Source organism: Maniola jurtina, chromosome 6 (genome assembly GCF_905333055.1).
Source record: "Maniola jurtina chromosome 6, ilManJurt1.1, whole genome shotgun sequence".
Classification (NCBI taxonomy): domain Eukaryota; kingdom Metazoa; phylum Arthropoda; class Insecta; order Lepidoptera; family Nymphalidae; genus Maniola; species Maniola jurtina.
In genome coordinates, this window is record NC_060034.1 from 10,041,234 (window position 1) to 10,185,412 (window position 144,179).

The window sequence follows — 144,179 nt, forward strand, 5'->3', positions numbered from 1 at the left end:
GACAGGCATTTCTATTTTTTGTAGAAAATGTAAGTCCGCCATCTTGGATTTGAAAATAAATGTCATTATCAAAATCAGCACCCTGGAAAACCCTGAAAACGATATCCATATTATTTTTTTGTAAATTAGGATAATAATTTAGAAGGGTGCGTGGGTGCGCGGACCACTAAAGTGGTCCGCGAGCATGCAGAGTTTGTTTCACCGAGTAGACCTTCGGACCCTGATCATCTTTTGCCAAGAAACCACTCTTCCATCTTTTATAGCCTCCGAGATAGACACCGACGAAATTTGTACGGCGGCCATCTTGTTTTTCCAAAATTTTCCACTTTTTCTATCAATCGTTTGGTACTTTCTTCAAAGATTGTGAGTTTCAGCGAAATCGGTTGGAAAACAAAAGTGTTGCAAAAATCACGTCAGTCGCCATCTTGTTTTTCTGAAATGTCATAATTTTCCCCTACTCGCCTCCCCCATCCAAACACATCTCCCATACATCAATGTATCGTTTTCTGTCTCTTTCTAAGAGAATGAGGCATTCAATATTCGCCATATAAAATGTATGGAAAAAAAAAGTTCCGCCATTTTGGATTTTTTTTCTATTCATCGAGTAGACCTTCGGATTCTGATCATCTCTTGCCAAGAAACCTCACTTCCATCTTTTATACCTTCCGAGCTGGACACCAGCGAAATTTGTATGGCGGCCATCTTTTCTTCGCCATTTTGAATTTTTTTTCAGCTTTTTGGCAATTGGATGACGTCATGAATGACATTTGCTCGAGCACCCCCCACCTATCTTCAATACCTCAAGCGGGCCCTCCACCCGTCTCCGAAACCCTCAATCATCAGCTCTCTCCATAATTTTGGCTTACTAAGTTTTTGTTTTCTATACGACACCATCAGTGAAAAAAAAATTTTTCATACAAAATTTTACAGGAGTTTCTTAGTTGAAAATCTCGAAAATCTCCCCAAAAGTGGCAACACCGGTTGCATATCTCCATACTGCCAGCCGAGATACACAATCGATTCATACATACTGACTTTCCAAAATGTTGCCAACTGCCTCAAAAACGTGATCAAAATTTCGAAAAGTTAAAAAAAATACAAAATGGCCGCCAACTTGTTTCACAGAAAGATTTTACACGGTTTCATATTTTTCCTATTAACTACAGGATATACCGCTCCCGATGACGTTTCAATCTTTCCTCTCGCTCGCACCCACGCGAAAGGGGATACCGTGAAAAAGACCGTGTCGAAAATCACTTTTACTTTGATAAATTCCAGTGTTGCCAGTCTCCGGTGACAAAAATACCCAAATGTCATTTGTACGAGCAAAACACGTAATCACTCATACTCGGATTTTGCTAAAAGTGCGTATTTCGATTTTTTACAATTTCCCGAAAATCTTGAAATTTCCCTCAAAATGGGGTAATTTTTTTTACTCCAATCTACACCTCGAGCCTGTACGTACAATCGCTTCATAGAAGCCGAATCGCTCCGATCTTGCCAACTTTGAGATATTTAACTTTTAAAATTGCGTTTTTTCGTACCTCGAACAAAACGGCCGCCACGACAGCCGCCATCTTGAATTTTTAAAAACCACTTTCATTCCGTCAAAATTCAGGATAATCGTAGACGAAACCAGAAAAAAATTATTAGTTTCAATTTCCCGTTTCGGATCTGTGGCGCCGCGGTTAGGGGTCGAAAAATGAAAATTTTGAAAACGCTCCAGCTCGGCCGCCATCTTGTTTTTTCAATTTTTTCGACATTGCCCATTAATCGTTTACTATTTTCTTCAAAGATTGCAAAATTCAACGAAGTCGGTTGGAATACAAAAGAGCTGCAAAAATCACGTCGGCCGCCATCTTGTTTTTCCGAAATGTCATAATTTTTCCCCAGAGGGTTCTCGAATCCGAACACATCTCTCCTACATCATTATATCATTTTCCTTCTCTTTCTAGGAGAACAATTATGTCAATGAGTGAGTCAGTCAGTGAGTGGTAATCGAGCTATATATAGTATAATAACTAGTTTTTGCTCGGTGCGCGAGCTGCTAAAGCAGCTCGCGTGACGTGGTTATGTTAATTTTTTTATATATAACCGATTTTTTTATTAAGGTACACAAATTACCCCGAAAAACCCATAAAACGACACCTATATCAATTTTTTTCTTAAAAAGTGCACGCCCGCCATCTTGGATTTCAAAATAAATGTCGTTATCAAAATTAGCGCTCTGGAAAACTCTGAAAACGACATCCATATCATTTTTTGTAAAAATGGGGTAGTTGAGGTTAATAAAGTACTAAATTTTGTATGAATTTTTTTTTTTCACTGATGGTTTCGTATAGAAAACAAAAAAAAATCGAGGAAAAATTTGGAAATAGCTCTAATAGTGGGGGGTGCTCGACCAAATGTCATTCATGACACCATCCAATTGCCAAAAAGCTGAAAAAAAATTCAAAATGGCGAAGAAAAGATGGCCGCCATACAAATTTCGCCGGCGTCCAGCTCGGAGGGTATAAAAGATGGAGGTGTGGTTTCGTGGCAAAAGAGGATCAGGATCCAAAGGTCTACTCGATGAATAGAAAAAAAATTCAAAATGGCGGAATTTATTTTCCCATACATTTTGTATGGCGAATATTGAATGTCTCATTCTCCTAGAAAGAGACGGAAAACGATACGATAATGTAGGAGAGATGTGTTCGGGTGGGGGAGGCGAGTAGGGAAAAATTATGACATTTCAGAAAAACAAGATGGCGACCGACGTGATTTTTGCAACTCTTTTGTTTTCCAACCGATTTCGTTGAAACTCGCAACCTATGAAGAAAGTAGTAAACGATTAATAAAAAAAGTGGAAAATTTTGGATAAACAAGATGGCCGCCGTACAAATTTCGTCGGTGTCTATCTCGGAGGCTATAAAAGATGGAAGAGTGGTTTCTTCGCAAAAGATGATCAGGGTCCGGAGGTCTACTCAATGGAACAAACTCTGCATGCTCGCGGACCACTTTAGTGGTCCGCGCACCCACGCACCCTACTTCATTAACCTCAACTACCCCGTTTTTATAAAAAATGATATGGATGTCGTTTTCAGAGTTTCCCAGGGTGCTGATCTTGATAACGACATTTATTTTGAAATCCAAGATGGCGGTCATGCATTTTTTAAGAAAAAAATCGATATGGGTGTCGTTTTATGGTGTTTTTGGGGTGAATTTTGAATCTTAATAAATAAATTCGTTTTAATACTTATCAACCTAACCACGTCACGCGAGCTGCTTTAGCAGCTCGCGCACCGAGCAAAACACTAGTTATTTATACTATATATAGCTCGATTACCACTCACTGACTGACTGACTCATTGACATAATTGTTCTCCTAGAAAGAGAAGGAAAATGATATAGTGATGTAGGGGAGTTGTGTTTGGTTTCGGGAACCCTCTGGGGAAAAATTATGACATTTCAGAAAAACAAGATGGCGGCCGAGGTGATTTTTGCAGCTCCGTTGTTTTCCAACCGATTTCGTTGAATTTTGCAATCTTTGAAGAAAATAGTAAACGATTAATGGCAACGATTAATAAGCAGCTCACGTGACGTGGTAAGGTTAACTTTATTATATAAAACCAAATTGATTTATTAAGATACATAATTCACCCCGAAAACCCCCATAAAATGACAGGCATTTCTATCTTTTGTAGAAAATGTAAGTCCGCCATCTTGGATTTGAAAATAAATGTCATTATCAAAATCAGCACCCTGGAAAACCCTGAAAACGATATCCATATTATTTTTTTGTAAATTAGGATAATAATTTAGTAGGGTGCGTGGGTGCGCGGACCACTAAAGTGGTCCGCGAGCATGCAGAGTTTGTTTCACCGAGTAGACCTTCGGACCCTGATCATCTTTTGCCAAGAAACCACTCTTCCATCTTTTATAGCCTCCGAGATAGACACCTACGAAATTTGTACGGCGGCCATCTTGTTTTTCCAAAATTTTCCACTTTTTCTATTAATCGTTTACTACATTCTTCAAAGATTGCGAGTTTCAACGAAATCGGTTGGAAAACAAAAGAGTTGCAAAAATCATATAGGCCGCCATCTTGTTTTTCTGAAATGTCATAATTTTTCCCTACTCATATTGCGCACCAAAACATATCTCCCCTACATTATCGTATCGTTATCCGTCTCTTTCTAGGAGAATGAGGCATTCAATATTCGCCATACAAAATGTATGGAAAAATAAATTCCGCCATTTTGATTTTTTTTTCTATTCATCGAGTAAACCTTTGGATCCTGATCCTCTTTTGCCAAGAAACCGCACCTCCATCTTTTATACCCTCCGAGCTGGACGCCGGCGAAATTTGTATGGCGGCCATCTTTTCTTCGCCATTTTGAATTTTTTTTCAGCTTTTTGGCAATTGGATGATGTCATGAATGACATTTGGTCGAGCACCCCCCACCTATCTTCAATACCTTGAGCGGACCCTTCACCCGTCTCCGACATCCTCGATCATCAGCTATTTCCAAATTTTTCCTCGATTTTTTTTTTGTTTTCTATACGAAACCATCAGTGGAAAAAAAAATTTCATACAAAATTTTACAGGAGGAGTTTTTGGGGAGAATCTCGAAAATCTCCCCAAATGTGGCAACACTGTTTACATATTTCGATACTGCTGGTTGAGTCACACAATCGATTCATACATACTGACTTTCCAAAATGTTGCCAACTGCCTCAAAAACGTGGTCAAAATTTCGAAAACTAAAAAAAAATACAAAATGGCCGCCAACTCGTTTCACAGAAAGATTTTACACGGTTTCATAATTTTCCTATTAACTACAGGATATACCGCGCCCGATGACGTTTCAATCTTTCCTCTCGCTCGCACCCACGCGAAAGGGGATACCGTGAAAAAGACCGTGTCGAAAATCACTTTTACTTTGATAAATTCCAGTGTTGCCAGTCTCCGGCAACAAAAATACCCAAATGTCATTTGTACGAGCAAAACACGTAATCGCTCATACTCGGATTTTTCAAAAAGCCCGTATTTCGATTTTTTACAATTTCCCGAAAATCTTGAAATTTCCCTGAAAAATGGGGTAATTTTTTTCCTCCAATCTATACCTCGAGCCTATACGTACAATCGCTTCATAGAAGCCGAATCGCTCCGATGTTGCCAACTTTGAGATATTTAACTTTTAAAATTGCGTTTTTTCATACCTCTAACATAACGGCCGCCATGACAGCCGCCATCTTGAATTTTTAAAAATCACTCCCATTCTGTCAAAATACAGGATAATTGTGGGCGAAACACGAAAAAATAATTATCCTCGACTACCCCGTCTCGGATCTGTGGCGCCGCGGTTCGGGGTCGAAAAATCAAAATTTTCAAAACGCTGCGGCTCGGCCGCCATCTTGTTTTTCCAATTTTTTCTACATTTTCTATTAACCGTTTACTACTTTCTTCAAAGTTTGCAAAATTCAACGAAATCGGTTGGAAAACAACGGAGGTGCAAAAATCACATCGGCCGCCATCTTGTTTTTCTGAAATGTCATAATTTTTCCCCAGAGGGTTCCCGAATCCGAACACAACTCCCCTACATCATTATATCATTTTCCGTCTCTTTCTAGGAGAACAATTATGTCAATGAGTCAGTGAGTCAGTGAGTGGTAATCGAGCTATATATAGTATAATAACTAGTTTTTGCTCGGTGCGCGAGCTGCTAAAGCAGCTCGCGTGACGTGGTTATGTTAATTTTTTTATATATAACCGATTTTTTTATTAAGGTACACAAATTACCCCGAAAAACCCATAAAACGACACCTATATCAATTTTTTTCTTAAAAAGTGCACGCCCGCCATCTTGGATTTCAAAATAAATGTCGTTATCAAAATTAGCGCTCTGGAAAACTCTGAAAACGACATCCATATCATTTTTTGTAAAAATGGGGTAGTTGAGGTTAATAAAGTAGGGTGCGTGGGTGCGCGGACCACTAAAGTGGTCCGCGAGCATGCAGAGTTTGTTCCATTGAGTAGACCTCCGGACCCTGATCATCTTTTGCGAAGAAACCACTCTTCCATCTTTTATAGCCTCCGAGATAGACACCGACGAAATTTGTACGGCGGCCATCTTGTTTTTTCAAAATTTTCCACTTTTTCTATTAATCGTTTACTACATTCTTCAAAGATTGCGAGTTTCAACGAAATCGGTTGGAAAACAAAAGAGTTGCGAAAATCACGTCGATCGCCATCTTATTTTTCTGAAATGTCATAATTTTTCCCTACTCGCCTCCCCCACCCGAACACATGTCCCCTACATTATCGTATCGTTTTCCGTCTCTTTCTAGGAGAATGAGACATTCAATATTCGCCATACAAAATGTATGGGAAAAAAAATTCCGCCATTTTGAATTTTTTTTCTATTCATCGATTAGACCTTTGGATCTTGATCCTCTTTTGCCAAGAAACCGCACCTCCATCTTTTATACCCTCCGAGCTGGACGCCGGCGAAATTTGTATGGCGGCCATCTTTTCTTCGCCATTTTGAATTTTTTTTCAGCTTTTTGGCAATTGGATGATGTCATGAATGACATTTGGTCGAGCACCCCCCACCTATCTTCAATACCTTGAGCGGACCCTTCACCCGTCTCCGACATCCTCGATCATCAGCTATTTCCAAATTTTTCCTCGATTTTTTTTTTATTTTCTATACGAAACCATCAGTGGAAAAAAAAATTTCATACAAAATTTTACAGGAGGAGTTTTTGGGGAAAATTTCGAAAAACTCCCCAAATGTGGCAACACCGTTTACATATTTCGATACTGCTGGTTGAGTCACACAATCGATTGATACACGTCGACTTTCCAAAATGTTGCCAACTGCTTCAAAAACGTGGTCAAAATTTCGAAAAATTAAAAAAAATACAAAATGGCCGCCAACTCGTTTCACAGAAAGATTTTACACTGTTTCATAATTTTCCTATTAACTACAGGATATACCGCTCCCGATGACGTTTCAATCTCTCATCTCGCTCGCACCCACGCGAAAGGGGATACCGTGAAAAAGACCGTGTCGAAAATCACTTTTTCTTTGATAAATTCCAGTGTTGCCAGTCTCCGGCGACAAAAATACCCAAATGTCATTTGTACGAGCAAAACACGTAATCGCTCATACTCGGATTTTTCAAAAAGCCCGTATTTCGATTTTTTACAATTTCCCGAAAATCTTGAAATTTCCCCAAAAAATGGGGTAATTTTTTTCCTCCAATCTATACCTCGAGCCTATACGTACAATCGCTTGATAGAAGCCGAATCGCTCCGATGTTGCCAACTTTGAGATATTTAACTTTTAAAATTGCGTTTTTTCATACCTCTAACATAACGGCCGCCATGACAGCCGCCATCTTGAATTTTTAAAAATCACTCCCATTCTGTCAAAATACAGGATAATCGTGGGCGAAACACGAAAAAATAATTATCCTCGACTACCCCGTCTCGGATCTGTGGCGCCGCGGTTCGGGGTCGAAAAATCAAAATTTTCAAAATGCTGCGGCTCGGCCGCCATCTTGTTTTTCCAATTTTTTCTACATTTTCTATTAACCGTTTACTACTTTCTTCAAAGTTTGCAAAATTCAACGAAATCGGTTGGAAAACAACGGAGGTGCAAAAATCACATCGGCCGCCATCTTGTTTTTCTGAAATGTCATAATTTTTCCCCAGAGGGTTCCCGAATCCGAACACAACTCCCCTACATCATTATATCATTTTCCGTCTCCTTCTAGGAGAACAATTATGTCAATGAGTCAGTCAGTCAGTGAGTGGTAATCGAGCTATATATAGTATAACTAGTGTTTTGCTCGGTGCGCGAGCTGCTAAAGCAGCTCGCGTGACGTGGTAATGTTTAGCTTTATTGTATTAAACCGAATCGAGTTATTAAGATGCAAAATTCACCGCGAAAACACCATAAAACGACACCCATATCGATTTTTTTCTTAAAAAAGGCATGTCCGCCATCTTGGATTTCAAAATAAATGTCTTTATCAAAATCAGCACCCTGGAAAACTCTGAAAACGACATCCATATCATTTTTTGTAAAAACGGGGTAGTTGAGGGTAATAAAGTAGGGTGCGTGGGTGCGCGGACCACTAAAGTGGTCCGCGAGCATGCAGAGTTTGTTCCACCGAGTAGACCTTCGGACCCTGATCATCTTTTGCCAAGAAACCACTCTTCCATCTTTTATAGCCTCCGAGATAGACACCGACGAAATTTGTACGGCGTCCATTTTGTTTTTCCAAAATTTTCCACTTTTTCTATTAATCGTTTACTACATTCTTCAAAGATTGCGAGTTTCAACGAAATCGGTTGGAAAACAAAAGAGTTGCAAAAATCATATAGGCCGCCATCTTGTTTTTCTGAAATGTCATAATTTTTCCCTACTCATATCGCGCTTCAAAACATATCTCCCCTACATTATCGTATCGTTTTCCGTCTCTTTCTAGGAGAATGAGACATTCAATATTCGCCATACAAAATGTATGGGAAAATAAATTCCGCCATTTTGAATTTTTTTTCTATTCATCGAGTAGACCTTTGGATCCTGATCCTCTTTTTCCAAGAAACCACACCTCCATCTTTTATACCCTCCGAGCTGGACGCCGGCGAAATTTGTATGGCGGCCATCTTTTCTTCGCCATTTTGAATTTTTTTTCAGCTTTTTGGCAATTGGATGATGTCATGAATGACATTTGGTCGAGCACCCCCCACCTATCTTCAATACCTTGAGCGGACCCTTCACCCGTCTCCGAAACCCTCAATCATCAGCTCTCTCCATAATTTTGGCTTACTAAGTTTTTGTTTTCTATACGACACCATCAGTGAAAAAAAATTTTTTCATACAAAATTTTACAGGAGTTTTCTAGTTGAAAATCTCGAAAATCTCCCCAAAAGTGGCAACACCGGTTGCATATCTTCATACTGCCAGCCGAGATACACAATCGATTCATACATACTGACTTTCCAAAATGTTGCCAACTGCCTCAAAAACGTGATCAAAATTTCGAAAAATAAAAAAAAATACAAAATGGCCGCCAACTCGTTTCACAGAAAGATTTTACACGGTTTCATAATTTTCCTATTAACTACAGGATATACCGCTCCCGATGACGTTTCAATCTTTCCTCTCGCTCGCACCCACGCGAAAGGGGATACCGTGAAAAAGACCGTGTCGAAAATCACTTTTACTTTGATAAATTCCAGTGTTGCCAGTCTCCGGTGACAAAAATACCCAAATGTCATTTGTACGAGCAAAACACGTAAACGCTCATACTCGGATTTTGCGAAAAGTCCGTATTTCGATTTTTTACAGTTTCCCGAAAATCTTGAAATTTCCCGAAAAATGGGGTAATTTTTTTCCTCCAATCTATACCTCGAGCCTATACGTACAATCGCTACATAGAAGCCGAATCGCTCCGATGTTGCCAACTTTCAGATATTTAACTTTTAAAAATGCGTTTTTTCGTACCTCTAACAAAACGGCCGCCACGACAGCCGCCATCTTGAATTTTTAAAAATCACTCCCGTTCTGTCAAAATACAGGATAATCGTGGGCGAAATCAAAAAAAATAATTATCCTCGATTACCCCGTCTCGGATCTGCGGCGCCGCGGTTCGGGGTCGAAAAATGAAAATTTTGAAAATGCTCCAGCTCGGCCGCCATTTTGTTTTTCCAATTTTTTCCACTTTTTTTATTTATCGTTTACTACTTTCTTCAAAGATTGCAAAATTCAACGAAATCGGTTGGAAAACAAAAGAGTTGCAAAAATCACGTCGGCCGCCATCTTGTTTTTCTGAAATGTCATAATTTTTCCCCAGAGGGTTCCCGAAACCGAACACAACTCCCCCACATCACTATATCATTTTCCGTCTCTTTCTAGGAGAACAATTATGTCAATGAGTGAGTCAGTGAGTCAGTGAGTGGTAATCGAGCTATATATAGTATAACTAGTTTTTGCTCGGTGCGCGAGCTGCTAAAGCAGCTCACGTGACGTGGTAAAGTTAACTTTATTATATAAAACCAAATTGATTTAATAAGATACATAATTCACCCCGAAAAACCCCATAAAATGACAGGCATTTCTATTTTTTGTAGAAAATGTAAGTCCGCCATCTTGGATTTGAAAATAAATGTCATTTTCAAAATCAGCACCCTGGAAAACCCTGAAAACGATATCCATAATATTTTTTGTAAATTAGGATAATAATTTAGTAGGGTGCGTGGGTGCACGGACCACTAAAGTGGTCCGCGAGCATGCAGCGTTTGTTTCACCGAGTAGACCTTCGGACCCTGATCATCTTTTGCCAAGAAACTACTCTTCCATCTTTTATAGCCTCCGAGATAGACACCGACGAAATTTGTACGGCGGCCATCTTGTTTTTTTCAAAATTTTCCACGTTTTCTATTAATCGTTTACTACATTCTTCAAAGATTGTGAGTTTCAACGAAATCGGTTGGAAAACAAAAGAGTTGCAAAAATCACGTCGGTCGCCATCTTGTTTTTCTGAAATGTCATAATTTTTCCCTACTCGCCTCCCCCACCCGAACACATCTCCCCTACATTATCGTATCGTTTTCCGTCTCTTTCTAGGAGAATGAGACATTCAATATTCGCCATACAAAATGTATGGGAAAAAAAAATCCGCCATTTTGAATTTTTTTTCTATTCATCGAGTAGACCTTCGGATCCTGATCACCTTTTGCCAAGAAACCGCACCTCCATCTTTTATACCCTCCGAGCTGGACACCGGCGATATTTGTATGGCGGCCATCTTTTCTTCGCCATTTTGAATTTTTTTTCAGCTTTTTGGCAATTGGATGACGTCATGAATGACATTTGGTCGAGCACCCCCTACCTATCTTCAATACCTTGAGCGGACCCTTCACCCGTCTCCGACATCCTCGATCATCAGCTATTTCCAAATTTTTCCTCTATTTTTTTTTTGTTTTCTATACGAAACCATCAGTGAAAAAAAATAATTTCATACAAAATTTTACAGGAGGAGTTTTTGGGGAAAATCTCGAAAATCTCCCCAAATGTGGCAACACCGGTTGCATATCTCCATACTGCCAGCCGAGATACACAATCGATTCATACATATTGACTTTCCAAAATGTTGCCAACTGCCTCAAAAACATGATCAAAATTTCGAAAAATTAAAAAAAATACAAAATGGCCGCCAACTTGTTTCACAGAAAGATTTTACACGGTTTCATAATTTTCCTATTAACTACAGGATATACCGCTCCCGATGACGTTTCAATCTTTCCTCTCGCTCGCACCCACGCGAAAGGGGATTCCGTGAAAAAGACCACGTCGGAAATCACTTTTTCTTTGATAAATTCCAGTGTTGCCAGTCTCCGGCGACAAAAATACCCAAATGTCATTTGTACAATCAAAACACGTAATCGTTCATACTCGGATTTTGCGAAAAGTCCGTATTTCGATTTTTTACAATTTCCCGAAAATCTTGAAATTTCCCTAAAAATGGGGTAATTTTTTTCCTCCAATCTATACCTCGAGCCTATACGTACAATCTCTTCATGGAAACCAAAACGGTCCGATGTTGCCAACTTTGAGATATTTAACTTTTAAAATTGCGTTTTTTCGTACCTCTAACATAATGGCCGCCACGACAGCCGCCATCTTGAATTTTTAAAAATCACTCCCATTTTGTCAAAATAGAGGATAATCGTCGGCGAAACCAAAAAAAAATATTATCCTCGATTACCCCGTCTCGGATCTGTGGCGCCGCGGTTCGGGGTCGAAAAATCAAAATTTTCAAAACGCTGCGGCTCGGCCGCCATCTTGTTTTTCCAATTTTTTCTACATTTTCTATTAACCGTTTACTACTTTCTTTAAAGATTGCAAAACTCAACGAAATCGGTTGGAAAACAACGGAGCTGCAAAAATCACCTCGGCCGCCATCTTGTTTTTCCGAAATGTCATAATTTTTCCCCAGAGGATTCCCGAATCCGACCACATCTCCCCTACATCACTATATCATTTTCCGTCTCTTTCTAGGAGAACAATTATGTCAATGAGTCAGTCAGTCAGTGGTAATCGAGCTATATATAGTATAACTAGTGTTTTGCTCGGTGCGCGAGCTGCTAAAGCAGCTCGCGTGACGTGGTTAGGTTGATAAGTATTAAAACGAATTTATTTATTAAGATTCAAAATTCACCCCAAAAACACCATAAAACGACACCCATATCGATTTTTTTCTTAAAAAATGCATGACCGCCATCTTGGATTTCAAAATAAATGTCGTTATCAAAATCAGCGCCCTGGAAAACTCCGAAAACGACATCCATATCATTTTTTTTAAAAATGGGGTAGTTGAGGTTAATAAAGTAGGGTGCGTGGGTGCGCGGACCACTAAAGTGGTCCGCGAGCATGCAGAGTTTGTTCCACCGAGTAGACCTTCGGACCCTGATCATCTTTTGCCAAGAAACCATTCTTCCATCTTTTATAGCCTCCGAGATAGACACCGACGAAATTTGTACGGCGGCCATCTTGTTTTTCCAAAATTTTCCACTTTTTCTATTAATCGTTTACTATTTTCTTCAAAGATTGCGAGTTTCAACGAAATCGGTTGGAAAACAAAAGAGTTACAAAAATCATATAGGCCGCCATCTTGTTTTTTTGAAATGTCATAATTTTTCCCGATTTCCATCCCACACCCGAACATATCTCCCATACATCAATGTATCGTTTTCCGTCTCTTTCTAGGAGAATGAGACATTGAATATTCGCCATACATTTTCTATGGGAAAATAAATTCCGCCATTTTGAATTTTTTTTCTATTCATCGAGTAGACCTTCGGACCCTGATCATCTCTTGCCAAGAAACCACACTTCCATCTTTTATACCCTCCGAGCTGGACACCGGCGAAATTTGTATGGCGGCCATCTTTTCTTCACCATTTTGAATTTTTTTTCAGCTTTTTGGCAATTGGATGATGTCACGAATGACATTTGCTCGAGCACCCCCCACCTATCTTCAATACCTTAAGCGGGCCCTCCACCCGTCTCCGAAACCCTCAATCATCAGCTCTCTCCATAATTTTGGCTTACTAAGTTTTTGTTCTCTATACGACACCATCAGTGAAAAAAAAATTTTTCATACAAAATTTTACAGGAGTTTCTTAGTTGAAATTCTCGAAAATCTTCCCAAAAGTGGCAACACCGGTTGCATATCTCCATACTGCCAGCCGAGATACACAATCGATTCATACATATTGACTTTCCAAAATGTTGCCAACTGCCTCAAAAACGTGATCAAAATTTCGAAAAATTCAAAAAATTACAAAATGGCCGCCAACTCGTTTTGCAGAAATAAATTACATCGTTGTACAACTTTCCCATTAACTACAGGATATACCGCTCCCGATGACGTTTCAATCTTTCATCTCGCTCGCACCCACGCGAAATGATCGTCCCTGAAAAAAGACAATGTCGAAAATCACTTTTGCTTCGATAAATTCCAGTGTTGCCAGTCCTCGGCGACGAAAATACCTAAATGTCATTTGCACGAGCAAAACACGTAATCGCTCATACTCGAATTTTGCAAAAAGTCCGTATTTCGATTTTTTTCAATTTCCCGAAAATCTTGAAATTTCCCCAAAAAATGGGGTAATTTTTTTCCTCATATCTATACCTCGAGCCTATACGTACAATCGCTTGATAGAAGCCGAATCGCTCCGATGTTGCCAACTTTGAGATATTTAACTTTTAAAATTGCGTTTTTTCGTACCTCTAATATAATGGCCGCCACGACAGCCGCCATCTTGAATTTTTAAAAACCACTCCCATTCCGTCAAAATTCAGGATAATCGTAGACAAAACCAGAAAAAAATTATTAGTTTCAATTTCCCGTTTTGGATCTGTGGCGCCGCGGTTCGGGGTCGAAAAATCGAAATTTTCAAAACGCTACGGCTCGGCCGCCATCTTGTTTTTCCAATTTTTTCCACATTTCCCATTAATCGTTTACTATTTTCTTCAAAGATTGCAAAATTCAACGAAATCGGTTGGAAAACAACGGAGCTGCAAAAATCACCTCGGCCGCCATCTTGTTTTTCCGAAATGTCATAATTTTTCCCCAGAGGGTTCCCGAAACCAAACACAACTCCCCCACATCATTATATCATTTTCCGTCTCCTTCTAGGAGAACAATTATGTCAATGAGTGAGTGAGTCAGTCAGTGGTAATCGAGCTATATATAGTATAACTAGTTTTTGCTCGGTGCGCGAGCTGCTAAAGCAGCTCACGTGACGTGGTAAGGTAAACTTTATTATATAAAACCAAATTGATTTATTAGGATACATAATTAACCCCGAAAAACCCCATAAAATGACACGCATTTCTATTTTTTGTAGAAAATGTAAGTCCGCCATCTTGGATTTGAAAATAAATGTCATCATCAAAATCAGCACCCTGAAAAACCCTGAAAACGACATCCATATTATTTTTTGTAAATTAGGATAATAATTTAGTAGGGTGCGTGGGTGCGCGGACCACTAAAGTGGTCCGCGAGCATGCAGAGTTTGTTTCACCGAGTAGACCTTCGGACCCTGATCATCTTTTGCCAAGAAACCACTCTTCCATCTTTTATAGCCTCCGAGATAGACACCGACGAAATTTGTACGGCGGCCATCTTGTTTTTTCAAAATTTTCCACTTTTTCTATTAATTGTTTACTACATTCTTCAAAGATTGCGAGTTTCAGCGAAATCGGTTGGAAAACAATAGAGTTGCAAAAATCACGTCGGTCGCCATTTTGTTTTTCTGAAATGTCATAATTTTTCCCTACTCATATCGCGCACCAAAACATATCTCCCCTACATTATTGTATCATTATCCGTCTCTTTTTAGGAGAATGAGGCATTCAATATTCGCCATACAAAATGTATGGAAAATTAAATTTCGCCATTTTGAATTTTTTTTCTATTCATCGAGTAAGCCTTTGGATCCTGATCCTCTTTTGCCAAGAAACCGCACCTCCATCTTTTATAGCCTCCGAGCTGGACGCCGGCGAAATTTGTATGGCGGCCATCTTTTTTTCGCCATTTTGAATTTTTTTTCAGGTTTTTGGCAATTGGATGACGTCATGAATGACATTTGCTCGAGCACCCCCCAACTATCTTCAATACCTTAAGCGGGCCCTCCACCCGTCTTCGAAACCCTCAATCATCAGCTCTCTCCATAATTTTGGCTTACTAACTTTTTGTTTTCTATACGGCACCATCAGTGAAAAAAAAATTTTTCATACAAAATTTTACAGAAGTTTCTTAGTTGAAAATCTCGAAAATCTCCCCAAATGTGGCAACACCGTTTATATATTTCGATATTGCCGGCCTAGTCACACAATCGATTCATACATATTGACTTTCCAAAATGTTGCCAACTGCCTCAAAAACGTGGTCAAAATTTCGAAAAATTAAAAAAAATACAAAATGGCCGCCAACTCGTTTCACAGAAAGATTTTACACGGTTTCATAATTTTCCTATTAACTACAGGATATACTGCGCCCGATGACGTTTCAATCTTTCCTCTCGCTCGCACCCACGCGAAAGGGGATACCGTGAAAAAGACCGTGTCGAAAATCACTTTTACTTTGATAAATTCCAGTGTTGCCAGTCTCCGGTGACAAAAATACCCAATTGTCATTTGTACGAGCAAAACACGTAATCGCTCATACTCGGATTTTGCTAAAAGTGCGTATTTCGATTTTTTACAATTTCCCGAAAATCTTGAAATTTCCCTAAAAATGGGGAAATTTTTTCCCACCGATCTATACTTCGAGTCTATACGTACAACCGCTTCATAGAAGCCGAATCGCTCCGATGTTGCCAACTTTGAGATATTTAACTTTTAAAATTGCGTTTTTTCGTACCTCGAACAAAACGGCCGCCATGACAGCCGCCATCTTGAATTTTTAAAAATCACTCCCGTTCTGTCAAAATACAGGATAATTGTGGGCGAAACACGAAGAAATAGTTATCCTCGACTACCCCGTCTCGGATCTGTGGCGCCGCGGTTCGGGGTCGAAAAATCAAAATTTTCAAAACGCTGCGGCTCGGCCGCCATCTTGTTTTTCCAATTTTTTCTACATTTTCTATTAACCGTTTACTACTTTCTTCAAAGTTTGCAAAATTCAACGAAATCGGTTGGAAAACAACGGAGGTGCAAAAATCACGTCGGCCGCCATCTTGTTTTTCCGAAATGTCATAATTTTTCCCCAGAGGGTTCCCGAAACCGAACACAACTCCCCTACATCATTATATCATTTTCCGTCTCTTTCTAGGAGAACAATTATGTCAATGAGTGAGTGAGTCAGTCAGTGGTAATCGAGCTATATATAGTATAACTAGTGTTTTGCTCGGTGCGCGAGCTGCTAAAGCAGCTCGCGTGACGTGGTTGGGTTAACTTTATTATACTAAACCAAATTTATTTATTAAGATACACAATTCACCCCAAAAAACCCACAAAACGACACCCATATAAATTTTTTCTTAAAAAGTGCATGTCCGCCATCTTGGATTTTAAAATAAATGTCGTTATCAAAATTAGCACCCTGGAAAACTTGAAAACGACATCCATATTATTTTTTGTAAAAACGGGGTAGTTAGGGTTAATAAAGTAGGGTGCGTGGGTGCGCGGACCACTAAAGTGGTCCGCGAGCATGCAGAGATTATTTCACCGATAGACATTCAGATCCTGATCATCTTTTGCCAATAAACCACTCTTCCATCTTTTATAGCCTCCGAGATAGATACCGACGAAATTTGTACGGCGGCCATCTTGTTTTTCCAAAAAATTCCACTTTTTCTATCAATCGTTTACTACTTTCTTCAAAGATTGTGAGTTTCAACGAAATCGGTTGGAAAACAAAAGAGTTGCAAAAATCACGTCGGTCGCCATCTTGTTTTTCTGAAATGTCATAATTTTTCCCTACTTGCTTCCACCAGCCAAACACATCTGTCCTACATTATCGTATCGTTTTCCGTCTCTTTCTAGGAGAATGAGACATTCAATATTCGCCATACATTTTCTATGGGGAAAAAAAATCCGCCATTTTGAATTTTTTTTCTTTTCATCGAGTAGACCTTCGGACCCTGATCATCTCTTGCCAAGAAACCTCACTTCCATCTTTTATACCCTCCGAGCTGGACACCGGCGAAATTTGTATGGCGGCCATCTTTTCTTCGCCATTTTGAATTTTTTTCCAGCTTTTTGGCAATTGGATGACGTCATGAATGACATTTGCTCGAGCACCCCCCGCCTATCTTCAATACCTTAAGTGGGCCCTTCACCCGTCTCCGAAACCCTCAATCATCAGCTCTCTCCATAATTTTGGCTTACTAAGTTTTTGTTTTCTATCTGACGCCATCAGTAAAAAAAAAAAATTTCATACAAAATTTTACAGGAGTTTCTTAGTTGAAAATCTCGAAAATCTCTCCAAAAGTGGCAGCACCGGTTGCATATCTCCATACTGCCAGCCGAGATACACAATCGATTTATACATACTGACTTTCCAAAATGTTGCCAACTGCCTCAAAAACGTGGTCAAAATATCGAAAAATAAAAAAAAATACAAAATGGCCGCCAACTCGTTTCACAGAAAGATTTTACACGGTTTGATAATTTTCCTATTAACTACAGGATATACCGCGCCCGATGACGTTTCAATCTTTCCTCTCGCTCGCACCCACACGAAAGGGGATACCGTGAAAAAGACCGTGTCGAAAATCACTTTTACTTTGATAAATTCCAGTGTTGCCAGTCTCCGGTGACAAAAATACCCAAATAACATTTGTACGAGCAAAACACGTAATCACTCATACTCGGATTTTGCTAAAAGTGCGTATTTCGATTTTTTACAATTTCCCGAAAATCTTGAAATTTCCCTAAAAATGCGGTAATTTTTTTCCTCCAATCTATACCTCGAGCCTATACGTATAATCACTTGATAGAAGCCGAATCGCTCCGATGTTGCCAACTTTGAGATATTTAACTTTTAAAATTGCGTTTTTTCGTACCTCGAACAAAACGGCCGCCATGACAGTCGCCATCTTGAATTTTTAAAAACCACTCCCGTTCTGTCAAAATACAGGATAATCATGGGCGAAACAAAAAAAAATAATTATCCTCGATCACCCCGTATCGGATCTGTGGCGCCGCGGTTCGGGGTCGAAAAATCAAAAATTTTAAAACGCTACGGCTCGGCCGCCATCTTGTTTTTCCAATTTTTTTCACATATTCTCTTAATTGTTTACTACATTCTTTGATAATTGCGAGTTTGAACGGAGTCCCTTAAAAAACAAAGGAGCTGCAAAAATCACATCAGCCGCCATCTTGTTTTTCCGAAATGTCATAATTTTTCCCCAGAGGGTTTTGGAAACCAAACACAACTCTCCTACATCATTATATCATTTTCCGTCTCCTTCTAGGAGAACAATTATGTCAATGAGTCAGTGAGTGGTAATCGAGCTATATATAGTATAATAATAACTAGTATTTCGCTCGGTGCGCGAGCTGCTAAAGCAGCTCGCGTGACGTGGTTAGGTTAACTTTATTACATTAAACCAAATTTATTTATTAAGACACACAATTCACCCCGAAAACCCCATGATACGACACCCATACCATTTTTTTCTTAAAAAGTGCATGTCCACCATCTTGGATTTCAAAATAAATGTCGTTATCAAAATCAGCACCCTAGAGAACCCTGAAAACGACATCCAAATAGTTTTTTGTAAAAATGGGGTAGTTGAGGTTAATAAAGTAGGGTGCGTGGGTGCGCGGACCACTAAAGTGGTCCGCGAGCATGCAGAGTTTGTTCCACCGAGTAGACCTTCGGTCCCTGATCATCTTTTGCCAAGAAACCACTCTTCCATCTTTTATAGCCTCCGAGATAGACACCGACGAAATTTGTACGGCGGCCATCTTGTTTTTCCAAAATTTTCCACTTTTTCTATTAATCGTTTATTTTTTTCTTCAAAGATTGCGAGTTTCAACGAAATCGGTTGGAAAACAAAAGAGTTGCAAAAATCACGTCGGTCGCCATCTTGTTTTTCTGAAATATCATAATTTTTCCCTACTCGCCTTCCCCACCCGAACACATCTCCCATACATTATTGTATCGTTTTCCGTCTCTTTCTAGGAGAATGAGACATTCAATATTCGCCATACAAAATGTATGGGAAAATAAATTCCGCCATTTTGAATTTTTTTTCTATTCATCGAGTAGAGCTTTGGATCCTGGTCCTCTTTTGCCAAGAAACCGCACCTCCATCTTTTATACCCTCCGAGCTGGACGCCGGCGAAATTTGTATGGCGGCCATCTTTTCTTCGCCATTTTGAATTTTTTTTCAGCTTTTTGGCAATTGGATGATGTCATGAATGACATTTGGTCGAGCACCCCCCACCTATCTTCAATACCTTGAGCGGACCCTTCACCCGTCTCCGACATCCTCGATCATCAGCTATTTCCAAATTTTTCCTCGATTTTTTTTTTGTTTTCTATACGAAACCATCAGTGAAAAAAAAAATTTTCATACAAAATTTTACAGGAGGAGTTTTTGGGGAAAATCTCGAAAATCTCCCCAAATGTGGCAGCACTGTTTACATAATTCGATACTGCTGGTTGAGTCACACAATCGATTGATACATCTCGACTTTCCAAAATGTTGCCAACTGCCTCAAAAACGTGGTCAAAATTTCGAAAAATAAAAAAAAATACAAAATGGCCGTCAACTCGTTTCACAGGAAGATTTTACACGGTTTCATAATTTTCCTATTAACTACAGGATATACCGCGCCCGATGACGTTTCAATCTTTCCTCTCACTCGCACCAACACGAAAGGGGATACCGTGAAAAAGACCGTGTCGAAAATCACTTTTTTTTTGATAAATTCCAGTGTTGCCAGTCTCCAGCGACAAAAATACCCAAATGTCATTTGTACGAGCAAAACACATAATCGCTCATACTCTGATTTTGCACAAAGTCCGTATTTCGATTTTTTACAATTTCCCGAAAATCTTGAAATTTCCCTAAAAATGGGGTAATTTTTTCCCACCGATCTATACCTCGAGTCTATACGTACAATCGCTTCATAGAAGCCGAATCGCTCCGATGTTGCCAACTTTGAGATATTTGACTTTTAAAATTGCGTTTTTTCGTACCTCTAACTTAACGGCCGCCATGACAGCCGCCATCTTGAATTTTTAAAAATCACTCCCGTTCTGTCAAAATTCAGGATCATTGTAAGCAAAACAAGAAAAAAATTATTATTTTCGATTTCGCGTTTCGGATCTGTGGCGCCGCGGTTCGGGGTCGAAAAATCAAAATTTTGAAAACGCTACGGTTCGGCCGCCATCTTGTTTTTTCAATTTTTTCGACATTTCCCATTAATCGTTTACTATTTTCTTCAAAGATTGCAAAATTCAACGAAATCGGTTGGAAAACAACGGAGCTGCAAAAATCACGTCGGCCGCCATCTTGTTTTTCTGAAATGTCATAATTTTTCCCCAGTCGAATCCCGCATCCGAACACATTTCCCCTACATCATTATATCATTTTCCGTCTCTTTCTAGGAGAACAATTATGTCAATGAGTCAGTGAGTCAGTGGTAATCGAGCTATATATAGTATAATAATGAGGTTGTAAATTGTATTGTATGAACCGCTTATTAGGTACGTTCATGTAGACACAAGAATTTAGAAATGTACGTTGTATACTCTGATAGAAAACACTTGTTAATAAAAGGACAGAAATAATGAAATTATGCACAATTTCATAAGGCTATCAATCATCGTAAAATGTCAATGCACATGAGAGAATAGGCATCGCCTGAAGTTCAGCTATCGATCATTTGTAACTTAATTGTAAACTTCCAAAAGTAGTGGCATGAACGATAGTTTTGGTATGAATACGCACAGAAAATATCATCACGTATCACGTATACTTGCTGGAATCGCAAGAGGCTTCTTCACCTCACCGCCTACCTCTGTTGACGTACTTATTGCACCTTCTGCGGTTCTAATGGGTCGTTCTTTGGTACGCGGTCGCCGATCAACCTCATTCATACTTATAAATAATTTTTAGTGGTTTTTCACTGCTAGAAATAAGTTAAAAATCCTGATATCCTGATAATAATATTATAAATGTGAAAGTGTGGATGTTTGGAAATTTGTTACTCAATCACGCAAAAATTACTGGACGGATTTGGCTGAAATTTGGAATGGAGATAGATCATACCCTGGATTAATAATAATAGGCTACTTTTTATCTCAGAAATTCAGAGTTCCCGCGGGATTTTGAAAAACGTAAATCCACGTGACATCAGCTAGTATGTTATTAAAAAATTAAATATTAAATATCAGCGAGTTGTTTATGTGACAAGAGAAGAGAATAACAATGTTATTAGTTTATTATTTGTTCAGATGCAAAGGAAGGAGAACCTGCAGGTCTGCAAAGTTTGTACATCTTATTACGCTCCGGTGGAGTTATATAGGAGTTAAACTTGTTAAACTTGGTTAATCTTTTACAGTAAAAAGATCGCTAAGCGATTTTAAAACCTAAGATCTTTCTCATATTTTAAAATAAACTGCTTTGTATGTAGATTGTAGAAGTTTACTTTATAATATTAAGTAAGTAAGTTTAATTATTAGGTATCGTTACTAAGTACATTTTAAAATCGTATTATTATTTACGAATGATTAATTATTATCATTCGTACTTAATAATATAATAATTTACACTTTACTTAATAATTTATTTTTGTGTCACATACATGGGTAGATATATCTACCCATCAATTATCTGACTCGAATTATTGCATGATTTATCTACAGTTTAACAATAAAAAAAATCTAATTTGAAAATGTTACTATGAAATTCTCGCGTGAAATGGTGCCAAGAATACTGGCTGCATTCCCGCTTTGTACAGCCATGCTGATCCTTTCTAACAAAAAACTTAAAATCAAAATACCTTTATCTCCGATAAAATATTAACGCAAGAAAAGCAAAAGGTGCTTATTATGTAGCGAGTAGGGAACACAAAGTGGTTGTGTTGATGGATTTTATGCAATTTTCAGTATCTATCACATCCAGCGCGCTCGAACCCGTAGGGATTAAGTTCGATCTTTTCGCAATACTTACAGGGTAAACAGCTTGAGCCTTCAGCGCCTCTGCCCGCCCCACCCGGACTCCGAATAGCAACTAAACCCCAATGCACACGGACGTAAGGTTAGTCAGACAAAATAGTAAAAGTTCTATTGGTAGATGACTGCCACTTATTTTTCTAAAACGTACTAAGACGCAACAAATTTTTCTTCTAATTTTTGGAAGCTAGTTTCTAGTTGCGCGGAGGTAGGTACTTCTATCTAGTTTCTCAGTATTTTTTGAAAATATTTTATTGCCTGTTATTTCGTCACTTGTTAATATTGGGCAAGTTTAGATTGGCCCAATACACATTTTATTCGTAAAAAATAGTTCCATAACTTACGACCGCGTGGATGGCAGTGAACATAGGAATCATTGACAAAGATAGTTACTTGGAAAGGTTCGAAACATTATTATTGGAGTAAGTAATAAGTACCCATTAGTTCAAACTAAAGGTAAAATACACATTCTTACATATCAATATTTTTTTTGGATTTCACGACCAAAAGGTTGTCATTAGTTCTAGTAAACTTATATAGTTATTTTTTAAGATAATATGTTTAATTTTATTTGCACAGAGAACAAAGTAATAAAAATCTTAGAAATCACACGCGAAACAAGAACAGCTTCATGTTGTGACGATATTTCGAGAACGTGGGTGGAATACATTTTTGGTCATAGAAACCATTTTCAATTTCACGGCTCAATCTTTGTGTGCCGCAGTGAATATATAAAAGGGCATTTGTCGATGTCGAATGAGTAAGTATAATGGTTTCATGCTGGAGCACGTTTGGTTCTTGATTACAAATCAACATTTTATAAAAAGTACGTACGACGTACGAGTACGTACTTAGGTAATTATATATTTGGAAGGGGACAAGGTTACTGGTAAAACGTCACACTCTTGAATTGTTCAGAAAATTAGCACTTTTATAAAGATAATAATAAAATAGAAATTATTAAGAACTGGTAGAACTTTTAAGCTCTGGTTAGAATTTTTTTAGAGCTTATTTTGAAGGTGATATTTATAAACTTGAATGTTCAAAATATATTTCAGACACCAGTTCCAGGTATCAAGAGGTAGTTTAACAGCATTATCGTGACATTTTGCTAGTTATTCTGTATAGGTATGTAATAATAAGACAGTTTGAGTATCATTCAATATTATACATTATAATAACAGGCTCTTGGTAGAGTAAGTAAGTTTATTCTAACCTCCCTATGCCTTACCGCTTCTTACTTGGTCAACGTTTTGTGTCACTATTACGAGTATGTTTTCATTAATTCTAGAATAAGCATCGATCACTGTCGTCTACGAAATCTATTACCATTCATGACTTCCTCAACCGTTATGCAGCAACTTGTAATAAGACTTTCATTAATAAAAATACGGCACAAGTGTCATGAAAAATGGTAAGTAGTTTGGAGCGTTCGCAGTTCGAGCGGGGGCGAGTTTTGACAAATTATTTAAGAACGTGTGTTAGGAAAGCCGGCGTGCCTATTATACGCATGATTGATCGCCTTGATAGCGACGACAAACGTTTCCTTTTAATCTTTTTGCATATCCTAGTAGGTAGTCACTGAGTTTCCAGCAACTGTGTGAGTTGTAATATATCAACTTTATGGCTTCTTATTTTGATGGGATTGATCGGCTATTAGTATGGTCGGCCTCAAAATTCGAGTAGCAATTCCAACTCCAAAACCAGTCCCACTTATTTATACCTTTATCTGTAAACACGCCACACATTTTGTGCGTTGAAACAGCGCTCACATAGAGAGCGCATAAATAACCGTGCCTGGCACGCGAATATGATTATTGAGGTGTTAAACGACTTACGGCATTTGACTGTACCTGCTTAAACATCAATCTATTTATTTAGTAGGGGTTCGAGTCTTTCTGCACACGCAATACTTCATCCTGGATGCCCGCTACTGCCTCTACGTGGATTTAGAATTTTTAAAGATGCCCTGCAAAACAATTTGATTTTCCAGAATAAAAAGTATCTTTGTCCATCTCTAGGATACAACTATTCTTTTCCTTTCGTAACAATCAGTTTTAAGGTTGAACCGTGAAAGGTATAGACATATTTTTGCATTTAAAATATTATACTATTAGCTACGCCCGTCGTGCCTTTTTCAAATTATTTGTAATTTGTTTGATCGACTCTCACGCCACATAATAATGAACCGGTACCTCAAAAACCTTCACGCAAGTGTCAACAAAAACAACAGGTAGACAGATGGATGTACGGATGGACAGATGAACAGATAGACACATTTTTGGGTATAATATTTGTTTGAATAAGAAGATAGTACGGATGTTGTGATATATTTGTATAATATTGCCCTTTAAAAATATTGCCTTTATTGCGAATAGGACATGACCTTACTGCCTTTCATACGTGCCCAACTGCCCATGCTAGGTAAATGCTTATTTGGTTTTATATGGAGGGGTATCCATCATCCTTATATCGGATCCAGTACGACATGCTCATAAAAGTTGTATGGGTATTAGGTGAAATTAACAGCAGTTGATACTTTTGACGTGAAAAATGTGCTTATCGTTTACCATCAACGATTTATGATGTTAATTAATATCAAGGATGATAAATTCGATTGAATTGTATATTTGATACGAATGGTTATCTATAAATTATTGTCAATAAATAATTAGATATTTTGGTTAGCTAGATAGGTTAGTTAGATATTAGTTTCTAGAATATGTCTGCAAAATTTCATGGACTTTGGTTGCTAAATATTCAAATGAAATTGGAACTACGATTGTATGGAGTAAGTGACGGAGAGAGCCCTGTTAATATAGTTTTTACTTTCACAGGAATCAGGGCCTCTCATAACTTTATTAATAATTTACGTTTTGATAAAATTGATAAAGATGATCAGTAAAGTGATAGTTTTACTGCAACATTTTTAATAAAAAAGACGTGAAATAGAAATAAAGATTTATTTATTAATATTTATTTAGTAGGTATTTCTTCACTAAAGCTGATTGAACGATTGTTTACCATAGGGCAGCAATCCAGGTTAGTTCGGCCGCTAGTCTCGGGGAAACTTGCTTCCTCGGGGGAAATCAACACAACAATTACATCTCAAACACGATCCAATAACAATGGCAGAATCTTTAAAGGGTTATTCAGTTACATTAATGAAATCATTGTAATAACAAAATTATTGAAATTAAGCGATATATAACCTGCTGCAGACGTCCGCCTTCTATTTGGGAAGTCGGGGGTTCTATCCCAGGCACGCTCACTTCTCTTCACATCTCTTGCTTTTCAGAGTTATGTGCGTTGTAGATAATAATTAAATAGTTACCTATCAATTGTTTTTACAATGAAGGAAAACATCATCAGGAAACCTGCACTCCTGAGGGTTCTCCATATTCTCAAAGGTGTGTGAAGTCTGCCAAACCGCACTGGGCCAGTGTGGCAAACTATGTTCTAAAGTCTAAACCCTTCTCATTATGAGAAGAAACTCGTGTTCAGTAATGAGCCGGCGATAGGTTGATGATAATGATGATAATCTAAATATTTAAAAGGAAATATTGACTGGCTGACTAACTGACTAATCTATCGACGCATAGCTCAAACTACTGGACGGATCGGGTTGAAATTTGGTATACAGATAACTATTATGACGTATACATCTGCTTAGAACGAAATTTTGAAAATTCAACACCTAAGGGGGTAAAATAGGGGGTTGAAATTTGTGAAGTCAACGCGGGCGAAGTCGCTGGCATAAGCTTGTTTTATTATAATGAATAGATAGGTACAGCTTAATTTCATAAGTCAGATTTTAATCTTTTATGAATATTCCGACAAGTCATCCCCAAGGATGGAATCCTTTCAAGCGTGTGAGGCGCAGTGCGGATGGTGAGTTTCAAAACAATACGATATTATCGCGGCATTTACGCAGTCCTAATAAGATTTACCTCAATATTGATGCGCATCGTAGCATCTATTATTTAGAGGTATTATCTTACAGACAGTAGCGTTGTATTTTGGGGAACTTAACATAAAGCGGCGGGAAACTTTTGTTATCGTGTGGTACTTAATCGTATGATATTTGTAAGGATTAGTCTATTAGGTACTTATCCATGCTAATATTATAAATGCAAAGTATGTCTGCCTGTCTATCTGCTAGCTTTTCATGGCTCATCCGTTCGTCCGCTTTTTACGAAAGGCACATTTAGAGATAGCTTGCGTCCCGGGGAAGGACAAAGGCTACTTTTGTTTTCGGAAAATCAAAGTTCCGCTGGATTTTTAAAAATTAGCTACATATCCACGCGGTTGAAGTCACCGGCATCTAGTTAAGTATAAGTTACAGTTAAGTAGGTATAGTTTTATTATAACTGTAATAGTGCTTGCCTTGCTTGTAGTACTTGGGTGGGTCTGAGACTACGAATTTTCAATTTTCAAACCCCTCTCTGACCGTTGAGCTAGAACCTAAGTAGGTATAATGCAGAGTTGAACAAATAAAAATATGAACGTTTGAAAAATATATCATAGTAACACTAGCTTTTACTCTCGACTTCGTCGGCCTCAAATAATTTATAGCAGGGATAATGAAGCTAGGTAATAAAAAGAAAATTTCAGTAACGGATTAGGTATTAGTAACGATGATTACTAATAAGTATACATAAACTAATAAATTTCAGCTTTTTTAATAGAATAATTTTTATTTATTTAAATATACTTTGTTCTGTTCTTTGATGTAGGTCGTTTAAGGCTATGTTTTACAGGTAACGTATCGCGAGGGAGTCGCCGCCGCGGCGTCCCTTCTCTAACAAGTCGTGCCCGAGGCACTGGCCCGTCGGAATGTTAAATACTTCCGCTGCAAACTTACAAACATCCGCTTTCTGTTGCCTTTTATAATATTATGTTCTTGAGCCATAAGTTTAAGCATCCTAAGTAAAATAAAGATTTTTAAAAATAAAACATGCTTTATTTAGTATTTATTTTAAAGGAGGAGGTCAAACCCAGAGCCGTAAAAGCTGGTTGAAATAAAAGGTCAGGTGGACCAATAGCGGGGAGGCTTATTAATAAGGTTCTGTAGGTATCCTTTGGGCACAAAACTTCTACAACCTTAAACATAAATTCTATACAATACTCTTATTAGATACATGTTACTTTTACAAAATAAAAAATTGCATTTGTGTTTTTAAATCCAGCTATTGTGAATCGACTTTTGGTGGCGATTGCGTGTAAACCGAAATTGAAGTGTCTCGCTTGAAATGCACGCGGCAAAAGGCGTCAAAGGCTTTATTCATATCCATCGACACGTAACGCCACCATCGGCTCTGGCGGCTGCCGTAAAACTCAAAAGGATTGCGAACACACGACACGGCTTACCTACATATTATTTTCTGTTATATTACTAGTGCAACTTTACATGAGTGTTAGTTTTTCATAAGGGGCGTAGAGATTTCCTTGCTAGTCAAATGTTTTCGTCTTAAAAATTTCAGGATGACAAAAATACTATCGTAAGTAGGTAGGATGTTTCCTTTACACTATCCATGCCGCCGCTGCCACGTTATAACCAAAAATAATATTTACTGAGAATTTTACTAAATACCTGACCCACCCCGGCTTCGCACGTGTGGATTTTTTGAAAATCGGCGGTGTGAAATTTTTAAAAATCCTTTGTATTTATTTTTCATTTTTAACCGACTTCCAAAAAAGGAGGAGGTTCTCAATTCGTCGGGATCTTTTTTTTTTTTTTTTTTTTTTTTATTTTTTATGTATGTTCCCCGATTACTCAAAGACCCCTGGACCGATTTGGAAAATTTTTTTTTTGTTTGAAAGGGTATACTGTGCAGGTGGTCCCATATTTTGGTGAAGATCTGATGAATATCTTCGGAAATGGAGAACAGAACTCCTCAATGGATGAGAGCAAATTGCTCGCGATCACTGTAATAGCTTAGTAAACAGTAGGGTTTTAACTGGGCATAGCATATTATAGTACAGTGGGGCCACTAAAAATTGTGAAATAAAAAAATTTCAAAAGAAAAATAAAACCGACAAACTTTCACTCCATATTTATTAATGTAACCATTTTGAAGCTGATATTTCCAAAAATCCTGAAACACGGATTTCTACATTTTTAACGAAAAGCCCAAATACCTGATCTATAGAAAAAATGGCGGACTTTCATATAAACTTTCATCCTACATCATAAACGTAAGATTTCCATCCACAGTGGCTCAGGGTTTGAGTTGATAGATCAGTCTCAGTCATGCAGGACAAGTATTGACTTTGTGCACAGATTACAATCGCTACATGATAACTTGTATAAACAAGAAATATGACATAACTTTAGTAGTAGGAAATCAACTTTTGTAATTAAAATCGAGATTTTCTCAATGCGCTGTTGAAATTTATTACGGAAAGTTGAGACATCGCGAATCTCAACCGTTCTGAATGAAAGCTTAAAGTTTCAGTGACGCAGTTACGTTTCCCTTCTAGACGATCAACGTAAATTATTCCCCTAGAAGAAATCTCCAAGGGCTGAGTGACGGATAAGGGACGAGTGGTTTTATTGCCCATAGCGGCTACGTATTTAACCGACATAAAAGACGCCCCAAATTGTAATTGAGCGATAATATTATTCAGTATCGACGTCTATTGATTCAATTATTACCGAAAAATCTGGTAGGTATGCTTTAATTGAAAGCTGTAATTGAATTAATTATGTTTGACATTTTGACGAAGGTACCAATTGGATATAGAAAAATTATGATTATTGGGTTCATTTTATCGGAGAAAGTGTAATAATATGACATCCTATATCATAATATGATTTAGGTATTTATAGCTTAGATAGATAGACAGACAGACAGATAGACAGACGCACGATTCCAACTTGAAGGCTGCATTTTGGTGTGCAGTGAATCCACCGGAACCGCGGCAGAGATACAAGAGAAAATCGCCGTAGGCAAGGCGGATCGCGTCACTAAAAACTTGCTTGCAATTATTATAGGCGGATAACGCGCTAATTTTGTGTTTCAGTGGATAAAAACAATCTATTTTGATGCGTTCAATGTGGCAGCTCTGCTATACTTTGGAGTGTGTGCTCAGGAACTTCACCATTCTACCACAGAACAGGGAGAAACCATGAACTTTGCCATTCTTATTTGATCGACATCCAATCCACTCGCACGAAACGTTTTTGCTTAACGTTTCGGATACGAACCGTTAATATGAGGAATGCCCTTCTGGCATCCATGTTTTCTGTATCTACGTATAACCTAAATACCTTCGGGGCAAGAATATACAGGCATGTTCTAGGCAAGTGCGTTCCAACCAAGACCTCATCGTTGGGTATGATTTTCGTCAAATGCAAGCTTGTCTTGCAATTAAAAAAAAATCTCAACAACACCTTCGTATAAATAGGAAAGCCATTTACCTACCTAAGTTTTAAGTTTGGGTTATCACAAATTTTTCATAACATAAAGCGGGCTAGGGCGGCGAATGCGTGCAAACTGAAATTGGAGTGTCATGCTTGGAATGCACGCAGCAAAAGGCGTCAAAGCCTTTATCCACATTCATCGACACGTGACGCCATTATTCGCGGTCTAGCCGCTGGAAAATTTTAGAGGGTAAAAAACGTGACTAGGCATAAATATTTATTCCATTACCTACATATATATACCTACTCCTGAAATGACTACCTACTTAATTTGTTACGATTAGAAAATAAGTAATGGTTGCTAAACGCATAATATAATATGTAAACAAGGACCACAAATCACCCACAAAGCCATTGGCTCGCTAGCCTACATCTTTTCTAGGAGACCACTGCTCTCTAATTTAATTTAAACAATTGAAAATAAAATCAGTTTTGCGTCCTCTAATTTTAAGGTGTTAACGATGAAGGAAAACACCATGAGGAAATCTGCACTTCTGAGTGCAATCCAATAATGTGAAAGGTGTCTGAATTCTGCCAATTTGCACTTAGATAGCGTAGCCAAACTCTCCTTGTTCTGACAGCAGGCTCATGTTCAGTAATAAGCCGAGGAAAGATGACCAGCTTTGGGACGCTTGCTGGTTACACTAACCACTTTTTTTTAAATTTAGATATTCAGCCCTTGACTGCAATCTCATCTGGTGGTAAATGATGATGCAATGGAAGTCGGCTAACGTGGACGGGGTATGGCAGTTTTTAATAAATGTATACCCTTTTGATTTCGACACGGCATCGTACCGGAACGTTAAATCGCTTGACGGCACAGTTTTGCCGGTAGGGTGGTAACTACCCACGGCCGAAGCCAACCAGACCAAAACATAACTATTGCTTGATAGGTTCCTAGAGTAAGCACTAAGCATACCTATATGATAGACTATAGGTATTCTCGAAGCTATTGATTCGAAAAAGTTACCATAAAACCATTTTGCCTTATAATAAATAGCCTTGTGTAGTAAACCCGTCGAAAATATTATGAAGTAAAAAATGAAAGATTTATCTTACATCTTTTTCAAACATAATAAAGTAACCATGCTGTTTAGTGACTTTAGCGTTGAAGAAACGTAGAACATGTAGCCCCAGCTGTTGTTTCCTGAAGCATGCTTTTCAATTTTCTTACGCTTTTAATGCTACAAAATAATTAAATGAAAATTCGTTATATTAACCATCTTGATGTTTGTGGCAAGTTATATTAGCTGCCACTTCGTCCGCCATTTCATCATCATCACTATCGATCGATAGACGACCACGCACCGCTGACATTGATCTCTTGTAGGTACTTTCACACGCCACGGTCTTGCGCCGCCTGAATCCAGCGGCTCCCTACAACTCGTTTGATGTCATCTGTTCACCTAGTGGTGGTTTTCCAACCCTGCGCTTTGCTACTTTGGGGCCCCAACGTCTATCGGTTTTTCGGACTATGTGCTCTACCTATTGCCACTTCAGCTTTACAACCCGTTGATCTATGTCGGTAACTCAGGTTCTCCTACGGATCTCCTTAAGTTTAATTTGATCATGTAGAGAAATTCCAAGCACCGTACTCTTCCATCGCACACTGAGTGGCTCTGAGGTTTCTTATGAGGTCCATAGAAAACGACTATGTCACTTGGTTACTTATTAAGCAACTTAGTATACATTTTTAATTCATCATAATTCTTTCTTAATCTTATTTAATAAAACTACAACTAAATCAGCTTTGCGAAACAAGCTATTTTTTCGTAATTTTATATAAAATATTTTTTAGTTTTCTAGGTGACGACTTATCACCAAGGATAAAATTTTAATTTCAAGGGGATTTGAAAACAAAAAACATTTAAACATTGTAAGGTCATGGATAAACAGTATTTTCTTTGTTCTTCTTTTCAATTATTCCTAGGCAAAGAAATGGATTACGGCCAGTTCTTTCTTATCAGTTCTAAAGCCAGATTGTATGTATATATGAGGTCAAATACGGTTTTGAAGTAACAAATACTGGCACGTCTTAGTCGAGTCTCGGAGGAGCGGGCGGATGTTTACCCTCAATTTTAAAAGATCCGGCTAATCCCACCGCTCCCAGTACAAGCTACCTTCTCATATGTTACTATTCCCCTTTGATTCGTTATGTTTAGCTTTATCATTTAACCCAATAATGCTTCGGGATTGTAGATTGCGTGTATTCTTTTAATACGCGTTCTTTAAATTCTTTACAAATTCATTCAAGTCTGTAAGATGCTAAAACTTTCAAATATCCAGCTCATAGGTAGGTCCACCTACTAACTTAACTAGGACCAGCCGACGTGAAGCTGTGAGGCCTCAAGCTAAATAGGTCACCCGTCCAGTTCAACTTTGATCAACGTTGCTTAATCAGCGCCATTGATTCATGTAGGCTAATATTTATTCTAAGAAGCTGACCTTCGTCGTTAACATTCGTCGACTTAGTTCTCTTGTAGGGACTTCTACATGGCACACGGTCTTACTGTCTGAATCAAGTGGCTCCCTGCGACTTGTATGATGTCTTCTGTCGACCTAAGGGGTCTGCTCTTACAGGTGCAAGATCGCAGAGAAGACCTGATAAAAAAATAAAGCATTTTCATAATATAAATCTCTGAAATCGATTTTGTTTACCAAGTTATTTAAGATCCATTAATTCCAAGTTTCTGTACTTAGCTGTTTCTGATTTTTAGATGATTTTAATGTACAGCCAACAACGCCAAGTTAACAGGGTTCCCGTAATGACCCGAGAATGCATGCATAATTTACCCGCCTTCGCTAATATTATGCTTGTTTGCTAATATTCCTAGGTTTCCTACAACCAAAAACAATATTTTATAATATTTAAAATAAATCTTTTGAAAAATACTATCCGTAAAGCTAAGGTTGAGTATAAAATTCATCCATGGGTTACCAGATTACAGATACCATTGATCTTGCTTATATCATCTCTACTATTACATAATTGTTATAATTTGCTGCCAATTGATGTGCGTGTGTGTCAATGGGCAATGATAAAGAGAATGATCAAGTGTAGTAAAGTGGCCTGTAATTAGATAAACAGACGCTTGAGGTAAGTAAACATCACTGTTGAGATAGTCATACGTGTGAGATAGTCATACATATTCATCGTATATTTTTTTTTTTATGGCCGTTACTTTAAATTTTGCTTTTAGAAAACAAACGGTTTGTGAGAGAGAGATAAATCACTCTAAATGTCCAAAAGAATGGTAGAACAAAAAAATTAAAAATGAAATAAATTAAATACTGAGAAATACGTCTTAAAACAAAATTTCTTTGAGCCTATCCATAAACAAACAATAAATTAGCTTAAGTTTTTAAAATTGCGTTAGGGTCGGTCATAAATTTAATAAAGTCGTCAATTTTAACTTAGAAATCTTTGTAAGTGTAATAAACAATGCGATATTATTGCAACCAGATTGCGCGAAAGTAAAAAAATACCATGGGAACATGAGAAGCAAGTGTGGAGCCAAAATCGGACCATTCAGGAACACCGAGGTGTGTCAAAAGGCGGAACTTTGAAACACCATTTCTTCTGTCCACCAATAAAAATTCAGGGGTGCGCAGGAGACGATCAAAAGACGAATCAGGTGCTCTCGTGTGTTTTTCTGTTACAGGAAGAGGGAGAAAGTCGAAAGGTAGAGAAGGGAGACGATATTAGCAAAAGGACAGTGGACGAGGGGGATTCATTCGGTCCTCAGCCTCGAGACTCATCACTCTATTCGAGATTGTCTCGACATCCATTTCGATATTCTAAATTAAAGTTTTTTTTGAGAAAAGAAAAATTGTAAAGTTTAAATAATAATTTTAGTATTGTTAAAATTAGTAACTAGTAAAATTTGATAGTGTAAAATCTTAATTAATCAGTGTGTATCCGGGCCAGCAGAAGCTGATATATGGTGATGTACTAATTTACATTTAATTTTAACTAGATTATTTTGAAATCAGCTCCACAACCCTAGTTAATTAAATTAATTGATTGATTTAATTAGAAATGAATCCAGATAATGTATTACACACTTTGTATTTTATATGACGTAAATCGGAGATCCACAACCGGGCATCAACAGAGGTGGTCCTGCATATTTTGTTTGGTGTTATAATGATTTACATAATCCTCAAATTATGAATACGAGGCTATAGAAAAGGTGTCTATACTCTAGACCGCACAATGAGTCAACTTCACGTTTGAACATAAGATTAAACTACTTAAACCAAAGTGTTTAAATGAGACGAAATAACTAACTGTGGAGCTGGGATCTGGATATATCTAGATTGATTGTATATAACTGTGCATAATTGTGTGTCCTTAAAATTTACTTTATTATAGAAATAAGAATTATAGACAATATCTTCATTAATTATGTGGGCATGTGTGTATTTTAGATAAAATGGTGTACATAACATTATTTAAAGCCGAAAGGGTTTTTTCGTTTGAATATTTGCTTTTCCCTTTCAATAATTAGTATGGCTTAGGAAGCAAATGTTCGGCCGGGAATTAATTAATATAATAAAGTTACTTAATTTCCAGTCTAAATAATAAATTCAGTTTCTCTTCTTTCTTTTTCTAAATACTCAACTGTATGAGTAAATAAACACTTATTTACCAGAAATAAATGCACTTGGGTATAACTGTCATCTTTTATTTGCTATATTTAGATACATTTCCTAGACATTTAATAATGGAGATTCAATTTGTTTGGAGGCTAGACTACCATATTATAATATTAACAAAGCCATTGATACAAAGAAACCATGTATCGAACTAACTTGAACTCCAATATTAAGATTTTCTCATATGACCTACATACCAATCACAATTCCTTTACTATTAAGTAAAATTTAGCCTAGTTTTTTTTCAGCAATTCATCTAATTATAATACTAGCTCTTATTCAGCATTAAATAGGGATTATAATTGAATTAGCAGTCTAATGCAGTCCGATGGAATGACTTTTGTCGTTACGATTATTGATTTGGTAGAAAAATCACTCAATAGCTAAAATAAGGTGGTGTGCTATAAACTACTAGCTACCACGGTATAAACATCGTCTTCATCAACATGAACAGCTTTCACCGGCTCACTACTGAGCGCGGACTTCATAGAGAACTCTCGATCAAGTTTTCCTTCATCATATGGTATTTTATACCATTATGTGAAATTCTCACGATGGTTTTTCCGTATATTTTTACTATCACAAAACGATCAGTACCTAATTTACCAAGAATGCTCTCCACTACTAAAGATAATAGAGTCGGCTGAGTTCGAATCTCAGGCTAAAGACAAAGGGACCTTTTACTTTCGAGAAACAGCTAAATTTCATCTACCTACTAAAAATACCCTGAACGAGACAATGGAGTACACGCTGCCTCCGGAGGACAGATGGCGAGGCAGGTAGGTACCTTTTTTTTATTGTGTACCGATCTTTCCCAAACAGCATTTTAGGTAACATTATCTGTTAAAACCGACGCCAGCTGAATTTGTGAATCACCGAGTTTTGATAAGATAAAATTACTAGTTTTGCTGTACTTTGTAATTTCTTTGCTTGATATTTTATGGTACATGGTTGATTGGTGACGTACCAATAGCGAGATTCCGGCACAAAGCAAACACGTCATGTCTTTATACAGCTGGACTCTCCGAACTAATAAATTGGCCAATTTATTGACAATCAATCAAACAAATATATAAATATACAAAAATACCATGGTTTTGGGGCGAGCCCAGAGCTCATTGAAAAGAACCTAGGTTTCCGTACCTAGGCAATTGAAAACGCTTCGCAGCGAAAATAGGAGGGTCCAATTGCTGTGCCCCGCATAACATGGATCAAGGCTGAGGTTTCAGCGTAGGTATTTCCCCCGTGCTTAAGGAATGCCGGTTGGTCTCAAACCGATGGCCTAAATAAGGCAAATACACGTATCAACTGATTTTCCACACTAACAGGACGTTCTAAATTAGCAGATCTCTCCACTCATTATATCTATTTTGAGGAATTGAAATATTACATTAAATTTTTTTATAATTCAATCCGTGTAAACCTGTTAGCTGGTCGAGAAGTCTACGTGTTCACCCAACGTACTGTACCAATTAATTACTTGTAAATAACTCATGACTTAAATACCTAGGTGTTTCTATAATTCAGCTGAGTTTATTTCTTATTTTTATCTCCTCATAATGCCTAATCTTAACCACTAGTATAGACGATCACACCGTACCATCACAGAAATTTGATGCCGAGTGACCAGGGATCTATGTACGTATTCGAAATAACGATATGACTAGATTTACATTAACATAAAAATAACACAACGTAGAAATTGTGATTGGGTATTTGAGAGAGAAAAATTTATAAACTTACATTACTATTTATAAATTATAAGTTTTAAGGACACACTTTGCATGATTATTTTATATATATATGTTGTACATTTACATTTATTTATGTATAAGGGGAGCAGGAGAGCAGAAATAAGCTGTATGTCTTATAAATGTAAAATTTACAGGTTTTCAGAAGATACTACAGAGATCGAGCAATTATTCATTGCTTATTTCTTAGACTTAACAAATTTTGCTTAAAGTCTGGGAATTCATATAATCAAAGCACTTCGCGCATGTGGTTGCAAATTATAGCAGTATTGCACTATTATTCTAATTACAACTTTGCATATTACTAAATAATTACAACTTTGCATATTACTAAATTTTACACGGAAAGTAAAAAATTAAAAATATTTAAGATAGTACCAAAGTAGGTAAAAGGAATAGGGTAAAATTGAAAAAAAAAGGGATGTCTTCAGGTAGGAAAGGACGAAGAACAAAGCAAGTAGGTGCGGGGCAAAGCGATGTTAGTACCGTAGAATCGAACGAGCAAACAACGACCTTAGGGAATGCTACATTAGAGTTGATTTTGAAAAAAATCACCGAATTCGAAGCAAAATTACATCAGTTAAATTCAAATACCGGTTCAAATGAAATCGCGAGCGTTTTTTCACACGAGTCGAACGGGATTAATGAAAATGAAAAATCTGATAGGCAGGGGTCAAATCTTGAAACCGCGAGCACAAGTACATTATCTGAGACCCGGAATTTATATGTTGTACAGCCGTCAGTAACTAAACCAAATTTCGACGGAAAACCATTCACTAACCCCATCGTTTTTCTTAAACGATTAAAGAAATATATAAGGGCGGTAAATGGATTAGATCGTGAAATAGATATAGCGTTAGGTTGCATCTCGGGGCATGCTCGGAAGGTTATGGATTTGTACTCGAAAGGTTGGACTACGTTCGCCGACTTCGAGATTGATTTTAGACGAAATTATTGGACCGAACAAATTCAGGAATCTATAAGATATAAATTGATTAATGGGGTATATTCAAGCGATTCGGGAATGTCGATGTCCGAACATTTTGCTGAGCAAGCAGAATCAATGCAGTCATTAACTATTGCGTTTAGTGAGAGAGATTTGGTCAATTCTATTATGCGACATTATGCTATAGATATACAGCGATTATGGTTTACTAGAACAGAAGAAGTTAACATCATGAACGGAGCGAAATTTCTTCGAAACATAGAGCAAAATATTGTTGAAAAACCTAGGCAATTTACGAGAGGTACTGTTAGTAATAATTACAGAGGTAGACGATACAATGAGTCATCATCGAGACGACCTATTGTAGCAACAATGTCAACAAGAAGTTGGAGAGCTAGGGGAAATTCGACGAGGGGACGCGGCTATCGTGGTCGATTAGGTTCTAGGGTTAACTTTAACAGGCCTACGGTATCCGAATCTAAACAAATTAGGCCGGCTATCACGTTCGTGAAAGAGGGCGAGAATCTTACTGTGTCTAAGAATGTGGGGGAGGGTTCATCAAAAAACTAGAATGCCCAACACAAACGAGGTCAAGTCAGTTAGTCTTGTGTGGCACGGGCGTCAGAAAGACCTCAGATCACGAAAGGACAGGTGTAGTCTATAGAATCTTAATTAATAGTGGATGGAAGCCAGGACAGAGTTTGGGGACCGGAGATAAGGGACTTAAGCGGTTATTAAGAGGCGGCGTTGATTATAACGAGTATAGTAGTCAATTTGAAATTAGGAGTATAGGAATCTTATTGGAAAACCAGTTTGAAAATGTAACAGAGTGTAATGAGTTAGGCGTGACTTGTGAAACTTGTATGAGGAGAGGTTTGAATGTGTACACAATGTATCATGAATTAGATGAACAAACCGATGTGAGTGTTGATTATTCTTTACCTAGGTTACCTGAAGTATGTGTTAGACTGTATGGAAGAAGTATGAGTGCACTCATAGATACGGGAAGTCAGATTAGTGGAATAACTAGGGAATTGTACGACTCTATTCTAAGAGAACATGGGACATTGCCAGAGATCGCTATTCCAGCAATTCAAATACAAGGCGCGTTTGGATCGCGAAGTGAAAGCACAAATCGGTTAGTACTAATAGAGTTTCAGTTAGGTAGTACTTTAGTTGAAGCACCTGTACTAGTTATGCGACGTCTTCCTAGGTCATTGATACTAGGATACGATTGGTTAGAACGGGTAAAAGGAATAGTGAACTGTAATGGTGAACACACTTTGACTATTGAACATATGGGCGTTAGGTCTTGTGTTAGGCTGAATTCGGACTGCAAAATCGAAAGGTTAGGGGGAGAGACGAACGCAGCCACGATCAATTTAATATTAAATCAAAACTCTAGGCCAGTGGAACAAAGTGTATTAGACATGAATTTAGATAATGAGAAATTTAAGGGATTAAAATTAGATGACGCGAACTTAAGTAATGAACAAAAGGAATTATTACTACCTGTGTTAAACAAACACTGTAAGGTATTTACGGAAGGTTTAGGTTTGACAAACAAGTACGTACACGTTATTGAGCTGTTAGACGAAACACCTTTTGTAAAACACAGTTATCCGGTACCTTTGGCGTATAGAGAACAGGTAAAAACCGAATTAGAAGAGTTAGAAAAACTAGGCGTGATCAGACAGGAAGCGACTCCTTACTGTAGTCCTCTCACTTTCACTAAGAAGCGAGATGGGTCAATAAGACTCTTATTGGACGCACGAGAGTTGAATAAGAAAATGGTAGGTGACGCAGGCGCGCCTCCACTCACATCTGAGATTTTACAATCCTTTCATGGAGTAAATTATATCAGTTTAATTGATTTGAATAATGCCTATTTTCAAATACCTTTGCATAAAGATTCTAGGAAGTATACTGGGTTCTCGTTCATGGGGAAGACATATACTTATAATGTTTTACCTCAAGGTTTAAAGACTTCTGTAGCAGGGTTCTCGAGAGCAATGGATTATATTCTAGTAGGAGTACGAGAGTTTTGCGTAAACTATTTAGACGACATAGTCATATTCACTACCGGGGACATAAGGTTACACTTAGAACATTTAGATCGAGTGTTAGATAAATTAGAAACCGCAGGTTTAACTGGAAGGTTAGAGAAGTGTCGGTTCTTATGTGTAGAGGTAAAGTTGTTAGGACACATAGTAAATACTAACGGGGTACGTATGGATCCTGAACGGGTTAAAGCCATATTAGACTTCCCTATACCTCGGACTATAAAACAATTACGAGGATTTCTGGGATTAATAAATTATTTCAGAAGATTTATTTCAAAATATAGCGAAGAGGTTAAACCACTGTGTGACCTATTAAAACAAAATACGAAATGGTCATGGACAGAGGAAATTAACGATTGTTTTGAAAGGGTCAAGAAATTGTTTATAGACACGATACTTCTTGTACACCCAGATCCTAAGGGAACTTATTATTTACAAACCGATAGCAGTAATTTGGGGGTTTCGGGTTATGTCTATCAATTGAATGAAGCAGGTGAAGAACAAATATTAGGGTTCTGTAGTAAAGCATTGACAGAGACAGAACGCAAATGGACAGTTACTGAACAAGAACTATGGGCCATCATTTTCAGTTTGTCAAAGTTTGAAACATATTTGAGAGGAGCGAATTTAGTCATTAGGACTGATCATAAAAGCCTGATATTCTTGCAGACGTGCAAATTATTGAGCGCTAGGATGATACGTTGGGTACATTATATAGGGCGATTTAATTACACAGTCGAACATGTGAAAGGTAAACTAAACATTGTAGCAGACGTATTGTCTCGACATTTAAAGGGGACCACCGATGTATTAACTAACAAGGTCACGGGGCCTGAAATGAATCTATTTAAAACATCATTAGGACGATTAGTGCGGGAGCGATGGAGAGAGATAGGTAGTTATCAAAGTCGCGACAAGACTGCTAGTGAGATAATTAGACGCGTGCAAACAGCAAACACTTCTGAATCAAAGTACTACGTGCTTAAAGAAGGGATTCTTTATAGAACAGACATAAAAGGGGATATCTTAAGGTTATATGTTCCCGAGAACATACTAAGGGATTTGATAGTTAGCATACATGAAGAAGTAGGTCATTTCGGGCGATACAAGGTTTATGCTCTGATGAAACGTCAATATTATTTCCCAAATATGTCTCGTATAATAGGTCGTGTTGTAAGAGCTTGCGAGGCATGTCAAAAGTCAAAACATGCTTTGGAAACGCACACGGGGCCGATTAAAACTGTAATAGCGAAGGAAATAGGAGAGAGAGTTTTTTGCGATATTTTTGGACCTTTACCAGCAGGACGATTTGGTTTTAAATACATATTCGTAATGCAAGATGCTTATAGTAAGTTAATCAGACTATACCCACTACGCCAGGCTAGTGGGAAGGCTACTTTAACTTGTGTAAAAAAGTTTCATAAGCAGGTCACAATTAAGACATTATGTTCAGACAGAGGCGCGAATTTTACTTCAAAGGTTTTCGAGTTAGGTATTCGCCAACTAGGTATCGAATTAACGCACACATCTGTTAGAAATCCACGGCCAAATTCGACAGAGAGGGTTAATAAAGAGTTAGGTAGATTATTCAGGACGTATTGCGACAAATCGCATCGTTCATGGGTAGATCTATTATCGGATATAGAAGATTGTTACAATCAGGTAATACATACTACAACGGGATATTCGCCAAACGAGATTATATATGGAAAACGTACTCTGCTATCGACTGATTTCAACACTGACTCATCGGTGAGGGCAGACTTACAGGGTGAACCGTTAGAACAGATTCGACAGCAGGCACGGCAAAACATAGATAAGGCGGCCGAAAGTAGGCAATTACATTATAACAAAAATCATAAATTAATACAATTCGAAATCGGAGATTTAGTGAAACTTAAGACTTTTACGAAGTCAGATGCGGATAAAAAGTTGACAAAAAAATTCATGCGCTTATATGAAGGACCGTACATAATAGGGGCAGTTCCATATAATAATGTATATACATTAATAGACGTTCATACTGGTAAAGTTAAGGGTAACTACAATGCCATTCATTTGTTTAGGTACTATGTAGATAACTAGAAAGATAGGTAAAACTAGAGTATTGAAAGGAACAGAAGACAGGTAGTTTGGGGTACACTAAACAAAGAGATACCTGAGTTAAGTAGTTATGGTCATGCCCGAGGGTATAATAGATAGGCGTGGGAGGTTTAATACTAGCGTTCTAATACAGATAAGGGGAAAAATAGATTTTGAAACGACTAGCACAGCTGCAGGGACAAAAGGAGCTACGTGTATTAAAAATCTATTTTGGGGGAGTGTGAGATAGTCATACGTGTGAGATAGTCATACATATTCATCGTATATTTTTTTTTTTTATGGCCGTTACTTTAAGTTTTGCTTTTAGAAAACAAACGGTTTGTGAGAGAGAGATAAATCACTCTAAATGTCCAAAAGAATGGTAGAACAAAAAAATTAAAAATGAAATAAATTAAATACTGAGAAATACGTCTTAAAACAAAATTTCTTTGAGCCTATCCATAAACAAACAATAAATTAGCTTAAGTTTTTAAAATTGCGTTAGGGTCGGTCATAAATTTAATAAAGTCGTCAATTTTAACTTAGAAATCTTTGTAAGTGTAATAAACAATGCGATATTATTGCAACCAGATTGCGCGAAAGTAAAAAAATACCATGGGAACATGAGAAGCAAGTGTGGAGCCAAAATCGGACCATTCAGGAACACCGAGGTGTGTCAAAAGGCGGAACTTTGAAACACCATTTCTTCTGTCCACCAATAAAAATTCAGGGGTGCGCAGGAGACGATCAAAAGACGAATCAGGTGCTTTCGTGTGTTTTTCTGTTACAGGAAGAGGGAGAAAGTCGAAAGGTAGAGAAGGGAGACGATATTAGCAAAAGGACAGTGGACGAGGGGGATTCATTCGGTCCTCAGCCTCGAGACTCATCACTCTATTCGAGATTGTCTCGACATCCATTTCGATATTCTAAATTAAAGTTTTTTTTGAGAAAAGAAAAATTGTAAAGTTTAAATAATAATTTTAGTATTGTTAAAATTAGTAACTAGTAAAATTTGATAGTGTAAAATCTTAATTAATCAGTGTGTATCCGGGCCAGCAGAAGCTGATATATGGTGATGTACTAATTTACATTTAATTTTAACTAGATTATTTTGAAATCAGCTCCACAACCCTAGTTAATTAAATTAATTGATTGATTTAATTAGAAATGAATCCAGATAATGTATTACACACTTTGTATTTTATATGACGTAAATCGGAGATCCACAACCGGGCATCAACAGAGGTGGTCCTGCATATTTTGTTTGGTGTTATAATGATTTACATAATCCTCAAATTATGAATACGAGGCTATAGAAAAGGTGTCTATACTCTAGACCGCACAATGAGTCAACTTCACGTTTGAACATAAGATTAAACTACTTAAACCAAAGTGTTTAAATGAGACGAAATAACTAACTGTGGAGCTGGGATCTGGATATATCTAGATTGATTGTATATAACTGTGCATAATTGTGTGTCCTTAAAATTTACTTTATTATAGAAATAAGAATTATAGACAATATCTTCATTAATTATGTGGGCATGTGTGTATTTTAGATAAAATGGTGTACATAACATTATTTAAAGCCGAAAGGGTTTTTTCGTTTGAATATTTGCTTTTCCCTTTCAATAATTAGTATGGCTTAGGAAGCAAATGTTCGGCCGGGAATTAATTAATATAATAAAGTTACTTAATTTCCAGTCTAAATAATAAATTCAGTTTCTCTTCTTTCTTTTTCTAAATACTCAACTGTATGAGTAAATAAACACTTATTTACCAGAAATAAATGCACTTGGGTATAACTGTCATCTTTTATTTGCTATATTTAGATACATTTCCTAGACATTTAATAATGGAGATTCAATTTGTTTGGAGGCTAGACTACCATATTATAATATTAACAAAGCCATTGATACAAAGAAACCATGTATCGAACTAACTTGAACTCCAATATTAAGATTTTCTCATATGACCTACATACCAATCACAATTCCTTTACTATTAAGTAAAATTTAGCCTAGTTTTTTTTCAGCAATTCATCTAATTATAATACTAGCTCTTATTCAGCATTAAATAGGGATTATAATTGAATTAGCAGTCTAATGCAGTCCGATGGAATGACTTTTGTCGTTACGATTATTGATTTGGTAGAAAAATCACTCAATAGCTAAAATAAGGTGGTGTGCTATAAACTACTAGCTACCACGGTATAAACATCGTCTTCATCAACATGAACAGCTTTCACCGGCTCACTACTGAGCGCGGACTTCATAGAGAACTCTCGATCAAGTTTTCCTTCATCATATGGTATTTTATACCATTATGTGAAATTCTCACGATGGTTTTTCCGTATATTTTTACTATAACAAAACGATCAGTACCTAATTTACCAAGAATGCTCTCCACTACTAAAGATAATAGAGTCGGCTGAGTTCGAATCTCAGGCTAAAGACAAAGGGACCTTTTACTTTCGAGAAACAGCTAAATTTCATCTACCTACTAAAAATACCCTGAACGAGACAATGGAGTACACGCTGCCTCCGGAGGACAGATGGCGAGGCAGGTAGGTACCTTTTTTTTATTGTGTACCGATCTTTCCCAAACAGCATTTTAGGTAACATTATCTGTTAAAACCGACGCCAGCTGAATTTGTGAATCACCGAGTTTTGATAAGATAAAATTACTAGTTTTGCTGTACTTTGTAATTTCTTTGCTTGATATTTTATGGTACATGGTTGATTGGTGACGTACCAATAGCGAGATTCCGGCACAAAGCAAACACGTCATGTCTTTATACAGCTGGACTCTCCGAACTAATAAATTGGCCAATTTATTGACAATCAATCAAACAAATATATAAATATACAAAAATACCATGGTTTTGGGGCGAGCCCAGAGCTCATTGAAAAGAACCTAGGTTTCCGTACCTAGGCAATTGAAAACGCTTCGCAGCGAAAATAGGAGGGTCCAATTGCTGTGCCCCGCATAACATGGATCAAGGCTGAGGTTTCAGCGTAGGTATTTCCCCCGTGCTTAAGGAATGCCGGTTGGTCTCAAACCGATGGCCTAAATAAGGCAAATACACGTATCAACTGATTTTCCACACTAACAGGACGTTCTAAATTAGCAGATCTCTCCACTCATTATATCTATTTTGAGGAATTGAAATATTACATTAAATTTTTTTATAATTCAATCCGTGTAAACCTGTTAGCTGGTCGAGAAGTCTACGTGTTCACCCAACGTACTGTACCAATTAATTACTTGTAAATAACTCATGACTTAAATACCTAGGTGTTTCTATAATTCAGCTGAGTTTATTTCTTATTTTTATCTCCTCATAATGCCTAATCTTAACCACTAGTATAGACGATCACACCGTACCATCACACTGTGAATCAAATACACTCCTGCGCTCCGCCATCATGAGAAAATCAATAATCTTGTAATCGTGTAATCTTTAATAATAAAATTCCACAATAGTCTAAAAGTATGCTCCCAAAAAGCATAGTATACCCACAATCGAAGATTATGTAAATGATAAAAAGGCTTATATCTACATGGCATAATATTGTAAATGGAATATTTTAAAAGAGTAACTACCTACTGAGTTTCTTGCTGGTTCTTCTCGGTAGGATAGGCGTTCTGAAGAACTCTCTTGACGATTTGGAAACACTTGTAAAAGTTAATTTGAATAAAAAATATTTCTACTTCTATTTCTATATAGGTAATTCAAAGATTCCTTTTCGAGAAAGAACATGGGCTTGACCATAGACCTATAATTGACACACTCGAAAAAACTCGATAAACTTATCTTTGTTTTAAAATAATACAGAAACTGCTACAAGTATAATATGTAATCTTGCAAACTTGTGAACTGTCATAAAACAAGTAGTGAATAGAATAAAACACGCTCTCTCGATTTGGCACGATACCAGTTACGGTCAATGGTTAGCTAGATACGAAATATAATTTACGTTTGCACTGAAAATGACTTTATTGATGTCCTGTATTATTTAACACTGGCCTGTTTCATTTGGTCCCAGATGTTGACTATTGTAGAGATTTTTAGAGACCACAGTGTTATGACCATCGATGTATATGGATTAGCCTTTCCCATACAATTCCGTCCGCAAAACCCATAACCATCCATACTCGTATCCATAACCATCTACCGTCACACAGTTATGCAATGAGCCTTACTTCTTTTAAATGTTATTTATTTAAATTTTTATTAAACAAAGGTTATTATGATGTTAATGAATTTTTGGAAATTTTAAATAGTGAACGCAATAATTAATAATAATTTGACATGTTTGTTACATTAAATAAATTCAATAAATTTTGCACGCCATGCTTGGCAGGATATGAGATTCCACATAATATTTAAGACCAATGTACTATACCATATTCTAGCAAATAAACACTTCTTATTCTTATTAAAAATACGCTTGAATCTTACGTCATCGTCATTGACAAAGTCAATAGACTTTTGCAAATTCTATTGACTTTTTGAACACGTTTTATCTTCGAAGGGCCCATCCATATACATCGATGGTTATGACACTTGTGTCTAGTGGCTTTCATGAAATTCGTACCGTGTACCTGTAAATACCTGTGTAGGTGGTAGGTATAGGCTACGTCTAATTATAGTAGCTACTAAGGTAGTCAAATTACGATAAAAAATGGTTTGTTTACCTTAAGAAGCCAAGATTTTCTAGTTATGCAAACCCGGACGTGCTCATTTTAATCGTGATTTGTGTCAGTTCTGAGAGCGAGCATACCTCTGCGGGCCTGTCGAGTGCAGGTGATAAATCGTAAGGCGCCATGACTTTTTACTAACGAGACAAGTTGACGTGTGTCTGCTTCCAAACATATTCACGGTGCGATTGTTAACGCCGAGCTGACAACTCGTTTTTGTCGGTTTTACACGGGGCATTTTTGTTGAAACGGGATCGGTACGGAGAGACCGTCGGAATGTTTTCGTCCGATTTCGGGAATGGAGATTTTTCAGCGCGGTTCAGTAGGCGCCGTGTCGTACAAATGCACCGATGACAATAAATATCGGGCGCGGCGAGCCGTGAAATCGAATAGGCTCCGTCTGTGAGCGCTTTACAATCAGCAGCCGCCTGTCGCACGCCTATACCCTCCCCGGCGGCGCCCCGCTATAACTTACTGACTTTTCCATGCATAAAAACTTATTTCGACTCTATTACCTGAATGAGGCTGTTCATATTTATTAAATCCGGTTTTGAAACTATAAAATAAGTTGTTCTCTTTATTTTAGTAATAGATGTCTAGTGGTAGTTTTATTTTAAACTTATTTAACCTGAAATTCAAATTCAAATTCAAAGTATTTTTATTCAATTAGAATTTTACAAGTTCTTTTGAATCGTCAAAAAAATTTCCTACCTACCTTTCCTACCGAGAAGAACCAGCAAGAAACTCGGCGGTTGCTCTTTTCAAAGATTTGATATACCTACAAAATGTACTGAAATGTGTCTCGAAAGATGCATAATTATTTACGTCCAATTTTTTGTATCAATAAAATATACTATTATGCCATGTATAAAAGTAATTGGTGTCCCGCGCATTGCTGGAGCGCGCTGCAGGTCAAATCCACGCTCTTTTATCATTTACATAATCTTCGATTGTATAATATGCTTTTCTCAGGAGCATAGTTTTAATAGATTTTTTGAACGTATGTAAAGGCAAGTCCAAAATTGAGGAATTTTGTTATGAAGTGGTGATAGCCTAGTGGTCGAGACTCGAGACGTCCACGTCGGCCTCCTATTCGGGTAGTCCATCCCGCGGTACACACCTCTACACACACACACACACACACATACGCACACACACACACACACACACACACACACACACACACACACACACATACACACAAAACTACCTACCTGGAAAATTGAGTGATTAAAAATAAATATATGTACCTATACATATACACTTCGCTTGATAACCAATTGGCAATATCTAGACAAATAAATAATTGATACGCATTAATTATGTACCTGTACATTAAGAACGTTTCTAAACGATACATTTTAAACATTCGCATGCAAAAGGGAGTACTTAATTTGCGGCAACCTCTCCCCCCAGTCCCGTGACGCGTGTTCGATTAGAGCAAGTAATTCCGGAAAGGAAATTGAAATCTTAGCAATGCCCCGTGGACTAAATTTCTACCGGAATGAGGCGTAAAATGAAAAACAAACCCTACCCTACAGCAGTAGGCGCATTCAGAAAATATTTTATGTAAAAGATTGGCATAAGACTGAATTGCATTTATTTTTTACTAGCTGATGCCCGCGACTTCGTTCGCCTGGATGTAGGTTTCCAAAAATCCCGTGGGAAATCTTTGATTTTCCGGGATAAAAAGTAGCCTATGTGCTAATCCAGGGTATATAATCTATCTCCATTCTAAATGTCAGCCCAATCCGTCCAGTAGTTTTTGCGTAAAGGAGTAACAAACATACACACACACACACACACACACACACACACACACACACACACACACACACACACACACACACACACACACACACACACACACACACACACACACACACACACACACACACACATACAAACTTTCGCCTTTATAATATTAGTGTGACATCCTCCACAAAGTAAACCAAAACTAATAGGAGATACTCTATTTTTGTCACTCTACAACTGTAACTGAATCGATTTATAATTAATTTTCCAGTAAAAGCTAGGAATATATATAGAAGAATCAAGTATTTACAAGTTTTAAGTTTTATTTTACCATAATCGTACCGCAATAGAAAAACCATCGCAAAGTTTAACCAAACATCCATACTAATATTAAAAATGCGAAAACGTGTCTGTCTATCTGCAAGCTATTCACGTCTTATGCGCTTAACCAATTATGACTGGTACAAAGATAATTTGCATCCTGGGGACGGACGTAGGCTACTTTTACCCAAGAAAATCAAAGAGTTCCTACGGTATTTTTAAACAACCAAATACCAGATGGACCAAGTTGCATCATCTATTTGGTAGAGACTGCTTATATCCCCCAGTAAATCAAAGAGAAATAGTTATTTGTGTTAAATTTTCCTCTTTTGACTAACAGCCTTAGCACATAATATAGCACGAACACCGACCAATCAGAAAAGAGAAACAAAAACTCCCAAGGGCCCAAAACCAAATTTTGCTTCCGCGATCCCCTGAAGCCAATTTTCGTTTTTCGAATAGGTATGATGAAACATAAATAACATATTTCATTATAGTAACATACTGCTATTAGAAAGCATAATAAACAATAACAGTTTAACTGTAAAGAATCACAATTCTAATAATATTCCCATACAAATTCGCCACACGCGGCTGAATGGTTTGATATTTAACGTTGCATTCGCACAGCGCCACAATGATCGGGCGCGGAGTAATGAACATGAGCCGCGGGCCCAGGAGTTTAATTTTCCTCTTCCGCGCGGCTGTCCGCTCGCTCGGGCTCATTAATGGCGACAATACCTCGCGCCTCGTCATTTGCGCCTCCACCACTCTCGAACGATAAACAATAGCTTGCTATATGAGCGTTTGGACAAAATTATTGTTTGAAAAACCTTCTTTGTTGTGTGTTTAAAATTTTAAATACTGTAAAGGACAAAAAACCAAGAGGAAAAAGATATTTTTTTACACGAATAAACTTACTTAAATAAGTCATAAATTTTTAAATTTGTATTATTTGTCGTCATACACTCTGAATTTCAACTCTCTGCCCATTACAGTTCAAGAGATACAGCCCGTTGACAGACAGTCAGCGGAAACTTCGTAATAGGGACCCTATTTAGCACTTTTTTGGTACGGAACTTTAAAAACATGGTAATATTTAATGTTGCATTCGCAAATAGCGGCGTAATAATTGGGAGTGGACTAATGAATATAAGCCGCGGGCCCAGGAGTTTAATTTTCCTCTTCCGCCATGTTGTTCTCTCGCCCAGACTCATTACTGGCGACAATACTTACCATGCGTCTCGTCATTTACTCCGTGATTCATAAAACATACATGAGTGCTAATTATAATATGTTTAATTAGCGGATTTAATTAGTACTATCTGATTCACTCGACTTCGTCCGCGTGGATTCATCAAATCATTAAAAACGTATAGATTTACTTAGATACCCAGATAATTATTATACGTCTACTTAGATCAACTTTAATAATAGGTATGTATATCAACATTTCCCGATATACCCATTTTTATTAAACACCGTACAATAGAATATTAAAAGCTACAACAAAGCACACTACGCTGATAGTGAAAGATTTATCTATCGAAAAAGGTAATGCCCCCCATAATAGTCTAAGTTCCGATTTGAACTGCGACATTAGTCTCATGAATGAATCATCGTGATCGTGTCCCCGGACCCGGCGGTCATATTCGATTAGCACGAATAATTCCGAAAGGGAAATTGAAAAGCTAAAGCGGTACCCTAAGGACTTGCTCTTTCTGTTATTTGCCGGCAGATGCTACAGCTACGCGCGGAATACTCAACTAGATTCATTTTCAATATATCAAGCCTCTTACGACCCTTGTTTTGTATAAGTTCTTGAATGTTATTGTTTAGGAAAGACATGAAATTAATTGTGTAGTCACTGGCTAACTTGCCTGTGTTTCACACCCGGTGGCTAACTATGGAGTTATATCTTAACTAGGTTATGCTCGCGATTTTATCCGCGTGGACTATACAAATTTCAAACCCCCCTATTTTACATCTTTAGGGGTTGAATTTTCAAAAATCTTTTCTCAGCGGATGTCTTCGTCATAATAGCTACTGCATGGCAAATTACAGCCCAATCAGTTCAGTAATTCGAGCTTTGCGTTGATAGTCAGTCAGTCACAGTGGGACTGTGACTGGGAACTCCGTTATTGTCCGGGATAAAAAGTGTCGCTCAGCAGGTTTTAAAAATATTCACGCAAAATTCACATCTATCTGTTGTGTCAAGATGGAAGGACAAACCATTTGTAGTTACATAATCGAGGTGATTTTTTTATTGGACTTAAAGATCTGGATAGTGACAATTTTAATCCCTCAAAATCAAAGAGGTCTCCCGAAATTTAAAACCTTAATTCAAATGGACGTTGTCAGGGACATCTGTTAAAAATTGTGAATTTTTGTTGTTAACAAAATTGACCTTGTAGGTTCGCTGTGATTGTTCAGTCTCGTAGTGTATTTACAGTTAATGAAAGGTCGGCATCAGACAGCGGGCGCACAGTTTGCTTTGTCTTTGGATTCAGTTGTAAACAGCAAATAGCCGGACACGGTTCTGTTCGGTAATCCGGTGTTAATTAGCAGCCGGTCGGGCACGGTGCAGGTACGACACACAGATCTAACGTTAGACAAACACCTATTGAATTTTAATCTTTATTTACAAATACTATAAATGCTTAAACATAAACATTGCATGACAAAAATGTCATGCAAACCACTGCAACGAGGCAGGATGCCCAGAACGCTGGCTGCGTTACTTCGTTGAATGGCCAAACTAATATGCTGACCGAGTAACTGCCAGACCTCCATGAGTTGAATTTTGTTTCTGTTATTCGGCTAAACTACATAAAAAACATTTAGTAAAACATCAAGTTTTTTCAGTAACAGTATAAGAAAGTAGCTTTTTGGAGCTTCCGCACCACCGCACTATACAAAAGTACGAGTAATTAATACTAAGGTTGAGTTGTTATCAAAAAAGACGCCGGGGCTTAACTCTACCAGTGTGCGTTTTGTGTCTTACACACATGTGGTAGATAGAGTCTTGAGTTCTTATGACATGTCATAAGTGCAATTATAAATATATAAGTTGGCGTCGTACATATGGTATCGAATACCGCTAGCGAATGTTATATTATTCCTATTACAATACCTATGGGTCGAAATACCGCGTGCATTAGTTTGTAAGCATTCCTAATGAATTGGGCCAACAATGTTTGGCTATATCTGCATAGTAACGCATTATAAATAAATAAATAGATAAATAAAACTTAATTAGCTTAAAAAGATTAGGATTTAATTTTCCGGGACAAAAAGTATCCTAATGTCGGGATGAATTCCTGGGACGGATGTGTCAAAATACATATCACAAGCTATCTCTGCACCAATTTTCATGAAAATCGGTAAAGTGAATGTGCCGTGATAAGCTGGCGTTAATAATAACATCATAGATTTCGATGTGAATGTTGGCAAAAATTTTCAGCAGTGTGTCCGGCTCGTCCCCATTGTAATGTAACGAAGTAACGCGCGCCGCATACGACCCGCTTTTATCAAGTTGTTACGGGCGCGTGTGTTGTGAGAATTCATAATTATCTATCTTAAGCGCAAATTGTGTTGTTAGGGATACGTTTTGGTTGGAGATTCTCTAATAAATTAAATGTTAAAGAGATATTAATTAACACCCATAATTTACAGCGATTTATTTAATTTTTTGTTTGTAGCGAAATTTTTTTGCGTACAAAATGGTGCCTAAACACAAGTAAAGTCATTTTTAAATTAGATAAATAATTGTATCGATTTATATAGTATTGCTTGTGGTGACGCTCATTAGGGAAGCCCTAAAATTTTCATAGCGACAATTTATAGAAATACACAGTCTGTGACAACCCTCCAGCTATACCTAATGGTTCATGAGAGACAGCCGGCTGATAGACAGACAGACGGACAGACGTCCGAAAAGACGGACGGACAACTGAGGTTTAATAATAGGTTCTTTTTGGCACCCTTTGTGCCAACCTATTATGGAACCCTAAAAACTGCCTCTTGTTATTTTAGCCTGATTTTTTTACTGTAGGTAAACTAAGTTCTAGTAACAATCCGCTTTATTTAGTTCAGGTATAATGAGGTAAGTTTGAAATCCTCTGTCGCGATAATTGCATCGGGCTACCGTTTCAAGTCCAATAGTCTTCCGGCCGACAATTAGTTTCGGATTAGTGGCGGTGTGGTCCCGCTCGTATAATACAATTCTTGAAATTGCTTGTTGTTTCTATCTAATAAAACTCACCTAATAGGCTCAGGAAATTTGTACGGTTTGTACATCATTATCTTACAAATTCAACAATTCACAATCAAAAAGTGTACAGTAAAAAAGGTTTGAAAAAAGTTCTTTTTATGGATATAATTTTTTAGAGATTTTTTTTTAAATTTTGATCTTAACAGCTTTTTGATAGGATTCGCGTAAGTAATGTGGGTTAAGCACTTTCACTTTTTCTGCCTGTATAAAATGAAAAATTGGAAAGGAAAAAAATGAGTAAAAGCGAAAAAATTTGAAGAGGCATCAATATTGAAAGCAAAACTTAGAATAACATTTCCGAACACAATATAATCTGGGGGTAAAGTCATCTTCGACATGAAAGAAACACATCGAAATTCTTAAGGGGAAAATATTACTTTGCAATCGCGAAATTCTTCGCTGAAACAACTCGCGGGGAGGTAACGTTCATTTCGACAAAAGACGAGCAATATTCCGTGCACAAAGGAAGGCAGCCGATAGATTCAATGCAGTGACACAAGAAATGGCAGAACAAAGCGGTAACAAAGCTCATATTGAAAGTTACATAGGCAGACGGAGGGCGACCGCCCGCCGTATGATTCGTTTGTCGATCATAAATACATATTTGAGTACTTCGATTCATTAGTTAAGATATCGGTTTCGGTAGAATTGTTAATTATTTCGACTGTGTAAGATTTTTTAATGAATGATTTCAGTACAACTTAATTTTAAGTAGTTTTACTATTTTTGTTTTTCAGTTTGTGGAATGTGTGACTGGAAGGATTTGCAGACCTTTATCTTTCACCCCCGACCCAAAAAGAGGGGTTTTATAAGTTTGACGTGTGTATCTGTGTATCTGTCTGTGGCATCGTAGCTCCTAAACTAATGAACCGATTTTAATTTAGTTTTTATTTTTGAAAGATGGCTTGATCGAAAGTGTTCTTAGGTATAATCCAAGAAAATCGGTTCAGCCGTTTGAAAGTTATGAGCTCTTTTCTAGTTACCTTAACCTTCACTTGTCGGGGGTGTTATAAATTTTTTATTTACATTTGTTAAAGTTTTGATGGACTTCAAATGGCGCTTCGAGCGCGATATCCATCGGAGACACAGGTTTGAGTCTTGCCAGTGTCGCAATTTTTGATATGTATTTAAAATTTCCTTGAAGTGTACTAGATAGAGAACCAGCGAGGGCCAGACCTTCGTTATTTTGTAAAAGCTGAAAGTTCTCTGCGTCTTGCCTCCAACACAGGGAAGAACGATCAGTGACTACGAAGTTTGGATCCTGGTGGTTTTGGGAAATAACAGGTAAAAAAGGTGTAAAAATTTTACGTCAAGGTATAAAGTCATTTTTTTTTTCTTCGGAATAGTATTAGAAATCACGTCATGCATTGCCAGACACTTAGTATCGTGGCCATCCCTGCCATATATCCTTATACTTTTGAACTTTATGGGTGTCTGGCAGAAGGTTGCCATGAGCTAAAAATTTCTTATCATAAACTAAAGGCTTACACGAAACTAATGTATTTTCTTGTGAATTTTTCTCTTACAATATTGTGTGTTCCAAGTTTATACTGAACCAGTTCTACACATTATCTTGGTTTACTATAACTTGTTAGCTATTGTTCTCACGATATCTATTAAGTTTCAGATTTTACGATACGTTTAGGAGTTATGTAGAAGACCACCCAATTCACGTAAAACTACAACTTTTGTTGTCATTATTTCGTAAACGGTATTTTTTCCAAAAACTCTCCAAAAGGCCACTTAAATGATTTTAAAATACTTACCTATTCAAAAAGGTATCATTTACAGAGGAATTCTGAATTAAAAAAAACTATGCCTCTGTGTAAGAAAAAGGTTTCTATCACTGTGCTAAATTTTAACTTTACAGCTGTAATAGTTTAGTTGTAAAACTAAAACACATACTATATTACAACAATTAACACACCGAACGGACGGACAGATGGACTGGACGAAACTGTGAAGGTTACTTGTTTTAGTGCAGAACCCCAAATAGTAAAAAAAACGATCATATTTTTAACAGCTTTAATTAGTTGTGTCATACTTGAAAGTTTGAGGAATTTTGATGTGAGACGCATGCGCGCGTTGTACGCGCCACCCCTTAAGCCTTACGACCGCCTCCCCTAACAAACATTACCTGAAAATTGAACCTTCTGCTCTGAGACATAAAGATTTACGGTATTCATCATCTATCCAAAGTTCCAAACTCAACATGATCCTTCAGTTCTAAAGCCGTCATTATGTTAGCGTAGGAAGAATTAAATTTTCGTTACCTTATTCCCCGTGTTTCCATCCACTGTCATTTGTATGTTTCGCACACTAGGTTTTATGTAAATTAGACTTAATGCGGTGTGAATAAGATGTATTTTTCATTGTGTGTCAAGACTGGTAGGATAATAGTACGGTAAGGAGCACAGTGCTCAGTCGGCTACGAGCCACCACGTAGATCGGATCAGTTACACGGTCTACAAACGGAGCGCGATCGTAACTTATTTCGTAGAGTCGTCGTAGTTCGTAGTACAACGTCGGCGTAGCCTATAAGCAGTGCTGTTTATATCCCGGCGTTTTTTATTCTAGTCATATAAATATAGCAATAAAGGAGAACACAAAGCGAGGTATGAATAGGAATAAATCTTTTTTCACTTTTAATTTTACACAATGCTTTACCGGCATACTTATTTAAATATTCAAACTCGAATAAAGTACACGTTACTATTCCCTTGAAGAAGTTAAGGATAAAATGTTGCTTTAATTAAATAAAAGTATACTGAATAGGTATTGTCGGGCTTATGGCTGTTAATGAAAACAATGTTACGCATACCTACTTAAAGTTTAATAAAAATTGGGATCACGTTTTCTCCCTTGATTTTAATTAATATATTTCTCCGTTATATTAAAAGGGGATTGTGTTAATGTATCTTATAATAAGTAAACGAGAGTGAATGTAAATCGTAGTTAGCGAGGCGGGCGGCGCGGCGGGCGGGATCTCCGCGTATTTGCCGTTTCCTCGGCATTCCCCAAGTTAATTAAAGCCCATTTGTACACTGTCTTGCGAAATATAATTTATGAAATGAGAAAACATTTTCACGCCTGCGAAATATTTAAATCAACCCATTCCGTGGAGATTCCAAAATTCAATCGTTTATTTTCAACGATAAGATTTCTATGTTAATCAGGAAACTGTTTCAGCTTTCCAAAATTGTTTTACAAGCGGAGCGTGAACAATTATCAAAATAGCAAATAAATTACTGTAATAATTTCTGTTTCAAAGATTCTGTACAAACATTCAAAACATACTTCATTCTACAAAAAGTATTTGGAAAAAATGTTAACCTGAAAATCCACAAGGGAGTCAAAGCTCTTATATAAGGAGACTATTGATAAACAACAACCTCCACTCCACCTCCTTGTCGAATCCAAATAAGCCCGCCTCAAACCTTAGCCACGCCTACTATAAGCCTAAATATGTTCTTATGTATTATTCTATATACATATAATAATAATTAATAAAGTTCATTGTTATAATAAATATCAAGTGGGTACCAAGATCTTACACATTCATAGTACAAGCCATAAGTTTGACAAAATCAGTCGAATGTTTGTATTCCAGAAACGTATTTAAATAATAAAATGACTACTCAATATGATATTGTAAACTTTATTTATTCGTTTTTTACTGTAACGAGGATTGATGTTTATTAAATAAAAAGTAGATTTTCATTTCATCTTAAAATATACAAAAAAAACTTCTTTTGTAAGGAAGTTTAGATTCTTGAATATAGGTGAGAAAGTTTTGTAACTTATTATCGCTAACAATCAGAACAATATCGAACGAAATCAACAGTTAGTGAAACTTTCACAGCTAAGAAGCCAAAACTATGAGCACAATGTCGGGAGAATAGTGAGCTTTATAACAAGCCGGCCATCTGAAGTTGTTAAACGTGTCCGAGCAACGACCACCGCATAATTCCGTGGTTACTTTGAAACCCCGATAATTTCAAAATGTTCTCGAAATCATTGTGAGAACCTAAGTACATAATTTCGATTACCAAAAAACGTGACGATTTTGTTAAATTAAGTTTATATTGTCGCCACATAGTAGGAAACATGAAGAAATTTTTAACTTTAGAAATACTTTAAATTACGTATAATTTCTCTTAAAATAATTGCTCAGTTTCAACAAAAACAAGTGACGTTTAGCAGTAAAACCCTAATTTTGAATTTGCATGTTCCAATCCATATATTATTAAAAGAACAAATTAGTTGTTCTGAGAAAGGGGGAAGAATTAATAAAGAATAATTACATGGACATACCTACCTATTGCTAATATACGCTCACGAAATCCAGAATTTGTTTTTCATTGACATGCCAATTTATAAATTGTATACTTAATATACATAAATATCTGAAAATCTTTCAGCTTCATGGATTGCTCTGTATTACAAAACGACGGAAAAGCAAGATGATTATACCCTTATTGTATGGGATGTATGTCACATAAGAAATAACAACATTTACATTTACATCACTACAGAGTATGTACTGAAATTTTCATGGGCGTCTCAAAAGTTTAGAATAAAACTAAAGCAAGGTGATGGATACCAGCTCCCTAGGCCGAAGTAGACAAACGCCCGCTGCGAGAAATCACATCGTTTACACCGACCACAAGGGACGAAAGTGAGTGTTAACTTTAAGAATATTATATGTTTTGTTGATTTAAGGATTTAAACGGATGAAGATGTAAAATCGTTCATATTATTATACCTCGAGAAATCGAATCGATCATTACGAAAAGTCAATTAGAATTTTTCAGGAATCAATAAAAATCGTTTTATTTCAAAATTAATCGAATTTCAAAAGATTTTTTTCAGCTGAATCGATGTTTAAACTTTATAAGGAATATAGGTTACTTACCTGGTTTTTACTTAAGATATACTACCCTTAAGGAGGGTTAAAAGCATAAAAAGTAATGTTTGAGAAAAACTTGACTTATGCGGTATTCGAAATGACCGATTAAATTGTGCCAACTGCTCTTTGTAAAATGAAATCTGTTAGCAACAACCAATTTTAATTTGGTTATTATATTTTGAATAATCAGTAAACATTTCGGATTTATCAGGTTATTTGACTGCGGTACCACTAAATTAGGTTATTACTTGAGTTTCGAGCTCCAGAAAGCTGTACTGAAAGCTTAAGCTCCCCCTCCCCTCCTTGTGAAGTAATTCTAGCGCGGAGTTAACTCTTTAACGAGCTTACCTACTCGTAGATTTGCAGGTGAGAATCATTGGTGTTACAGTTGGAACTCCTTTAAAAATGGTATTTAAGCTAAATTTGATTATGATGAAAGTGTAAATTATAAAATTTAATACAAGCGGTGATAGCCTAGGCATTAGAATATTGGTCTTTAACTTTTCGGAGTTATGTCCGTTTTAAACAATTAATTCTTTTGTTTTAACGGTGAAAAATAACATCGTGAGAAAACCTCCATGCCTGAGAGATCTACATAATCTTCTCAAAGGAGTAGAAGTTTGCAAATCCGCATTTGCCAACTTCTTGGACTACGGCCTTAACTCCTAGAGTATACGAGTATATACTGTGACACTTCTGAGAGGAGACCGGTAGGTACGCGATGAGTTCAGATGATGATGATGAAGGTTATAATAATATTATGTTAGTTTCTATGGTTAACTTCATTAGCGGAAGAGATAATTATTATGGTCTAGGTGTGATGATTGTTTGTTTGTGGTTAGACTGCAGTCACTCAATTAACAAACTGGTACTTCAAATAAGCATTTCAAATAAACTGCACCAATTAATTGAAGGGGCTAATTTAAACCAAACAAATGAGAGCTATTATTTCTCTCAATTTAGTCTAACAAGCAAGTTAAAGTCAAAGGTTCGTTGAAACGCGGAACCCAATGGCCGTGAATTTTGTAATCTTCATTAATTTCAACCGAAAGTTAACTGGAAAGCTTCTAACTCTTGTTTCGGTGCCGTAACTTTATTACGGTAATGTGTCAATTTGAAATAGTAATTACGAAAGGAAACATAGTGTGAAAGAGTTGAGTTGAGTATGCGTTCTGTTGTTTTGTCGTTAGCGTCGAGAAATGACACGAATTATAGGGAGATACCGCAGATCCTGACTCCCAAGGGCCTCCTAGTTTAAAAACTTTTAAACTCTAAGGGCGTCAGGCGATGCATGACGTGAGATCTTATACTATTTAGACGAAAATATAAAAAAAGACTTTGACGTAAGATTTTTTACACCTTTATTATCTGTTATCTTCCAAAGTCACCACGATCCAATCTTCATAGTCGCTGATCGTTCCTTCCTGCGCTGGGGACAATACGCAGAAAATCTTTCAGCTTTTATAAAATAACGAAGATCTGGCACGCGCTTGCTCTTTATCTACAAGTATGAAAGTCTGAAAAAGATTTTTGAAGTAACAATTTTGAATTTATTTGAAACATAATTATATATTCCTGTATAATTATCTAAAACTAAATAGGTAACAGATTAGCAAAATAACAAAAAAAAAAAAAAACATTTCAACGAAGTGAAAAATATATTAGTTTAAGAAGTTTCAGAATTATTAACGGCACTTATAGTTCACACACACAGTAGACAGTCTTTCAACTTCGTAAATAAATAAAACATACAAAATATACAATATTGTAAGAAGAGAACAAAGAGATTTATTTGAACTATTAATCTATGCAAGTACGGATTGCATTGTTTATTCAACAGAATAAATTTACCATTACGGCCCCTTACAAAGCTCAAGAAACAAAGAAAAGTTGTTAAATAGGAGCATACTAACAACTTCGAGAAGTTGATTACGGAGAAACTTTTAGATAGTTGCACATTTTCTCTTGTATATGTCGTTTGTATAAAAAATACATAGCTAAGGTAAAAAAAACCAACAGACTGTTAAAGTGATAGGCTAGTTAAAAATCTCTGCACATGATCCAGTACTGAGCAAGTACTAAGTATCTAGATAAATAAATAATCAAAGGACGTAGGAAATATAAATGTTTTTAACAGATTCAACTCACGATACTTAGTTTAAATGCTTTAATAGAATAGGTATAGGAAGTTGAAAGTTCAGGCAATACAGAAATCTATTATTCTACTGAAAAAAATACCAAACGGACGATAGCTTAAAAAACGTTCTCTGCAGAGTTGTGTATAATAGATTAAAGCCAAAGCGTTATTAATTAAAGCTGATGCCCGCGACTTCGTCCGCGTGGATTTACGTTTTTTCAAAATCCCGCGGGAACTCTTTGATTTTCTCGGATAAAAAGTAGCTTATGTGTTAATCTAGGGTATAATCTATCTCCATTTCTAATTTCAGTCAAATCCGTCCAGTAGTTTTTGCGTGATTGAGTAACAAACACCTATACATTTTCACATTTATAATATTAGTAGGATTAAGATTAAGATTTTTGTTATTTAATCATACGGTAATGAGCGTTAGGCATTACCTTTAGTGTGGTCACAGCATAAGGGGAATTTGAATAGTAATGGCTTGGGGGTCCACGGTGGGTGGTGCGCAGAGTGCGCGAGGTAGGACAGCCGAGTTACTTGTACAGTTTCCGTTAGTCACATTTTCGCAACAAGGTATTCACATTTCGAGAACGGGAAAGTTGGCGTTATCGTGTTTAAAATAGAACGACAGGCACATCTAACTTTGTGACGTAAAATGGACATGTCGCTACTAAGGCTTCGCACCGAGACATGGTTACATGCGGTTTCACATTTTTATAAATAAAATAGAAAAGCCGGTTCCGCAATTTTTGACATGTATTTAAAAATTATTTAGATATTAAGATTTAGATATTATCATAAAGAAAAAAAAATATGAAAAATAGAAAAGGTTTTTATTAAAGATAAAGTGATTTTAAATCGTTAAACAAATCCACCAGTTATGGGTACAAACAGGCGCATGCCGCGATATAGTGCATGTTGTTTCATTGATTCTTTGGCTATAGATGATAATTTGATGATAGATTCTATCATCAAATTATCATATTATAAATAATATTGTGCCCTCGTGTTGTGTGAAACAACGACTCTTTTGACACCAGACAAATAGATGACGCCTACGACTTCGTTCGCGTGGAATAAGGTTTTTAAAAATTCCGGGGGAACTCTTGGTTTTCTGTGACAAAAAGTAGCCTATGTCCATACCCCGGATGCAAGCTATCTCTGTATCAAATTTCGTTAAAACTCGTTAGTCGCATGGGCTGTGAAAAGCTAACAGATAGGCAGACATACAGACAGACAGACAGACAAACAGACAGACAAACAGACAGACAGATACACTTTAACATTCATAATATTTGTATGATGATACCAATCTTACGTTCATCTAAATCATTAGATAGGGCACTTTTATGATGCCTGATGAATGAAATCAGTTGTTTCAAAGGTATTTATTTTGATACGCAATAGGTACGAGGCGTCAGGCGTTCTGCAACAACCCTCGTTTTCCATACCGGCATAGTTTACCTTAGAATGCGATTCACTATATTGGCCAAACATACATCAAACGTCAATAGAACATCCTTAAAAAATATTGCATCGCGTCACAACGCATTTGATGCAAACACCTACCTAGAATTAAATTAATACACAACAAAAGATAATTCAATTTACTATTGGCGGTTATTTTATTATTATGACTGCAATTTGAAAACTATTTTGTCATTACGTGCCCTGTATATTAAATTAATTAGTGATTTCAGTAAATAAACAATAAATAATGTTTTTGTTGCTCATATGTTAGCGAATATAATTGAAATAATTGGAAAACAAATTCCGTTTTGGTGCAGTTTTAATTGCATTGAAATTATCTAGGGACTATATTCTGCAATACCCATGTCATAGTAAATATTGATTGTATTGTACTAATTAAATTTAATTTGAAATAAAAACTCTTCCTTTTACCAAGAGGCACGACAAAATTTGTGTAGGTACGTTTATTTTAGTGAGAAGCTAGGCCAATTACTTTTGCATGTTTCTACTATATAGAAATTCTTAGCTTAGTGCCTCTAGGCACGGTAGATCCACTGCAATATCACTGGCTCGAAACCAAGTAATAGATTGAAATCTGTCTATTTAAGAATCCAAAAACAGTAAAAGCTTATCGTCTAGACGACGACAACATTGCGAACAATATTTCGTGGCGAAGAAATTACATTTTCATTCGCCGGTCGCACATTCTGAACTTTCCTCGCTCCGAGTGTATAAGTAAGGGTAAGCGAACAAATTGATTTATTGAAGTTAAGCAGGCTTGCGAGTTGCGCGGGAGTATTCACAGACCTTCGGGTTACAGATAAAGTGGAAATAAAAAAGAAACTTCACAAACAGAAATCCCCTTGTCGCGAGATTTACGAGCCGACGCACCTCTGTTCAAATAAGTTATGGAAATTTTATGTTTTGTTTGGATGCTTAAACATAACGAAGCAAAATAATATTTACCTAGTAATGTTATAATACAAGTGTAAATTAAAAATTCATAACACCCCCGACGTAACGTGAAGGTTACACTAATAACTAGAAAAGAGCTGATAACTTTCAAACGGCTACACCGATTTTCTTGAATTATAGCTAAGAACACTCTCGATCAAACCTTCACGGTTACAACCTAACGGTTCATTACTTTAGGAGTTACGATGCCACAGACAGATACACAGATACATACGTCAAACTTATAACACCCCTCTTTTTGGGTCGGGGGTTAAAAAACTTCGACTTCGACTTCGTCCCCGTGCATTTGGTTTTTTAAAATTTCGCATGAACACTTTTGTTTTTCACGATAAAAAGTAGCCTATGTTCGTAAGTAGCCGGGATATGGTAAGCTATCTCTCTCTGTAGTCTGTACCAAAAGTCAAATTGTGTTAAACGGCTGGGCCGTGAAAACCTTGCAGACAGACAGGATACAGATACTTTCGCATTTGTAATGTTATAAGTATGGATGGATATGCATTAGATGGAGCATAGGGCTAAAATATAAGCAGTCTTAGGGTTAACTTTGAAAATAATATAACTTGTATGATAAGTTCATTTACTAAGTTGTAGTGTAAGTTAAATGAACAACATTAGCGTTCAATTTTACACTAATACAGTTCAAGAAAAGTTTTGGTAAAACCAACAATTTTCTTTGTGAAGCCTGAATGAAAGGCGTCGAATAATTGTGAAGCTTTCAGGGATAATTATGAAAAGTCACGCAAACATTGATTCAGTTATAATTATGGTTTTCATGACCTAGACATAGTAAAGTGGATTTGGGTTATAAAATAAGGTTTTTAAATAAAGTAGCCAACCAGGCGCCGCAAAAAATTTCTAATACTTACATTAATATATTATTATCAAACTCAAGCGCCAAATGCTCTACTAAATTAACATCATGTGATTAAATAACATGCATTCTTTCTGCATACTTGAATGAACAAGTGTATGACGTGATCTCCAAACCCTGCTGGTTTCCGTAAAACTTCTAAGTAACTTGCGTAAATGTTTTTACTTCCATTTTTCAATCAATGGATGCAAGTGGCATACATAATTTTAAATCGACAAGTGCCAGTTGCATATCAGGCGGCGAGGTTTGACCAACAAAAAAGTAGCAAAGTGGGTTGCACATCTTAGTATTCAAACCTCCATGGTAAAAACTTATGTTAAAAGCAGTTGAAAGTAAAATTTGGCTGGTCATATTTAACCTTAACGGTAATCTTACTTTAACCATCTGTCTACTGGTCCTAAAGCCGCGTTTCTATTGCGCAAGTGTCTTGCATGCAAGTTACAATCGTCTTAAGTAGTGAAAATGTAAATTTGCATGTAAAGTGCAGATTGCAAGAAAGGTCTTTTGAATTTGTAAGTAAAACGAACATTATTGTCATTTGCGTGCAAGTGACATGCAAACTGGCGTACAAAGTGGCAATAATAGAGAAAGAGCCTGTGAGGGTCAGACCTTAACACTTGGTTGCAAGTATTACCTTGCATGCAAGATGCAAGCTTTGGTAAACATGATTCTTATGAATGTAACGTCATATTTGTGTGCTGTTATGACGTCACGTAAATGTGACGTCATAACAGCACGCAGGAACCTGCACAATGGAAACATGGAATGTACCGAATTACCTATCCAGTGGATACTTTGGCATTGCCGCTCCCAAAACAAGCCGCATTGAGTGCTACGTGACTATGAGCAGTGTAAATTGCGGCGATTTCTGCCAAAAATTAACTGTGTCCACTCATTTTTTACTACACAATTTTGACGGGGCGTTAAACGGTAGCGAACTTTATAAAAGAAATGTAATCATAACTTTATAGTGGGTATATCAAAACTTTGTCAAAAATATTATATGGACATTGGACATTTTCAGCAGTAGCCTGAGAGTACAGTTATGAAAAATCCTTGCCTTACTTTCTGTAGTTTTTATGTAGCAAATCACTATATATTAAATTATAAATTGAAGTCCCTCGCCGCGCTCAGTGTTTGTTCGGGCTAACCTCTACGCTACTGTACAGATTTTCATAGTTTCACCAAAAGCCTATAATTTATGAACATTTTGCGAAAATAAGCTACTACTATGATGACAATAGTAATAATTCCTTTCAAAAGTTCTGTCGATATCTGTCATAAACTTCGTCACATGACCGCCTCCCCATCCACCCACCAGAAGTCATCCCACTACCCGATGATTAGTGCTACCCGTGCAAACCGTGATACATAAAAAATCCAGGTATCTTTAAAACAAGAGTGAATAGGCACCTTGTAGGTAAACGCGTCCCATCTTAAACCACATCATCATATTCCATCAGGTGTGATTGTGGTCAAGCGCTTGCCTATATTGAATAAAAAAAATATATATTATATCGCTTTTATATGAGGACCTCACACGTTTTCCCTTCAATTGATAAACAAAAACTTATACATTACTTTCGGGTTTTCTCTCCACAAACAAACGGCACTGAGTAATACGTGACATGAACTGTAAAACGGGGGATTTGTGCGAAAGTAACGAAAAAGAAATATTTTATTTTAATGCCTGTTTGATAGCCTGATTGGTCTAAGTTGTATACTGAACGAGGTAGGTACGTTACTTTAAAATTTTCAAGCAATTTGAAAGTTGTGAAACTTACTGCAAGCAAAAGGGCTTGAGTTATTCCTTCTCTTTTAAATTGATTGCTTTAGAATTTTTTTTCTGAACATATTTTGTCTGGTATCATAGAAATCAACAATTAATGTACTAATATGCTTTAAAAAATAACTTCTGAGTTTCTTGCCAGCTCTTCTCAGTAGAATTGCTTTCCGAAAAGGTAGAGTCTTGACACAATAATTATATTATCATAAGTGGCAAAAGTTGACGTACATGAAATAAATACATTTCATTTCATCCACAAACTGCAGTCTACTGCTAGACAACATACGCACGCTATTCGCTTCGGCATTGGTTAGCTACTCGTATACCTATGCCTATGCCATTATTCCCAGCTTGACTAGTGGCCCACGCCGACAACGCGCGGTTTCAACAATCATGTCTTAAGTAGATACCTACATAATAATTATGTCCATCTGGAGTTTATTTTATTTTATTCAGATACAAGTTTGCCCTTGACTACAATCTCACTTGGTGGTAAGTGATGATGCAGTCTAAGGTGGAAACGGGTTAACCCGGAAGGAATATAGCAGTTTTCATTAAACTCGTACCCCTATGGTTTCTACATGGCATCGTACCGGAATGCCAAATCGCTTGGCGGCACAGCTTTGCCAGTAAGGTGGTAACTACCCACGGCCGAAGCCCCAGACAAAAAGTGATACACACAATTATTTGTCAATAGTGAATGAATTTTTATAACTTTTCAAATTATAAATTTCGTTCAATATTTCTGTGGACGTAAACAACGTAGTTTAAAAAGAGATTGTTTATTTAAAAGATGAAGTAATAAATGCGTGGCACCAGCCATCACAGTACTTTTGCGTTGTCGCTCACCAAACAATCCGGGCTGAGTGCTACGTGACGTGGAGTGTAAATTGCGGTGATTCCAGTTCAAATTAACTGGATCCAATCATTTTTTTACTATGCTAGGTATATGAACACGTTAATTGTGTTGCTAGTGTTCCATTTATTTTAAGCATCGAACTCAAACTCAAACTCAAAATCATTTATTCAAAGTAAGTACACGTTTTGATGATCAGGATTGTTAGATTTGTAAGATAACATAGAGGTGATTTTATTACGTAAACTTAAAACTGAAGCTACGAGGGTTCCAAACGCACCCAAGTCTGAGAAGAGCCCACAACAAACCCAGCCGGGTATACTTTTTTTATCTTCTTAAAAACTTTCGTAGTTTATCGCGTAGAATAGACAACTTTTTTTAGATATTTCTAAGAAAATATAAAAAAACGTTCCTTAGTTTAGAGGATAGATAATATAAATAGAATTTTTTACTATCGACTTTTGGGTTAACCAACATCAAAGTTCCAAGGCGTTAAAGACTTATCATGGTCATCTCTACTTAAATATCCTCAACATCCTTAAATAATGCACTCATTTTTAACATTTTATAAACTTCCGTCCGAAAATAATAGTAACGGGGAACCTCTTTTAAACTTCGTATGCCGTTCTATTTCAAATTCTACACAGTTTATCCGAAAAATATGTTTCGACATATTTGGTAGAAAGAACATTACCTAGACACTCGTATAAGCAATAAATGCGTGCCAAAGCTCGTACAGCACTTTCGCATTGTCGTTCCACAAACAATTTGCAGAGAGTTCTACGTGACATGCAGTGTAAATTCCAACTTCAGCTGAAATCGAGAGAATCAGAATCAAAACATTTTACTAGCAATATAATTCGTACTAATATTATAAATGCGAAAGTGTGTCAGTCTGTCTGTCTGCTAGCTTTTCACTGCCTATCCGTTTAGCCGATTTTGACGTTTGATACAGATACAGCTTGCATACCGGTGACGAATATAGTTTACTTATCTTGAAAAATCATAGGGTTTCCAAGGGATTTTTAAAAGACCTAAACCCACCTGCCCATTCTAACCGCCTAACATCCTAACCCACCCTAATCCTGCAGAAGAAGTCGTTCGCATCATCTAGTAGCTAATTTTATCAAAAGCACTGCGTACCCTAGTTGGGATGGCTCATTGCTCATTTTTCATTATGATCTGCCCGTAAATAGGAAAAACCCATAGATATGTATGAAAAACCTGTCTAACTAATACTCGTATCTAAACTGACTTTGGACCTTGTGAAAGCTGCTAACAATATCATGTCAATATAATCTTTTCATCATACCAGCTATTAAATTCTTTACATGGAGAATGTGTAGGTCAGGCCATTAATAAAGGTTAAAAGTGTATAATACTTAATTATTAATCTAAATGGTTTTCATTTTAATCTGGTTTCAGAGAATTTATATTTATATGGAAAAACATTTTTATACATAGGTACATCATAATTATCATCATCATGCCAATGTATGGTAATTAGTCAAGTAAATCTTAAAATTTTCCTTTTCATATAAGAACTCTATTGTATACTTTGTGACTCACATATCATAGAAATGTTTAATTTTTTTGTGTAATTTGTAAATGAGTAATGTCTTGACCAGTGTTAACAAACAATTAAAATTAAGACGAAAAACAACTGTTAATTAATCCTCATCAAGAAATGTTTGATTATTTAAAAGATTGTATTAATATACTCGTAAAATGCGTAGCGTAAAGTCCGTTCTCATTGTCGACCCACAAACAAGCCGCACGGAGTACCTACCTACTACGTGACATGTACTGTAAATTGCGGGCCCTGGATGAAATAAACTGAATCGAATCGTTTTATTATTTTGTCAAATGTTTTCGACAAAACAAACTTTGTTATTAATAACATTAACATTATTCTTTGTCACAGCTTAGCAATAAAGTGGTTTAAATCAATAAAATAAAATTAAACTGATTATTTTACTATTGTGTTTAACCACACTGAGTTGGAACAGAATATCAGTTTGTGTTGAAACGACTACGTAAGTTACTTCCTACCTTCCTGATTATTTTATAATTTCCATATAGTGCAAGTTTCGAATTTCCCGAATAAATAATCAAAAACTCCACTGATTTCAATGATATAAAGTATTTTATTGACAAACAGATATTTCGGCAGAAAATATGATATATTTTGTGTTTGCATAGGTACACTGAAAATTGATTCTCTGAATAAATCAAAAACATAATATCGAAACCACACCAAAAGGCTTACATAAAAAACCGTGTAACTCCATTGAATTAGCTAAAGCCAAGTATGCTCTTTACTTGGTTTTAGCTCAGGTAACTTTTGAGGTAAAATTTTAAAGGTGATTGCATACCAGTTGAAATACCGCCAGAGCCGTAAAAAGCCGCGTCGTAAAGCTTGGATTTCTTAGAAAAGCGGTGCCGCCACACAATGAGCGCAATGGAGCACCTAGTGGCACCTAGGAATTTAGTGAAAAAGTGTGACAGTGAAAATTAATAATAGTTTACTTTTAAATGATACACGAAAGTATCACTTGAAACTACATTTGGCCGTCATGTGGGGGCACCGGCAACTCAGGCGCATTTAATTCATTTTTAGTACTGAACATACAGTAAAGTAATACACTTGGTAATGAAATTGCATTTTATAGCTGCAGTAAGATATATGTGATTTGGCTGACCATATGGCGCGCTAATGCTGACGCGACCATTAAATTTTGAACGCATCGATGCTGCTGGCGTCACTCTTATTTTCAAAATTGAGTAACTTGCGACTTTGGCGGCTCTTCCGGCCATGTTCAATCTCATTTAACTGCAAGAGTCGCACAATACAACATTTGGAATAAGTAGTTACTCAAACTTGTTTGGTCTGAATGCAGTCCACTGGTTACGGGTTTCCGGGTCACACATAATATTTTACTATTATTTTTCCGCAATGCTGCTATAGCTGCATCGGCCACAAGTGTGCACAATGCATGTGTGATAGTACGCCACTGTGGTTGTCAAACAAACCATTATTTATGAATGTAAATTATTTTGAAACAGGTAAATACGAGCTCTACCCATACGTTTATGAAATTAAAATCAATATTTATATTACTTTGAACCTAAATACTTGTAAAGTATTTTCTAGGAATTCCGGATAGTTTGATCTACTCGATCCACATAAACCTAATTACTCTTCTTATAGGCATACAAAAATACAAATGTTTTTGTGTTTGTTACTTACGCAATAAAAATTATACACCTTTTCTACTCAATTGAGTAGATATGTTGTATAGTTGTTATTGGCGCTTACGTGAAGATTTCCGAAATAGCCCTATCAGTGTAAAACAATAATAATAGGCGCGAGAGTCATCAAAAAAATTACAAAAAATTGAAAAAGGATTGCAAGTTGCAATGCATGCCAGGCTTGCGTTTTACGATGTTTTACGATGGATCCCTCTCGCAGGCGATGCACCAGACCCTGGAGGGCGCATAACGACCTCCGGCCTCCATGAGTTGCTGGCCTTTGAGTGATCTACGACTACATATTATATCTTCTCCCTAAAGAGGATCTAATATATTTTACATGCATCTTCTTAGTGTGTTCTCTACAAAGTACAAACTAACAAATTATTTATTATATTTAAAATACAATCAAAGTAACGTTTTAAGGGTACCTAACCTCGAAACGTTAGCTACATTTATTATTCGGAATAATTGTTCATAGAGCAATAGTTATAAATTCGTTAACCAGTTTTAATTACCTACCTGTGAAGGCACATACATATAGAGGAGATAAAACTTTTGAAATGAATTACTTAGCTCCATCAAATTCAGAAATATTTTGCAATGATGCCATTTCTACATAAAATATATCTTTTTGGATTTGCATCTTGTTCAAAAACATTAAATCGCTTAAAAAGATGAAAAAGAGCGCAAAAATTCTATTAAAACTGACTTACGGGTGTGCCCGTAAAGAACGGCGCGCGATCGAAGTGAACCCTGTTTGATTGAAACAGATTTATTGAGCACAATCAGGGATCAGATGTTAGTATTCCGCCCAAAGCCCCAGAGAGCAAGCCTCGTATCGACTGAATAATTTACACGCACCTTACATACCTCCAGACGTAATGCAAGTGTAAGCAGTAAGTAGACTACGTTACCTAAGGGGAGCGAGAAAATTCTATTTTTATTCCTTTTCACTACACTCAGCGTTCTAAAAGAAATTATATTAAGCAGTGCATGCAATTAAAACTTAAATGTGGTACGGCAATTCGCTTTAACTCACTCTAAAAATACGGTATTTTTAAAAATTTTAATGAATGAATGCACTTGTTATTTTTTCATGCTTTTAGAGACGTTAGTTCGTGACATTAGACGTTATTCGTCTCTTCTATAAATAAATAGTCATTTGATTGTGATTTGGGTTATTTATAATCTATATGTATAAAAGGAAAAGCTAACTGACTGACTGACTGATCTATCAACGCACAGCTCAAACAACTGAACGAATCGGGATGAAAATATATAGCAAACCAATAAATATTATGTCATAGACATCCGCTTAGAAAGGATTTTTGAAAATTCAACTCCGAGGGCGGTAAAATAGGCTCAAAATATGTGCAGACTACGTGACCGAAGTCCCAGGCATAAGCTAGTAATGTTATAAGGAAGAAGGATTTGTTTGTTCATTTGTAATCGATACACTGAAACTACTGAACCGATTTGATTAATTTTTTCACCATTAGAAAGATACTTTAGATAAAGAATTAACAGAAGAAATTATTAAAACTAATTATAAAACTATACAGCGTACAAAGGCGGTCTTATCGCTTATGGCGATCTCTCCCAGACAACCAAGAGACGAGAAGACAATGCAAACGGGATGGTACGGAAACTACAATAAAACTGTTTATTAAAGTGGATCTAAAAATCCATAAAATTCACTCAATTAAGACATCTTTCCACATCTATAACACATTAAAAATTATGTACTAACTACATAAATACAAGCTAAGCTCGGGGCGTGCAAAAGTGACTAAGTTGTCGTTGCCGACTTTATGAGTAGGACAAGCGTTGGCTAACTTTTGCGCCAACTAACTTCGAGTGCTGTAAGTAAAGCGTCTGCGGCAAACTTGCCTTCGCGAATTACTTCCACACGATTTCACCATCTCACTACGATCACTTAAACTCTCGCATCTGTTCTAATAAAACTATGAGGTGAGTAAGACCGCTGTGCTCAAGATTTCACTCGAAGATTGAATTATTCGAGAGATTTCTTAAAGATTTTGGAGATAAAATATTTAGCGATCTCTTCATTTTGATCGCATGGAATGCTGGACTTACTTAAACAACGCACAGTTTAAATTTATCAGGCTTTAATTAATGAAATGCCGAGTGAAGTTTAAACATGTCTCATTAATTCGTAATGCTATTATGTTCTGGCCTTTTACAAATGTCGGTAGCAGTTTAATGAAATTCTCATTTTCTGTTATTTGCCATTTATTTTTAACATTTTATTATATTTTAATGGTTTCCATCCTCGGTCGCTATGCGCCGCTACCAATGCGGTAACATGTTTCACCGCCGGAACTAAATTTTTTTTTTTTTTTTTTTATACACAGGAAATGCCTAACGCATACCCTTCCGTCAGGGGAAACGGAGGGGTTATGTGGGGCTTGCACCCACTAAAACCTGTGTTTGTTCCTCAACGGACTGGCGGTTGCGCGGGTATCACTAATGTAGTATTCACCGCACTCCCGCCAGGACTTGACCCGCCACCAAGCGGACGGGTCCCTTCGCTAGGCTGGCTGCTACCAGCTCCGTCTCAGAAGCGCACCCGGAACACGGCGCGCTACCTCCTGACCTGGTTATGTATCGGCTGACGAACGCCCCTTACGCCCGTCAACCGCAGGTCGGCAACTCATGGAGGCCGGAGGTCATCATTCGCCCTTCGGCGCCCGCTGCGTCTCCTGCGAGAGGGATCCACCATCAAAATTTCCCTCTCACGTTCCGCCGCCTCTTTTGCAGACATCACCTCCTCGCAAAAGGAGGCAGCGGCACTCCACGCTGTTTCACTCCGAACCATCGCTTGCACGATGTTTGGGAGCGAGAGACCACCAACACCAACTGCCGCATCGAGTGTACGGCGCTGTTCTGCCCAAGCTTGGCACTCCTCCAGGGTGTGCTGCGCCGTGTCCTCAAGGCTGTCCTCACAGTGGTGGCAATCGGGCGATTGCTCCCGACCTATGCGATGCAGATACCTACCGAAACAACCATGTCCGGTAAGTATCTGCGTCAGCCGGAAGGTTAGGACGCCATGTTGGCGCCCCAGCCAATCCTCCATGACAGGCCTTACCGCCGCTATCGTGGCATGCCCTGCGCTGGGATTATCCAACCGCTCCCTCCATTCCACTAATAAGACCCCTCGGAGCTGGGAGCGATGCCGCGCATATTCTTGGGGCATCGGTAACTCACCCCGCCCGCGCACCTCCTTATTCCACTGGTACAAGGAGGCGAGAGATTTTGCCTCAAGATCCCAGGGTGGACATCCGGCAAGGAGGCTCGCCGCCTCGAAGGAGATCGTGCGGTACCCCCTTATTACCCTGACGGCCATCGATCTTTGCGGTCTCCGCAATATTGCGACGTTGCGGTCCGTCAGAGCTTCCGCCCACACAGGAGCCCCATAAAGGGCCATTGAACGCACGATCCCAGTGTAGAGCTTCCGACAGGAGGCGTCTGGACCACCGAGATTGGGCAGCAACCGAGCAAGCGCTCCCGCAGCTCCCATCAATTTGGGTAGAAGGTGCCTGAAATGTGGCCCAAAATTCCACCGGCCGTCGAGGATGAGTCCCAGATACTTCATTGTTGACTCGACGTCGATGCGAACGCCACCCACGATGATGTGGGATCCCGAAGGTGGCGCGCGTCGAGGGCCATGAAAGAACATCGCCTCCGACTTGTTAAGCGCCACCTCGAGACCCAGACGCCGGATCCTCCCTACGACCTGTGCAACCCCAGCGGTTGCCAACAATGTCGCCTGCCGGTGTGTCTCGCCACACGCCGTAACCAGCGTGTCGTCAGCGTAGCAAGTGACACCGACGCCGGGCAGGAGTGCCCCGCGCAGCACCCAGTCGTAACCAATGTTCCACAGGAGTGGTCCCAAGACAGACCCCTGCGGAACACCGCACAAGCACTCTCGCCGACCCCAGCCATTCCGACCCGGGTACATGACCGCCCTATCCGCCAGATAAGCCCCAACCACAAGACGGAGGTTGTTTGGTACGCGATGGTAAACAAGCGCCTCCCTGATACAGCTCCAGGGTAAGGTGTTGAAGGCGTTCGCGATGTCGAGAGAAACCGCCAACACCACCTCGCCCCGGAAAACTGCTTCCTCCGCCAAGGTTCTCACGCGCATGATTGCGTCCACTGTGGAGCGCCCCCGGCGAAAACCAAACTGATTGTCCGCCAGGTCCGGCCCCACACTCGCCAAGTGCTGGACGAGGCGATCCGCTACAATTCTCTCGAAGAGTTTTGCCATCTCGTTCAACAGCACAATGGGCCGATATGCAGACGGAGTATCTGCCGGGCGCCCCTTTTTCTTCAGCAAGACCAGCTTTCCGACCTTCCAACTAAGTGGAAACTGGCCCCGCTCCAAGCACGCGCTAAAGAGACTTAACAATCGAGGCTCAAGAGCCTTTGAGGCCAGGACCAGGGCACGGCCAGGTATGCCATCAAGTCCTGGGGCGGTGTTTTTGGCCTGAAGTCTCCGCAACACTGCTCTCAATTCTTCCGGGGTCACTTCGTGCACGTCATCGTCGTTGCCCACGTCAGGCAATGCAAAAGGCGGAGCCATCGGTGGCGGGTTGTGTTCCTCTCTAGATGGAAACAGGGAGCAGACCACGTCCTCCAGGAGCTGCGGATCAAGACTCTGGGTCAGCGGAGGCGCCGAAGGGCGAAGTTTGCCTCTTACCATGAGGTAAGGGCGCCCCCATGGATCAGTGTCCAGAGTCTCCAGCATCTCCTCACGGGCCTTGATTTTGGCTGATTTAATAGCTGCCTGAAGGGCCCGTTTTGCCATTTTATATGCTTCATATAGCTCCGCCTCTATAGCCGGCCCAAGCTGAGTTTGGCGACGCCTCCTGCGGTGCCTTTGGTACCGGCGCCTTGCTTCAACGCATGCGGCACGCAAGTTCGCGATATCTTGCGACCACCAGTATACCTGACGTCTGGCAGGAATGTGCTTGATACGCGGCATCGCCGCATCGCAAATCTGTGACAGCGCCTCTCGGAACCACTCTGCCTCCTCGTCAACACTGACTGGCCTAACTGGTGCAGAGACCCATGCCTGTACGATAGAGACTTCCAGGAGTACCTCTTTATTTAGGCGTTTCAATGCCCAACGCGGGCCGCCCCCTCCCGAGGCGGTGCGTACATGAACGTCCAAAGCCGAAATGAAATGCCATTACTCCTTTTAACAACATTATTTTACATACATAACTAATTTGACGCATACACTTTTGTTCATAATAAAATGCAATTAATATGAAAATTGGCACGGTTCTATGAAAATTTGATTCATATTCACACTCCGCTTTCAGCTGTGTCACCACAAATTTTACTCGTAATATAATAGTAATTTAGCACGTGTAAATAACAGCTATAAGTAATTACCTGAGTAATTTTTATAAAAATATTCAACAACCCAAAAAGATCAATCAATTAAATTTTTGTAAAAAGGTATTGTGATGGCAAATTCTCCGTCTGTTAGAGTATCTGGGAATATTTGAACAAGGAATAAAAATGAGCACAATGTCTACTAATTTACGAGTACATACGTCATTTGCTTTGACTCAGCCAATACGTCAGGAAATGTGTTGTTGAATAATATTACATGTGTAGAGTAGACGTATGAATGCAAACAAACAAAGATCACAATTAATTATGGCTCTTCGAGAAAAGTGAAAGATCGCGAAGGGGGTAGACAAGTGTATCCCCGTTAGATGTAAGCGTTGTTTTATGGTCGTCGTGACGCCAACAAACTTCGGCAACTGCTTTATGATACTAATTTATAAGTGAGAGGCGTCTGTATTTACGACTCTTTCTGAAGCAATCCCGCGAGTGCGTTCACTTCTATTGCCGCGCTTCGGAGACTTTCAGTTAAAATGATAATTAATTTTTAGTTTTAAATCTAGAGTTTAGTAAGATTTTGATTAAATATTTTAAAACAAATTGAACATTTTTGTAGTTGAAACAAAATTAATCTAAATATCTGTTTTATCTGATTCATTTAATTAATTAATTAGGATTTATATTGCAAGTGATCGTGAATTTTAGTACATTGTATAAGTAATTAATAATTTCAGAACAAAGCAAAATCCTACCTCATGTGTCTTGCTTTGTTCTGAAATGTTTTATCGTCTATTTTTGTCATATACTCAGTGATGTGTAGACACTACCTACTTAATTATTTTACTACCTATTTAAAATTATATTGGCATTCTTTTAGTGCCTTTTCAAAGGTAAGAAGTTAGGTTCGGTTACGTTACACACAGCTATGTTTTGATTTATTTACAATCTGTGAAAGATTTATGAAATTTTGCAAGCATAAATTAATTTTCAATTTGCTTTGACGTTTCGCTGAGCCGGCTAACATGTCTCTCAGGCAGGGTATTAACAAGACCATATTGTAGCCCTTTGACTGTAGCCAAATATTACGTCTAAATCATCGATATAGAATTGAGTACAACTCTATTACAAGATTACAGTTAAGTCACGAATAAAAACTCATCGCTCTAGTGGCCATATTTGAATACATCTATGTGTTTATACACAGTTATGTTTCTCATTACGAAATGTAGAATTTTGCATAGGTAATATCAACTACATATTGTGAGGTCCTATTTTTCAGGCCGCTTTTGAAGCGTTTTAAGCTAATTTCATACAAAGGTCTAAATAGACTGCACTATGCACAGACATGCATTTATTTACATGTAGGTAGGTATATCGCGGGCACTGTGTCATGCTAATGTTATACTGGGTGTTTCTCATCGATGAACTAGTATAACAGTGTAGGATAAGCTGATAATAATATATAATATTATTTTTATTTCTTTTGGCACAAGTTGTGACACCTAATTAATAAGTTATATATCTAATAATGTGTGTGTATATATAAATTTAAGAATGTATTGATACTATAATTTTCTCGTGTCCTATAATAAATAAATATAAAACTCTGGAGCCCTGACCACTGGCGGCTTGGGTCCAACCCACCCTGTTGCCAGTGGGATCCATTTTATCATATTTTTATTCAATGTTTTTTTTTTCCCGTTACTTTAGTTTTTTGTTGTTTATGTTATTTTATTTCTCTTTTGTTTCTGTTATTTATTGATTTTGTTGTTGATGTTATTTTATTTTATGTTGTTTCTGTTATTTTTTCTGTGTTTCTGCTATTTTTTCTATGTTTCTGTTATTTTTTCTGTGTTTCTGTTATTTTTTCTGTTGTTTCTGTTATTTTTTCTGTGTTTCTGTTATTTTTCTGTTGTTTCTGTTATTTTTTCTGTGTTTCTGTTATTTTTTCTGTTGTTTTTGTTATTTTATTGTTTATTGTTTATTGTTTAAAAATAGGATAAAATGGGAAAAATAAATAAATGAGAGCAATATAATATACAATAAATATAAGAGGTTGGTTATACAAACCCCATAGGTTACGAATTTGCGCTTTCCGGTGCCTTTAGGAATAATATAGATTTGAGATTTGTGTAGTTGATTGCTTTGGATTTTGGTCTTTGTTTTCGTATTTTTTTGAACGGCTCGCATGAAACCTATTGTACCTACATTGATGGTACTATATCAGAAACTTTCACACAATGCCTACAACAACTGTAAAACTGTTTAAACTGAATCGGATGAACAATGTGCGAACGCATAAAAGACGAACAGAGAAACATAAATATTTAAGTAGGTACTTACTTACATAAAAAAATGTCGAATAATATAAGGATCTGTTGTAAAGTTCGAGTATAGATCCATGTTGACTGATTTACAGTTTGTAAGAGCTTTGTGAAATTTTGCAAGCATAAATTAGTTTTCAATTTGCCTTTGACGTTTTGCTGAGCTGGCCCGACATGTCTCTCGGGCTGGGTATTAACCGGTACATGACGCCCTCTGACTACTCCCATACCTCAGTTTCGTGAAAGTTAATTGAAATACTAGTTCGTTACTAATAATGTTCATAGCTTGACAATATTTTATAAATAGTTGACTATTTTTATCAACCTAATTCAAAATAAGCTCAAATTTAATATAATGTTTATGGTTTTATTTAATTCACTAACCCCCGACCCAAAAATAGGGGTGTTATAAGTTTGACGTATGTATTTGTGTTTCTGTCTGCGCCATCGTAGCTCTTAAACGAATGAACCGATTTTAATTTAGTTTTTTTTAGTTTGAAAGGTGGCTTGATCGAGAGTGTTCTTAGCTATAATCCAAGAAAATCGGTTCAGCCGTTTGAAAGTTATCAGTTAACCTTCACTTGTCGGGTGTTGTCACATAAATTTTTAATTTACACTTGTTATTAAAGAAAACCATAAAATTATAACTAAAAAAATATTTGATAATTATTATTGATAATATAGACTAACTGTTTTAAGGAAGTCTAAGTTCGTTAACGTAGATTTTGCTGGTTATTATACGATTTGTATGACAAAAATATTCAGTAAACATTTACCTATTATTGTTATGTTTTTAAAAAATAATTTGTACAATATAATATTTTATTTGCTACACTGCCCATTTTCCCATATTTTTGTGTACCAACACGCTATATTGTATCTCACATACACACATAGTTTATGATGAAGAACTTAATTGAAATACGAGTCTGGCATTGTCTGGTGATAGTTCGCTTCGCTCTATTTTTACGGCAATATACTGTATTTTCATCGTTCATAAAGTTTGATTAATTGGTTCCAGTTTCTAGCTTGATAGTATATTATGCGTTGTAATGATTTTTAAAGTGTAGCAAAAGTAAAGAACGTATATTTTTGTTACTACAATGGGCACCAACGCGTATTCCGAGTTCGAAATTAGAATATCGAAGAAAACCGATTTTTAACCGACTTCAAAAAAAGGAGGAGGTTCTGAATTCGTCGGAATCTTTTTTTTTAATGTATGTTCATTGATTACTCAAAGACCTCTGAACCGTTTTGGAATTTTTTTTTTGTTTGAAAGGGTATACTGTGCAGGTGGTCCCATATAAATTTGGTGAAGATCTGATGAATATCTTCGGAAATGGAGAACAGAACTCCTCAATGGATAAGAGCAAATTGCTCGCGATTAGTGTAATAGCTTAGTAAACAGTAGAGTTTTAACTGGGCATAGCATATTATAGTACAGTGGGGCAACCAAAAATTGTGAAATAAAAAATTTTCAAAAGAAAAATAAAACCGACTTCGAAAACCACAAGAACTAAAAAGTAATAAATAATTTTTGTTTAGTTACACGTGTAATGTACCTAGGTATGAAGTCGGGCGAGCTTCACATTTGGATTTCTAATTTTGTTTTATTATGCTCGCTCGACTTCATACCTAGGTACATTACACGTGTAACTAAACAAAAATTATTTATTACTTTTTAGTGCTTGTGGTTTTCGAAGTCGGTTTTATTTTTCTTTTGAATTTTTTTTATCCGGTCTCTTCAATATAATGTTCGAACCAGCTGCACTATTTCAGATGGACCTCTAATGTGACAATAGCAGTATTTACTTAGTTTAATTTCACGCGAAGCTAGTATATAATCTATATAATGTAATATAAATAACTATATTTTTTCGTTCCACACTTGGATAGCTGAGACGGTTATAACGTATTCACGACAGAAATATAGTTTGAGTTGGACTGCAACTGGCAAGTGCTTAAAATGAAATATGCAAAGTCTATTCAGGACAACTTATCCCTACGAGCACCATCCTACAATTTCAGCGTAGGAATAACCATACAGACATAACATTTGAACCTTTGTTCTTATGCATTGATATTAGGTGATTAGGTAGGTAGGATAGGTAGGTATAGACGGCAGTTCACGAACAAAATGACAACAAAATGGCTTAAGTGGCCAGATTTGCACACATATGCTTCAGATTTGCACATTTATGTTTCATATTACGAAATGCAGAAAAAAGTTTTATGATATCAACAACTTCAGTTTATTATAAACCACATGAACATAAATTATAATAACAATTGCAAAATATTTATATTTAAAAGTTAAGACCTCTTGTCATCGACAATAAATTTTAAAAGATTCAAAAAGGATTCTCTACTTTTGGGGCCTTATTTCATATCTTGCACATATACTTACTCATAAAAGTTCTTATGCCTGCATTCTTAGGAACTCTTAGATTCGATTCCGGGAGTTTAGTATACTTTAACGCGTTTAACGTAATATTAACTATAATTAGTAGGTACCTATTATTGATTTTTGACTGACTTCTAAAATGGAGGTGGTTCTCAATTCAGTCCGTTTTTTATGATATTTTATACAATACTAGATGATGCCCGTGGCTTCTTCGCGCATTAAGGTTTTCAAAAACCCCGCGGGAACACTGATTTTTCAAGGCAAAAAGTAGTCTACGCAAATAATTATCTCTGTACCAAATTTCGTCTAAATCGATTAAACGCATGGACAGTTAAAAGCTAGCAGACCAGTCGTAACATTTTCGTAGCATTTATAATATTACTTTCAAGTCTTATTAGTTTTAAATTTTAATAAAATGGTTTCATTGAATTTTTAATACCTCTAAGAAAAACTTATAATTGGTATTCGGTTACTTTTTTCGCACTTTCCAGTCAAAAGAAAAGTAATAGAAAAGTCCATCTCTCATTAAACTCAAATGCACATTTCATGTATTTCTGCAGAAGGTTTTCACTTAAAAGGATATTCAAACTGAACAGTAAATATCGAAGTTGGAAAGTTTAAATTTTTTCGCATGCAAGTTGAAGGGGAGACAGTTATAACGTATTTACGTTGGAAATATGGAGTGTTGTAGTCGAACTGCGAATGGCAAACGCTCAAAATACAACATGCAACTCTTGAACCTGTCGTTTACGCTTGCATTAGACGATGGGTTCTGTCTGCATCAGCCAATTCCGTCAATAAAGAGGACTGATGGACTAAAGAGTTATACAGACATATAAACATAGCATGTATAAACATCAGTTATACTTAGACCCCTTTAATCTTGTCAAATTAACTGTTAAGTAATTAATTAATTGTGGTAGGTGATGGGTAACATTTCGCACTTATAAACTTTAGGAAAAATATAAAAAGATTACAAAAATGAAATCGATTAGAACCTAATTGAGGGTAATACAGGAGAAAACAAATAGACTATTTTTGTATCGAAATATTGCCAAAAATATCTTCATGTTTTTGTTGATAACGCCTTATAATAATACTAGCTAATGCCTTCGATTTCTTACGCATGGATATATGTTTTTAAAATCCGGTAGGCATTGTTTGATTTCCGGGATAAAAAGAAGCATATGCCATTCTCCAGGTAACTGCAACACCCATGCAAAAAGACACGTCGATCCATTGGTCCGTTGCGACGGGATAAACCAACAAACAAACACACTTTCGCGTTTATAGATATAGTGGGTCAGGGAAAAATTGACGGACCGCAGGAAGTGAAACCGAACGGCAGCGCCGAGATTTATAAAAATCTCTCGTCTAATGGACGCCTCTGAAAACAGTTCTTGAATATAAAAGGCGTCACGATTCACGTGTTATTTGTGTCATACCCACAGTGCGAAGTGCTGTGTTATTCAACTTAATAGTTATTAGTTTGGTTCGTTAGTGGAATATTGCTAACTAGTGTGCAGTGGCCGCGCATTCCAGCGACCGAAACGCTCAATTAGCACTTCTATTCCCTATACAACTATACGGGTTTAGTTAGAGCATCAATTCTATACAATATAGTGGCAATGACCATATTAAATTAAACAATTCATTTGAAATACGGCATAGGTACATAAATAAGTCATTTTACACGCACAAATCTCAAATACCTAATAAAAAATGCTAGGTTTGTAAAGCCGCGTACAGACTGTTGCCAAGTAATATTACACAAAAGTGGAAATTCAGCTTAGGCAAAGAAGTTTCGTACCCAAACATGATTCGAGCGCGCGATTCGTCGAGACTATGGGAATTTATTATGTGTGTGTTACTTTGCATGTTACATTTAACCGATGTACATAGACCATTCACATAATTTGTACCTTGCCATCATGTTAGCACCATTGCAGTTCACACAATAATAAACCTTAAATTCTAAGGAATAAAGCAAACAAAGCAATGGTGCTAACCAGACGGCAAGGGACAAGTTATAATGAACGCTCTGTATACGGAAAACCTTGCAATGCATGGGTACGCTGTATATTATATTACACCAGTCTGTACGAGGCATGTCGAATCAAAAGCAAATAGCTCTACAAATAATATTTGGCAAAAGAAACTGCCGTTAATACGCCGTATCAAAGAATAACGCCGTCTTCGAAGTCAGTTGGCGTGATGGAGATGATTAATATGCCTCATTTGCGGCCCCTTCTGAAGCCGGGCCACGCGCTACGCTGCGATGCTACGTGCCACTACGTTCATCGTTTATGCTTCCGCGCGGAAAATTTATTAGATTCCCACCTCATTCGTACCTTTTATCAGCATTGTGTATTACAGCCAGAGAGATTTGGTGTGGCTAGAGCGTGCAACGTTTGAGGTACAAAATTGTCTCAACCTTACTGATAAGGTCTTCCAGTAAATTGGCGTTAGACCTGCTGACATTCTGTCTATCCATACCTGTTATAAATGAAAAAGTGTGTCTGTCTGCTAGCTTTCACGGACCGTCCGTTTCACCGATTTTGATGGTACAGGATGGAACTTGCATCCCGGGCAAGAACACTTTTGATCCAGGAAAATAAAAGAATTCCCACGGGATTTACAAAATCAAAATTAACGTGGACAAAGTTATGGGCATCATCTAATTAATACAGAGATTAGGCATCCTGGAGACACGAACATAGACTACTTCTTATTTCGGAAAATTAATGAGTTCCCACGGGATTTTTAAAGATTTTGCGGACATCTGCATCTAGTTACTAATATAATATCATATAACTCAACCCGATGATCATATATTTTTGTTAAAAGCCTACGTCTTTATAATCATTAGTTTGGGTAACACAAGTTTTCTCGTCCAGTAATATCTTTGACCCAAAATCAGTAAACTTGTTGGTGTTTATATTAATATGAAGTATTTTGCTTATTCAAGTGCTATGTATGTCCACGATGGCTGTAAGGTTTTAATTAAGGCCTTTGTACCGAGTAGGCTAATAAGCATACTGGCTTTTATGCACAGTTTTCCTATACATACATAATTATTTCTCGTAGCAGCGTTGGACCATTTGCTTTTGAGAATATCTAAACAAAAAATATGTGGTTGTTTTAAACGAGAGTTAAAGGTTATCTCTCCAACACTCACTCCGTACAATAAGTTTGGTTCTCATTTCAGTCATAACCAATCAAACTACATGTAACTTTGTAGACACATTTTAGAAACTAATAGGTTACTCAATAATTATTGTCGTTACACTATTAAGTATTTATTTTTTTTCAAAATAATCTCCATCACAGCTTATGCATTTCCTCATACGTTCAAACCAGTCGTCGAACCACTCCTTCCATTTGACCTCGGATATTGTAGCGCAGATTTCTTCCCAAGCATCCAGAAGTTCCGTATCAGTTGAAAACTTGCGACCTTTCAGTAGTTTTTTGGCATATGGAAACAATGCAAAATCACACGGCGCCAAATCTGGACTATACGAGGGATGTTCCATAAGTGTGATACCCGATGACTTGATAAAATTAACAGTTTGCTGAGCACGATGAGGCGGAGCATTGTCGTGATGCAGGAACCACGTACGCAAATGACTGTTTGGGCGCAACTCTTTCAGTTTATTGAAAAGCGGCTGCAGGCAGTGTTCAGTGTACCAGCTTGCTGTTACAGTGCGTTGTGTATTTAATGGTATCGTTTTTATAATGCCGCGACGACCGAAAAAAACAACAATCATTATTTTTTTAATCGATCGGGATTGCTTCGTGCTTGTCGGATAATCGTCTCCTTCAAACACCCAGATCCGATTCTGAGACTTAGTTGGAACATCATAATAATACAAATAGGTCTCGTCACCTGTCACAACAGAAAATAAATCACGAGACTTGCCGGATTCAAACTTTAAAAGCATCTTTTTGCACCAGTCTACTCGATGTGCCTTCTGTTCGTCACTTAACTTGTGCGGTACAAAAAGAGAACAAATTTTTTTCAAATGTAAATATTCCTTTAATATTGTATTTAATGTCCCTGCAGATATTTTGAGAATCTCTTGCATTTGCACATAAGTGATTCGACGATCTTCGCGAACTAGTTTTTCCACAGCAGACACGGTTTCAAGAGTGGTAACGTCACGCGGTCGCCCAGGATGTGGATCGTCTTCTAAGCTAAAGTCGCCTCGCTCGAATTGTTTGTACCACCTTTCGATAGTCCTTAGAGACGGAGCATTATCACCCAATACCCGTTCCATCTCTTCTTGGCACTGTTGCCTAGACAGATCCCGTCGAAAATTGTAAAAAATTATCGCTCGAATTTGGGGTCTCGAAAGCGAAGCCATACTTTTAGTTTTAAAGTGTGCACTTCAAACAAAAACGAACCGATAACTGGCTAAAGTTTGTGAGTAAATGTAATGATCTGCGTACTACACGCCAATGTTTGGATTATTCATGTATGAACATGTTTGAATATCAAACGACAAAAATTTTTGAGTGACCTATATAAATGTTTGTTGTTTACCAGATTTCCATAAAAATGACTAAGTAGTTTTAAAGTTACATGGGTTAAAAGATTTGTAGAGATGAGGAGAGAATAATATAGCAACGGAAATTTGGAAAACCATACATAAATATAAGTTTTTAGAACGTAGGATCTACATTCATCGAGTTTTGGTTGATGTTCAAATGAATGCCAAACTACTTCTGGTAGGAACGCACTAGCGAGTAGGTAAACCCCCTCTTAAAACAAGATGGAATAAAATAAATCAGTTTTTCGTATCGTAACTTCAGCTGTGTTTATTGATAAAATTGGAAAAGCGAGGGACTCCTAAGTACGATATTATTGTTGTAATTGGTTTCTAATGCCATCTAAACCTCCCAAACGTGTTGGAAGACTCGACCCGGAGATAAAGTGCAGGCGCTCGCTGAATGCCGCACTTATTTTCCTTTTAAAAGTAAGCGGATATAAAGTCTGTAATACATGAGAATCGTGGCATTTTTAGCTCTTCTATAAAATATAAATCTATACTTGATTCTAATATTATGTAGCTTTAGAAATAATCCTTCCCAAAAAAATCAATCACTATCTAAGTATTTAAAACGTAGGTACAGTATGATGATAAGAGGTGTAAAATATGTATCTATAATCCATATTTTTTTTTTACTGTTATAAATCTGTATGGTAGGTACAAAGTGTAGGCTAAGCAGCAACGCTCGTCCCCCCACTACTATAAATCCGAGAAAATCAAGCAAACATTGTGCAACATGTCCACGAAATTACACCACACAGCTCCTTTGAAATACGCAAGTTACATCCCGACAACTGAGTCGACTTCTCCTGAGGATGCCTCGGCACCATACAGATCTATCTATTTTAGGGGATTATAGCAAGTGAAACTTATTAGCCTGGTAAAGACTTTGGTCTCCTATCCGGTCCGGGGTTCAATCTCGGACACACACTACATTCGTAATTTTTCGAAATTATGCACGTTTTAAGCAATTAAATATCACTTAAGTATGCACTTACTTACCTGCTATCCGTTATCACCGTTAGTGCAGAAATAAATCATTATGAGGATTGAGGACCAGTAGGCCTGAAAATTCTCCATAATATTCTTAGAGGTGTGTGAAGTCTGCCAATTTGTACTTGGCAAGGGTGGCTTAAATCCTTCTCATTCTGAGAGCAGAGCAGAGACTCGGCCGCAGTTGATGATGATGACGAATCTGTTGTCCCTTGTGTATAAATAACTTTCGATTTTTCGGCACAAAATATGCAAGTGGTCTATACAGGTCAAGCACCATGTGTCACTTGCCCGGGTTCCCAGCACAAAGCGGTAGGTTATTCAACATAATGGCTATTAGTTTGGTTCGTTAGTGGAATATTGCTAACGAATGTGTAGCGGCCGCGCATTTCGACGGACGGTGAAACGCTCAATTAGCACACACACTCTCTATTCATCTGTTGTACCTCGGTTTTTGTATAAAACGGCAGTAATTGCGTACAAAAGCTAAAGCGTCACAACTTGATATTATGGTGAAACCGTTTTGATATACCTACCAAAGGCACATCGCTCACGGTGACTTTTGGTAGCATCGCGTATTTTGATTCTTGAATGCAATTCTGAATCGCGACAGTAGGGATACAAAATCATCAAGCAAGCGATGTATCGCTACCAGTAGTAAGGGATTCGCCGGTTCTGCCCCAGGTCCTGGCCCCCTCCCATGCCTCGCTGCCTCAGCCCCCTCCGTGCCTCGGTCAAGATCGAAACCTAAAAAAAAAAAAAAAAAAAAAAAAAAAAAAAAAAAAAAAAAAAAAAAAAAAAAAAGGTTTTGGGGTACGCTGAATCGATTGCGCTCACTCCCGACGTCGTATCTCTAACGGTTGCAAAGTTAGCTTTTCGAAAAACTAATCCCTAGTTCGTTATCTAATTGCTTAATCACCTACTAATGACGCTCTATTGTTCGCTGGCTCGTTGCTTCATTCTACGGGTTTTAAAGGAAACGCATGAATCATAACTACTCTTTATTAGCCTTCAAATATTGATTTAAATAACTCACATAAAAATATATCATTCTCTACTGTATTTTCATTGAATAAATCTAAAAAATCTGAACTTGTATAGTAACCCGTAAACATGAAATACAAATACATTATACAATATTCTCCACAAACTGATGTGTAATCATTCTGTATCCGCCTTGTATTGAATTGCCATATTCTTGTATTTCTTTCCAAGAACTGCTTATGATATTTTGGTGGTGCTCGTCCAAATGAATCAAAATATTGTCCAACACCATTTGTATCTATATATATGGCTATCCAATGCGATCCTGGTTTATAATCGGGGTCTAGATTGCTTATTAAATAGGCTGGTGTTTCAACATAAATCGGTAACCGGTTTGCGGCATACACATTGTCTTGCAGACTTGGGTGTATTCTTCTTAAATATGTCTTTATCCCTATTGTATTCATATTACTTCAATACTACTGATCTTATCGCTGCCGAGGATCATACATGAATGGGACGTAAGACCATGTTATTTCAGATATATTATAAATCATCAACCCATCGCCGGCTCACTACAGAGCACGGGTCTCCTCTCAGAATGAGAAGGGTTTTTTGGCCATAGTCTACCACGCTGGCTGAGTGTGGATTGGCAGACTTCGCACACCTTTAAGAACACTATGGAGAACTCTCAAGCATGCAGGTTCCCTCATGATGTTTTCCTTCACCATTAAAACAGTGTTATTTAATTAAGTACTTGAAACGCACAAGACTTCGAAAAGTTAGAGGTGCGTGCCTGGAATTGAACCCCGACCTCCGATTAGAAGGTGGACGTCTTAACCACTAGGCTATCACAGCATAGTCTTATTAAAAATAATGGTCCATAACTTAAATAAAAACAAAAAATATTTCTTGTATCAGTGTTTTATTACAAACCTTAATAATAATGTAGGTACAAATTATAACTTAATCTATTTACAGAAATTAGGTTTCTTAGCTGCTATAGTCCACGCTTACATTACGATTTTTATCAATTTCAATAACATTGTCAAACTCTGCATATACGATGCAGTTTATCGTTTCAGGAATAGCTGAATCAAAGCGAACTTCTAGCCTCACACTACCGTGCTTTATAAGATTCCAATGACTAGAGTGAGCTGATAAATCAGGAGTTAAATCGAATGCTAAGAGACAATAGCCTTTTGCATATTGTTCCCTAGATATTCCGTTCCCTTCATTTAAAAAATGGATTCCCGTGCCTGAGAATAACGTATGATAGGCTGAACTGAAAGTATTATCATCGAATGATGGTTGCAAAGCTTTTGAAGGTATTTGTTGGCCATCAATATATAAACTAAATGTATTCATATGATAATTTTCAAAGTTGAATGGATTTTTCGTAAGAGTTCCATTAAATGCTGCGTTGTTAACAAATCCGACAATACATCTTTTAGGAACTTGACCAAGAAAAATATTATCGAGTGTTTTACCCTGAACCCCTGAAGGAATTGTTAAAACTTTAACTTCCGCTCGAGTTATTGGATATTTTGCAGTAGTAGATGCTAAAACTTTTTGATGTGCAAGTAATACAGTCGGATTGATCCGCGCGCGTCGAACTATGAGGGTTGCATCCGTGATACACACTTTAAGTTTTAAATCATTTGAAGAAGCCATAAGACTGAAAGTTTCCCTTGAGCGAATTAATTTAACACACATCTCAACACCATTAATCAAAAATTTTTCCTGGTTGAATATATCACCATGTAAGTGTCCAATCATTTCTATTTCTTTACTTTCGGCTGCAAGACTCTGTCTTTTAGTAAAACCTGTATTTTTTTCATCTACTGAATCCATATTCCCCGCAGTATCTTCATACCAAAGACCGCAAGTCAGGTGAGATTCTTTTGCTGCTGGCGCATAGTTTAATAATGTCTCAATGTAAGCACGGTAAGCGTATGTATTGTTTGGAGGTGAAATGAGTTTTTGATTCAAGTATACATCCAGCTGACTGAAGACTGAATGTAACCAATTGTTAATTGGAGCTACAACTGCAGATGAACTAAGTTTTGATAAGTCTTGATTCACTATCTTAGCTTTTAAATGGATCAACGTATGAGATAAATCTATGTAGTCTTCACTCGTTCCAGGTATTTGAAATTCTATCGGTCCATCATCAGCAAGGGATGAAATGGGTTTGTAATGAATCCATAATCCATTTTCTATACTTGTTTGCGTTGATGGCAAAGCAAACAAATCTAACTCTGATTTAATACACTCACATGAATGATTATGTAAAAAAGACATAATTAATTAGAAAATATATCTTTTATTTTATTTTGACTGAGCCTTGATTTTTTAATAGCTTTCACTTTAGCTGTCAGCGGTTGAATGAATGAAGATTGTCGTTTTCTTTTAGTTATATATCCTGAGCCAGACATATTAATTCTGTCTATCTTGTCATGAACTTTCCTTTTTAAGTTTGAACTAGCTTCCTTAAGACGAGTTTTGATAGAATCTTCCAAAGGTCGTGCGCTAACCATATCCGATAGAAGACCAACACCTGCATTTAATGCTTCTTTTCCTACAGCTCGAGCACCACTAGAGAGTAGTGGTAAAATAGACCTAAACAATCCTCCAAGAAAACTCCCAATACCATGACCACGTTGATATGGTACACCTTTATAAATTACTCCAATACCTGACCCAGCCTGATGTGAATAATATTGCTCGTAAGGACAAGTTATCTTTTGATAAGGATCCATTATAATTTTCTAAAGTGAAGTTTAATACACACAGTTCCAAACTGGAATGGGATTTTATTGCCTGTGCTTGACCTTATATCTATTTCAATAGTATCAAACTCCCGCCGCATAACAGGTAAATAGTGAGGTGGTGAGAAAATATGCATTTTATTTGCTCCATATACATATGTTGCCGTATCTAAAGGTACAATTCTGAGAAGAGGAGCCATTACATCCCCCACAATTTGCGGTTCTATTATATCACAATAAACAAACAATTGAGATGGCAACCCTAATTTTAAATTAGAAGGATAGCTCCCAATTTTATTTACTGCAAGATTTTTGTTTGGTTCAAATCCAAGTTGTAAACATAATTTGGTTGACAACTTAAGTGTGTCAATTGAGTTATCCAAAATTGATACTGATACGTGTTTGGTTATGTCATCATAATGAAATACTATTTCTTCAAAAGTATATCTATTTAAAGTTTCTATAACATGTTGAATGCTGTCATAGTTCATGGCCGGAATCCGTCCTTTATAGTGCACTAATGAATGTGTGTCATCATCAGGCATCAAAACCCATTTAGATGTGTTAATAACATTTTCATGTTCTTGAACAGTAAATACCGTACAAGGATACTGAATTTCTACAACTCCAACAAACCATTCACCTTCTAATATAAGGGATTTTGGTAACTTCGTTGAAAACATAGTTGTTTTGTTTTCCGGGAAGTATTCCATTGAACTATTACTAAGTAAAGTCAAATAAAAGTTTTCCTTTATCATATTTGATTTAAATTAGACTCTAAAACCCAACTGTTAAATTTATCAGGATAACCTTTCCACTTCACTAACACTTCTTTTCTGTTGCCGGAGTATCGAGAACTAATGATTTTATCTATTTTATAATTTGAGGAGGGGTCATAAAATACTTTTTGTAATTCTTTTTCATAAAAAGTTCCAACTATAGGTTCGTTTTGTAAATCTTTCAATGTGTAAACTACATGTGGAGATCTATCTATTATTGAAGATATAACAAATATTTCATCACTCCAGTTAGATTCATAACCTTTTTGAAAAATGTGTTTATATTTTGAAATTCTAACATTATCACCAACATGAAATGTAGGTAGTGAATTTTGTGATGATGGTTTGTTAGTTGCTTTCCTATCATATAAATTTCTCCAAACAGTCATTATATTGTTAGAACTAACATCACAAGGACACATCTTAATACTAGAATGAAAACTATGGTTATACGAATATACCAAGTCTTGTAAAATATCTATGTATTTATATGTATTTTTGTATGTAAAATAGCGCCACATTTTAGATTTCAGAGTTCTTTGAAACCTTTCTACAATACTTGCTTTTATATCAGGATTATTTGTAGTGTAATAATTTATATTTTTGCTTTTAAAATACTTTTTAACATCTTTAGAAACAAACTCAGTTCCTTTATCCGATTGTATGTGTGTAGGAGTCGCATTAGATTCATTAAATATACTTTCAAAACATTCGATTATTGTTTCAGAGTTTTTCTTTTTCATCGACCTAGCATAAGCATATTTACTAAAGACATCAATAACACACAATATATAGTTAAAACCATCATTATATTTCGAATAAGTTCTCATATCACTAAGATCAGCCTGCCATAATTCATTGAGATTTGATAATATGTATTTGTTTCGAGAAAACTTTCTGTGAACAGGTTTATGAAGAGTATAGGTTTCTTGTGATTGTAACCATTTCTTTACATCCGTTTTACTCATTTTACCTTTCATGGTCTTTGATAATTTATCAATGCTACTAAACCCAGCTGGGTGTTTTGGATTATAATATATATTATTAATTTCTAATAAGGGGTCCATTTTTCCCAATCAATTTTCTTCCTAATTTTTTTAATATATTTATCACCACTACCTTGTGGAGTATTTAAAGTTCTTTCATCAGATGTAGAGTTCCCTTCGAGTGATTTCATCTGAAGTTGATGAATAAAATCCGACCTCTTAGAATTTCCGATGTAAGTCAATGGTACTTTGATTGCATGTAATGCCTTGGCAAACTTTTCCCAACCTATTGGATCACTTTTTTTTAGTGGTCTCAACGAATCATTAATTAGATCAACAATATTACTTCCAGGGACTTTTTCATTATTAATTATCACTGTACCATCATCATCATCCCAATAAATTGTATTTTTACTCAAAGAAATCAAGTTTAATAACAGCTCACCTTTTTTCAAATATGATTTTGGTATAAGACTTAGTATTTGAGTTGTTGAGTAACGTGGTTGACTATGTTCATTCGAATTTTTATTTTCCTTCACTTCAGCTGTTGGTGACTCGAACGATACTAAGTCTTTATTTTCCATGTTGTTATTTTTATAACTCTTAGTTTCATTTATATTGTCAGTAATGATTGGCAACTCGATAGGTTGTCGTTCTCCTTCGGTAAAATGTAGGTATCTTTGTAGAATTTGTAGATATAAAATACATTTTTTCCGATCTTCGATATTACTATTTAAAATCTTTTGCATTTCTGCATCTAATCGGGACATAGGATTTTCAGTATTGGTATGCTGCTTTAGTTTTTCTATAAAACTAGGCTCAACAAGCAACATTTTTTTAGCATTTTCCATTTTAAACTATAGATGATACTAATCCACTCAAAATAGAACCCAAAATTAAAGGTAAAAATGCTCCTCCTTTTTGAATCAATATCTTTTTTCTTAGTTTATTTTTTCCCTTGCGAACCAAAGTGCGAAGTATACTTTTAAATTTTTTTAACTTTTTCTTTCGTCTATCTTCTAGTGGAACTTTACCTTGTAATACGTTGTGAATGCACTCACAAATGCAATTTATCTCTTCTTCTTCACAGGATTTTAATAATGCTTTTTGATATTTAGGTTTAAGTGTATGCAACGCTTGTAGCAGCTCTTTATGTGTCTTTAGGCTTCGATGCATTATTTGTTAATGATAGGAATTTGATGATTCTTTAAATATTTATAATCTTTTGGTGGGATATATACGACGCAACATTCATCAGAGGGAAATATTTTTGACTTAATTCGACACATGTCATTTGTATCTTGTTTCAGATCAATCATCAAATATCCATGTGCTTCTTTTGTCGCATCTTTATAGGCATCCTCAATGAATTTTGAATTTTCTGGTGACACTTGTCTTGATAGGTATCGTATTTGTGTTTTATCACGAGGATTTTTAAAATAAATAATGTAACTTGAATTCAAAGATATATCTCTTTGTCCTTTTCCCTGATGAAATAAATTTTGAGTAATATAAAAAACACTTAAGTTTCTGTGATGACTACCTTTAGTGAAAATATCTACAATACGACCATCAGATTCTCTCATAAGATCATCAATTATAACAAGGTGAGCATCTTTGCCATCAAACATTGTAAGATCAGGAATTCCTTGATGATAGTTAACATTTGATAAATTATATAGTGGTTGCATTTCATCATAACACCAAGTAATTTCAGCAAAGTCTCTACTGCAAATTTCTTTCACATATTTTATGAAATTTGTAACAAAATTTGATTTTCCACAACCACTTGGACCAGCTACGATTGCAGTAAATGGATGAATAAAACACAACATTGTAACGTGTGTTACTTGAAAGGTTTAAAAAAAGACTGAGACATTTCAGTGACAGTATAACATTTTATTTTACTTAATATACATTATATACAATGGAATAAAAGTTCTATGAAACAAAATAAAAATCATCAAACAATCACATTAAACATTTTTTTTTTTTTTAATCTATTTACAAAAATGAACTAGAGGAAAGTTGTAATAAAATACATATAAAGACGAAAGTTAAAATCAATTTCTTAAAACTATATAGTATTTACAAGTAAAAAAATAAAATAAAAGACACATCAAATTACAATAAAAATTCCTTAAAATATTTACAAGTAAAAAATAAATAAATTAAAGACACATCAAATTACATTAAAAATTCCTTACACTACATTTCTTAAAATACCTCATTATTACTAATTTTATAATGACCCCAAGCTAATGTGTCAATATCATTTTGTAAAATATACCGCTTGGTGTCATTATACGACAGACAAGTTTTATTAATGTTTTGTGTGAAAATCGCATGTTTGATGGATCGAAATCTTAGCATATTACAATACTGAATTTTTTTATCAAGTAGACACGATCTGTAATTTTCCATGGTCATATTTTTTGTGACACTTTTATTTACTCCTTTTGCTTTTGCAAAAGTTTTATGGTCCACATCCAGTGCATACATTTTTGATCTTAATCCTACGAATTCTCTTAAAATTTTCCCATTATTTTCATCTTTAAAGAATCCTAACTTTTTTTTATTTATTTTTGGATAGCCGTAAATATTATCTTGTGGATAATCGGATGTATCGAAATAATTAATTAGATCACATTTTATATCTTCATAAAAATTGTCTGTAAAAATTTGATAAATTAAACTATCTGTATCTGTATACAATAACTTAATATTCTTGTTAAATTTTTTTATCATATAATTATAATGGAATTCATACATTAAAGTTTTAGAAATGTCTAAAATACAAAAACCCAAATAAATTGGTTTGTTATAAGTTAATTTGGTTCTGCGCAACTGTATTGCTACCAAGTTATCGTTGAAAACGGCTAAGCTATGGAATTCAGGTTTAGCAATTAAGTCTTGTGCCCCTAAGACTTTACCACGATTTTCCCAATGCGTTAACATTTTAACATTGACTCTCTTTTCGATATTTTCCATAGTCTTGCCGAAAACGGAATTGTTCATTAATTTGTAAAAATCTTTCTCAAAATCTGAAGTAGCCAAAGTTCGCATATTCGTATTTAAATCTATATATGTTTGTAACCAAGGACTTTGGTTAAATTTTAATATTCTATGAATTTTAGTTAACTTTATACCCATACTAAGACATTGTTTTAGATTTCTATAATGAATTTTATATTTCGTTTTATTATTAAGATTGGGTACTAACTTGATATCTTTAGAATTCCCGATACGAAGATTTTCAGGGCATAAAGGTAAGTCGGAATGCAAATCATGAAGTTCATTAGGATACTCCAAATCGACTTCAAGAATAAAGCCAATATCCGATGTGTCTGATACTTTAAAGTTTGTTTCAGTGTTTACCCATTCAAACCCACCTGTTGGAAGATACTGGGACATGGCCCAACCATAAAGATTATTAGCGTCTAAATATGTTAGATACGATTTGGGTTTTTCCTTATCATAATCTTCCATAAACTGATTATTTGCTTTTGCATAACGATTGCTACATTGAGATATGCCTCCTCTGATCCCAGTTTTAATAAAAGCTATTTTATCATAGTCGGTCAATAACTCTAGCTCAATTTGAGTATATTTAAGCATGGCATCCCAACTTAAACCAGGAGCTGTGTAATAATGAGTTGGATCTAATCCATATGTTTTGATGCAAATATCACGAAAATTTTCATATATATCCGTTAATAACAAAACATCCGTTTGCAAATACAGATTCGAATAATCTAACATGTTTTGACAAGAAAAATGACTCCAAATATCTTTTGCATGATTATAGTCATCATCGGAAACATGGGAATTAGACAGCGAATTGTAAAATTGAGGTTGAGATGGGAGTGATGATGATTTTAAACATTCAATGGAAGTCATGTATTCATACGGATAAATACCTTTTCTTCTTAAACGACTAAAGTCATCATTATGAGGAAAGTTTCTTTTTAACGATCTAAATTGATCGTCATTGAGATTTTTTGCTAATTGATCAAGACTGCACGGCAAAAATTTGAAAGAATCTATGAATCTCAAACTTATCTGTTGGTTATTAACATTTAATATTTTTGAAAACGAAATATATCTTTCTTTATTTTGAGGTATTACTTCGATTTCACCTTCCGTAAAATTTAATGAATGAACAATGAAATGTGCGTCATAATTACTAAGATTATGTAAAATTACAGGAATATGACGGGGAGCGCGATATTTTTCCACACATGATTCATGTGCTACACCTCTTAGATTTCCAGTGTGCCAGTCAAAGTCCAGAATGGATTCTCCATTAAGTCTTGATTCGCATATGTGACAGTTATGAGAATTTGCAATAGTTATTTCATCATCTTTTGTTAGAGGGTTTGGGCGTTTTTGAAAACTATTTTTTCTGCATATTAGTTTTATGTCCTCATAGAGTCGTTCCATGAATACTTTAGTGCAATCTGGACCGCTGTATGTTTCATATTTTGAAAGGCTATCATCGTATGAACATTTAATATAATATCCGAAACTATACACTTCGTGTTTCTGAATATTCTCAGTAAAAGGTTTAGAGGGATCGTTTGAGCATGAATTTATTGGTTTTAAAAACGCTTCGAAATCAGCATATATTACAAATGGTATTCTTAACTTTTTATTAAACTTATCAAACTTTATTTTATTGTTTGATGATGGTTGTCCAAACCAATTTTTTTTAGATAGTTCACTGTTTGGTAATTCTGTAATGATATGAACGCAATCATTTTGTTGGTGGGTTTCTAATCTCTCCTGTGTAGGAAAATGTAAAAGACACCCATCACATAAATAAATGGCATGTTCTTGGTTTGAAATTTGCTTGCTAACTAGTCGTGACATGTTTTTAATATAGCAATAATGCGAGTTTGTTTGATTTGAGATTAATAATAAATTAACATGAGTACTATTTCGAGATTTTGTAAAATAGAGGGGACCTACAATACTATGATTTTTCTTTTCTTTATTATATTCTAAGCCAAAAACATTCACACTTATATTGTTTTGCTTTTCAACTTTAGGTATATCCGTTAATTTGACTGGAAATGATATACCATCAAATTTAAGTTTATCTGAATGCATGCTGTATGACGAGACTCTATCGGTTTTGTTATTAGCAGGAGGATATAAAGCAGAAAGTAATGCCCATTTGAAACACATATAATCAGCATTTTTAACATTTATCACCGCTTTTTTTGCTCTAATATCTTGAGGTAAATCAATATAAGATGTACCACGAAGCGGGTTAAATTTATTTACATTCATATGTAAGCATTTTATGTTTGTTAAACTCCAGCCACTGTCTTTTCTTTCAAAAGAACTAATTTTATTTTTAAAAGTGTCACATAATGATGACAGGAAAATATTTAGATCGTCTCCACGGAAAACTATATAGTTTGATGTTTGAAAGTCAAATGAATTTGTCAATTGTTTGGTTTGTTGTATAAAGTCTGCGTGTAAAATGAAGTTTACCTTAAAAACTGTATGTTCTTTGATCGACTCTTGAACTAGGAATAAAATATCATTTTTTATTGAGTTCAAAAATGATTCAGGGGTCTTAAAAATCGATAAATCATCATTTTTACTATTTATCATGTACGTTATTATTCTTTGTCCAAAAGCTGAATCAATTACAGAAACATTCGATAATGATGGGTGCGACTTTAAATGATTATTTTTATGTAAATTACTTTTTAAATGATTAGAAAAATACCTTTTGGTTATAAAAATATTGCAAATATCACACTTCACTTTATTACCTTCTGAATATGCAGATGGTGTAGTGGAGTTATTTTCTGAGTGTTGAATAGATGAAGTTGAGGCTCCCTCATTATATTTCACTTTTTTCGCAGAGTTGTTCACGGTGAAATCATTGGACCGCTTTAAAGCTCCACCAATTTGAAGTTTTTGTTTAGTTGGGCTAGAAATTAAAAATAGAAGCATATAAAAACAATCAATAATACACATTATATAATTTTAAAAAGAATAATGTTTAAATACTTACATGATTGAATCAATTGCTTCACATATATTATACAATTCATTGTCATATGCTGGATCCAGTAAGTCAAAATAATCTAAAGCCTCAATGAGTTCCTCATCATTAATTGAAGTGTTGAAAAATGTGCTAACACAGCTGTCAATTGTATCTTCCATTGCTGACAGTTTATAAGACTACAGAGGGAGACTTATTCATTAACAGCACCAGGTGGCTTACTGACATTACTATAGGATTTACAATGTGTTTTTATACTGCTTGTATAAGTGTTACGTCGAATTAATCTCACAAATTAAATTATGGTGAAGTATTTATGTGAGGTAGTTTACTAATGATAGATTAAGTTATTAATTATTAAATGAGTATTTTTTACAACCCTCTGTTTCTGCGATTTCTTTTGTAATATTATAAATTATCTCATTCGTGTTCGCAAAATTTCCATTAGCCTTTTCTGTATAATATTTGATTTTTACATTAGCATGTTTCCAGTGTTGAGACTGAGGTATTTTGGCTAGTTTTTTTAGGTCATACACCTCTAATTTAATGAGATGTGTGGCTGTCGCACCATCGTTGGAGTTCGTAGATATATACGATATACTGCCATCTTTGTTAGCTCGAGCCACTGTTGAACTAGTTTTGTTTTTATTTTTTGGGGATGACTCGAAAAAAATGTCTATATTTTCAGATTTCCTTTTCATTTTCTTTGATGGCATTTCATGATCTATGAGCAAATTTTGTGTTTCTTCTTCTACCAAATTCGCAGGAAAGTAATATTGCTTATATGTATTGTTTTCTTGACTATTGCAAGGGGAGTACGATATATTCTGTAACAATAAAAATAAACTATCATACTGATATCATAAATATTTACATTAATTTAAAGGGAACTAAAAGAAAATAAATTACACACTCACCTCCATTGTTTATCACACGACACTTCTTAATCACACACTGCTAATAAACACTTGTATGAACACAATATAGATTTAAAGTCAAACTGTACTCTCTCAGTACTCTTCAGTAGAAACGAGGTAGTAAATATGACAGAAATTATTTATTTTGAGCTTATATAGTAAAACCAATGCCATTATCGTTAGTGAAGAATGTATTTGCACCGATAACAACTAGTTAAACAGCATATTATCGAAAAAGGTTTTGTAATCAATATTTCAAAAAATGTGGTTAGTGATTGTAACAATTATTGAACAAAGCCAAAAGGAACGTGATAAGCTAACTACCTAGATAAAGATGTATTGTTGGAATTTTCTAATGACGAACCTACGGAATTTCAAATACCTGGAATGAATAATGACTAATCGACACGTGCCTGTACTACTTGCTCTGACTGTATTACTTGCACATCAAAAAGTTTTAGCATCTACTACTGCAAAATATCCAATAACTCGAGCGGAAGTTAAAGTTTTAACAATTCCTTCAGGGGTTCAGGGTAAAACACTCGATAATATTTTTCTTGGTCAAGTTCCTAAAAGATGTATTGTCGGATTTGTTAACAACGCAGCATTTAATGGAACTCTTACGAAAAATCCATTCAACTTTGAAAATTATCATATGAATACATTTAGTTTATATATTGATGGCCAACAAATACCTTCAAAAGCTTTGCAACCATCATTCGATGATAATACTTTCAGTTCAGCCTATCATACGTTATTCTCAGGCACGGGAATCCATTTTTTAAATGAAGGGAACGGAATATCTAGGGAACAATATGCAAAAGGCTATTGTCTCTTAGCATTCGATTTAACTCCTGATTTATCAGCTCACTCTAGTCATTGGAATCTTATAAAGCACGGTAGTGTGAGGCTAGAAGTTCGCTTTGATTCAGCTATTCCTGAAACGATAAACTGCATCGTATATGCAGAGTTTGACAATGTTATTGAAATTGATAAAAATCGTAATGTAAGCGTGGACTATAGCAGCTAAGAAACCTAATTTCTGTAAATAGATTAAGTTATAATTTGTACCTACATTATTATTAAGGTTTGTAATAAAACACTGATACAAGAAATATTTTTTGTTTTTATTTAAGTTATGGACCATTATTTTTAATAAGACTATGCTGTGATAGCCTAGTGGTTAAGACGTCCACCTTCTAATCGGAGGTCGGGGTTCAATTCCAGGCACGCACCTCTAACTTTTCGAAGTCTTGTGCGTTTCAAGTACTTAATTAAATAACACTGTTTTAATGGTGAAGGAAAACATCATGAGGGAACCTGCATGCTTGAGAGTTCTCCATAGTGTTCTTAAAGGTGTGCGAAGTCTGCCAATCCACACTCAGCCAGCGTGGTAGACTATGGCCAAAAAACCCTTCTCATTCTGAGAGGAGACCCGTGCTCTGTAGTGAGCCGGCGATGGGTTGATGATTTATAATATATCTGAAATAACATGGTCTTACGTCCCATTCATGTATGATCCTCGGCAGCGATAAGATCAGTAGTATTGAAGTAATATGAATACAATAGGGATAAAGACATATTTAAGAAGAATACACCCAAGTCTGCAAGACAATGTGTATGCCGCAAACCGGTTACCGATTTATGTTGAAACACCAGCCTATTTAATAAGCAATCTAGACCCCGATTATAAACCAGGATCGCATTGGATAGCCATATATATAGATACAAATGGTGTTGGACAATATTTTGATTCATTTGGACGAGCACCACCAAAATATCATAAGCAGTTCTTGGAAAGAAATACAAGAATATGGCAATTCAATACAAGGCGGATACAGAATGATTACACATCAGTTTGTGGAGAATATTGTATAATGTATTTGTATTTCATGTTTACGGGTTACTATACAAGTTCAGATTTTTTAGATTTATTCAATGAAAATACAGTAGAGAATGATATATTTTTATGTGAGTTATTTAAATCAATATTTGAAGGCTAATAAAGAGTAGTTATGATTCATGCGTTTCCTTTAAAACCCGTAGAATGAAGCAACGAGCCAGCGAACAATAGAGCGTCATTAGTAGGTGATTAAGCAATTAGATAACGAACTAGGGATTAGTTTTTCGAAAAGCTAACTTTGCAACCGTTAGAGATACGACGTCGGGAGTGAGCGCAATCGATTCAGCGTACCCCAAAACCTTTTTTTTTTTTTTTTTTTTTTTTTTTTTTTTTTTTTTTTTTAGGTTTCGATCTTGACCGAGGCACGGAGGGGGCTGAGGCAGCGAGGCATGGGAGGGGGCCAGGACCTGGGGCAGAACCGGCGAATCCCTTACTACTGCTACCTCTAAGCGACTGTATAGATAGACAATGTATCCCTGCAAAAGTTCCTAAATTTAGAGAAATTAAACTAGACTTTAATCTAAAATTGAATTTAAAGAAAAATTAAACTAGACTTTTCAGTGATATAATTTAATTTAATTTAATGAACGAAGAGTGAATGTTACTTTTTTATAATTATTTCGCACCGTATGCTGTATTAAAAAAAATAGCGAGTATACGAGCAAGGCGGGTCACCTTATGTTACGTGATTATCGCCGCCCATGAACATTTGCAGCACCAGAGGAATCACCGATGCGTTGCCGGCCCTTCAAGAATTTGTCATACAGTTTATCCCTTTCTGTAACAAATTGTCTGTCTCAAATTTTAGGTTACTTTCAAAAATTCGATCTTAGTTATGGACATGTAACAATTAATGTTATTAAAATATAATTCTGAAAACAATGAAACGGATAATCGCATCTCCTAAGGCGATTGTAGTTCAGAAGTTAGATGTCGTGATGAGGATGATTAATTTGGCTCATTTGGGAAAAGTACCTCGCCCGGGCGCTTCGAACGGCGCGCTACGTGCATCCACGTACATCGTTTACACTTCCGAGTGAAAAATTTATTAGATCTCAACTCATTTGTTTTATCTTCACTGTATAAACTAAACGTCATAGGTACGTCTAACTTATGTAGTTGCAGTGCAATTAAAACCTAGGCCGCGTTACATAAGAAAAAAATAGAGACAGTATTCAGTGAATTAAAATGTCATCGTGTATAATTACCCACTCCTAGAAATCCCACCCTCAGTACAACCCATCCACACTCAGACTCACAACCCACTCACAGAATGAGAAAAGGTTAGTCTATAGTCTGCCAGTCTGGCTTAGTGCGGATTGGCACCCTGCTCACATCTTTGAGATTATTTTAGAGAACTCTCAGGCATGCAAGTTTCTCACGATGTTTCACCGTTCAAGCAAATTATATTTAATTGGTTAAAATGCACATCTCCGTAATGTTATCAGCCCCAGATTGAACTCTAGACCTCCCGTATAGAAGGCCTACGACTTAACCACTACGCTATCACTGCTTATGATACATTTTTAAATGCATCATAAGCAATTTATGCTAATACTTTAGTATTACTTTAGTATTAGCATAAATTATTTCTATGCCTTCCTATATTTATGCGTCTGTTTAATAGAAAAAAACCTTTAGTTCAATAATAATCTTTAAGGCAAGATAAGTGTTTGACGACAATCGTGCCTGGTGAAACGCTATGATGTCCTTGGTTGGAGAACGGAAATACAAACAAAATATTTAAAAATTACAGTCCAAAGATAATAGGAACAACTACCTACCTACTTTTACAATCGTTATCTTAGCATAAAACTTAGCCAGACCTACTCTTTCATTTCTTTTGACTATAAACTAGTTCAAACCGCTTTTAATTTAGGCCTTTGTGTCGTATGAGTGAATAAGTAGCACACTTATAGGTTTTAAATAGATTAAAATACATTTTATTATAATTGTTGAGTGTATTAATTATTTCTGATTTTTCAGGACAAACAAATAAAATTAGAACCCATTTTAAAAATTATGTTTCGTGATTAATTTTCTCGTTATCTACATAGACTGTCTTTTTAGCGATGGCTTGCCTTACAACGATTTCATTATAATCCTACACAATAAGATGCTTCCACTAGGATCAACAAAAAACGCCAGCCGTTTGTGCCAGCAAAAACAAATATCAAATCCAGGAATCACAAAAGGTACAAACAAATATTTTTGCCGTTTGAATCTCCAACTATGTCACATCAATATACGAGCGGTATCAAAAGGTACTATGGGACTTGCACAAGAGCAAGTATTTCTAAAAGTGGCCACCGGCAGCGAGTAGGGTCATAAATTTACAAGGATTTAAACACGACACGACCATTGCACGCTGAAAAATTCTAACTCTCGCGCTCACCGCAAGATGTAGAGGATATGTTGTCCCCATTGCTTGCATATCAAATGGGCTAAAGCAATATTTGCATGAAAATATATTGCCTACTGCACTTGCTTGTGTTCCTTGATCTGTTCGAATATTAAAAATAATATGTACTTAGTATTATTTTATTTTAGTTTAAGGACAAAACGACCAATTAATAGTAGTCTGCAATAGTTGAGTTTTAGGAAAACAAAAAAGTATCTTTTAAAGTTCTCAATTTGAGTAAAATTATCATAGTAGATTTATGATTTTGCTCGAATTCTTTTTCAAGTTTTTGTATTGTATTTCATAGAACTGAATGCAAACATTTCATCAAGATGTTGGAGCGTTGTCGGAGTGAATGCCTCCGCCGGCTTTCCTTAATCCTAATACAATAAAGAGAGGCTTGGTGCCGAATTGTACGTACATCTCCACTTAACTCTCTTCCTCAATTCCCTCTGATTTATGTTGCAAACAATCTTTGTTTGCGTAACATTGCACTTGATTTTAGATCCATTCGATATAAAATATTTTCCTTTTAAATAAAAAATATCAGTGCTTCTACTCGTATGTTTGTTTATCTGGTAAATCTTATTAAACAATTAATTATTATTAAATTAGAGGATTTTTTGCAAAATGATTTATTGAAGGTATTGATTTCTTGAGTAGGTAGGTACGATTGGTAAATAACTAAGCTGATGCCCGCGACTTCGTCTGCTTGGATTTAGGTGCTAAAATCCCGTGAGGATTCCTTCAGTTTCTGGAATAAACAGTAGGATTTATCGCTCATCGTGTCTTTAACTAGATATATACAAAAAAAAAAACAATTCATTCCATTGCTTCATTGCGATATGATTGAATGATAAACTAGCAAACACACTTTCGCATTTCTGATATCGGTAGTGATGGGTTGTGATTATACTGTAAGATATAAGTAGTACAGTGTTTCTGTAGTAAATTAATGAAATCTCGTGAACATGTTAGTGCAAACGTACCTATGTGCATTACCTAATCTAAATTGACATCGCATCTATTCAAAGCTTAATTAGTTGGAAGTGTCATTCAGCGTTGTTATATACGAGTACGAACAATCCGCGTTGCATGAAATTACTGAGGTTTTATATGAAAACTGAGGTGGGATAGTTGAATAATAGTGAGTGTTTGCGCTAATTGAGCATTTCGACCATCAGAATATGCGACCGCTGGGCACTCGTTAGGAATATTCCACTAACTAAACAAATTACTAGTCATTAAGTTGAATAAACATGGCACTACTAGCCATAATTTATAGCTACGATTCATATTATCATTTATGAATATTAATTTATATATTATAGTTTGGTAACCTACTATAGTAATTATTTTATCTAGGTTTCAAATTATGCGTTATTTTGTTTTTAGAAATATTATAAAGAGCTTTTATTCCTGATTTAATAAGCTTCTTTCAATATCGAATTGTTTACAGTTTATTATTTTTCCAGCATCGATTTTTTTTTTATAGATATAGACAGACTATTTCTTCGGTCTATGAAGTATGAAAGACGCCAAAATGTTCGTGGCTTAAACACAGGCTGGAATCAAATGGGTAGCTGGCAGAACTTTTAAAAATAGAACTGCATAAAGCGAATGCAGATTCATATTTGGAATTTATTTTCGAATAGCGTGCACCGCGCGGCGCGGCCCCGTGCGTATTATTGGCATTAAAACACGATGTTTTTACTTCCGAAGCGAATGTTATGCACTTTATAGCTTGGATTGACTTTAAATACCAAATTTAATAACTTTTTTTAGTGTTTTAATATATTTGACGTGACTTTTGGTGCAGGTTTATCGTAGGAGCGGATAAACATAAAGTTATAACGTGAAACTAGTTTAGGAAAATGCATCGTAAAATATTGCAGACTTCTTAATTTGACCACGCATAGAATTTATATTTTCTTTATTTTCATGAAATTAAATAAAATAATAATAATAATTTGTGTTTGCTTGTAAAAATATAGTTTTATTTTGTACTAAAGCACTTAAGGTGCCCACGCACTAAAACTGCACTGCAGCGGAACTGCGCGTCGCGTCAGCGCCCCGCACGATATTCTTCGACGCGCGTACGTCACTGCCGCGCGGCGCGGCTAGAGAGAATATCGTGCGGGGCGCTGACGCGACGCACAGTTCCACTGCAGTGCAGTTCAAGTGCGTGGGCACCTTTATGCTTTACAACGCATTGGAAAGCTTAAACTAAGGTTTCAGCGTAATCAAGAAACCGTTGTTTAAGTTGTAAAACCACGTACCTATCTCAAAATTAACAACTTTACAGTAAAACGAAAGAACTGGATGTTTCCAGAGGTTGTGTTGTTATGCTGTTTTTCTTTAAGATTTTCTATTGGACGCTTCCTTGTTTCTGACTGGCCGAAACGATGCGTTTCTCGATTTTCTAGCGAATAGCTTCGAAATGTTAAAACCACCAAAAAGTTAGGTGGTGCTAGAACTTAACTGACGAAAATCAAGCGGCATTGTTTTCAAAATATTGAGGTAGCGTTGTCTTAGCAAATTATACCCAGAATTATTTTTAAAGAACATAATTATAGAGAGGTACACCGCAATAATGCTTTAAATATAAACTACATCGCGTGACTGACTTATATTAAGCACATGGCCCGAGTGATGCGGTTGAGACTACAATTTTTAGTCGTATTTTATTGAACGGAACCACATTAGCAAGTTTACGAATGTTAAACTTGTAAATTAGCTCCTGATGTCCCATACATCTAATGTTGAAATAAACTTTCCTTTTACGTGGACAGTTTTAATATTTGTAGAATACTAGATGATGCCCGCAGCTTCGCCCGCGTGGATTGGTCAGATCCCCTGCAGCATAAGAATTCAGGAGTCGGAATCCAATTTTTTTGAGGAACAATGTCGCAAAGTTCCTCTATGGATAAAAAAAATTACGCAAATTGGTTCAGAAATCTCGGAGATAGTTTACATATTACATAGGTAGAAAAACACAACTCCTCCATTTTTTAAAGTCGGTTAAAAAAAGTAGCCTATGTTACTCCGTGGATAATCCTCTACTTGTCTGTGAAAATCCCGTCAAAATAGGTTCACCCATTCCGTATTCCATTAGTACGTATACCTAATAACTTGTATTTTACGAACACTTAACATTATGTTTTGTGTTGGAATATATACGATATCTTTAAATTCTTTCGAAAATAACATTCAACTGAAAAGCAATTGGATTTTCTGTTCATCGATATGATAGCAGTGTAAAATAGATGTAAGCCACTTGTATGCGACACAAAGCCGGATTTGTTGCGATCAGTAGGCCTGGAGGAAATAAAGTTATGATTTATGCAAGCGAAATGTGTTTCAAACGTTCGAGCGAGATGTCGCCACGTCTTTTCTGGAAAGTGTTTGTTTACAAAGATGATAATATTTTTGTAGTTTTTTAGCCATTATTATGGATTCTTGCCAAAGATCACAAAATAAAATTAAAAATGAGGGAAAGCTTGCTCATAAACTGTCGTATGGCTCTAGTAATTATTATTTATTCGAGTAGGTACGGCGTAGGCACAGAATTAAAATAGTAGGTAAGTAGGTTTCTATATAGTATTGAGTTAATCATAATATTGTATTTAACTTGTATTTAACACATGCTCATAGATTAGATCGTCTATAGGAGAAGTATGAAACTTTTTGCGACAAAAACCAAATTTTTACTGATCAGTAGGGCTGAAGGAAATAAAGTTATGATTTATGCAAGCGAAATGTGTTTCAAACGTTTCAACTTCGGCGCGGAGAATTCCATTAATTCGAAGTGATATTTAGATTTTTTTAAAGTAATCTTAGGTCCTGTGTTCATATTTATGATTAGATTCCTATGATAGATTAGATTTCTTTAAAAAATAACCTTAAACCTTATCAAACATACCTTCGTACAAACTTTAGACAACTATTATTATATCTTTTTTAAATTCAGATATAAGTTAGCCCTTGAATGTGATCTTACCTAAATGGTAAGTGATAATGCAGTCTACGATGGAATCGTTAAGAGGTATAGTTTTATCCAACTCATACCTTTCATTGGATTCTACACATACCAGAACGCAATTGATTCGTTTGGCATTACCGTTGGAGTGGTAAACTAGCCACGGCCAAACCAGACACGAGCCAATTCGGAAATTAAAAATTCCCGAATAGATCTAGGACCTCTCACTTCTAAGACACAGCGTCAGAGGGAACGTCGTGTATTCTAGAAAAATTCCATCTCGACTGAAAGTCTCACTTAACTTTAAAGTCACAGGATACCATTTTATCGACAAAAGATAATGAAACGTCGTGATTTTTAAAGCAATATTTTTCTTCCAGGATCCCTTACGCGGACAAGATCACCCCGGAGCCAATCCTCAACAACAATGCGGGCCGGGATACAAAGGCGGACTCGATCAGGAACAGTTATAATAGCCAATTCAAAGTTGGCATTTACGGTTGGCGAAAGAAATGTCTCTACATTCTTGTCATGGCGCTCATGCTTATGATGATTATCAATCTCGCTTTGACGCTGTGGGTTTTGAAAGTATTGGATTTCAATTCGGTAAATTTTACTTTTGGAACTTTTTATAACAACAATCACTCTACCATGTAGACACATTTTTGGTTTCTTTTATCACTTCAGGAGTTGAATTTACGATAAAATTAACGTGTAAAAAAATATCCGCAACGTCGTCCGAGTAAGTTTCAGTTTTTTATTTTTATTTTGTGGGAACTGTTTGTTTTTCCAGGACAAGAAGTAGCCATGTCCTTTCCTGGGATACACGCTATCTCTGTGCCGAATTTCGTCAAAACCCGTTAAACGGATGGGTCGTGAAACGCTAGCAGATAGACAGACAGACACACTCTCACGTTTATACCGGTATAGATTAAAATACGTATTTTGGTACATAAGAGTAGGTGTGAAGTTTACATTTAAATTTTGCGAACTCCATAAATTTTTCTCGCTCAAAACCAGGTTGGCAGTTATGTGAGTTACGGCAGCCATAGTTTAAAGAACGTCTAGACTCTTTAAGTAAAATATACATGTTTTAGGAACAATTTTTATAAAGAAGTATTTTTAAAATCTGAATACCGTGTTAGACTTTACTCTACTTTATAGTGCTTCATTACTGTGAAATATTTATGAGTTAATATTTTATCATCCAGGAAGGCATGGGTCAGCTAAGAATAGTTCCAGGAGGTTTACAATTGCTAGGACAAGCACTAGTACTGGACTCTCTTTTTGCATCCAGCATAAAATCTCGGCGAGGGCAGCCTATCTCTATAGAGTCGTCCAGGAATTTCACCGTATCTACGCGTGATTCGCTTGGAATGTTGCAAAGCAGACTACTTTTAGGTAAGAAAATGAGTTGCTTTTTGAGTACGTCTACTACCTTACTTAGTTACTACCAATTCCGTTCTTATCAATAGTTTTGCTATAATTAATTATTAAAATGAAGTCTATTGTTTTATTTTTGTATTTATTCAGATATTTGGACTTTGATTACGGTGCCACTTGGTGGATAGTGATGATGCATTCTAAGATAGAAACAGGATAACCTGGAATAATACAAATAGTACTATATTCTTCATTGTTCTTATTAAACCATTAATTGGATTCTACGCGGCATCGTACTGGAACGTTATATTGCTTCGCGGTAAAACGGGCCTTTGCCGGTAAGGTCATAACTAGCCACGTTCAAAGCCTCCCACCAGACCAAACTAGAGCTGATTTTGAAATAACTCTAAATCGATCTCCCTGCAATTGTCAATCAACTCTTAGAAGCACTTCTAGTGTTTATTTAATTATTGTAGGTAATAAAGTACATATTATATGTGATTGCCTTTATCCCCAGGACATGATCGCTTAGAGATAAACGCAGCTCGGCTAGAAGTGCGCGACACGCGAGGCACTTTGCTGCTAGGAGCGGGACAAGACGCTGTGACCATTGGCGCAGATAACCTCATTGTGGCGAGTCCTGCCGGGGCTTCCTTCAACACGGCCATACAGTCACCGCTGGTCAAAGCGCCACCCTCTAAACAATTGATGTAAGTTCAGGCGGAGAACCAAGCTTCTATAAGCGTACAAACGCGCCACGATCAATTGCTTACAATACAATTACTGTTGACTGGCGTATGTATGCCCGCAACTTCGTCCACGTGGACTACACAAATTTAATTTTTTTGTTCCTATTTTTCTTCCTTAGGCGTTGAATTTTCAAAAATTAAAAAAAAAAAACTTTTGATATTTTGGTTCAGAGATAGCTTGCACTCCGGAGAACGAAAACGATTTTTAAAGGTCCATCCGTCTGACCGATTTTGACGAAATTTGGTTCAGAGGAGCTTGTATTTTACTAAAGCTATTTTGTATTCCGGAAAATCAAAAAGTTCCCGTGGGATTTAATAATCATAAATCCACGCGGAAAAAGTCGCGTGCATTATCTAGTAAGATATTTTAAAATTATCAAAATTTTAATCCGATTATTCTAATTATTATTTTATGTGATGGCATTTAAGAGAAGCCTTCTTATATTTTTACTCAGTTAAAAAAAGATTATTTTATAACAGGCTAGAATCCCCTACCCGGTCATTGGAGATGCATGCAGCACAGAGCATAGCTCTGGAATCCCGTGCTGGTGACATCAGCGCAAGCTGTCTATCCACCTTTCGACTACGCTCCATCGCTGGTTCGGTAAGATATTAATGCACATAAACATATTACTTTGAAGCATACCGGGTGTAACCAGAACGCTAGTAAAAACTTAGCGTTATTATTATAATCAGGTCAGGTCAGGTCTTCGAATCGTCGATACCGCAAAACCTTAAGACTAAGGTCTTCAATCAGTGCGACCTACCTGTGATGACGTATGGAGCAGAAACGTGGACACTGACAGTTGGCCTCGTCCACAAACTAAAGGTCGCTCAGCGCGCTATGGAGCGAGCTATGTTGGGTATCACTCTTAGGATTAGCAAGCTGAAGTGTCCATGGGCAGGTCATGTCTGTCGTAGAACCGACGGCAGATGGGGCAGACGTGTTCTGGAGTGGAGACCGCGTACGGGTTAGCGCAGTGTGGGACGACCTCCTGCCCGCTGGACCGATGGCCTGAAGAAGGTGGCGGGGAGCGGGTGGATGAGGAAGGCGGAGGACCGTGTTTGGTGGCGCGCTCTTGGAAAGGTCCAGTAGTTGTCCAGTAGTGGACGCATACAGGCTGATGGATGGATGGATATTATTATAATACTTTAACACAATCCAATGCCATTCAATATTATAGCGTGGTATAGCGTGCAAAACTCGGGTCAATGCCCCACCTACGACGCGACATTGACTTCGAGTGACCTGTTTACGGAACTTTCGCTGACCTCTAGTGTCAGCCAGATGTTTTATTTGCAATATTTTGTGAACTTTTAAAAAATACAGGATTTTTAAAAAAATGTCGTAGTTTTTTTTACGGTATCATGTCAGTAATCATCGGTACTATCACCTATCTTTGTTTTTGGTAGCGTTCTCGTTACACCCTCTAAAAACTGAATCCAACCGGACACTAGAGTTGCACAGCAGACATAACTCTGAGATTTCTCAATGTATGACATTAGAACAATCTGTGTCTACCACTTCCTAGTACTTGAGGTCCCGTGCCGTCTCAGTACACGCTGACTCGGGGATACATCTACAACGTGACCGCACGTTTCAAACCTCTATATTTTATAGCTCTCGTATTTCTGAATAATGTATGCTATCCATCAAAAATATTCTTATGTATTTGCAAATATAGAGTGCTATACGAATAAAACCCTACTAACAATAAGAACTGAGCACAAAAACCAGTAGATAGCATCCAAGGCTTAATACAGTCCTACCACTTATGTGGGTTTAGTGTAGAACTGACATAAAAAGTTAATCGAGCATTTAAAATACTGATTGCTGTGTAGGAACGCCGAATGAAATGTGCCTACAAAAGTCAAAATTAAGATTAATTTCCAGATACGGTTAGATGCACCGAGTATTTACATGCCGAAGCTCAAGTCCGCGTTACCGCTGCCCCCAACAGCTCCACACACGCACGATCCGCACCATCAAAATATATACCAGCTTTGTGCTTGTGCAAACGGCAAGCTGTTTTTAGCGCCTCCACACGGTGTGTGTGCCGCCAGAGAAGAGAGCTTAATTTGCCGATGATGCTTCACAAGTTAACTAAAATGTAAGAGTTAGCAGGGGACTCTTCGTTACTTGCCCCATACAACCGTAGTTTGGTGGTTTGGTTGGTAAATCAAACTCGATGTAATTTTGGAGACACGTTCTAAGAAACTAATACCTGTGTCTTTGGTTTACCAGTTTTCCGTAAAAATAACTAGTTTTACAATTACACGGCCAAAGATTTATATGTAAATTCTTAAAAATGTGTATTTTTATAACTAAATATTTTAACGAAATCTGGAAAATATACATAGGGTTGGTTCCTAAAATGTATCTATAAAATGGTTAGTATTCAAATGAGGGCCTAACTACGTTTGTTTGGAGCACACTACGAACGAACTCCCCTTTTACGAATAAACCCCTTTAAGGTGTGTAGTCAAATGTGTAAGAAGGTGGGAAAGGTATAAATTTTATTAGGTTTTATTTTATAACGAGGCAGATAAATTATAAAAAATGTCCAGTGAGCTTTTGCACTGTGACTCGTGAGACAATCTTTAAAGAAGTTGATTATAAAAATAGGGTTGTTTTGCATATAAGTATGCAGAATAATAAATGCTAATTAATAGTGATATGGATTTTCAACCTTTTGAATTTTTTTTACAAGATTTAAATGGTAAAATCTGTGCTAGAACCACCTTCTTACATTTATTTAATTGTACTTAGCTAAAGTGTAAATAAAACGGTGAATAAAAATAAATAATGCAGTAGTATTTGATGGTTGATGGTTGATGGTCATATTATGTCAAAAGCTTTTAAATTAGTAGTTACATTGTTTCTGTTACAATCTAACTTTCTTGAGTTATTTTCTAAAAATCTAAAAATAAAAATAAAGCTGCTTCGCTATAAAAATATATTACGCGTCTTTATGTCTTCAAATCTACTTCCTACTAATTGAATTTAGTTTTTTTTTTTTAGAATTTCAATAATTTTATCATGGCACACAACATGTCAGAATATATCAAAATACATGGATAATTTTATCCAGTTCCTGAAAGATCACGTTATTGTGTTTTATGATGAAATTAGTTCTTGTAGAGGAGGTTAGGCAGGCGATGAAGAAAACTTTGCAGACAGAGTTAAACGCTAGTTTCAGTAGTACCAACGACATAGGTGGCACGAACCCCTGCATCCACATCTGCTGGGACGGGGCGTTCCGGAAACCTACCAACCTTCATAGGTGGCACGAACTCCTGCATCCACTTCTGCTGGAACAGGGCGTTCTGGAAGCCTACGAAGTGTCAAACTATAAGATTGTACCTAAACTAAGTGGTGAACCAATATATATAGTTTCCGTCTAGTTCGACCTCGTGTTTTCTTCATCGCCTGCCTAACCTCCTCTACAAATTGGCGCCCAACGTGGGGCTGGTCCAACACTTCTACAAATTGGCGCTCCAACTGGTGGCCGATCCGACGCAACGGCCGACGTGACTACAGGCGACTTATGAAGAACAATGAGGATCTTGCCAGACAACATCTTTGAACTCTGTGAAGAGAGTTTGTGAACTACTTTGATGTCTCTGTTGTCACTATGCGTTCTGTTAGAATGGAACCAGTATCTTCGCCTTCGCTTCATGAAGACAGTCAGACAAATACGCTGTCAGACTAACCTTATAGTCCGCTCATCTCTTTGACACTAAGCCCACTGAAGAGGAAACGCTATGAACTTTTTGATGATTATTATCCTGCACTAGATGCTTTATATGAAGATGCTATGGAAAGCTTGAAAAATTATGGCGACGCACCCAAATTTTTTCTTACCAAGAACGAAAACGTGTTCAATCCTAATGGGAAGCAAGCTACTTTGTCCTTGGAGCAGTTTCAGTGCAGGGGGAGGGTGGATAAGCACTTTGTTAACACAAAGCCTGAACGAAGATTTAAGAGATTGGATGGACGAGAATAATTTCTTACCAAGGCTAACAACGACAATTCCTCGATGCCATCGAGGAAGATCTCTAAAGAACGACTACGTACAATCAACTTCCTGTCTCTCTCGTCGGGACGACTTCGCAGACAGAGGGGGAGACTGTAACACCGATTTTAGTACTCGACCCGATAACTAGATGGCGCTAGTTACCCGGTACTTCGCGTTACCGTGAGCCGCGGGTCAGTTGTATATATCGGCTAGCATATGTTTGTAAATTCATTCCAATCAATTGAAAAGCAAATCCGAGTTCGTTTCGGATTCCTTCTTCCGGATTCCTGATGCAGAGTTCGTAACTCGTTTGAGTACCGAGCGAAGGAATCCGGAAAGAACTCGGATTTGCTTTTCAATTGATTGGGAAGAATTTACAAACATGTGCTAGCCGATATATTCAACTGACCCGCGGTTCACGGTAACGCAAAGTACCGGGTAACTAGCGCCATCTAGTTATCGGGTCGAGTACTAAAATCGGTGTTACATTCTTTTTTTATTTTTTATTAAAAAAAACTAAAACGTTAACCTAATAAAGTTAAAAAAAAAATTTTGAAGCTACTGTTTTTTACTTCCTGTTACTTGTTATAGCGAAGCAGCTTAGCTGGCTTTACCAAGAATACGTGGCTTACAATGTCGTTCAGATTTTAAGTAGAGCTACCCTATATTATTAAAAATTTGTAATGCTTTTTAACATATTCTTTGGCGTAATGAAATCGAATTACAACGACTTTGGACGTATCAGATTAAATAATATAAATAATGACTAGTGCCTTTTGAAGTCGCTGTTAGGGGTAACGGTTGATTATTTCCACGGTATATCATGGTGTTGTTTTCATAGATAAAATTTGTATGCGGTGTTGTGATAGATTAGAGTATTTAGTTAGATTTTGATTTTACTGATTATCCCAATAGTAGCTATATCACTAATACCTACGTATAAAAAATACAGTGGCGATCAGACATAGTAAATATCAATAGAAAGTCAGTTTGAAGCATAAAGTAAGTATAATATTCAAATATTTAATGGAATCTTTAATTAATTTAACACCACAATAAATGATCTATCTAAAGTTCAAAGTAAGATAATAAGGAAAAATTCATAGTCAATTCTTTCATCAAAATAGTTTATTCAAAACCCTTTAAAAATATGTCAATTATATCTCAGCTTTATGATATTTCAAATTAGTACAATGCTTTCGATCTTTTGATTTGGATCGTCATTGTATTTTCCCATCGATGTTATTTTCCTCATGGATGTAGGAAGTCATAATTCTTATTACAAGGTCTTTTTCCTCTGTTGTAATTGGGATTATCAAAAAAATAGAATACTTATTAAATTTTTTTTTTGAAAGATCATAAAAAATAATACCTATGTATTTTAAAAAATGTACGTGTTATAGGGATCACTAAAATATTGTAAAATCTGTAACTTAATAGAAAACATTTATGAAATCTATACTGTATGATTAAAACTACAAAATATGCATAGTATAGATACCCATAGACAAAATGCTAACATGATTCCATTCATTTAGTGACTCGAGCAAAAGGCGTTAATTTCTTGAAAAAAATATCCTCTTAACATTCTATGTTTACTGTTACCTGTTTCACGATCTTGCCTTTCTTGCTTTTTTATTTTTAACCATAACTATAATGTTATAGAAAACTGAACCTATTGTAGAAACTAATTAAAAAGCTATACTCCTGTTGCATTATCTAATTGTATAATGTATTAAAGTTGTTGATACTGTTGTAAATAAATTATGTCATATATAAAAATATGGTAAATAGGAATGAATATAAAATTATTGTCACAAACTCTACTGTATTATTTTGTACAATTACCCAGAATGTAACATCGCACTAAATGAGCTAAATATTGAGCTCTCGAGATTTTTATTTCGCCAGTATCACAGAATACTTAATAGTACCTTGCCAGTATCACGTACGATAGAAAGATATAAGATGTAAAAGTTCTTTAAAAGATGAGCGCACAATATTTTCTTTCTGTACAAATGGAGGAACTTCTTCAATATTCTCTGCGAATATAAATTTTTGACAGACAGCTGCAGTGCAGGTAAACTATTCACGAAGTTGGTAATTAAATCGTACCCACAAACCGCAATCACTTAATTGTATTATAAACGAACTGAAAATAACTTCAAGACTTCATCATTTCATTTGAGTTTAAAACGTGTTTCACAAACCGAATGACTTTTCTCTTTATATGTGACAGTCCGCTCGCCAAGTGGAAGTAAACATGGACTGAAATAAATGTTATGAAATATAATATGGTAACGTGAATGTATTACGAGTCTGAATCAAGCTGACTCTTCATCAATATCCATTTAGAGATCCAGAATCAGTATAAAAATAAAGAATCGTAAAATAATTATAAATATCATAAGTAGATTTATTACTTTTCTTGCAGCTGTTTTAGTTATTTCTCTCTGAAATAGTTATAAAAAATATTTGCACAAATATCGAAGCCTATTCTGTGAACCAATTTCAACGCGGATTTTCAATTTACTAGAACAAACAATAGTGAAAATATAACCAATAGAGAACGAATTGTGTTTATAACACCTTTTGATTTCGTGTTTCGTTTATGAATTTTCACCTCATGGCAGATTAATAAGCGAACGTACCGAAACAATCAATATAGCGGGCATATTGTGAGACACAATGAGTCTCCGTGAACAGTCAGTGCTAAAGTTTAATTAAAGATTCATGATAAATCGTCGTGGGATGCTGCATTCTCCGCAGCGTCTCGCACGTGAATAACGTTCAGCGAACACTTAAATAACTTAAGCCAGTAACCTAACAATAAATTCATGAGGCTCCAGTCCTTTTGTTTCGGGTGCGCCACCCGCTAATTGGCAGGAAGGACCGTTTAAAACGTCTCAAATGAGGTGGCGTTAGGTCATTATAATCATTAAATGTATAACCCGTTGCATACGTAACGTAATTGTTCGAACCAAAGCTGAGTTAATGCTCTGTAAAGTAGCGGTTTAAGGAAATTCAGATGTCGGGATATTAAATTGCACATTATGAAATATTAACTTCTCGTAGTTCCTTCTACACCTAATTTAATATCGCACGCCTTTGTTGTGGTACTATAGTGGAGAAGTCTTAAAGTCGTTTCAAAGGCTCCTCCTTCCACTATCCACCGAGCGAGAGGAAATAAAGTTATGATTTATGTAGTGAAATATGTAGCAGGCGGAGAACCAAGCTTCTAAGCGGTACAAACGCGCACTGCCCTTCCCAGGGTAAATTCCTTACAATACAGTTAGATTAAAAAAATACGCGTCGAATGGAGTACCTTTTCCTTTATTTTATTTAAATTGGTTCAAAATAATAATTTTCAATCTTACAAAATTAAAGAGTTCCAATGGGATTCTTATTATAAGCCCAGGCGTTTAATCGATTTTATGTTTGGTAAATAGATAATGGTTCAATTTTTATCTTGGAAAATCAATGAGTTCCCACGGGATTTTTAAGAAACCTAAATCCACGTGGAGGAGCCGCGAGCATCATCTATTTGTTTATAATATACACACTAAAAAAAATTTGATTTTACCATTCCTTGTTACAGCAAATTAGTTTGCTAACTTTGAACTCAGCGCTCACTTGGATTAAAGGAAGGTGTAGATTATATACTATCAACTCGCAAGTTCATCGTCAAGTTTGCTCACGTGGTAGACTCAGAAACTTTCTGAGAGTAAGCTTACAATAATAATCTATATAGGGCCTGAAGTAAATTGGAACGATTTGCTCAGAATAAAGAAATAAGGGAGGGTTACGAATAAAAGAAAAGTTTTTTTCTCCTACATTTTGAACGCGGAATTTAATATGTTACTCTGAGAACTCTGTAACTTTATAATATTTTATAAGTACGAAATTCATCAAATCCTTTGAGCAAAATTAGTAGTTATAATGAAATTGTGGACTACACACCATTAAGTATTTATCTAGTATTTGTCCATAATTTGCATTAGAGTTGAAGGCGTGACCATGCAAACGATCAACAGTTCGTCCAATGTATGCACATTGAACGGACATGCCAATCGGGATCATGCAAATTGTACTGTAATATTATTATTCTCAAAGATGTGTGGAGACTATAAAACATTTCAGTTGGACACCTTTTAAATAGAAAAATGAAAATATCTTATCTGATCGTCGTGACAGTCAGGTCATGTTCTCAGCACGATTTGACGGAGGTCGAGCGTGGCCAGCCTCGATTAGGACGACCCAAACGGATTTGATAGCGGCTTGGACGACGGCTAAACTACTTACAGATTATTATTATGCCATGACGTACTGACTGTAGTTCCATGCATTGTATTGATACATTGATAGAGTCAGAAATATTGACGACATGCAATATCGATGATCGATCCATATAGATGTAAAGGATTTTTAAATTAAGAAAAACGATGTTTTGAATGCGCATTTATTTGTTTTCATTAAGTAGTAGGTACTTATCTATAAGTACGAGACAGGTCGAGAGGGCAATCGGGATATGAAGCGGGGGGACGCCCCGCACACCCGCACGTCCCCACGTCGATTGCCAGCTCGACCTATTGTGTAACTATATATGTGTTTGTCTTGGCAAATATCTACTTGGTATCTAACTATGTATTAAAATAGATTTTTGTTAGGTTATGTGTTTTAAGCGGGCTTTTATCGGTTTTATTTAATTTTTCTTTATATTTATTTAATTTGTATATTTTCATATTCTCAGCCGGATTTGAGGTACCTAGCGACGTCGGCCGCGGCGAGCTCGGACTTCGATGTCTGACCATATTTGATTATGGTTCCGACGGTGCCTGCAGATTATTATTATACCCAGATGTATTCCTACAATATTACCATGCATGAAAATATGATATATTAAAAGTTGCAAATTGAAGATAGGATTTTAAATTTAGAAGCTACTGAATAAATTAAATCTAATATCAAATCTCATCGATTTCACCTAGAAAGGCATGCTGTCTGTCCATGATACTGGCAGCGTTGCTTCTTTGGAAGGCCAAACTAATGGGGATGTAAAAAATAAATTATTTCTTAGGAATTATTAAATAGAGGGTCTTCCAAAATTCCTAAAATCCATATCCGTATCCGACATGCCAGAAATGTGTGACCAATCTATTGATATTGGTCACACATTTTATTTATTTTTATCATGTAATGTAATGCTAATAATAATTAAAATACCTGTACTAGCTAATATCTTTAAAGCTTTTCTTAAAACAATAACAGCAGTTTACAGTTGGATTTCAATCCGATAAATTTTTACTGTATCAGAAAAATACTCGCAACAAAATTTTACCCAAAAATTACGTTTGCGAAAACACAAATGAGTTGCGAGAATAATTCACACGTCTGTATGATTCAATTGTCAAACCGGGAGTGACCGTCTTCAAGCTGACCTGCGTCAGGCGAAATGTCAGGATCTTCAATAAAATTAACACGTACACAGGCACTGTCAACAGAAACAAAGCTGTTGCAAAGCCGAGCCGGGCCCAGAGCTCTGATAACATAACGCTTTAACCTTAGTGAAGTTGACGTTTACACACAAACAAGCTTGGACGTTGTGGTGTTTTGACTGTTATGAGACACAAAATATAAATGGCTTTTATTATGTTTAGTGACAAGCTGGCATACACTCTACTTGGCCCTAAACACTAGACGACCTAACATCTACCCGAAACCCAAATCTCATAAGCATAATTGTGCAAGTTGCAACCTACATCGATAAATAAAAAATGCACAGCGCAGAAATGCAGCCAGTATTCTTGCCACCATTCCACGCGAGTAAAATTTGTATAGTAATTAGGTAGATAAAGCTAGCTGTTTTATTGTAATATTTTCAATTTAAAAATAATACGCCAAACTTGTTCATTGTTAATTGGATATCGAAATAATAATACTATCGAATTTCGCAATTTCATTTTGTTTTAACTCAATCATAATTGAACTAAAAATATACCAATTTAAAAATCAAATCTGATGAAAAATACCATAGGTTTTAAGTACTCGAAAGACTCCTCCAATTCGATTGTTAAATATCTGACAAAATAAATAACGAAAGATTTCAGAATTTTATACGTTTATTAATTAATAATTTAAGTAATTAGTAATTGTTTTGCATTTTAATTATGAAACAAACTTTGTATGATTCAATTGTCTAACCGCCAGTAACCGTCTTCAAGTGTCATGTCAACAACCAAGAGAAATGTAGAGACTATTCACAGTTGCTAAGTTGCTGCTAAATCCGGCTGCTGTACACCATAATCCACGTTTCCATTTTTTGTTGCAGTCCATTTATGGCACAATATTAAGGGTCAATATTTAAGAGATATAAAGAAAACCCATGCAGAAATTTGAGATTAGGTGGGTACACAAGAGCGGCCTATTTGTTTGAATAAAAAATAAAGACTGTTCATAATGTGAACCTGCTGTCTTTTACAGACATCGTATCACGATATTATTATAGACGCGAAAGTGTGTCGGCGTATGTCTGTGTGTCTACTACGTTTTAAAAACCCATCCGTTTAACAGATTTTGACGAAATTTTGTAAGTACAGACATAACTTGCTTCCCGGGGATAGGTATGGGCTAGTTTTTGTCCCAGAAAATCAAAGAGTCCCTATTTATTGGTTAAAAAATCTAAATCCACGTAAACTAGGTTGTGGGCATAATTTATTTCACTTGATACTTATAGTATGGTTTTCATCCTAGAAAGGCTCACAGGCAACTTTTTATCCCAGAAAACAAAGAGTTCCTACAGGATTTTCACAAATCTAAATCCACGTGGACGAAGTCGCATACATCATCATAGTACAAAAATAAATCCAAACATATGTAGAGAGGGGAACAGGACATAACCAAAGCATTGTAAACTATCGTGTAGACTAGAGGAACTATTATAACACATAGTACTGCAAGATAACGTTAACGCAGGCTTGAATAATGTAGCGACACGAGAGGGTCGAAATATGAATATGCTTTTATCTGTTAAGTGCACTGATATTTGTAGATGCTCTTAAAATACGGCCGTAGAGCGTTTTTATAAATATACGGAAATTTTCAATTAAAAAAATTAATGCACCAAAATTTGAGAGTCTGTATTTAATTAGAATATAGCGCTATGGTCATAAAATGGGAAGTCCCAGGTTCCATTCCTGGCAGGGAAAATTTGGGAATTAATAATTTTGGAATAGTTTCTGCTGGGTCTAGTCTCGCTTCGGCTATGACCAGGGTGAGATGGCGGTAAAGAATTTATTAGAATTTGCATCAAACATATCGTTTCATGGGGTACTTTATCTTTTAATACCATGTTATGGTTATTTCAGTATTCAGTTATCTCTTATATAAATTCAAATGCAAAATATTTTTATTCAATTAAACTTTTATAAGTTCTTTTGAAGCGTCAAAGGCATCTACCACTGGTTCGGAATGCCTTTCCTACCTATATTTCTGTTTAGTAACAGATATATTTGCGAACATGAGGTTCCCACTGCCAGCTTGAATATATATCTTGGTTAAATATGTTGATTCACCCGACTGCATTTAGAACGGTCGGAATGCAAGCACGGTCTAATGTAATGCAATTCAACTGCGAACATTGGGCAATGGGATAGAACTAGATTCCAAGCAAGCATTTAGCCTCCATCATCCTCGTCCTAACGATGGAAATTGATAGCTAGGTACTTATTTGGTTGTGCACATAGGATCAGCTAGCTTTGTGTAGTTAGAATTGCATATAAATCACAATTTAATGTCAAAATTTTTAAAAATACACAATAAGCAAAATTATATTGTATACAATAAAACTTGCACCTACCTACTTAGCACTTAAATTTATTTATACTTAAATTAATTGCTGTAAAAATAATGCCTGCGGCGTCGAAATTTATACTCCAATGCCTGCGTGTAATGGTCAAGAATACAGATTGGCTGGATTTGTACGCTGAACAGCCAGATCTTGTTGGCAATAAATGAGAAAAATTCTATTAAGTAATTTCTACCACATCAAATTCCACCAAATTACCAAATTAATTCAAGATCCACCAAAACTTACCAGGTATAGGTATTTTATTATTAATATGAGTTAACAATTTGTAAATTTGTTATAAGTCTATCTAACATTTTCAATAAAAAATATCTATATCAGCTAGCAGAAGCAAACGTCATTTCTTGCCAAGTTCTTGCCATAGATTTTATTAGAGTTTAGTAATGCAGTTTTTGATAGTAGAGCAAACTGTTACACGAATTTTGTAATTATAAAATTATGTGTACTTGTAATATATTATGTACAACTATTACGCAGCAAAAAAACACATTTTAAAAAGGTTTAGGAATAAATACCGATTTACAGATTGTATTATTAAGTAATGTATAGTTAAATTAAGTACATAAAAGTTTTTCGACAATAAAAGTTAAAAAATATTAACTTCTGGGATTCTGGGAATTATTCAACTCACGTAATATTTTCGGTGCCGGTCGGTTTATATTTTGCTCAAAGTGCAGTTTCCTGGAAATTATTGACGTTCATGTAGGTAGTCGAACGTAGAGGTTCGTGTGAACCAGCTTAAAGAAGGGGTAAAATCAGCTTAAATGCTATCTCGCTTTGTGATAGTGTTAGTTCCGTTTTTATGATTTCAGTGTTATTAACCCCCGAACCAAAAAGAGGGGTGTTATAAGTTTGACGTGTGTATCTGTGTATCTGTGCATCTGTCTGTGCTATCGTAGCCCCTAAACTAATGAACCGATTTTAATTTAGTTTTTTTTTTTGTTTGAAAGGTGGCTTGATCGAGAGTGTTCTTAGCTATAATCCAAGAAAAACGGTTCAGCCGTTTGAAAGTTATCAGCTCTTTTCTAGTTACTGTAACCTTCACATGTCGGGGGTGTTATAAATTTTTAATTTACATTTGTTTAGTAGATATTCTTGTCGTAAATGCTACATTTTGAGTTTCTAAAATTTTTTTTTTCAAAATTCAAAATATTTTTATTCAATTAAACTTTACAAGTGCTTTTGATTTAGATTTATTTTTCTGTATATTAATTACTCCCCAAAAAATATTGACGCAGACCGCTTGTTGGATCATGAGCTCGTTGGTCTGTTTAATATACCAGTAATTAAGGAAATTATCCCTTTTAATGACTTATTCCGTTGATTCACCCTAGAACAGCCACCTTAGGGTGTATACTTGGAAACATGTGTCCACCCTGGACTAAAAATAATATACAAATTCACCGTTAGAGGAGTGGATAAGCGGAATAAGCTGTTTTAATATGACAAAGGGGATATGAAAGTAAATTTTTAACAGAGCTCTCTCCGTCACTTACTCCATACAATCGTAGTTCCCATTTCATTTGAATATTAAGCAACCAAAGTCCATGAAATTTTGCAGACATAGTCTAGAAACTAATATCTGTGTCTGTGGTGTTTTAGATTTTTCTAAAAATATGTAGTTTTAAAATTACAGGGGCTCAAAGATTTGTATTTTTCTTTAAAAAAAGGCCCAACTTTGTGCTCGTTTTTCTAGACAACGAAGCAATTTAATGAAATTTGGAAAAACCACAGACCTAGAAAATTTAATGAATATTATGTAGTAAAAAAATTATCGTTATATATTTTATATTGTTATAATTATGTGGGAACTACGAAAACCAGAAATTACACCCAGAAATCTTGAAAATTTCGTGCTGTCTCGATTTGTGCAAGCGGGGTGGTGAAGTGCGGGGGACGACACGTGAAACTGACAGAAACGGACAGTCTAAACACACGGGCCACATTTAGACTGCACCCGACTCCAAACTTGTCGATAGGTCTAACTAAATACATTTCAACTTGCGTTAGACGTATGCGTTACCTACTCAGACGTTGCCTGTAGATAAAAATATGTCTCATGTTTGCTGGCAATAGCGCATGCATCAAACCCTGCAAGTTGCAACTCTCTTGCAACCTATTCCTCACGCAATACGCACAGCTTTAATATTATAATTTTTGACAATGTATACTATATGTAATGCCATATCACAGGTCACTCTCTGATTTATTGCTAACAATTTACTTCCAAATGCAAAGAAATCTAAGTGTGTTGAATTCACACTGCCCAATACCAGGACCTTAAATGACATAAATTCATTGATAAATAATCATATGTTGAAAATAAAGGAGAACCCCGTGTTTCTCGGTATAATGTTAGATGCAAAGCTTCTATGGAACACCCACATATCAACACTTGATGGTAAACTCAGCTCTGCTGCTTACACTGTTAGAAAAATTCGACAGGTACTGACGTGGAAACTGCAAAAATTGTATATTTTGCCTATTTTCACTGTATTATGTCTTACGGACTCTTGCTATGAGATAAAGCGGTAGATATTGAGAAAAAAATGTATTACAGAAAAGGACAGGACGTGCAATTTATAATTTAAAACCGCGCGCTGCCATACAATAAAAATATAAGGAAATAAGTACCTTATCTATTATCTTATAGTAGCTTCTAAATATATTTACAACTAGCTAATGCCCGCAGCTTCGCTCGCGTGGATTTAGGTTTTTAAAAATCCCGATCCTTTCATTTCCCAGAACAAAAGTTGCCTCTCCGTAATAGCCCGTCCCCGGGATGCTACTTGTTTCTGTATCACGTAAGAATATTTAAACGGATTATCCTTTTCAAATCCCGAGGGATCACCAGGATTTAGGAATGCAATTTCTTACAGCATCAGGGTTGAGGTCAACGACAAAGTGTTTACTTGGTATAGATACCTTCAATATCAATTAATAATCGACACTTTTTAAATCCCATTAGCTTTAGTAGTCAGGTCCCCTGCAACATCAGGATTGAGGAGTTGGAATCCAAATTTTTTATTGAACAATGTCGCAAACTTTCTTTATCGATTAAAAAAACTACCCAAAATTACGCAGTTAGGTTACCTGCCAAATTTCATGGTTTTGAGTCAACGGGAAGTACCCTAGAGGTTTTCTTGACACACACGACAGACAGAGAGATAGACAACAAAGTGATCCTATAAGAGTTCCGTTTTTCATTTTGAGGTACGAAACCCTAGAAAACGTAGGAACGGCATTCCGAACCAGTGGTAAATTTTTCTGACCATCCAAAAACACTTTGAAGTTTACCTAAAAGTTTACAGGAATAAAAATTTATCATTGTATTCCATTCCATTTCATTCTATTCCATTCTGTTCAAAGATAAATAGATAATAAAAATATTTGTCACCGAAACAATAATTTACGATACATCGACCAATATCAATTTTACTGATGACAATCTGACTATTACCAAAGTGAACGACTACTATAATATCTATTATATACGACTAACATAATATGTATTATAAATTGTGTGCCGTTTGCATTCTCACTAGGTTCTCATTAAGTTTGTTTTATTTGGTTAAACTTTCTGGCATTTATATTGTTATGACGTTTAATTGGCAAACAGTCTGTTTATTGGCTGAAACTCAAAAATTCAGCCAATCACAACAAAGAAAATATTGTAATAATGATTGATGCAGCTTTCTGTAATTGAAAACAAAATATTTGACATTAACTTGAATGTGACAGTGTTTTCCGAATAGGGTTGCCAGAGGCCCCGTATTTTACTGGTTACCCCGTATGTCAGGATAGAGAAACCGGTAATTATGAAAATAAAATACGGGGCAAATAAAACTAAATATTTTTAGGGTTCCGTAACTCAAAAGCAAAAAGAACTCTTATAGGATCACTTCGTTGTCTATCAGTCTGTCTGTCTTTCCGTCTGTCCGTCTGTCCATCTGTCCTTCTATCCGTCTGTCATGTGTTCATGAACAAATATTAGTATTTTCAATTTTCAAAGTAAGATAACTACATATATCAAGTGGGTTATCATATGAAAGGGCTTTACCTGTTCATTCTAAAACAGATTTTTATTTATTTTTATGCATATTTTTTTTAATGCATAACAGTTTTTGATTTCTCGTGTAAAATGTCGAAAAAAATACCCGAATCGGAACCCTCGGTGCGTGAGTCTGACTCGCACTTGGCTGGCGAAACCGAACACTGACGTTATGTCCAGTAGAAAGAATATTTTCCTTTTGCGGCAATGCGTAGCCGAAACCCACTCGATATTGATCATGGTCGTAGCCAAGGCGGCGGGGCTTGGTTTGAGGATGTTAGCCTTTTTTTATACAAGTTAGCCCGTGACTTTAATCTTTTCTAGTGGTAAGAGATGATGCAGTCTAATTTCTTGGCCGTTAGGGCCATACTAACCATATAACTAGCCATGACCGAAGCCTCCCACCAGACCAGAAATTTAGAAATGGCGACTGCGCCTGGGAAGCCGTCAAAAACCTAAGCCTAAAATAATACTTACACTATTTCTTGCATTTGCTTACCAATTTTTTTTTGGAAATATATCAAACATTTCGCGCTCACTTCACTCGCGCTTTGAATTTGTATTACTTGGTGTAAGCCCCGCAATTTCGTTTGCATGAATTTAGAGTTTTAAAAATTCCGTGGGGGATTTTCCGGGCTAAAAAGTTTATGTCTGGGATGCAAGTTACCTCTGAATAGTAAGTACCAAAATTTTGGTAAAGAAGATGGGCCGTGAAAGGGTAACAAATAGATAGGCAAATAGATATACTGTCGTATTTGTAATATTAGTATGGATAGGGAGCTTTAAAAATAAAATCTTGCTATGGCTAAACTCGTTTCCCTTTCACTTTAATTCTTTCTGTAATTGAACCAAAAACACTTACGCTCACTGCGCTCGCGCTTTTTTATTGTTGTATTTTATCTCACTGTCAAATTGAAAGGCGAAATTCCACTAACCAGGTAATTAGCCCATAAAGTTGAGCGAATGTTATTTTCCTCATGACAGGATTCAGTTCCGGCCCTGATAAAACCTCTCCCGAAATCGATTCCTGGCTACGGCCATAGTATTGATACTGTGAAGGTGGAATTACAAGTTAAATGTAAATTTAAGTTAAAATGCAAAGATTGTATGCATGAAATGTATAACATTTTGCTTTACAAAACTAGAGTTTTTAAAAGCTATTTAAATAAATAAATCTTTTATTTAAAATCACATTGCAAACACAGTTCACCAATCAAGACACGGCAACATACAGAGAAAAAATACAAAACTTACAAATAAACTGAAATATCTAAATAGGCTTTCCATGCATTTCAGAGAGAACCACCGCCTATTTCTTCAAATACTTCAAATTTTTAAATTTCTTCAAATCTAAACCCCGTATTTTTGATGGTGGTAGCCTGTAAATCAAAAAGAGGCAGGTGGCAACCCTACTTGCCACATGACATTACAGAATGAAAAATTGTTTTCATTACTCGGTAAGCCTACTGCCATAGTTTCACAGAAAGTGTGACGGTAGTTGTGACCTCTGATTGGTCGACTCTCTTTCACTATTTGCTAAAATTGATGATTGCAACAACAATTTTTTCTTTTTTGTAATCAAAAACAGAACACGGACGTCATACAGGTTGACTAATTGCAATCATTTCTGACCGGCTAACATTGTTCCGCTAGTGGCTCAAACTCACTGTCGCAGCAAGAACATGGTAAATTCAGCCAATCACAGCAATTAGAATTGGTTATCACAAATGCACCGATCTAGGAACCGAGAATACACGAACCAGGGCAGATAGAGATGAGAACAATAATATCATACGTAGGAAATCGACGGGGGATCGTTGACAATGATCCTCTTAAGAAAAGTCATACCTAAATAGATTTATTTAGATTTATAACGCAGAATGAATACCGAAAGATTATGATTCCTGCCACGTAATATTTCCACTGCCCTCCACTTTATATTCTTTTACCCGAAGTGCATATTCACTGAACGTATTGACGCGTGTCACGAACGTTAGTTCGTGGGAACTAGTTTATAGAGAAGCAGAACAGGGTAACTTTATATGACGCTCACTCGCGACAGTGATAGTGTTAATGTGGAGGCATTAAACTCGAAAACCTTCGTTTGTACAATGACACAGTCAATGAGTTTTATGACACGTCGTTTTATTAAAATAGCAAAGGTACTATTATCGCGTGCCAGCTGAAAGAATTCATTATTAAAATGCCTCTCAGTTTGCAATTGTCTGCTTACTGCTAAGTAGAATTTAAGATGCAATACGTGTCCGTTGGTAGAAGAGAAAGTAATGTGCCAGGTGATTTAGGGTTTTTGGAAGGTTCGCTACGCTTCTCTACGTATTAAGGAAGATTTAGTATGCAAACTTGCTAGTAAAATATGTTACAAATTTTTGTACTAAGTACCGATATAGGTATATGAAAGACAGAACTGAATGACTTGTAGGTAACTTTTATTATTTTTCATACCTAGCTCTTTTGGTCAGTATATAAACATTCCTTTTATATGTATAAATATCTCATTTTTCCCCGAGCGTCTTAACCCTGTAACAAACGCAGTTACGATTGCCATGAATAAGTAAATTAGTTTATTTCCTCAAGACGACAATTTAGCTCACGCTCTTGTCACAAATTGTCGGCGAGGGGTAAATGCAAACTATTAAGGAAATACAACAATTCAAGCAGCCCTTACCCGACATTACAGCGCAATCTTACACCGACGAAATTACAAGCAACACCTTCTTATGCCGTGTCTGGAGGCAGTAACACGTACCGACTGCGAGCAGGCAATAAGCGAACGGACGCCAGTTCTCCGTTAATATTTCATAACATTCACAGCCAGCTCCTAGACAGCTATAAACGAGAAACTCAATGTGTACCTGCATATAAACTTCAAAATATAAAATGAGCATTTTTTATGCTCTTTATATTATTTTTTCATAAAAAATGATTTTTAAATACTGTAATATTTTTTCACTTCTCATGTTCGTAAAGTTTTTTTTTGTCCCGAGAATATCTCTTGGACATAAAACTGTTGTTTAGCTGTAGAGCAGGCACTATAGGCTCAGGAGCCTAGCCTCAATTATTATCCTCCTATGCTCTCCGGGTACTTTTTTCATGGTACAGTTGGTGTCACGTAAAATGGTTAGGTGAAAAGGCCTTCTGACTTTATACCTGTGCAGTGGGTGATTTATCGTATGGTTAGAGCATACGTAATGACCAGAAGAGGTGAAGTATGAGAGTGAGCTCGCTCACAGGTCGCAGTCGCATATCACTGGTTATTTCTTTACAATCGAAGTAAAAAGTAAAGTGTTTTACTTGGGATTAAAATCCATTCATCCTCGATTCTATAGCTTCTCTCGCTGTCGTTTGGGGGGCTGAAAGTCTCGTATGAAATGGCTCGTTCCAGTCCCTTGTTAAACAGTTTACTATTGTTTTAACCACCCACTCAACAAATCGTAAATGTTGAATGTGTTCTCACGTGGTATGATAACGTGTAGTTTTACCCAAAAACATAAGAAACATTTTCGTTGAAATCACTATAGATACATTTTATAATGTCTTCGTCCAACTTGTGATCTGACTAAAGAACCGCAACGAGCGTAGCGGCGACCTCGGCAATAAAAACCGACGAATAAATTTACAATTCTGTATGTGAGTTCACCTGCACCGGACAAATTCTGAAACTCTTTCCCGTAACTTGCTCTGCTGAATTTAAATGCTGTAAGCAAACAAGCACGACACAATATGCATGTATCGCGCAGCTGTGACAAACTATTTGCCAGACTTTGTTTATTGTCCAGTTTGGGCTGCGCCGCTTTCGCTGTCCTATTCGTACATCGATTAACAATTTTTAATAGGAAACCTAAACTATCATGACCAGAATGCACGGAATCGATCGCGGGCTAGGTCCAAAAATCCATATCCATAATAATAATACAAATTCAAAAGTGTATTTGTATTGACGAAATTTGACGACAGTCGATATTTAAGTTTTTTAAGTTATTTTCGAAATAAAAAGTAGTATAATGTGTTAAGTTAGGGTATGAGCTATCTCCATTCCTAATTCAGCCAAATCCGTCGAATGGTTTTTGCGTGAGAGAGTAAGAAACATACACACACGCACGCACGCACACACAAACTTCCTAAAGCCATTATATAAGTGTGATTGTTTATATTTTAGTAGAATGATATAATACAGAGCCGACTAAAAATGTATCTACTATATTGTATCGGCAAGTTTCCTGAAACTAATCGACGGGTGTCAGTTGTAAACGCTCGCTGTTTGGAGTTCGGAAGTTTTCCTCTTCACCGGGAATCAACGCAATGAATTATGCATGGGAATTAAGTTTGATGCCCGATAAGCGGCTAAAAGATTTATTTGCCCATATGATGTAAAAAAAGCTAATCCAAGTTGTTTGCAGTTTCTGAAATATTGCTGTTGTTTCATCGTAAAACTGTTAAACATAGGTAAAGTTGAAGCTCCGATCAAAGTTTTGATATTTTATTACTAACTGTTCTTTATATAGATATGTTCAGAAAGTTTTATTTATCTCACTGAGATCTTTTTAAACTAGTATATTATTTAATCTAGGAATCCTTATATTCATGAAAAAAATTTGCTTCCGATTTCATTCGCGTAAACTAAAAAAATTTTTTCTTTGCGGATGTCTACGTCATAATAGCTATCTACATGCCTTTCAGCCCAATCCGTCCATAAGTTTGAGCTATGCGTTGATGGATCAGTCAATCAGTCAATCCGTCAGCTTTTTCTTTTATACTTATATTTAGAAAAATTAGAACTTCTCCGAAACAACAGTGTTAATGGAATTAAGTGGAATTTTTATCTGAGTATGCGGGCTTTCGCAGGCCTCCTCCGGAAATTTAACTCCATTAAGAATGAAATATGCGATAGCTTTATATCATGGCTTGTTGTGTGAACGCTCACACTACCCTTTCTACATCTGTAGTTTTATCATCAGGTCCAAAGGAAATAATTTTGCCAAGACTGGATGACTATGACAAACTGCAATCGGATATGACACCGTCAGAGTATGAATACAACCACCAGTGGTAAATTAATTTTGACGATTCAAAAGCACTTGTAAAAGTCTACTTGAATAAAAATCCATTCTATTCTTTTCTATGCATATTTATTGTTAACTAACAAAAACAATCACATATGAATCCACAAAGGCAATGATCTAAGAGGCTTCTTTATCTGCGCGCAGCACGCTCTGTCCTTGCCGAGGCGAATCTCTACCAACTTGTTTTCTGTAAGTATGAAATATTGTACGAGACGGCGTCCTCTTTGCTGTGCTTCTATCTTTTGATATAGGTTCATCTTGAGACCCTGAATATCAGGGTTGTATTATTCATATTCAATTAGGTAATGTTAGCTGAATCTTTTGCGTTCTAAAATGCACCGTAAAGAAGAAACTGAGTTAGTCAATCTGTCTTCTTAGTTATTATTCAAATAAAAATATATTATTTAAAAATATTTTATTCATTATTAAAATTATAAATAACTTTTAGCTGTATTCTACAAACGATGGATGTTAGTCATAAACATTTGGAAATTTTTCCTACACCTGCAGGCTGGAATGAATTCTATTTAGGTAGGTATCCATGGTAGATTTATTTCTCAGTATGATTCATAGAAAACTAAGCTTGTTTGCCCGTTCTGAGATAATATTAGTGAAAGTATAATTTTATATCAGTCTGCCAATCCGTACTGGGCCAGCTTGGCGGACTATGACCTAAACACTTCTCATTCTGAGAGGAGACCCGTGTTCAGTAGTGGGCCGGCGGCAATGGGTTGATCATAATGATGATGACGATGTTAATTTTATTGTGATAATATTTTAAATACTGGTAAAGTTAGTATTGAAGATTATCTAGTAGGTACTACTAACTAACGGTTGGCATACATTGCGGCTTGTGCGGCCCTTTTACGGTCGGATGGTTACGGTGGCTACTGAGAAAACTGTACAAAGCTTCAATGCAATTGGATGAACGATGCACTAGCTATCGCATAGGTAACAAACAAACAGACAGACAAACATTAATTTTTATACCGTCTTTTTGATGATTTTTTATTTTGCTAGAGACATATTTTAGCAGTTACATAGTTGCCAAACAATTAAATTATTGTTAAATAGTTATAGTAGTTAAGGTACCTACCTATATATTCATGAGTTATTTTCATTTACTTAATTAATTTTATTGCATTAAAATGGAAAATAAAATGGATATAAGCTGGCCAAAGAAATAAATTACAGAACGGGACAGCATGCCACATACAGTAAACTAACGACCAATACATAAACATGAATCAAACCCAAATCTGATTTAATTAGCTATTCCGATTTCAAAAGACAGAAAGTTTAAAATTTTGTTTCTAGATTTAGCTTTTTTTCCTTTTTTATGCAATTTACGAGTAGAAGTAATCTTCTCTATATTTGAAAACTTCTCGTAGATATTATCAGTTATTAGGAACCGATTTCCTAAATAAAACAAATGGCATCAAATTGAGTAAAACATAATATATTGGATAGAATCAGGCGTTACTTTGCGCCTTATTGCTTTTGGCTTGATTGCTTGGTTGGGGAGTTAAGCGGTGCTTAGCTTGTAACTGCATGTTTGACCATACAGATTTTTTCTGTTGGCGGATTATAGCAAAATAATTTTTAACTGTTTCTTGCAAAACATAATATTATTACCTCAGTTCATAACTACGGAATATTGTTTACGAATAAGTAGTACATACATAATATCTATGCTATCTGTATTTTTAGTAATAGAATCACAACCAAAAAAAAACTTTTGTCTAAAGATTACAAAAATAATAATAACTAGAAGATGCCCGCGGCTTCGCCCGCGTGGATTTCGGTTTTTTAAAATCCCGTACGAACTCTTTGATTTTCCGGGATAAAAAGTAGCCTATGTGCTAATCCAAGATATTATCTATCTCCATTCCCAGCCCCAAATCCATTCAGTAGTTATTGCGTGAAAGAGTAACTAACATACACACACACACACACACACACACACACACACACACACACACACACACACACACACACGCACACACACACACACACACACACACACACTCACACACACACACAAACAATAGAGACTGTCAGAAATGGGATTTCTGCAAGTTTTGTTTCATGAAATCCGGACTACAAATGAAATAAAATATAAAAAAGTGCATGACTTTCCGGCGTGTTAAATGACAATAGCACGGCACGGCGCGATATACTGGCAAGGCTACAGCGAATGGATTTGCACAGCGTCAATCTTTCAGCGGCGTCGATTGATGACAACTCGTTTAAGCCGCGGCCGCGTATTCGACGAAAGCGGGAGGCGTGGCGGAAGCAGCGGCGGGAGCGGATGATACCACAAGCAATATGTCGAGGGCTTCATAACTAAAGGACTTATAGACAAAATAGTTTAACAGGAGGGACAAAAATGTAAATAAAATCAAAACTAGCTGATATACCTTATATGATGATAGACTTATATGGCTGATATTTGGAACATGCGTTTCTAGGTAAATATTAGACTTTAACTAAAGAGTATATTTTGTTCTATTGATTGCAGCAAGAAACGAGAAATAGCAGTTTTGTGCATATGGCCTATTGTTATGAAGCCCTCATATATGACGCCGTCCTGGAAGAAAGCGACCCTAATGATAAGATGTGGTACCACCACATAAATGAATGCGTAGGCATGATAATATTATCATCATCGCCTCGCTCCCACCGCCGCTTCCGCCCCGCCCACTGCTATCGTTGTGGCTGTGGCCTAAAACTGATGTCCACTAGGCTCGACGAGTCGAGCCGAGTCAAATCGAGTTGCAACAGTACTATATGACGTACTAGCTGGCGCCTGCGACTTCGTCCGCGTGGATTTAGGTTTTTTCAAAATCCCGTGGGAACTCTTTGATTTTCCGGGATAAAAAGTAGCCCGTGTGCTAATCCAGGATATTATCTATCTTCATTCTGAATTTCAGCCAAACCCGTGCAGTTGTTTTTGCGTGAAGGAGTAACAAACATACACACACACACACACTCACATACAAACTTTCGCCTTTATAATATTAGTGTGATTACCTATTATTTGCAGCATGCCGTACTTTCAAACAGAACTGATGCTGGTGTCACCGTATATAGTAACCGCTTATTAACGCTAAGATAGCGCCATCGTCCTTGAAAAATTACACCATTAGTTCGGCATGCCTTGAAGTCGACGGTGCCAGCGTTGAAGATCAGCAGGAACCGTCGGGAGATGATGCGGAGCCACCTCCACCCGAACCTCAGCTCCTCTTACAGCCTTGCGTGTCTCCCTTCCCATGAATAAGGACATCGGACGGGTTTGAAACTAGTTGGGCATACTCCGATAAATTCATGAGTAGCCTTAAGTTTGGTTTTTTTCTTATCTTTGGTTAGTTTATTTGGAGTATTTGTTACACTGTCACTATATAGTTGTAAATGGAAACGTTCACTTTAGAAACTTTTCCTTTTCATCCTGTATCAACGCGATGGATTATGCATAGGAATTAGTTTTGCCTCCAGATAGCGGCTACATAATAAATTTTCCAATAATATTATTTGTACAAAACAATCAAAATTGTTCATAGTTTCTGATTATGGATGTTCCTTTATGAAATATAGGTCAGCTAGTAAAATTCGTATGAATTTGGTGATTTATTGTTATTGTCTGGATGGTTTCTGATTATTTGAGGCTCTCTATGTTTACTAGATAATGCCTGCAACTTTATCCATGTAGACTTACTTATAGATTTTTTAAAAACCCCAAGAAAACTCTTCGATTTTTTGGTGTAAAAAGTAGCCTATATACGTATACTGGCTATAACCTCTGTGCCCAATAGATGATGCCCGCGATTTCACCTACCTGAATTTAGATTTTTTTTAATATTCCGTAAGAACCCTTTGATTTTTCTGAATAAAAACCAGCCTACGTCAATGCACTGGATGCAAACTATCTTTAAATACTGAATTTCGTCAAAATTGGTTTAACAGATGGACCGTTAAAGCCCTAGCAGACACACATACACATTATCGCATTTATAATATTAGTATGAAAATATGGATAGTACCCTGTCACACTATAGATCATTTTGGAAAAAAAATACCAAGAATGTAAGGATTGAAGAAATTTGACTTCAAACACTCGGTAGTAGTTTTTTATCTCTGTTACGCACGCTCTTACAGGACTCGTCCGGAAATTTAACTTCGTTAAGAATGAAATATGTCCCGTCGTTATTCTACGGCTTGTTGCGCGAATGCTTACATTTCCAGTTCTCCACCTCTAGTTTTCTCATCAGAGCCAACGGAAATAATTTTAACCGAGACTGAGTTATGACAAAACTCCAACGGACATTGCCGCATCCGTAATGAGAATGGAGTCGAGATATGTCCGTAATTTATTATCGCATAACCGTGTTCGGACCAGTCCGTAACAACAAGATATCAAGCGTTTTTCTATAGTACTAAGTATATGACACGAATCACATAGTAGGTATGATATTCAGATGCTAGTATTTGATTTTTTCACTTGTAGTAGTAATTTTATAATCTACAACGTAATATAGAGATTTACAGTAGGTAATCATAGTAGTTGCGAAGCGATAAAATGAAAATATATTAGGTTGTAAGGAAGTATTTAATTAAATTTAGAGGCACGGCATTCCGCTTTAGAGCGCAGCTACTAATCACAGGTAGGCCGTCGACACGTACACCCATCTGAATACCAAACTCTTCCTTTGTGAATACCTTTACACTTATTTGAGTTTCCGGGCACAAAAGAAACTTTCTTTAACAATTAGGACAATAATTGTGTTAACACAGACAGATTGAACCAAAGACGTAATTTAATATATTTTGGAATAATATTACCTAAATCTGATGGGCTAGAATCTCAAAATGGAGAGGTAAAGGGTGGATCTCTTCCTTTAACGCGGCGGTCTCCGTTTTCGTCGATACTAAAGTTTACTAAAATGGAATTAAGTTAGGAACGCATGGATCGAAAAATTTGAAATTAATATATAATATTTTTCATTATATCCCCTTGGATTTGGTCCGATTAAAACATGATTGGACAAACTTTCCTCGATAGAAAAAAAATCAGAAGTTTGGTCTAAAACCTTAGACTTTTGGGTTTTTCTCTTTAATGACAAAGCTCTTAAAGACGTAACTTTCACCATAGGTGTAAAACAATCAAATAAATAATTCGGTCCGATCATTTCACAGTAAGTGCTATATTTCAAATTATATTCTAAATTATTTGATTTCACGCTTCCTCGCTTATTCTCTTCAAATCGCGTACAGAGCGAGTACAAAGAATTTTCGACCCTATTGTTGAGTCTTATGGGCCGTAATTACGTTATCTTGTCAGTCATACCCGTCGCCTCAGCGCGGCAGGACCTGTTTCGGGTTTCATAAGCATTTTGTCATACTGTAATTGTACAGAATGCCATAGAGTAGTAAATTCAGTACTATGTTATAAAGTATTTTTATTTAGGATTTTTCTAGATTTTAAGATAAGTTTATATTGTGCATTTATTACATTAAAAAAGTAATTATTTTAAAAAGAATGCAGTAAACAGTACATTGCAGTGTAGTGAAGCTAATATTAGGTCATTATAGACCAGGACTTATAATTTGAAAATAAAAATTAATTAATCTGAGTGCTCTATCCCGGTAGCTCAAAGATCAAAAACCAAACTTGTAAAATGCATAAGTATTAGAAGATAAGATGGAAAAAAAACTTTATTGATATCAATTTAAAGGTTTTTAGGGGAAAGTACTAATTATTATGAAAATAGGATGAGAGGAGACCGCGTATAAGCAAGCGTAGTGTAGGACGTCCTCCAGCACGATGGACTGATGATATAAAGCGGCTGGCGCTCTTTAGGGAAGGCCCATGTCCAACAGTGGACATCCACGGGCTCTAATGATGATGATGATGATCATGATTATTATGAAAATGACATCCACTTTCAAGTCCGAGATGTTTATCCAAGGTGTTATAATTTTTAGTTTCTTCACTTGCTATGCAATGATATCATTTATTAGGGTTCCGTACCTCAAAAAGAAAAGCGGAACGCTTATAGGATCAATTTGCTGTCTGTTTGTCTGTCTATCTAACTGTATGTCTGTCTATCTGTCCGCCTGTCAGTCTGTTTTGTCCGTGTGTGTTGTGTCTGTCAGGAAAACCTATAGGGTACTTCCCGTTGACCTAGAATCATGAAATTTGGCAAAAACCATGAATTTATGGGTTCATTAAAAAACAATGTGTTTCAATTTTCAAAGTAAGATAACTATACCAAGTGGGGTATCATATAAAAGGGTTTTACCTGAACATTCTAAAACTGATTTTAATTTATTTTTAAGCATAATAGTTTTTGATTTATCTTGCAAAATGTCGGAAAAATACCTGAGTACGGATACGGAAACTTGGTGCGCGAGTCTGACTCGCACTTGGCTGGTTTTTTTATGTATATACGTCACTAAGTAGTCAATAATAAGTTTGACTAAAAATTGCAGTGTCATAAATGTTTTATAGATCAAAAAATAATCATACTATTAAATATTCCTTCAACTTAGACCTTATTGTCACAGCTTAAAAGTTGAAAATGTGCAAAACAAAATTTCATACGTACTTAATACTTTTTCTCATAAAACTAGTTCAATTTACAAGAAATGAAAGATCCTATTGTGTTTGCCTTTGTCAATACAAAGGATCTTTGTGGCTTTTGTGTTCTCACTCACGTATACTAACATTAAAATATCGATGTTAAAATATTCGTTGTAAAACTTACCTTATGCAGTTATTCTTAAAGTATACATTAAATTGTTATTAGGACGAGAGTTGCTTCGTTTTGGAATGCCAAATCAGTGTATCAATTTTTCTTGTTTTGAATCGAAAGGTAAGAACAGTAATAAAATGTAACTACTGAAATCGTTTGTTCGTAGCTTTTATAGGTTCGTGAGAAGTAGTATTGTTGTATGATAATTTGGTCAATTTACAGATCAAATTTCTCAAATTCCTGTCTTAGTGCGGGTCTACGTTATATAGAGAACCAACTGCACCTTTTCAAACTTCAAAATCCCATCAGGACCAGTCCTGGCACAATTGTTAGTTAGTGGTAGTACCTTTTCACCCCCACTTTTTTTCATATTACATCCGTTAGGTCAATTTTTTTCGTATAAAATGTAGCCTATGTTACCCGGATTTACACCTCATTCATCAAAATCAGCCCAGTAGTTTCGGCACTACGGTGGAACACACAGAATCTGGATACAAACACACACACATACATATACAGACTGCTAAAATCTCTATAACAACTCTTCCTTTAGGCTTTGCCGCAATGGGGTAAAAAAACAGGCTGAATTGAGAACCACCCTTTTTTGGAAGTTGGTTAAAAATTAAAAAAGGAGCAAGCAACAGACCATTTAGACTATTTACTTTTCCAGACGTTTTAGATACTATCTCATTCAGCGTTTATGTCATCCAACTATGTAAATATTCTAACTGGCTAACTATGTAAATATTCTAACTGACGTCTGGCTAATGAGGTGTTCTAATCATACAGACTATTCACAATTCCAGACGTTTTGCTACTTGTGCATTCTGTTTTTATGGCGTACAGCTAAGTTGACTCTCTGCTGACTGGGTAATCTGCTTTGATGTCATCTAGCTGAATTGTCTATTGGCTTACTAGGCACTTTGCTTTCATGTCAGTCAACGTAAAATTGTCTTTTAGTGAAAAGGTAATGACCTCTTTTTCTGGATGCCTAATGATAGGCATCCAGAAAAAGAGCTCAGCTTCTGAATTAGAGAAAATAATTACTACAAATTTATTTGAATCAATGGCCCGAATCTGAATATTACAAAAAAGCTATAAAATATTTTAATCTCTGTCTTGACTTTGTTCAGTATCATATAAAAACATTTCTCCAGCGCTTTGACTTTGAACCTTAACGTAAACAGTTAAGTTAGCGTATTGAATGTGTACATACCTACTTATGCTCTTTTGGAATATTTCACCTAATTAGTTAACTTTTATGGCTATTAGCTCCGAGCGGGCCGGTTTGACTGTAACCATATTGAATAAACAAAAACAAGGATTATAAACAAAACAGCTTTTTATACAACACGAAATATATTATAATGTTATCCTGTTATGGCTGCAGGTGCATATAATCTCTTTCAGGTGTTTTTGCACGCCTAGCGCGTGTGATATTTTTTTACTGTAAACGTTTTGATAATATGAAAAAATAGGATTTTACGATCTCGGTAATTAGTGAAATGCAATAAATAGTTACTTGTGTAATGTCCGTGCTAACTATATTTTCATTGAATTTCAGTTGAGTGTAATTTCTATAATCTCAGCATCTATAATAGCAATAAGATATAGAAAATATAAGATTTACCTATAAATGTAAGTAATTAGGAATGACAGTATTATCATTATCAATAAGTGAAAATTTCAGAAACTTGGACTTGTCCATGCTATAATCTTTTATCCATGTGAAGTATCTTCTTTCAAGGCCAAATGTAATGGTCACCACAGTAATGACCAAAACTGGCAGATAGGGGTTTATAATGAGAACGTTAACGTAAAATAGACCTTAACCGCCTTGTTTTATAGCTCAAATTAATCCATTCATGTATAGCCAGTCAGACAGAACCAGAAATTAAAATCGGTGTAATTGAATTTAGGACCTTAAGTCAAGGTTATTTAGGCCCATTTTAATTTAATGTTACTGTGTGTGTGTGATCTCATTCTATGAAAGTTGGTGAAATGTTAAATCTCCTACTATAATAAGCATACAGGTTGAAAAAGACACCTATTAGCATGATTGTAAATAGATCTCATTCATTATTTCTCGTTGTTGACAAAACAATAAAAGTACATTATAATATTGTTGTTTTTTTTTTATCAGTGACTGTTTACTAACTAATGATAGTAACTTGGCAACAGTGTGCATTAAAATCCATACTAATATTATAAATGCGAAAGTGTGTCTGTCTGTCTGCTACGTTTTCACGGCCCAACCACTGAACCGATTTTAATGAAATTTGGTACAGACTTGGGATACATCCCGGAGAAGGACATAGGCTACTTTTTATCCCGGAAAATGAAGAGTTCCTACGGGATTCAAAAAAACCGAAATCAACGCAGGCGAAGCCGCAGGGATCCTCTAGTAGTATATAAAACAATATTTAACTTGTACACATATTTTTTATAGATACGCAATGTTATATATTACAATAAAGTAACCCAGCGAAGTCGAATGTAATCGATTCTGATGATACCTACAGATTAATTTTTTTAAATAAATTTTTAATTATTTCATAATAAATATTTTTTATCACTATAACTTTGAATTTTAAACTTATACATAACTTGACTTTTTACTCCATCGTAAACACTGAAGTGGGGTGACGTAATGATTAAATGCAGGAGCGATGTGAAAATAATAATCTACACTGTGGCGATGCGCAACCGGTTCAGGGGCGTCTAAGAGAGATGCCGATACAATGTGTATCGCCATCTCTAGATTTGAAATTATACCTGGAATATACCGTCCCCTTAACTCCGCAATCAAGAGCTCAAGGCACATTGCGTAGAGTCGAAGCAAAGCACGATGCTCCGACTCTATAATGGTTCAAAGTACATTGAACTTTAAACCAACTGTTTGAAATAAATAAATAAAGCAAGAAAGAAAAACGTTTATCTATTAAATAATGCCACACATTACATCTTATGACTAAGATTTGGTTATCCCGGCGCTTCTTCCACTTGAGTATTAAGCTAACAAGCCTCAAGCAGAAAAAGCGAAGGAATAAACTGTGTCATGTGTGGCACAACCCGAAAGTCTCGATATGCAAGAGCATATGCGCTGATGTAATTCTTGTAATTGATGTTTTATAATTACAAATTTGTGTGGAACAAGTTTCTCGTAGTCTCGCGAAAGCGCTAATAGCTCATTCTTAGCGCTCATTCGTGGCTCATTCTAAATAGACGGCCCATACATGAGTCTGACGTGTTTTCGAGCCATGACACCTTGGTTTCGTTAAGTTCGCTCGCTCGTATCGTTTTGATTCTCCACCAATGTGCTTTTAGCCTAATATTAATCTGATCATGCAGTATTGAGCTTGAATTACCCATGATGCTGCGGATGCTGTTTAGTGATATATTTTGAATTTAGAATTTTTCGTAAGCTGTATTGTATGTAGGTAGTATTTATTGTTTCTACTATGATCTTTTTAGAGTTTACATTTTGAAAATAAGTTAAAAGTTTAAATATGACGTTAGTGTCAAAACAAATTAATGTCACCTAAAAAGTTTGGTTTTGTATATGGGCATTTAAGGTAGTTTTTATACATAATTTTCTACAGTTATTGCTATTTTTCAAATGGAATATCACAACATTCACAGCACTTCGAAAAGTGGCGAGAGAGTAACAAGTACATACGCTGAAATTTATTTCAATGATTCCTACTGTGAACCTAAAACTTCTGAAGTTGTAAAACATCCAATAATACCCGATGAAGATGAAGACTATAAAGAAGAATGGACTTCTCCAAGTGATTTACTTATAGGACTTTTAGAACTAAAGCCACCATTTACTTCAAAAATTACAAGAGGTAAAACACACGAAGGCATACTAGCGATTGGAAACGCTGTCTTAGACAAAGAACGAGCCAAGTTTCTGAGTTCATTGACAACGTTATTGGAAGATAACGATGCTGCCTGGGTTAATATATTAATCAATGAAAAACAAAAAGTTGATAAAAAAGTTAAAGCTGTATTTCTAGATATATTCAATTACAAAAGTGAGATTATGAAAAGAGAAGTGTCAAATTTCTACGAGTATTCTTTACAAGAATTAGAAGAACATTTAAGATCTGAAATTCAGACTGTTTTAAAAAGTGTTCGTGCAAACATTGTTTCTTATTTAAACAACGAAATACGACAGAAATTGCGGAAAGAAAGAAAGATCTTAGTAGATGTACTTGCTAAAAAGTATGTATCTGAAGTACAAAACATGAAAAAGTATTACAAGATTTTGTTAGATAACGAACTTTGCAGAAATAATGCACTCATACATAAAGCAGTATTTGAAAGAAATGCTGCTGTAAAAGCGTTTTACAAGCAAATTGAATCTGAGAGACTTACAAGCACCATGTATGTTATGAGTTTGGAAAGGAAAAAATGTCAAATTAAAAAAATGCTTTTAGAACATTTGCACACTGCTGAAATATCAGAAAAACTACAGAAAATAAAAGATAAAGAAGATGAAATTAATGCTTTAAATAAAAAAGATGTCCGGATTGCAGATATTAATAAGCAATGGCAAGAAAAAATAAATAAAATCCTTCGTATATTTCTGAAATTCATAAGTTTCTCGCTTAAGATTTTACCGGAACAAACAACATTTTTGCTAGATTTAGAAAAAATGGTCGTTCTACAGCTAAACGAAATTCAGAAAAATCCTAATATTATATCTACAGTTTTATTTGAAGAAAAAGAGCAATTAAATGTTTTTGAATTTCCAGCTTCAGAACAAGTTACACTTGTATGTGACAAAGAACCATTTGTACTAGTTGGTGATGTTTCAGAATCTATGGGACCACATTATGGAAGTCGAGAGACTTTACCGTGTGATGTAGACCTACCATATTTCAGATTAGATAGAAAATATTTTTATGCCAAGTGTCATGGATACGAAAGTATAAAAAAGTTTTTGGACTCACAATTGTGCAAATGTAATCTTACTATTGAATCAGATGCTCTCAAATCACTATCAAATTTGGGACCAAAAATGATTGACCCTACATTTGAATTTGAACCGAGGTCAAAAGAAAACGAAGTTATTCGGTCCGAGTCATCAAATGAATCATTATTGATTGAAGATATTTCAAGACTTAAAGAATGCCCTGATAGAAAATGTTGTGATTGGATAAAAAGAAATACTTTTCCTTATTTAGCATCTTATCTCGATTATAATGAAGAAAATTTTAAAAGGGTTATTGCTATACTTGGTCAAGTTCCCGAAAAGGAAGTCCCTGCACCAGAAGTAATATATGTGAACGATATTGCAAAAAGTGAACTGCCATTTGCTGCAACGAAAGAATTACATCATACTGTGGAAACACAATATTCGAGTCAAGAGGATCTAACTTTAGCTGAAATTAAATGTTCTTGTATTAGCAATACACTTATAAAACATACAAAATCACATTATATGCTTAAAACAACTTCAAGCGAAGCTTTGCATGAGATATTGCAAAGGCGTAAAACTTCTTTGCAACGATTAATCGATAAAAATCCTAACTTGCTTAAAATATTTACAGATGAATCTTTTGATTGTAAATTGTAATAGATGAACATTATATAATACAACCAGGCATAATTAAATTATCTTTTAAATAAATGATGTTGATTTTTTACTAATGAATTAGGTTAACCAGTGTAAATTAAAAATTTATTACACCCCCGACAAGTTAAGGTTACAGTAACTAGAAAAGAGCTGATAACTTTCAAACGGCTGAACCGATTTTCTTGGATTACAGCTAAGAACACTCTCGATCAAGCCATCTTTCAAACAAAAAAAACTCATTTAAGATCGGTTCATTAGTTTAGGAGCTACGATACCACAAACAGTTACACCCCTCTTTTTGGGTGGGGGGTTAACTTTCAAATTAAAATTGTATTTGAACACTGCAAAACTACAAAAACTTTTTGTAATTAATTAATTTGGCATAATAATTTGATTTACTTGCTTGTAAGTTTTGCTACACTATAATCATATAAATTACACGGTTAGCTAAGAATAATGTTGGGACGGGTGTGAGCGGTAACGGGCGTTAAGGTAAATTTACACAACGTAACTTATTAAGTCTTCACACGACTCGGTGCCGTGTTAATGCAAGAACTTATGACATTCCTGCCGTAGCTTACGATTATCTTCTCCTCGATTACATTGCCTAAATTAAATAGCATGTGTTATTTATTAATCTCCTGAAATATGCCTGAAACGCGGTGTGATCCGTGTGGCGCAGTTGTTATAGTTTGTGATGTCGACGTAACAGTTTCTACATGTCAGTATTAGCTATAAGAAGCCTGGACATTTTTAAATCCCTATTTAAACTTTATTAATTCTTTAGAAACGTAAATAAATAGGGAGTTATTCCTCATTTATATGGATGGATATTATCTAATATACGATATATTTGACACAGTTAATTTGAATAGAAAGTTAAATTGCTATATGTTAGTTTCCGAAGTCTTCAAACAAGAAAGGGTCTCTTCCCTATTACCCAAATTGACAAAGTGTCAATAAATTGGTAACTGAAATTCAAACATCATTCATAGACAGGAAGGAGCTATGATTTAATTAAAGAAAACTATGAATTTAGTATTGATATAAATATATTAAGTATTAAGTATAAGTGGAGTTGTATAAGAGCCCTAGAATTTAAGGAACAACATGTCTTTAATCTAAATGTGTAACTCTGTGGGTGGTACTATAGTAAATAAATAAATATTGATATTAAATATATTGATAGTAAAGAGACACCGATTAACACCGATTTCATTATTTAAAATTATTATTAACTATGAATTATTATTCTCAATATAGACGCATACTTCAAGCTTTAATTTCTAATATACTTCAAGCAATTTTAAGTTTTTTTAAATCAAAAACCTACGTAACAACTAGGTAAGACTATTGTGTATCTATAGCGAAGGTAACATAATATATAAGAAGGTAACATATTATTAAAAATAATAATCTTAAAAAAAGTTGTCAAAATATTAGACTAAGCTCCGCTCAAACTTTGCTTCACTATCGCAAGACAAACGCTGTTCTGTTATGCCACGTTATGCTAACTTGACGTCCTAGCGTTCTATAATATTGTGTTAAGCGCCAGTCCCCGCGAAATATGACACAATTGTGGACTGAATAAACTTGCCAACTTCATTTGCCAAGAATTTATTCGACTTCATTGCAAGCGTAGTGCAAATGATTTGATAATAATCAAGTTCTATTTTTACGATCGAGTATCGAAGCAACAAAATGTGTCAACTGATAGCGAAGGATCAATTGATCGAGTCAATCACTAATTAAGGAGGTTGAGGAAGTGGATCCTGGAATGATAATAGGTAGAATTTGGCTGTATCTCTTTTTTTTGTAACAACTCCACTGTTTACCCATATTCGCAATAAAGAAATTTGAATTTAAGTGAATTCGAGTACTGTTACTAATTTACGATCGGCAGATCCTTAGTCCTCGTGGTTTTGGTGGCCAGTACCGCTGCAGCATTATTTTGAGGAGTTGGGGCCTGGACTGTAGTGAAAGACTTTACATCTGGTAGCTACAATATCTATTTATAATCGGCGGAACCTCCGTCTTCAGTCCTCACGTTTAGCTAGGCTGTATCATTGCAGTATCGAATTGAACAGTTGGAACCCGGAGTTTACATTTTAATTTTGGTTCCTTGTGTAAAGCTTTATGAAATTTTACTCCCGCCAATTTTTTCATAAAAATACTTTGACAAAAGCTTTTAAATCCGATATTTCATTTCTGCTATCGCTAAGTTAAACAGTGTTTGCTAACTTGACGTTCCGCCGTTCAGTAATATTGTGTTAACCACAACTCCAGGCTGGATAAACTTGTCAACTATATTTACCATGAATTTATTCGTTGTTACCTACATCTTCATTAATTTATTATATAAAGAGGTAAAGTTTGTAAGTTTGTTTGTAATCTCTGGAACAACTGAACCGATTTTGAAAATTCTTTCACCAGTTAGCATGCTACATTATTCCCGAGTAACTAACATAGGCTATATTTTATTTTCAAAAATATTAAGAGCTCCTTACGATGATTGTAATAAGCTACCCGTGCGGAACCGGGGCGTTTCGCTCGTGTCGGATATAGTCCAACTAATGGTAAGTTCCTGTATTTTTTATTATGTTTTGTTTTAGATTACCCATTATTTTAGATTTTCTTTCTTTCATTCATTACCTTTCTGCCGTTTTCGTATCTGTAAGATGAAGTGAAAAATATGTACAAGTGAAAATTAAAAATTTATAACACCCCCGACAAGTGAAGGTTACAGTAACTAGAAAAGAGCTGATGACTTTCAAACGTCTGAACCGATTTTCTTGGAATATAGCTAAGAACTCTCTCGATGAAGCCACCTTTCAAACAAAAACAAACTAAATTAAAATCGGTATTACGAATAGGTACCTACTGCTATTGTCACCAAAATACTCCTTTTTACTGTTTGACATATACCTATCTATACCTACTAATTAATTCGTCAATCTGTTATATATAGATACTTTGCTCGTGATTTATGAATCACATTTTATTTATTTTCATGATAATATCGAAAACATGATGCCTCATATTTAATAATATACTTTCAATAATAATAAATTCAATATTATTAAATGAAAAAGTACTATCCCATTTCCTGTGCAGTGCATAAAATTAAATTCTGTGCCGTGTAAAACGGTGAATTCTGTATATTTTCATGAAATAAAAAACGGAATATGTCCTGCATGTATCGTAACGAACGTTTCCAGGTACTCCCGTGCAGTTATTTACAATACCATCGGTTGTGTAGCAACGCCGAATAGATTTACTCGAACGCCGTGTTCGCGCTACCTATCGACGACAATGTTTTTTCACGGACATTAAATCTACATGGCTCAATAAACAAAGTGATCAAAATATTTTATTACTATTGTACTCTTTTTCTGGAGGCCATGGATAGATATAAATATTTACGTAAAGCAAAAGAACCTCGCAAAATTATAAAAGTAAAGTCCTCGAAGTATGAAGGTTCGGAAATGATTCATAATAACAAAAAATATTGGAAAAGTATTTTCAACGAATTGTCCGCTCCTTCAAAAGGGCCTGTAAGTAAATACTAAATACGTAACATTTTTATTGCATTAATATATTTTTTGTAGTATTTTCTAGATTTCTATAAATAGGAGTGTCACTAACCACGTACTTAATTCTGAAAAATCTCAAATATAACTTCATGCGTGAATGTTCAGTTTTCAATCTGATCTTTTATCTCAATACATTTGAACCAACTTGTCCAAGTTTTGTAGAGGGTAAGGAATTGTAAAAATTGTTTTCAAATCAGTTGGAGGAAAAAGAAATCAGCCTTTTGTCGGAAGTTCTGCCAAATGACCTTTGCGAT

General features: G+C 36.2%; 3 protein-coding genes and 3 long non-coding RNA genes across 6 annotated transcripts in view; 3 read left to right on the forward strand and 3 right to left on the reverse strand.

Annotated features, from left to right (window-relative positions):
• Window positions 1-37,185: 37,185 nt before the first annotated feature.
• LOC123866061 lies at window positions 37,186-58,580 on the reverse strand. The gene is made up of 3 exons (XR_006796116.1): window positions 58,433-58,580; window positions 55,232-55,234; window positions 37,186-37,196 (listed from the first exon to the last, which is right to left on the reverse strand). It is a non-coding gene; the product is annotated as an uncharacterized LOC123866061 (long non-coding RNA).
• Window positions 54,628-109,184, forward strand: LOC123866058 (delta-sarcoglycan-like). The gene is made up of 7 exons (XM_045907385.1): window positions 54,628-54,801; window positions 56,608-56,864; window positions 105,227-105,452; window positions 106,058-106,247; window positions 106,747-106,939; window positions 107,459-107,582; window positions 108,873-109,184. Exons 2-7 carry the CDS (start codon window positions 56,782-56,784, stop codon window positions 109,065-109,067), a joined length of 1,011 nt encoding a protein of 336 aa, XP_045763341.1. The 5' UTR covers window positions 54,628-54,801; window positions 56,608-56,781; the 3' UTR covers window positions 109,068-109,184.
• LOC123866059 lies at window positions 95,282-96,616 on the reverse strand. Its single transcript, XR_006796114.1, has 3 exons — window positions 96,564-96,616; window positions 95,656-96,473; window positions 95,282-95,571 (listed from the first exon to the last, which is right to left on the reverse strand). It is a non-coding gene; the product is annotated as an uncharacterized LOC123866059 (long non-coding RNA).
• Window positions 99,805-103,329, reverse strand: LOC123866060. The gene is made up of 3 exons (XR_006796115.1): window positions 103,318-103,329; window positions 103,163-103,164; window positions 99,805-99,897 (listed from the first exon to the last, which is right to left on the reverse strand). It is a non-coding gene; the product is annotated as an uncharacterized LOC123866060 (long non-coding RNA).
• Window positions 109,185-138,288: 29,104 nt separating the features above from the next.
• On the forward strand, window positions 138,289-140,361 carry LOC123866023. Its single transcript, XM_045907325.1, has one exon. It carries the CDS (start codon window positions 138,365-138,367, stop codon window positions 140,330-140,332), a length of 1,968 nt encoding a protein of 655 aa, XP_045763281.1. The 5' UTR covers window positions 138,289-138,364; the 3' UTR covers window positions 140,333-140,361.
• Window positions 140,362-143,388: 3,027 nt separating this feature from the next.
• LOC123866026 overlaps window positions 143,389-144,179 on the forward strand; it is a 4,154-nt gene continuing 3,363 nt past the window's right edge. The window contains exons 1-2 of the mRNA XM_045907332.1: window positions 143,389-143,886; window positions 144,123-144,179. The exon at window positions 144,123-144,179 is cut by the window's right edge and continues 67 nt beyond it. Of these exons, the coding sequence (XP_045763288.1) occupies window positions 143,734-143,886; window positions 144,123-144,179 (210 nt within the window). The 5' untranslated portion in view covers window positions 143,389-143,733. The remainder of the gene's footprint in view (window positions 143,887-144,122) is intronic.

What these genes read in the sequence shown, in the direction of transcription:
- LOC123866058 (XM_045907385.1), top strand. Translation starts at nt 56,782, where the DNA reads ATGGATACCAGCTCCCTAGGCCGAAGTAGACAAACGCCCGCTGCGAGA. An exon ending in GCAAAGCAGACTACTTTTAG is followed by an intron (nt 106,248 to 106,746) that starts GTAAGAAAATGA and finishes CTTTATCCCCAG; the next exon opens with GACATGATCGCTTAGAGATA. An exon ending in TACGCTCCATCGCTGGTTCG is followed by an intron (nt 107,583 to 108,872) that starts GTAAGATATTAA and finishes ATTAATTTCCAG; the next exon opens with ATACGGTTAGATGCACCGAG.
- LOC123866023 (XM_045907325.1), top strand. Translation starts at nt 138,365, where the DNA reads ATGGAATATCACAACATTCACAGCACTTCGAAAAGTGGCGAGAGAGTA.